Source organism: Salmo salar, chromosome 18, assembly GCF_965601325.2.
Source record: "Salmo salar chromosome 18, fSalSal1, whole genome shotgun sequence".
NCBI lineage: Eukaryota > Metazoa > Chordata > Actinopteri > Salmoniformes > Salmonidae > Salmo > Salmo salar.
In genome coordinates, this window is record NC_138308.1 from 82159342 (window position 1) to 82278773 (window position 119432).

Genomic DNA, 119432 nt, shown 5'->3' on the forward strand with positions numbered 1-119432 from the left:
GTTAAATAATTACAACCCCTACCACACGTAACATAGAACAATCCCGCACGAATCCTAACTAAACACATTTTGATATTTCAAGCTGCGTGTCGTGATCGCGTTTAGTGTGGGAGAACAAAATCTATTCGCGCACACGCGCGTCCGGATTGGGCATGGTGTTAGACAGATATTTCCTGTCAGACCAAAGATACAAACTGGCAACCCTCCGGTTGATGGCTCACCTCTATAACCGCTAGCTGCCTGCCGCCAAAAGAATGGTTCTACTGGGGCTCGAACCCAGGACCTTCTGTGTGTAAAGCAGACGTGATAACCACTACACTATGGAACCACATAGATACACTGCCACCACGCTCAGAATGGAATCATATTACACATCCTTTATGCTTCAAAGCAGTACGCCAATTATCTATATGTGATATGGATTTTGTTGTTGTTTGGTGTGATGCTGATGTTGACTTGGGGATGTCTTGTTTGCAGGGGAAATTCTGAATAAGAGCAAAACAGTGAAACACTACAAAATACGAAGAGGAAGCTCAGTACACCTTATTCGTCGTGCCTGTGAAGAATAAGTCAACGTGTTACTTATTGTTACTGTATATGCTATCATGGCTGAAGAAAGCAGAATATATAACATTCATATTTATCTTTATGATAACACTAAATGAGATAAGATACACGACTCCATCATTATTTTATTGCGGCATCACTGACCAACCAGTATATAAGCGTCTACTTGATCATAACCAATGATGTATAATAGTGGGTCCCAACCAGGGGTAAACTGGTTTTGCATTAAACAACATTTTCAGCCAACTCCTTGTCTGAAGGACAAATAGATAAACAGGTTAATGTCAAGCCCTGCATGGAACGTAGGCCTACATTGAACACCACACATTGGCTGCTACGGTAGGCTGAAAGATAGAACAGCTATTTTCCATGTTAAAATGTTATGGGATGCATTTTCTCCATTGTTTTTGATGGTAGGTCACTCCGGTAGGCCTACATTATGGTCAAATAGCCACTGTTAAAACCAACGTAAAGTAGGTACAGCCTTAGTGTTCACAGTAAATGCACGCCGGAAGTTGCACAGAACTTTCACAGCATTCAAGTTTGCGCTCAGCAGACCTGAAAATTGCTCAGTACTGAAAAAAACCATTACACACTACACACCATTACCACAGAGTTGTAACAAACACACAAATAACTTTTCATGTAATATGTTGTGCCATTCTATGCATGTCAATTTGCTTTTAAAAATAAAACGGGTATATATGCTGACTTGGGAAAATTGTTAGGTGCTTATTCTACAAGATTATCATTAGTCTAACTCGTATAAAGCTGGAAGGTAAATAAATGCAAAAAAATCATTAGGATTATAACCGCAAACTAGGCTAAAGTCAAATGTTGGGCTTATGGGCCTACAATGGTTCCCTAGCTGTAGGCCTAGACCAGACTTCCAATGTCCACTAAAACCTGTGCAGCGAAACTGTGAAACTTACTTCATAATTAATCAGCTAAAATCTATGACCTAGGGCAAATTATATTTCTTACCTCACAATCTACTATGGGGATAGTAGATTGACATAGGCTAGTGCTTTTGCTGTTCGTTAGGCCTACTCATCTTGTTGGCTGATGAAAAGTAATTTTGGACAGTTCTTCCAATATCTTCAATATGCACCTCGGAATTGGATAAGGACAAGCGTTGTTGCGTCCCTGATGTGTCTGACTTGTGGCTTGTGGAAAGACCCGATCATGTTACAGAGAGCCATGTGAGTGAGAGGCGCTTTGGATTGCGCAGCACAATCAGGAAGAAGGGCACAACACAGCATTCTGGGGCCGCAAAAGGCAAGGATCTTTTTATGGTGCAATACAGCCACAAAGGGGATGCTGCCATGGAATTCAAGGCATTATCAAGTGCTTGTCAAATTGTGAATGAGAGACTATTGGAGTGTGTACAGCCTGCGCAAATAACAAAGAAGATCTCATGCCTTTCTAGTTACTTTTTTTTTTTAATTGTCTTTAGTCGCATCAAGCTGCCTTACAATGTATTACAAATCTAAACATCTATCCCAACATTTGTAAAACAACTAAAGTTACATTAATAACTCTAAATTAAGTATATAGGAGAAACTATTTACTTGTTACCTGCTCAACACAGAATAGCCACATATGCGCCCTGAAATCGTTTGGAGAAAATATTTATATTTTATTGTATTATTCATACTATAAAATATAAAATAATGCCACATAATTGTATTAAATATTTATGTATGCCCTTTTCATTAAGGTTAATGATAACATTGAGGATGTGGACAAGTTCAACGTCTATGTGAAATGTGCAGGAAAGACCCTGGATATAGAGGTGTTCCCTCGGGAGAAAATCGCAGTTCTGCTGGAAAATGGATGTCAAAAGGCAGGGAAGAACCCCTTAACAATGCAGCATGTTTACAATGGTATTTATCTTTTAAGATTAAGATTACTTTATTCGTCAAATACAGACAAGGGCCAACTGAAATCTGACTTCCGCATTAATCCAACCCCTCTGAAAGACACATAAATACACAGGCTGGAGAGGTTGGAGCAGGGGGCTGCCAAACTGGGTACCAGTGGAGCAGTTGTTGTGGGGGGTAAAGTGCATTGCTCAAGGGCAGAAAGCAGGCAATGGAATCTAGGATTTGATACCACACCATACCTCACATTTTCTGTGGAAACCCGTTGCCTAGACCCATTAAATTAACCTAACACAAAGTATTGCTGTGTTCAATACTTACAGTAATGAAGTGACATCACCACCCATATGGTTATCAGAAAGAAAAAAAAGGTATTTACCTATGCAAGTTTTATGTTGTAAATATACTGAACAAAAATAAAACACAACATGCAACAATTTCAACAATTTTACTTAGTTACAGTTCATATAAGGAAATCAGTGAACGAATTGAAATGGATTTATTAGGCCCTAATCTTGTGACGATCGTCGTAAGGAGGAGACCAAGGTGCAGCGTGGTAAGTGCTCATGATTAATGTTTATTATAACTCAGAACACTAAATCAAAACAACAAACAAAGGAAAACAAACTTCACGTTCTGCAGGCTTTACTGAGCTGTACAAAAACAAGATCCCACAACAGAAGGTGGGAAAAAGGGCTGCCTAAGTATGATTCCCAATCAGAGACAACGATAGACAGCTGTCTCTGATTAGGAACCATACTCGGCTAAACACAAAGAAATAGAAAACATAGAATGCCCACCCCATGTCACACCCTGACCTAACCAAACAGAGAAAAACGTCTCTCTCAGGTCAGGGCGTGACAAATCTATTGATTTCACGCCTGGGAATACAGATATGCATCTGTTGTTCACAGATAACTTTTAAAAAATGTAGGGGCGTGGATCAGAAAACCAATCAGTATCTGGTGTGACCACCATTTGCCTCATGCAGCGCGACACATCTCCTTTGCATGGAGTTGATCAGGCTGTTGATTGTGGCCTGTGGAATGATGGCAGACTCCTTTTCAATGGTTGTGCGAAGTTCCTGGATATTGGCAGGAGCTGGAACACGCTGTCGTACAGGTTGATCCAGAGCATTCCATACAAGCTCAATGGGTGACATGTGTACAGATCCTTGCAACATGAGGTTGTGCATTATGCTGAAACATGAGGTGATGGAGGTGGATGAATGGCACGACAATTGGCCTCAGGATCTCGTCACGGTATCTCTGTGCATTCAAATTGCCATCGATAAAATGCAATCGTGTTCATTGTCCGCAGTTTATGCCTGCCCATACCATAACCCCACCACCACCACGGGGCACTCTGTTCACAACGTTGACATCAGCAAACCGCTCGCCTACACGATGCCATACATGCTGTCTGCCAGGTGCCTGGTACAGTTGAAACCAGGATCATGAGGCCGGTTGGACGTACTGCCAAATTCTCTAAAACGACATTGGAGGCCGCTTTTGGTAGAGAAATTAACATTACTTTCTCTGGCAACAGCTCTGGTGGGCATTCCTGCAGTCAGCATGCCAATTGCACACTCCCTCAAAACTTGAGACATCTGTGACATCACATTTTAGAGTGGCCTTTTATTGTCTCCAGCACAATGTGCACCTATGCAATGACCATGCTGTTTTCATCAGCTTCTTGATAAGCCACACCTGTCAGGTGGAAGGATTATCTTGGCAAAGGGGAAATGCTCACTAAACAGATGTGCACAAAATTTGAGAGAAATAAGCGTTTTGTGCATCTGGAACATTTCTGGGATATTTCATTTCAGCTCATGAAACATTTACCGTTTATATTTTTGTTCGGTGTTACTTAAATGTCCAATGTGCAGAAATCGCTCCTCCATTTCCTGTTTGCTAAAAGTCTAATAATTTGCCTAATTTCAGTTTGTGACAAAACAAGCACTCAGAGTGTAGAGAATCATTGTACCATCTAAACCGATGTGAAATATGTTATCAATGACAAAAAAGATTGTATTTTCTGCTGTTTTAAGGTGGTGTACAAAACCGAAAGTAAAAGACGCAGAAACTTAAGAACGGAAGCATAGAAATAGCGCACAAACAGATCTACAGCTTCTTAGACTTGCTTTCAATGAGAATGACAGATTTATAAATCCCATTCCTAAGTGAATTTGGTCAAGTCGCCCAAAAAGTTACATATTGCAGCTTTAACGGTTTTGTGTTTTATGACATTTTTGACCCCACATTGCATTAAATATTCGGAACTATAACGACTGAAGTTACTTGAACATTGGGGCGGCAGGTAGCCTAGTGGTTAGAGCGTTGGGCCAGTAACTGAAAGGTTACTCGATTGAATTCCTGAGCTGACAAGGTAAAAATCTGTCATTCTGCCCCTGAACAAGGCAGTTAACCCACTGCTCCTAGGCAGTCATTGTAAATAAGTATTTGTTCCTAACTGACTTGCACATTTTTTAAATGTTGTTCTTGGGAACATAGAAATTTAGCAACTCAATATTGCAACTCAATATTAGGTGTTCCTAATGTTTGGTATACTCAGTGTATATGTCTATGGTGTATGTAGGCACCTGAGCTGAGCCATAAGGGAAACTGGGCATCTACCACCCCACTATCAGATAAGGGGGGCAACGTTTGCTTTTTGTCTCCACACTTTTGATCGGAAATCACCATCACCCACTAAGTAATTTAGGCAATTCAAAGTGTTTGAGCGAGTAATATTTATCTTTAAACATGTGTTATGACATAGCCAATGAATATATAGCACAACTTTGGATTTCAACCCTTTTTCAAAATCGAAAGGTTTTTTAGACAGTTTGGAAGTTTTTACAGAGTGAACTTTTCTTTTCTTCCCGCTTTGACTATATAAAAAAATATGCATATACACCGATTGTTTAAAGCGAAGTACCTAAATTATTGCTACTGGGGAATCTGAACAATCGATATAAACGATCAGCAGGTGGGCTATATAGTAAGGAATGGGGATGTGACACATGGATAAAAAACAGACATGTTTTGTATAGTTTTTTCGTTAATACGATAAGAAAAAAATCGAACAATTCCACATCAATTCACAATGCAGAATAATGGTCCTATTATATATGTATGACTGCTAGGGCCGGGCAATTAAATGATATCTTACGCAAGCCTTTATAGACTTGCTTTTTCCCTGACAACAAAAAACGTCACTGATTGATGTGCTGCTGTGTTAATTTGTATGCTGTTTTTTATGGTATGGTAGCTAGATGCTTTTTATTTCTACTAAATGTCTTGGTAAGTAATGGTTTTTAACAAACTTTAAAGTACTTTAAGAAATTGGTATGCGCGCAGGCAACAGGCAGGCAGGCAGGCTGCGCAGAGCAGCAACTCAAGATTATTTAATTGGCAATTCTGGTCGCCTAGTGATCGATGTTAGTCCTTTCTAGGGAGTTTTTCCTAGCCACCGTGCTTCCACATCTGCATTGCTTGCTGTTTGGGGATTTAGGCTGGGTTTCTGTACAGCACTTTGTGACATCGGCTGATGTAAAAAGGGCTTTATAAATCAACTTGATTGATTGAAGAGACCGAAGAATGAACACACTCTTGAATCATTAGCAAAGAGACAGAGCAGGCAGGCCAGCAGAGGGAGAGAGAGGAGTGGCAGGCAAAAGCGTGAGAGTTGTGTCTCAGGCGGTTGCTTAGGCTACTTTATACTGGTGAAACAATTTACAACTAGAGGTCAACCGATTATGATTTTTCAACACCGATACCGATTATTGGAGGACCAAAAAAGCTGATACTGATTAATCGGACGTTTTATATATATATATATATATATATTTGTAATAATGACAATTACAACAATACTGAATGAACACTTACTTTAACTTAATATAATACATTAATAAAATCAATTTAGTCTCAAATATATAATGAAACATGTTTAATTTGGTTTAAATAATGCAAAAACAGTGTTGGAGAGTAAAAGTGCAATATGTGCCATGTAAAAAAACTAACATTTAAGTTCCTTGCTCAGAACATATGAAAGCTGGTGGTTCCTTTGAACATGAGTCTTCAATATTCCCAGGTAAGAAGTTTTAGGTTGTAGTTATTATAGGACTATTTCTCTCTATACCATTTGCATTTCATATACCTTTGACTATTGGATGTTCTAATAGGTACTTTAGTATTGCCAGCTTAATCTCGGGAGTTGATAGGCTTGAAGTCATAAACAGCGCAATGCTTGAAGCACAGCGAAGAGCTGCTGGCAAATGCAGTAAAGTGCTGTTTGAATGAATGCTTACGAGCCTGCTGCTGCCTACCACTGCTCAGTCAGAATGCCCTATCAAATCATAGACTTAATTATAATATAATAACACACAGAAATACGAGCCTTATGTCATTAATATGGTCAAATCCGGAAACGATCATTTCAAAAACAAAACGTTTATTCTTTCAGTGAAATATGGAACCGTTCCGTATTTTATCTAACGGGTGGCAACCCTAAGTCTAAATATTGCTGTTACATTGCACAACCTTCAATGTTATGTCTTAATTATGTACAATTCTGGCAAATTAATTTACGGTCTTTGTTAGATAGAAATGGTCTTCACACAGTTCGCAACAAGCCAGGTGACCCAAACTGCTGCATACTGTATACCCTGACTCTGCTTGCACTGAACGCAAGAGAAGTGACACAATTTCCCTAGTTAAAAGAAATTCATGTTAGCAGGCAATATTAACTAAATATGCAGGTTTTGAAATATATACTTGTGTATTGATTTTAAGAAAGGCGTTGATGTTTATGGTTAGGTACATTGGTGAAACAACAGTGCTTTTTTCGCGAATGCCCTTGTTAAATCATCACCCGTTTGGTGAAGTAGGCTGTGATTCAATGATAAATTAACAGGCATCGATTATATGCAATGCAGGACAAGCTAGATAAACTAGTAATATCATCAACCATGTGTAGTTAACTAGTGATTATGTTAAGATTGTTTTTTATAAGATACGTTTAATGCTAGCTAGCAACTTACCTTGGCTCCTTGCTGCACTCATGTAACAGGTAGTCAGACTGCCACGCAGTCTCCTCGTGGAGTGCAATGTAATCGGCCATACGATTATGGCCGATTATTGTGTCCAAAAATGGCGATAACCGATTGTTATGAAAACTTGAAATCGGCCCTAATTAATCGGCCATTCCGATTAATCGGCCAACCTCTATTTACAACAGTGATAACATTTGATAACAATTGATTGATAACAATAACCTAACAACCTAACTAATAAAGCCTGATATTGAACAAGCTATTTTGCAAACATTTCAATGCTGAAGGTGACGCGCAGCCTACCTGCTATTGGACAGGCGTGCAAAGCAGTGCATTGTGCAGTTTGACTAGGCTACTGACATTGCCTGGGTTGTTTGGCATGAAAAATGGCTTGTTGATCAATGACTGTCACAGTTACATGTTTAGTTCGACAAAATATGAGGTATTTTCATAAGGTAACAAGAAAGTAATATGAGCAACAACAAAATTGTGAACCCGGCAATTCGGAACATTTGAATACATTTTCTGACTGATGCACGCTATTGGATTGGTTTGGTCTCCTGCCACAAGATGCACTCACATCTTAAACATTTGAACCAGGGACTGATATGATCGGTGAATCTTTACATCCCTAACAGTGAATGATTTTTAGAGCAGATGGTATTAAACTGCAGCAAAGCCTATGTATATTTGGCTTTTGGCTACATAAGAGAAAATGCACTGCGGTTTTTTATCTTACAGTAACGTTATAATATGCTATTCAGTTCTGTTATGTTATGTACAATACTATTATTATGAGATTTACAGAAAGATAAAAAATGTTTACAGTGCAGAAACACTCCCGTTGCCAGCTCACTTCTAGACAGATTTTTCCTGTCAGACACGAGAGATATGACCTGGCAACCCTCTAGTTGCTGGCTCACCGCTCTAACCGCTAGGCTACCTGCCGTCAAAAGCATGGTTCTACTGGGGCTCGAACCCAGGACCTTCTGCGTGTAAAGCAGACGTGATAACCACTACACTATGGAACCATGTAGATAAACCACCACGCACAGTATGGAATCATATTACACATCCTTTATGCTTCAAAGTAGTACGCCAATTGTCTATATGTGATATGGATTTTGTTGATGTTTGGTGTGATGGTGATGTTGACTTGGTGATGTCTTGTTCGCAGGGGAAATTCTGAATAAGAGCAAAACAGTGAAACACTACAAACTACGAAAAGGAAATTCCGTCAACCTCATTCGTGCAGTTTGACATGTCGAATAAGTCAACACATTACTTATTGTTACTGTATATGCTATACATATTTACCTTTGTGTTAACACTAAGTAATAGAAGATACACGACACCATCTATATTATATAGTGGCATCACTGAACTACTGCTGTTATTAACTCAGTTGTATGTTACACGTTAGTAAAGGAGTAGGTCGTACAGGTATAGCCTATGAGGTAGTCTTTGAGTGCCCTCTGCAGGGTATCGGTGTTGTGTGGTGAAGCGCTTTTATCATAATCAGTGGTGGAAAAAGTACCCAGTCGTCATACTTGAGTAAAAGTAAAGATACCTTAAATAGAACATGGCTCAAGTAAAAGTGAGAGTCACCCAGTAAAATATTACTTGAGTAAAAGTCTAAAAGTATTTGGTTTTAAATATACTTAAGTATCAAAAGTAAATGTAATTGCTAAAATATACTTAAGTATTCAAAATATAAATAATTTCAAATTCCTTATATTTTAAGCAAACAAGATCGCAATTTTTTAAATATTTTTTATTTACCGTTAATCAGTGCCACATTCCAACAATCAGACAACCGAAGCATTGTGTTTAGTGAGTCCACCAGATCAGAGGCAGTAGGGATGACCAGGGATGTTATCTTGATAAGTGCGTTAATTGGACAATTTTCCTGTCCTGGGTGTCATGGAAAATGTATGGAGTAATTACGTGTCACGGAAAATGTATGGAGTAAAAAGTACAACATTTTCTTTAGGAATGTAGTAAAGTAATATTAAAAGTTGTGAAAAATATAAGTAGTAAAGTTAAATACAGATACCCCAAAAAACACTTAGGTGGAACTTTAAAGTAGATTTACTTAAGTACTTTACACCACTAATAGTTCATTTACACAGTTTCTATGATATAAGGTAGCTCTTGTATTACTGTAATTATCACTAATAAAGCCTTTACAATATGAGTTTGTGGGAAATTGTAGCATTTTGATTAGGCTATTAAGTCCTATTCATTACATGAAAATATCCGCAATAAAACTATTATTTAACCTATCTCACCTAAAATTACAATTGTCCCTTTTCAACTAAATGTAGCGTATTATTACTTGAAATTAAATGCGCTTTCTCTCATGATGATTGAAAGTTCTGTTACATTTATTTAGCCAAATGACACCTGGCTGTCAGGTAAATGCAGCTACAGCTTGTGTTTACATATCCCATTAGTTAACACCACACGTAATCCTAAATCTGATCCGCCGATGTCAAATACAATTGGTCAGATTTCTGCAACTGATTTAACCATTCACATCGTGTTTTGTTTTGTATGCTATTCATTGTGATTGGTCCCTGAGCCCATAGGATGTCATTTTGAAATATATAAAAGCCTCAACCTTTTTTTCTATCTCTGACATCTGTTAAAGGCCAAGAGCAGAGACGCGTTGTTAAACAATATAGAATAATAATAATTATTATTATTAACAACTCCTGCTGTCCTCCAAAAGTAGCTGATTCTCATCCTCACTTCAGCTACACGTAAAGTGGCCACAAAGTGGCGACATCATAACATGAATGTATCCTAGTGGTGAGTGAAAGGAGAAAAACCCCTGAAACGTACTCAGTTATCGACCAAAACGTCTGTGACATTTCTTACTGTAGATATGCCTTATGTGAGTTGAACATTTGATTGTTTACACGAACATAAACAACATTGCCAAACGCTGTAATTTAGATCCGGATATCTCCAGAATTGGATAATAGTAAATCACGTAACCAAGGCGGAAGTTGGTGGTAGAAATTAATCCAACGAAAGGGGGAGTGGTTTCCACTAAATAACCCAGCCACAAAGTGAAATTCCTCAGCCACAAACTCAAAATTGGTTACACAAATGAGATTTCTGGTCTTATTTTAAAGTTATACATACAATTAGGGTTACGGTTATATTCAAAATCAGATTTTAAGAAGATAAATTGTAGAAATAGGCGAGTAAGGACTTTGTGGCTGTGCTAACTAGTGGTGACCAAGGGGGAGTGGGTGCGTACCTACGGTGGGTGTTCATTCTGCTGTTTATTCCTTTTCTGAGGACCCATATGCCTTTGCCTATCCTTGATTTGGATACAACCGACAACCTGGTTGGAGCGTGTGCATTTAGCCTCAATTGCAAGAAAGGTGAGTTCTTGGTGAGCGAAATAAGGTCAGAAATATTTCCATGCTGTTTGCTGCAGTTGCCGGAGCGTTAAGCACAGTTTTAACTTTGTGTTATTGTACTGCGAGGGCAACGAGGCAGTAAGTGTCGAGACAAGCAGGTTCAAACTCGTTACAGGACGTAGCCGTATATTTTCAAAATATTATACTATAGACTAAACTTGGCAGAAATGCGAGGTTTTTACTGTTGCACTTAAGTCAATTTACATTTAACGTAATTTAGCAACGTAAATCTACCAAATGGATCAGGTAACTAGTAACGTTAGACTGAACTAATTTCAAGTGAGAGACAGTCTTAATAGAATCCACAGTAGAGTCACTGGTAGCATGAGTGATTTGTTCCTGCCCCCAACTGAGACAGTTTACTATAGCCCAGAGCAGGATTCCCCAAACTCGGTTCTGGTACCCTCCAAGTGCATGTTTTGCCTTTGCACTACACAGCTGATTCAAATAATCAACGTGATGATGAGTTGGTTATTTGAATCAGCTGTGTAGTACTAGAGCAAAAAATCTACTTGAACCTAGGGGGTCTACAGTAAGCTGTCTCAGTTGGCATATGGCATGCTTAGTGACATGCTATGTCCACTGCAGAATGTGATATTGAGTGCAGCTTGCACTGTATCTCTCTCATTCTGATATTGGTTTGAATAGAATACAGTATTAGTAGTTCATTCTATGAACGCATTCACATTTTTACATAAATGTATAGGCTACCATATGTAAGTGTTGTGTTTTCCTTAACCTTTACATCAGCCAAGCCCAGGGGTAGGTAGGCAGGCATCCCTGTTCCTGGAGTACCGCAGGTACTAATCCGGACGCTTATAAGAAATCCTGCTAAGCCCTCAGACGAACCATCAAACAGACAAAGCGGCAATACAGGACCAATATCGAATCCTACTACACTGGCTCGGATGCTCATCGGACATGGCAGGGCTTGCAAACTTTCACGGATTACAAAGGGGAAACCCAGTCACGAGCTGTCCAGTGTCTATCAAGTCTATCAAACGAGCTAAATACCTACTATGCTCGCTTCGAGTCAAGCAACATTGAACCATGCATGAGATCACCAACTGTTCCGGGTGACTGTGTGATGACTCTATCTGTAGCCTGACCCAGTCTCTAATACCTACATGTTTCAAGCAGACCACCATAGTCCCTGTGCCCAAGAATGCCAAGGTAACCTGTCTAAATGACTATCGCCCCGTAGCATGCACATCTGTAGCCATGAAATGCTTTGAAAGGCTGGTCATGGCTCACATCAACACCATTATCCCAGACAATCTGGACCCATTCCAATTCACATACAGCCCCAACAGATCATAGATGATGCACTGCCCTTTCCCACCTGGACAAACGGAACACCTATGTGAGAATGTTGTTCATTGACTACAGCTCAGCGTTCAACGCCATGGTGCCCTCCAAGCTCATCACTAAGCTAAGGAGCCTGGGACTGAACACCTCCCTCGGCAACTAGATCCTGGACTTCCTGACAGGCCGTCCCCAGGTGGTGACGGAAGGCAACCACACATCCTCCTTGCTGACCCTCAACACGGGGGCCCCTCAGGGGTGCGTGCTTAGTTCCCTCCTGTACTCCCTGTTCACCCACGACTGCATGGCCTCGCACGTTTCCAACACTTAAGTTTGCAGACGACACGACGGTGGTAGGCTTGACCACTGATGATGATGAGACGTCTACAGCACTGCGGTTCGACGTCGTAACTGACTTCAGTGGGCAAATTCTCACCTTCACTGGCATGCTGGAGAAGTGTATGCTTCACTGATGAATCCCGGTTTCAACTGAACCGGGCAGATGGCAGACAGCCTGTGGGCGAGCAGTTTGCTGATGTCAACGTTGTGAATAGTGCCCCATGGTGGGGTTAGGGTATGGGCAGGCATAAGCTATGAACAACGAACACAATTGTATTTTATCGAGGGCAATTTGAATGCACAGAGATACCGAGATGAGATCCTGAGGACCATTGTCGTGCCATTCACCTGTCGCCATCACCTCATGTTTCAGCATGATAATGTACGGCCCCATATCACAAGGATCTGTACACAATTCCTGGAAACTGAAAATGTCCCCGTTTTTTTTCCATGGCCTGCATACTCACCAGACATGTCACCCATTGAGCTTGTTTGGGATGCTCTGGATTGACATGTACAACAGCGTGTTCCAGTTCCCGCCAATATCCAGCAACTTCACACAGCCATTGAAGAGGAGTGGTACAACATTCCACAGGCCATAGTCAACAGCCTGATCAAGTCTGCGAAGATGTGTCGCGCTGCATGAGGAAAATGCTGGTCACACCACATACTGACTGGTTTTCTGATCCACGCCCCTACTTTTTGTTTTGTTTTAAGGTATCTGTGACCAACCGATACATATCTTTATACCCAGTCGTGAAATCCATTGATTAGGGTCTAATGAATACATTTGAATTGACTGATTTCCTTTTATGAACTGTAAAATCTTTGTTGCATGTTGGGTTTATAATTTAAAAAAAAAAATCTATTAATTAAGCCGACCTGAACCACACCATGCTGGCTCTGTTTTCCTGTCACATTGCACGCTTCCAGCAGCTTTGGTGGATGTGTAACCAGGCCAGCCCAGTATAGCTTGGTTCAGCCCTATAGTGCAATTCAGGCATGAGTTAAGAAACAAGGCAATCTATGTGTGCAAGCGTTTCTGTCAATGGACATGTCATATTTTTAATCACCTCCCTCTAGGATGCTTCTTCCTTCTTTGCAGTAGAAAAGGAGGTAGTGTGTCTTTCCCAGGCTTTTTGAACCTATAGACAACTGGGTTCAAACCTAAAGGGGTTCTAGGGGTCCTTTGATCTCCTGCGAGGGAGTTGTTCTTACTCACTGTTCCAAATGTTTAAATGTGTCAGGGAGTAGAAGTCCTCTTGGAATGTATCAGGCCTCTGTTGCTGTGGTAAAATAACTTGGCTAAAAGACATGGTAAAACCCTGTCTGTCTATAGCAAACAAAATGTTCGCTGCAGTAGATCACTTACATAATCCATTATTCAATTCTTCTTTACAGTGCCTTCAGAAATTATTCATACCCTTTGACTTTTTCCACATTTTGTTACAATATGGCATTCTAAAATGGATTTAAAAAAACATGTCCTCAGCAATCTAAACACAATACCGCATAATGACAAAGCAAAAACAGGTTTTTAGAAAATGTTGATAATACTTATTTACGTAAGTATTCATACCCTTTGCTATGAGACTTAATTAAGCTCAGGTGCATCCTGTTTCCATTGATTATCCTTGATGTTTCTACAATCTGGAGTCAACCTGTGGTATATGAGGTCCCACAGTTGACAGTGCATTTCAGAGCAAAAACCAAGCCATATGGTTGAAGAATTGTCCGTAGAGATCCGAGAGAGTATTGTGTCGAGGTGCAGATCTTGGGAAGGGTACCAAAAAATGTCTGCAGCATTGAAGGTTCCCAAGCACAGTGGCCTCCATTTTTAAATTGTAGAAGTTTGGAACCACAAAGACTTTTCCTAGAGCTGGCCGCCTGGCCAAACTGAGCAATCAGAGGAGAAGGGCCTTGGTCAGGGAGGTGAACAAAATCCCGACTGGTCCGAGCTCCAGAATTCCTCTGTATAGATGGGAGAACCTTCCAGAAGGACAACCATCTCTGCAGCACTCCACCAATCAGGCCTTTATGGTAGAGTGGCCAGATGGAAGCCACTCCTCAGTAAAAGGCACAACAGCCCGCTTGGAGTTTTAAAAGGCACAACAGCCCGCTTGGAGTTTGCCAAAAGGCACCTCTGGTCTGATAAAACCAAGATAAGATTAGCCTGAACTCTTTGGCCTGAATGCCAAGTAAAAGCTGGCACCATCCCTACGGTGAAGCATGGTGGTGCCAGCATCACGCTGTGGGGATGTTTTTCAGGGACTGGGAGACTAGTCAGGATCGAGGGAAAGATGAACGGAGCAAAGTACAGAGATCCTTGATGAAAACCTGCTCCAGAGCTCTCAGGACCTCAGACTGGGGCAAAGGTTCACCTTCCAACAGGACAACGACAACGAAGCACACAGCCAAGACAAGGCAGGAGTGGCTTCGGGACAAGTTTCTGAATGTTCTTGAGTGTCCCAGCCACAGCCCGGACTTGAACCCGATCTAACATTTCTGGAGAGACCTGAAAATAGCTGTGCAGCAACGCTCCCCATCCAACCTGACAGAGCTTGAGAGGTTCTGCTGAGAAGAATGGGAGAAACTCCCCAAATACAGGTGTGCCAAGCTTATAACATCATACCCAAGAAGACTCGAGGCTGTAATCGTTGCCAAAGGTGCTCAACAAAGTACTGAGTAAAGGGTCTGAATAATTATGTAAATGTGATATTTCAGTTTTTTATGTTTAAATTGGCAAACATTTCTAAATCTGTTTTTGCTTTGTCATTATGGGGTATTGGGTTTAAAAGGGGGGGGGGGGACAGTTGAATCAATTTTAGAACCTGACAAAGTGTGGAAAAGGGCAAAGGGTCTGAATACTTTCCGAAGGCATGGTATACAGTGAGGGAAAAAAGTATTTGATCCCCTGCTGATTTTTGTACGTTTGCCCACTGACAAAGAAATGATTAGTCTATAATTTTAATGGTAGATTTATTTGAACAGTGAGAGACAGAATAACAACAATAAAATCCAGAAAAATGCATGTCAAAAATTTTATAAATTGATTTGCATTTTAATGAGGGAAATAAGTATTTGACCCCCCCTCTTAATCAGAAAGATGTCTGGCTCCCAGGTGTCTTTTATACAGGTAACGAGCTGAGATTAGGAGCACACTCTTAAAGGGAGTGCTCCTAATCTGTTTGTTACCTGTATAAAAGACACCTGTCCACAGAAGCAATCAATCAATCAGATTCCAAACTCTCCACCATGGCCAAGACCAAAGAGCTCTCCAAGGATGTCAGGGACAAGATTGTAGACCTACACAAGGTAGAAATGGGCTAAAAGACCATCGCCAAGCAGCTTGGTGAGAAGGTGACAACAGTTGGTGCGACTATTCGCAAATGGAGGAAATACAAAATAACTATCAATCTCCCTCGGCCTGGGGCTCCATGCAAGATCTCACCTCGTGGAGTTGCAATGATCATGAGAACGGTGAGGAATCAGCCCAGACTACACGGGAGGATCTTGTTAATGATCTCAAGGCAGCTGGGACCATAGTCACCAAGAAAACAATTGGTAACACACTACGCCGTGAAGGACTGAAATCCTGCAGCACCCGCAAGGTCCCCCAGCTCAGGAAAGCACATACATGCCCGTCTGAAGTTTGCCAATGAACATCTGAATGATTCAGAGGACAACTGGGTGAAAGTGTTGTGGTCAGATGAGACCAAAATGGAGCTCTTTGGCATCAACTCAACTCGCCGTGTTTGGAGGAGGAGGAATGCTGCCTATGACCCCAAAAACACCATCCCCACCATCAAACATGGAGGTGGAAACATTATGCTTTGGAGGTGTTTTTCGGCTAAGGGGACAGGACAACTTCACCGCATCAAAGGGACGATGGATGGGGCCATGTACCGTCAAATCTTGGGTGAGATCCTCCTTCCCTCAGCCGGGTCATTGAAAATGGGTCGTGGATGGGTATTCCAGCATGACAATGACCCAAAACACACGGCCAAGGCAACAAAGGAGTGGCTCAAGAAGAAGCACATTAAGGTCCTGGAGTGGCCTAGCCAGTTTCCAGACCTTAATCCCATAGAAAATCTGTGGAGGGAGCTGAAGGTTCGAGTTGCCAAACGTCAGCCTCGAAACCTTAATGACTTGGAGAAGATCTGCAAAGAGGAGTGGGACAAAATCCCTCCTGAGATGTGTGCAAACCTGGTGGCCAACTACAAGAAACGTCTGACCTCTGTGATTGCCAACAAGGGTTTTGCCACCAAGTACTAAGTAATGTTTTGCAGAGGGGTCAAATACTATTTCCCTCATTAAAATGCTTATCAATTTATAACATTTTTGACAAGTGTTTTTTTCTGGATTTTTTTGTTGTTATTCTCTCTCACTGTTCAAATAAATCTACAATTAAAATTATAGACCGATTAATTTCTTTGTCAGTGGGCAAACATACGAAATCAGCAGGGGATCAAATACTTGTTTCCCTCACTGTAAAAGATCAATGTATTTTTTTGGGGTCTTTGGATCTTGTCTCATCGCTGCAACTCCCCAATAAGCTTGGGAAGCGAAGGTCGAGTCATGCATCCTCCGAAGCATGACCCGCCAAACCGCGCTTCTTAACACCCGCCCGCTTAACCCGGAAGCCAGCTGCAACAATGTGTCGGAGGAAACACCGTCCACCTAACGACCGAGGACAGCCTGCAGGCCCCCAGCCCACCACAAGGTCGCTGGAGTGCGATGAGCCAAGTAAAGCCACCCCCCCAGTCAAACCCTCCCTTAACCCGGACGATGCAGGGCCAATTGTGCGCCGCCCTATGGGACTCCCGATCACGGCCAGTTGTGATACAGCCTGGGATCGGACCGGGGTCTGTAGTGACGCCTCTAGCACTGCAAGTCAGTACCTTAGACCGAAGCACCACTCGGGAGGCCCCGGCACAATTTAGTTTCTTTTTTTTGAAGGTGAATCGTAAATAAGCACATATTTTGGTACTCTTCCAATTGTGGCCACGTCCAAGGTACAATAGCTACTGACTGGACTGAACAGGCAAAAGCAATATGATGAATCACCCAACTTGCAACTTTTCATTGGTCACCTATCCAGTCTTTTCAGGCCAGTGGTTTCAGTCAGTCAGAGGAACTTGTCATTTTTCTTAGTATGACCCTCACCTGACGATATTGGAATCACTAGGAGTGCTGCATCTTTCAACAACCTTTTTAAGATGCCTCCCTTGATTTTTGTTAAGGTTATATTTCATCCTTTCTTTTACAGAAACCTGTGAGTGTCCCTGTTTTTTAAATATTTTTTTTAAATAAACATCTGACACCTTGGTTTTAATTTAATCCTCTTTTGAATGTTTGTTTTTCTTTCATTTAAGTCAGTCGGGAGCCTGCGCTCTGCCTTGGCGATAGTCTGGCACACACAGCTGGGTGCCGTTGTTTGAACAGAGTTAGTAACCTGAGGCTAGGATTTATTAAAGACAAATACCAGCTTGTCTTTCAGAAGTATTTATTTCCTGATTTCATTACGGTTGTGACTTTCTCCTTTCTTTAGCTTTAAGCTCTTTCCTAGTTGCCCTCCCCTCGTTTGTTAATCCTTTATCATTGAAACCTCTTCTTTATTCTCTCTCTTGTTTCTCTCCCTCTCTCATGTCTCAGGGTCGTTTTGTGGCTTGGCCATAGAGATGACCAGGCTGTGACGGGTGGGTTTTCTCTCTGTCTGTGGACCAACCCTGGCATGGCTACTGCTAGGAAGAGTAAGTACCCTTTTTCTATTATATTGTTGTATAGACTCTTGTCCCTTCTCTCCTGTTATGTGGTTTTAAATGCAATAATGGGTATTTCTAAAATGTCTTTCAATTCAAAACACAGTGCATCTCTCATATGTCTCAATGTGTTCAAGGTATGAAATTAGTTATTTTCAAATGCAATATCTTTTTGGGCATAGTTGTGGCCAATTTTTCAGTTGACAGATTCTTATAATTATGTTCTGGCCCCCTGACCATCCGCGCCGACCAAAAATTGGCTCACTGCTGAATCTAGTTGCCTACTCTTGCCAACGTCTTTCGGTGGCTAAAAACGCATATGGTTACAGAGCATTATGGGTACTGTAGTATATCATGCTTTATTACCTAAGCTTCTTCTTCTTCCACATGAACCCTGTCCAGAAACCACTCCTATAGCAGGGTCCCAAACTGGCAGCCTGCTGCCCGAATTTGGTCCGCGGATGGTTTTTAAATTTTCTTATCATTGTTGGACATAACAGTATTTTAACACCAGGAAATCAGCTCCAAATGATTTTATTCCCACGCATAGAGAGACACGTGATTGTATACAAATGTAAGCAAGGTTTGAAATGATTCTGTTTTAGTCAAACATTATATCTATTTGGGTTTCTTGCGGTCAATTTGCAGTCTACAATTATTTGTGATTATGTTCCGGCCCCCTGACCATCCGCTCAAGAAAAAATCGTTCCACGGCTGAATCTAGTTGATGATCCCTAACCTATAGCCTCCCAAGGGTTGGTAGACATTGTTGATGTCTGGATCAGGTTTCCATCAGTCTTCATAGAACTCTCCAGCCTCTCCCTCCTACTTTCACACCTCTCAAAGCCAGTGGCGGCAGGTAGCCTAGCGGTTAGAGCGTTGGTCCAGTAACCGGAAGGTGTCAAATCTTGTCTGCCCTAGTCCAAGGCACTAGACCCTAATTCCTCCAGGGTTGCTGTTGATAATGGCAGACCCTGGGCTGGGACCCCACTCTCTGAGGGTGTTTCAGGGAGAGTGGGATATGCTAGAAATCTCATTTCCAATTCACACGTGTATCACTTCACTCAAGTTTGCTATCAAACAGGGAGCCTACAAAAATAAGGCTTTCCTCTCTTCCTTTCTCTCTCCCCCACTCTTCCTCGCCTCTCTCCCCCTCCTCACTATGTTATAACATCACTACAGTATACAAATGCTTACTTAGTAAGTGTGTGTAATTTAAAGAAGAGATGGGTGGGAAGGGTACAGGAAACCCCATTGCAAGATGAGAATAAGACCTGGCAATCCAACCCCGACATGGCAATGTTTATGTATACAATGTCTTTGTTTACAATGCACACATACTACAGCTTATTCTCCTGAACTAGAAGCATCAATTCAGTCTTTGGAAGAATGCATTTTTAGGGGAAACATGGGCAAAAACACAATGTGGACTTGTTTGAATTGAGTCTGAAGTGTGTGTGACTCAGTGTGAACGAATATGTTGCACATGACAGATAAGCAGGAAGTGTTCAGGGAGCCTCATAGAAACACAGCAAGAGAACAGCACCTGGGAGACTGACTAAAAGTGACTCAACTCTTTTTTTTTTTTTCTTTTTTTTCCCACTATCATTAATACGTCTCTTTTTCCCCCCCCAGTGGAGATTGGAGGCTTTGTTTCTGCACACAAAGCACTCTCCTCTCCCTGGGTCTTTGTTCTCACTTTAATTAGGCTGCTGAATGAGAGTGTAGATTTACATCTTGTTTTCACTTGAATGTATTTTTCATGTGTCTGGGATGTAGCCGCTTTCACAGGGAACGAGAGAGCAAAAGCGTGGGGTGTGTGTGTGTGTGTGTGTTTAATTTGGTCCTTGGGGAGAAAGAAAGAGAGCAAGGGGTGGAAGAGGGAACAGAACTTGGAGATACAAGCCTAATTGAGTCTGTTACCATGGTTATCAGACAAGTTAGTGATAGATCTTTGTTTAAAGTGTTGTGCAGTGCCGAGCACTGACCCGCCTGGGGGGACGGGACATGCAGAGAAAGAGACGCAGACAATAGACACGAGACAAAGATGGAGGGGATAGTGAAAGGACAGGTTAGAGAGGGAGAGAGCGAGGTAGACACAGTCATCTAATATACAACAGGGGCTAGGAGAGAAACGATGATCCAGACCGACAGATGTAGAGTGAGAGAGTGTGGAAAAAGATAGCAAAATTATGACTACCAGACAGAAGCCAGCTCCTGTACTATGGACTGCACTGTAGTCTATGTAACAGGCCTTGGATGTTCAGCAGCTAAGAGACCTGGGTTCAAATAGTGTGTATATGTTTGTTTTTGTTTTTTTCAAAACACTTCAGCCGCACTTGACTGAGTTTGCCTGGCACTATGGAATCAATGAAATAGTCTCAAAAGTACAAAGGGCTGCCCACCTGACTATAAAAAATAGGCTCAATCTAATGCTTCCAAGTATTTAAAAGAATACCAATACTATTTGAACCCAAGCCTGGTATCGAGCCAGCACAGTGTCCAGTTCACTGTCTGGGCTAGTGTCCAGAGAATGTGGATTAACGAACGGTCTTGTTTGAAAGGCTGTGGATCTCTCTCAGCATTGTCTGAATCCACAAATCCTCTCAACTAGTGTAGCATAGTAGGTAGTCTTCAGACTGGAGTGGACACAGATATACTCCGGCTCACATCAGGGCTCTAAAGTGTGATCAGATTGCGGCAGCGCTGTGCGGCTATGGAAAAAAAAATAAAAAAAATCTCCCAGACTGTTGTTTCCGAGTGCCCTAGAGAAACAAGCGAGTGCCGATTTGGTTGCACCATTGCAATGAAAACGGATCTGACCCATATTACCAACGCGATATGGGTCAGATCTTTTGGTATTCAAAGTCGGTGTCGATGGGGTCGGCAAAATTAATTTATTTTATATACTGTACATTAGTTGTTGGAGTAAACTGAGAATATTGCCTGGCTAGCCATCCACATCGCTCAGGCCGACTGACTTTTCTTCTCCACGATGAGTCTGGATTTTCCTCCCTCCCCGGCGATGTCTTCGCGTTCTAGAAATTCTGGCCTAAATCTATGGCAAGTCTTGAAAATGGCTGTCTAGCAATGATAAACAACCAACTTCAAAAAGCTTAAAATTTTTTTAAAGAGTAATGGGCAAATATTGTACACTCCCGGTTTGCAGAGCTCTTAGACTTACCCAGAAAGACTCACAGCTGTGAATAGTGATTCTAGCATGTATTGAGGGGTTTGAATACTTATCTAATCAAGATCTATTAGTCTTTTCATTTCCATTTTAAAAAAGTTCACATTTTTCTTCCACTTTGACATTAGTATTTTGTGTAGATTGTTCACAGAATTGAAATTAAATCCATTTAAATCCCACTTTAACACAACAAAATGTAAGGAAAAAGGGGTGTGAATACTTTCTGAAGGCACTGGTATGCAACTGTAAAGTTGATTTAAGTTCAAGGTTTATATTTCCTCCTCATATCTTTTTTATATAATTTTAATCTAAACAGCCATACACTGCCTAATGAAATTCTGACTCACAATGTTATTAAATAAATACAATCACAGTGCCTGTGACTCCTAAACTCTTATCTTCTTGACCCAGATAGGATTAACCCAAGCAAGGCAATGGAAATAAATGCTGTAGATACACATCACTCTTTTTAAAGGGAAATCAACTAAGATAAAAATGTTGATGAATATGATGATACTGTGACAATGTATCCCAGAGGGAGAGTCAAGGTACAGCATTTCAAAAGATCAGTGATCTAATGTGTTCCACAAGGCATTCAAACAAACCTGGACTCTGTCCCAAATGGCACCCTATTCCTTATATAGTGCACTAGTTTTGACCAAAGCCATGAGAGACAGTGGTAGAGATCTATTATATCAGTATCTTCTATAATACAATTTTGTCTGTTCCTTCTTCAAATGTTGTGACAGGTGGTTTCCTTTTAAATGTCCAATTTATGAACGTTTAATGGACAATAAAGTTGTTTCTTATGACTGTAGGGCATTCTACAGTATTAGATAAGGGATAGGCCTTTTCTTTATTACTCTTTACCTCATATCAAATCCTCAATCTTCTTCCTGAAAAATGTGTTTTCCTTCCATGATTACAAATATATTTTGTTACTATTGCTTTTAAGAGTGATCACAGACATTTTGATGAGGCATTCAAGTGGCTGAAATTAAGTCGATTTACACTCAAAGTGCAAGATGCCATGTTCTTCTCCCTTTGATTTCTTTCCAGCTTATTTTTTGTGATTTTCTTAGATTTTTGTTGTTATAGCCACAAACCACTCATTGCTGAGTGTCACTGGCATAAGAATGTTGTTCCCATTGGAAACTGTTGTACCAGAGTCCCTTACCGTGTGTGTGTGTGTGTAACAATTAAGTTAGTTGCTCTCTCCCTCTTCAGGCTCCGCAGCGAAGGCGGGAGGTGTTGGTTTCTCAGAAGAGCCAGCCACCGCTGCCACCGGCACTCCGTCCCATGTCCACTTTGATGAGAAGCTCCACGACTCTGTCGTCATGGTGATCCCTCAGCCTGACGGGAACTTTATGGTCAAGGTGGGTTTGGGTTTTGGATTAACCTGTTATGGCTAGGGGGCAGTATTTTCACGGCTGGATAAAAAACGTACCCGATTTAATCTGGTTACTACTCCTGCCCAGTAACTAGAATATACATATAATTATTGGCTTTGGATAGAAAACACCCTAAAGTTTCTAAAACTGTTTGAATGGTGTCTGTGAGTGGTGTCTGTGAGTATAACAGAACTCATATGGCAGGCAAAAACCTGAGAAGATTTCATGCAGGAAGTGGCCTGTCTGACAAGGTGTCGTTCTTCTTGTCTCTGTTTATTGAAGAGTGAGGATCTTAGCTGTCCCGTGACACTTCCTACGGCTGCCATAGGCTCTCAGAAGGCGGAAAAATGCTGAATCGTGGCTTTGCAGGCTCTGGCTGAAAAAAAAGTAGCGTGTTTGGGTAGTGGCTGGTTACAGTACTGTGAGACTCAGGCTCGTGCCCGCGTCGACCGAAAGCTGTGTTTTCTTTCCTCTGTTTAGCTAAATGGACATTCCCGGTCGGAATATTATCGCTTTTTTACGAGAAAAATGGCATAAAAATGGATTTTAAACAGCGGTTGACATGCTTCGAAGTACGGTAATGGAATATTTAGATTTTTTTTGTCACGAATTGTGCCATGCGCGCGACCCTGATTTACCATTTCGGATAGTGTCTGGGACGCACGAACAAAACGCCGCTATTCGGATATAACGATGGATTATTTTGGACCAAACCAACATTTGTTATTGAAGTAGCAGTCCTGGGAGTGCATTCTGACGAAGACAACAAAAGGTAATCAAACTTTTATAATAGTAAATCTGATATTGGTGAGTGCTAAACTTGACGGGTGTCTAAATAGCTAGCCCGTGATGGCTGGGCTATGTACTTAGAATATTGCAAAATGTGCTTTCACCAAAAAGCTATTTTAAAATCGGACATATCAAGTGCATAGAGGAGTTCTGTATCTATAATTCTTAAAATAATTGTTATGCTTTTTGTGAACGTTTATCGTGAGTAATTTAGTAAATTGTTAGCAAATTCCCCGGAAGTTTGTGGGGGGTATGCTAGTTCTGAACGTCACATGCTAATGTAAAAAGCTGTTTTTTGATATAAATATGAACTTGATTGAACAAAACATGCATGTATTGTATAACATAATGTCCTAGGTGTGTCATCTGATGAAGATCATCAAAGGTTAGTGCTGCATTTAGCTGTCTTCTGGGTTTTTGTGACATTATATGCTAGCTTGAAAAATGGGTGTCTGATTATTTCTGGCTTGGTACTCTGCTGACATAATCTAATGTTTTGCTTTCGCTGTAAAGCCTTTTTGAAATCGGACAGTGTGGTTAGATAAAGGAGAGTCTTGTCTTTAAAATGGTGTAAAATAGTCATATGCTTGAAAAATTGAAGTTTTGGGATTTGAGGAATTTGTAATTCGCGCCACGCCTATCATTGGATATTGGAGCAGGTGTTCCGCTAGCGGAACGTCTAGATGTAAGAGGTTAAATAATTTAACGTCTGACATAAAAATGATCATAATACCCTACATAATACCCTACAATACTACACCGCTCGTGTCGCGTGTGCGAGCATTGCAAAATAAATGTAGAAATCTATATTATTCAATTATTGCACCCACACTGCTCGCGCGCGTCAGCGAGTGTCTGCGTTGCCAAGGGCTAAAATAAAGTCAGTTCTATTTGTGACGCTGAACGCGGTGCAAGTCTCGCCTCTCCCATCTCCTCATTGGTTTATAGAAGCAGGTACCCACGTGCCATCTCCTCATTGGTTATACCCATGTGGGTGAATGAAAGATGAACGAGTTCAGTGGCGGTAAGGCATCTAATTTATGAAAGTTGCCAATCGTAATATAAAGTCGAGAAGAAAAAGCCTGGAAGGAAGAGGGATGACTAGAAACGATTCGGTTGACCGTTTTATGTGTGGATTAATTGTCGGAGTAGAGGATCTTGTGCATTTCAGGTAATATAACCACTCGATGTTTATATCCCAGGACAAATTAGCTAGCAACAGCAAGCTAGCTAAATTGCAATAAATGTTTAATGCTTTTGGACCTGTCCCCAAATTAATGTAATTGGTTCAGAGTTTTTGATATTTTAACCTGCGTGTCGTGATCGTGTTTGGTGTGGGGGGGACAAAATATATTTATGCGCGATGGCGCACGTGCGCAGCCGGTTTGGGTTCCGTGTAAGAGTTATCAAAACGGCACACCCAGAGAGCTAGGATTCTCCTAAACTTTTCCCCTTAATCTCCAGTGGTCGCCCAGCCGTCGTTTTCTTGAAGTCAGTACAGTCAGTGTTGCCATTTTGAACTATGAGGTGAACCTTTTTTATAGGGTTGCAAAATTCCAGCAACTTTCAATAAATTCCCTGGTTTACTAGAAGTCTTTGTTGGAGGATTCTGGATTTCCTGCTTATTCTCTCCTTATTCCTTGAATCCTCCAACCAGGATTTTGGGATAACCAGGGAATTTATTAAAAGTTCCTGAATTTTGCATCCCTAAACCTGTATGACAACTAAGGGGAGGAGGCGAGTTTCTCTCTCATCTCTGCTAATCTCCTGTATCTGTTCTGAAGATTCAGTTACAACTATGCCAGTCCTCTCCCCTCCTGTTTACCAGAGGATGACTGTGGATCAGAGAACCCCCTGTACTCTTTGCAGCATAGCACTGTAGTCGTGGGCGTGTAGTGTGACTGTGCTGCGGTTCTGACGGCCCTTTGATTCTGCTGCCCCGGTGTGGGAAGTGAGGTCCACCAGACAGACGACAGCGGTGAATGTGCCGTGTGTCTGAAGTTCTCTGCTGCCTCCTTGGAACCACTGGGTTGCCATGGAAACAGGTGCCGGGTGGGGGTAACCTAACGTAGCCAGAGCCGCTCCTGGCAACGGGCTTGTTTAAATCAGATGTGGTGGGATGTAGTCAGTGTGTGGGATGGCTGGAGACAGACGGTATGCTGCAGAGCTATTCAATCAAAGCACTGGGTTTTTGTGTTTCTTTCGCGGTTTTCTCCCTCGTTGTTTGACACGGCCAGAGGGTCATGTGAGGCTAGTTTGACACGGCCAGAGGGTCATGTGAGGCTAGTTTGACACGGCCAGAGGGTCATGTGAGGCTAGTTTGACACGGCCAGAGGGTCATGTGAGGCTAGTTTGACACGGCCAGAGGGTCATGTGAGGCTAGTTTGACACGGCCAGAGGGTCATGTGAGGCTAGTTTGACACGGCCAGAGGGTCATGTGAGGCTAGTTTGACACGGCCAGAGGGTCATGTGAGTCTAGTTTGACACGGCCAGAGGGTCATGTGAGGCTAGTTTGACACGGCCAGAGGGTCATGTGAGGCTAGTTTGACACGGCCAGAGGGTCATGTGAGGCTTGTTTGACACGGCCAGAGGGTCATGTGAGGCTAGTTTGACACGGCCAGAGGGTCATGTGAGGCTAGTTTGACACGGCCAGAGGGTCATGTGAGGCTAGTTTGACACGGCCAGAGGGTCATGTGAGGCTAGTTTGACACGGCCAGAGGGTCATGTGAGGCTAGTTTGACACGGCCAGAGGGTCATGTGAGGCTAGTTTGACACGGCCAGAGGGTCATGTGAGGCTAGTTTGACACGGCCAGAGGGTCATGTGAGGCTAGTTTGACACGGCCAGAGGGTCATGTGAGGCTAGTTTGACACGGCCAGAGGGTCATGTGAGGCTAGTTTGACACGGCCAGAGGGTCATGTGAGGCTAGTTTGACACGGCCAGAGGGTCATGTGAGGCTAGTTTGACACGGCCAGAGGGTCATGTGAGGCTAGTTTGACACGGCCAGAGGGTCATGTGAGGCTAGTTTGACACGGCCAGAGGGTCATGTGAGGCTAGTTTGACACGGCCAGAGGGTCATGTGAGGCTAGTTTGACACGGCCAGAGGGTCATGTGAGGCTAGTTTGACACGGCCAGAGGGTCATGTGAGGCTAGTTTGACACGGCCAGAGGGTCATGTGAGGCTAGTTTGACACGGCCAGAGGGTTATCCTTTGGCCCCTTCATTTCGCTCGCTCGCTCTCCCTTTCTTTTGCTCTCGTTTTCTCTCTAAATCTTTTTCTTGCGCTCGCTCGCTCTCTCTCTCCCTCTATCTCTTCTCTTGCAGCTTTTTTGCTTGCTCTCCATCTCCCCCCATCATGCCCTTTTTCCATCTTCACACTTTTATTTATATATCTGTCAGGTTGGTTTCCTGAAGACCCAGCACAAGTATGAGATTGTCTTCACCCTCCCAGAGGTTCGATCACTGGGGAAGGACGCGGCTCCAGCTCCAGTACCCAACCCCCATATCCGCATCACCGATATCACTCCTGTACCAGAGGGTATGTCTGAGTCTTGCTCAACTCCGCCTCAGCCCTATTCTCTGTCCTCTCCTTCGACCTAACCCCAGTCCCAGCTACCTCACCCCAGCCCATGCTTCAGCCTTGCCATAGCCATCAGCCCCAGTTCCAGGTCATCGTATACAGCCTTTGCCCTATAGCGAGACCTACGCTACCATTCAAATGTTCGGGGTCACTTAGAAATGTCCTTGTTTTCGAAAGAAAAGCTCATGTTTTGTCCATTTTAAAATAACGACTGTGGGATGCTGGCCTTCCAGGCAGAGTTCCTCTGTCCAGTGTCTGTTCTTTTGCCCATCTTAATCTTTTCTTTTTATTGGCCAGTCTGAGATATGGCTTTTTCTTTGCAACTCTGCCTAGAAGGCCTCTTCACTGTTGACGTTGAGACTGGTGTTTTGCCGGTACTATTTAATGAAGCTGCCAGTTGAGGACTTGTGAGGCGTCTGTTTTCTCAAACTAGACACTCTAATGTACTTGTCCTCTTGCTCAGTTGTGCACCAGGGCCTCCCACTCCTCCTATTCTGGTTAGAGCCGGTTTGCGCTGTTCTGTGAAGGGAGTAGTACACAGCGTTGTACGAGATCTTCAGTTTCTTGGCAACTCTCGCATAGAATAGCCTTAATTTCTCAGATCAAGAATAGACTGACGAGTTTCACAAGAAAGTTATTTGTTTCTAGCCATTTTGAGCCTGTAATCGAACCCACAAATGCTGATGCTCCAGATACTCAACTAGTCAGAAGGCCAGTTTTATTGCTTCTTTAATCAGGGAAACAGTTTTCAGCTGTGCCAACATAATTGCAAAAGGTTTTTCTAATGATCAATTAGTCTTTTAAAATGATAAACTTGGATTAGCTAACACAACATGCCATTGGAACACGGAGTGATGGTTGCTGATAATGGGCCTATGTAGATATTCCATAAAAAAATCTGCCGTTTCCAACTACAATAGTAATTTACAACATTTAACAATATCTACACTGTATTTCTGATCATTTTATGTTATTTTACTAGACAAAAAATGTGCTTTTTTTCAAAAACAAGGACATTTCTAAGTGACCCCAAACATTTGAACGGTAGTGTAATCCTAACCCTTTTTAAGTTCCACTGATTTTTGTCCAGTCTCCGGTTGACCAAACCTTCATCTCAGTCATGTTTTATAGTAGCTGTACATCTCAAATGTACAGGGAAGACTGAAAGTGTGTCGGTCCATGACAGAACCCGAATCAGGAAATGTTGAAATGTTTAACCGTTTTGCTAACATCCCTCAGGGAGTTTCTGGATTTCGTAATGAGGGTTATTACCACTCACTTCAACGCTTCAGTAGTTTGTTCTAGCGTTGAGCTGAGTGAGTTGCTCCATTCCATTACACCATCTGCTAGAAAACCGTGACCTTTTACTTTTATCCCTGTGACCTTTCTGTGACCACTTGGACTGTGTGTGTGTTATTTGTAGTGTTTGCCAGTTGTGTTAATGTGTTTGACCCCAGAGTTTTTCCACTCTGGTTGACATTTTGCTCCCCTGTGTGTGTGTGTGTGTGTGTGTGTGTGTGTTCCCTATCCTTCTGCCTTTTTGCCCTTCTTACCCCCCCTCCCTCTCCTCAGGTGGTCTGAGAGTGACATGTGAGTACATGGCCCACCAGGAGGGGGTGCTGTGTGAGGAGGTGATGCTGGTCAGTGAGAGCCAGGAGGATGTCTGCGTGGGGGTCAAGGTGCACGCCCGCGTCATGGGTAAGACCACAGAGGCCAGCTACATCATAACGCTGGAAGAGCATGATGCGCTCCTATTGATTTTTAAATGAGATCTACTGTTTTCTGGGTGCCCTAGGGTAGATCTAGTCTTACACCCATAACAAAACCAGTGGGGGCATTCCAGGTCGTCTTGTAATCATTAGTCCAACAAAAACAAGTCTCTATTGGACAAATTCGGGTAGCCCCCCCCCCCTCCCCCTCCCCCCCCTGTTTGGTTCCTAGTGAATACACCCCAGATCTCCCAATGCTTGGAGAAGTATAGATTGATCAATATGGAGATTCTGGGTTCGAGTCCAGGCTCTGTCGCTGCGACTGGGAGACCCATGGGGCGGCGCACAATTGGCCCAGCGTCGTCCGGGTTAGGGGTGGGTTTGGCCAGCAGGTGTGTCCATGTCCCATCGGGCACTAGCGACTCCTGTGGCTGGCCGGGCGCAGTGCACGCTGACACCAGTCGCAAGGTGGACAGTGTTTCCTCCGACACATTGGTGCGGCTGGCTTCCGGTTTAAGTGGGCATTGTCAAGAAGCAGTGCGGCTTGGTTGGGTCGTGTTTCGGAGGACGCACGGCTTGACCTTCGCCTCTCCCGAGTCCGTACAGGAGTTGCAGCGATGAGACAAGACAAGACTGCAACTACCAATTGGATACCACAAAATTGGGGAGTAAACAGTGTAATAAATTAGATTGATCAATATGAAACCATTGCATCACTTAACTTCCTTTCCAGTGTGATGCAGTGTACTGTTCCTAAAACTGATATTTTCTGATCAAAACAGATTGTGTTGTGGTATCATGCAGTATATGCTCTGTAGAGGTACAGGTAACTGCCAAAATAAAGGAAACAGAAACATAGTGTCTTAATAGGGTGTTGGGCCCCCACGAGCCAGAACAGCTTCAATGCGCCTTGGCATAGATTCTATAAGTGTTTGGAACTCTATTGGAGGGAGGCGACATCATTATTCCACGAGAAATTCCAGAATTTGGTGTTTTGTTGGTGGTAGAAAACACTGTCTCAGGCACCGCTCCAGAATCTCCCATAAGTGTTCAGTTGGTGACTGAGACGGCCATGACATATGATTTACATCGTTTTCATGCTCAACAAACCATTCAGTGACCACTAGTGCCCTGTGGATGGGGGCATTGTCGTCCGATGGGGGTATTGTCGTTATGGCCAAAATAATCGTCTGCCCAGCATTTTATACATGGTCCTAAGCATGATGGGATGTTAATTGCTTAGTTAACTCAGGAACCACACCTGTGTGGAAGCACTTGCTTTCAATACACTTTGTGTCCCTCATTTACTCGTGTTAACATTATTTTGGCAGTTACCTGTAGTTCCTTCATTATTAATACACAACAGTACTGAAAACCAACCGCCTCTTCTAATAGAATTTCTAGAAGTATTAGTTTAGTTCTGTTGTAGCCATCTTGTCATTGTCTTCTCAAAGCACAACAAGGCAATGCTGTAGTGTTGTTCACTTGAGTAACAAACAGTCTAGCACCTAGGAGACTGGTTGTGAGAATAGATGTCGTAGTGTGCAGCTGCCACCTGCTGGTGAGTGTGAACAGCATGGTTTACATGAAGAGCATCACTGATCACTGCGATGACGTGATCACCTGAATAAAACGAAATGAGTCCCGCATAAGTGGAGAGCTTATGATTTGGTAAAATTATTTTACTGTATCTCGTTCTCTCTTCCTGGCTCTTGAGTTGGAGCCATTTTCTGTCTGCAACCCACTGTGGCTGTACTTGGACTCCGACTGCTTTCACTGTCTGGAAGCTTTGAATAAATTGTGTCATGATGATTCACTTTGGAACCTAACACAAACCCTGTAATTAATTTCCTTTCAACAGGAAATGATTGTATATTTATATATTTATCTATCTGATTTCAGTCATTTATGTATTTTAAATTAGAATAGTGCAAAAAAAAACAACCAAAAGGACTGATTGACAGGCTATTTGTGTCAACTAGGGACAAAAACCACAGTGGTGATCCGAGCTTGAACATCTGTAGGCAGGCAGAGGACGGGAGGGGCTATAGTTGTATGAAAGGGTTCGTGGAGAGGCCGGGAAACAGATCAACCCACAGCTTAATCCCTAAGGCTTTACAGTCTCTCACTCACTCTCTACTTTACCACACTGTAATAGAGCGCACTGGCACTGGTTGGACGTTGTGGACTAAACCATTTCTGAGAGACAGCCTAATGTATTTTTTTTTCTCGCTCTGTCTCTTTCATTTTCTGTTGCTATCTCTCCCTCCTCTTTCTTTCTCTCTCCCTGTTTTCCAGACCGTCACCATGGTACACCCATGTTGTTGGAAGGAGTGCGTTGTGTGGGAGTGGAGCTGGAGTACGACTCTGAACAGAGTGACTGGCAAGGATTTGACTAAACCAGACAATGTGACACACACACACACACACACACACACACACACACACACAAGACCATGCCACACGTATTCAAATACAACATCCACTGTACTTCAAACGGTACCTGACCATTTCAAGATGTTATGGTCTTAAAGGAGGATTCAATTATGAAATGGAAAGAAGTTATTTTAAGTAGTAGTCTGGGTTTTTAATTTTACATTCAGGTCATACTTGGCCGCTCAAACCTGAATTGCAGCACACAACGCATACAAGTAAACCAAAAAAATCTTACCTTACTTGAAAGGTAAAAGAAACAAGCATCAATACTTTTTTTTTTAAAGCAAGTCAAATGTGATCTGATCACTATTGAGCTTCCCTCAACTATACTGAACAAAATATAAACGTAACATTTAACAATTTCAGTTACAGTTCATATAAGGAAATCAGTCAATTGAAATAAATTCATTCGGCCCTAATCTATGGATTTCACATGACTAGAAATAAAGATATGCATCTGTTGGTCACAGATACCTTGTTTAATCAGCTTCTTGATATGCCACACCTGTAGGTGGATGGATTATTTTGGCAAAGGAGAAAATGCTCACTAGGGATGTAAACAAATTTGTGCACAAAATGTAAGCGAAATAAGGTTTTTGTGCGTCTGGAAAATTTCTGTGATCTTTTATTTCAGCTCATGAACCATGCGACCAATTTTATATGTTGTGTTTTTGATATTTTTGTTCAGTATAGTTAACATATCTGAAATGCATCTGTACGAAGTACTGTTAGTACTGCGATGACATGTTATCCAACTGCCCATGCCATTCCACTGCCTGCCATGCCCCCATGTTGTTTAGAATGTGTTTTCTGAGTAAACCTTTAGGGGGCAGCAAAGTTCATGTAATCAATCCAGCCCATTTCACCCAGCCTGACCTCAACTGTACCAATAGGGGGTGACAAAGACCACTAAAATGATCCCTCTCATCTGAATCCAAAGGTGTGGAGGGATTCAAAATGACTTACTTTAAGTAATGTTTTTTAAATTAAAGAATGATACGCTATTAATCAGTCGCAAGTGCCTACGTTGCTGTACAGCTTTTACCATCAACAACTGCCTTCCTTCTATCTATCTATCTATCTATCTATCTATCTATCTATCTATCTATCATCTATCTATCTATCTATCTATCTATCTCTCTATCTATCTATCTATCTCTATCTATCTATCTATCTATCTATCTATCTATCTATCTATCTATCTATCTATCTATCTATCAAGTATCTCCCCTTCAGGAGTTAAAAGAGTATGGACTTGGGGTTTCAAGTGTATATTCAGTGCATTTAGAAAATATTAAAGATAGCTGCCATCGGTACCATTGGTAGTAAATCCACACTCAAATGAGATTGTCTTTAATATATTTGAGGCAACAAGGGGGAAAAAAATACTAAAATTTTGGTTGATTGCCCACCATGAATCTGCCAACAACTAGTAACTCTTACCCTTTATCTACCCCCAAAGCCCTCACCATCCTCTCTGATCACTCATACTCTCATTGCAACCTAATATTTTAGTAGTATAGCTAGTCACTGTTTACTGTCAATAGCTAGTCATTGTAAATCTAAATGTATATTCCGATCAAATAAGAATGTCAAGTATCTAGCATAAAACATATCCGTATTTCACATAGCTAAACGGACAAAGCCCTGTTTTTTTTGGTGTTAACTGTGTTCGGCCTTAATTGAGGAGAACCTGTATATCGTTTGTTTGTTTGTATAATAGGCTCTAATGTCTTAAAGTTATCCCTTGTTGTTATTGTGTCCATACTAAATCCATGCTCCAGGGTACGGGTCAATTCCATTTCGATTCAGGAAGTACATTTGAAATTCCAGTTCTTTTCATTTAGGAAAACGTGGAATTGGAATTCCGTTTACTTTCTGAGTTGACTGGAATGGAAATGTCCGGAACCCTGCCATGCTTCAAAGGTTAGTGAGACAGAGTGTGGATTCAGTTTGGATACAAGGCGATCTTGTCCTTTTGAGTAGAAAAGAGGGTGCACTATTGTTCATTCAGTCAGACTTATCAAAATAATATCCTCAGCCCACATTGTGATGGGCATCATAGCAGGTTTGGGGTCAATTCCATTTAAATTCCAGTCAATTCAGAAAGTAAACCAAAATCCAAATTGTCCTAATTGAAAAGCATTGAAGAGAATTGAAATTTCAGTGTACTTTCTGAATTGACTGAAATTAAAATGGAGTTGACCCCAGCTCTGGTTGTTAGGTCATTGTACTGAGGGGTTACTGTACTAGGGGGGTGTGGCATTTTGTCAGTCGATACACTATACAATACATGTTCCCTCATAGGTGTTTGCTACTATGGTCTCTGTTCGTTTCTTATGCCATAAAACAATGTTTAAGTGCTTATCAAGAAAAACTTCCAGAAGGACTGATTTGAGGTAGAAAGAAGTTGGCGCACTCAACAAAAAGCAGGGATGTATTTATCTTAGCTCACTTTAATCCACTGTATGGGATGTGAACAGGTGGATGTCAAGCTGACAAATCAATGTCAGATTTAAATTTGAAAAAATTGTTGAGTGCTCCAACTTCATTGTACCTCAAATTAGTCATTTTGGAAGTTTAAGCGCTTCTCATGATTTTTGTTATTGTTGTTGAGCACCCTCTCCTTTGTCTGCTGAAGTGTGAACGCCCACCTGGATTAATAAAGTTTGTATTTAATTGTGCTTTTTGTTTTACCATTGCGTAACTCAAGTGATTTTTCTGCTAGAGGCCAGTCCTTGCTGTTACATTGCTGTGTTCTGTTGGATGGAATGGAACTACAGGAACTACAGGACATAAAGCTCTGAGGTGTATGGTGTTTCACATGGGCTGCAGTGGGTATGCTATAGTGGGTAATATTGTTACAGAAACATATTAGGTGTAAAGTTGATTCCGACTGACCCTTTCTCTTAGACCCTTCATCTCTTTTTCACCTCCATTTCTCCCTTACTCTGTTTGTTCTTGTGTGTCCCTGGCTAAGTCCTAATCACAACACAACCTGCACTGCTGCTGTAAACCACAGATGAAAAGCCTGCAAACGGGTGCGTGTGTGAGAGAGAGCGCTCTTTGTTCCTCTACTATAAAAGCCTGGCCAGTGGTTCATGGCTGCTTGTGTTCTGGTTCCGACTCGACCGTAACTAGCAGCTGGAACTGAGACACGACTGATTCCATCCCCTGGAGATGAGTCTCCTTTTATGTTATTGTTGAATGACCAACCTGACTACCAATGACAGAGGTAGGTAACTACTCGAACATGTTTTAAATGCATTACTTCTCAATCCAGCATATGGGACAAGGGATTGTAAACATGATCTATGTACCTTCAGGTGACATGGGGCTAATGTTCCCTTAGCGTGCACACACACACACACAGTTCAGTCAGTCCCCTTAGTTGACATGGCCACAGAGAGCCCATTGTTTGTGTCCCCATGGCAGTTTTTTTTATTTATTACGGTTCTCGTTCCGGTTCCGTCTCCCCACCCAGCCGCCGTGGAACAGACGAGGCCAGTGTGATAGGAAACCAGGACGGAACTCGCTGTGCATTGTGGGTGGTGGAAGCAAAAGATCTCTAGAGGCTTTGTCCTGATTCTCCACCCTTCTCCCAAAGTGCGCACTTGCACACTCCCATCATGGATGTAAGTTAACAATGGTGGAAACTACCTCAACAATTCCTACACCAATTAAAAGCGTTTAAATCCACAAGGGTTAGTGAGCAAGTGTACACTTTGGGAGGAGGGTGGAGAATCGGGATGTAGCCTTTCTCTCCCTAGCACTGTTGTGTGCACTAGTTTTCACTGGGCACTGAGCAATTCATTAGCTCTCAACATTTTAGAGTGCTTTTAGAAAAATGATAAATTGGCCAAAATTATTGACAATGTACTAATGAGCCACTCAACAGACATGATAGTATTACAAATAGTAGGTTAGAAAACATTCCCCCTTCTCTCTAGGGATGTATCACATTGTTACTGATCATAAAAGACAGGATGCTTCAAAAACCATGTGAGTCACTGCTTCAACAGCAATACATCGCTGAACGAAGGTATAGGCCTCCGATAGGTATCTTTTTTCCCCACCCCTCAATATGCTGCATGGTGAATTATTGACTGTACGTTTGTTTATGTGTAACTCTGTTGTTTTTGTCGCACCGCTTTGCTTTATCTTGGCCAGGTCGCAGTTGTAAATGAGAACTTGTTCTCAACTGGCCTACCTGGTTAAATAAAGGTAAAAATTACCCACCTCTGGACTCTCATGATAACATATGAAAATCAAATGAAGGACCTAGAAACAAAGCATTTGTCATTTAAAATAAATGAAAGTATTAATGTTGCCATGTAGAAATGTTATCGGGATTATCACAAGCATATTACATTTTTATTAGACTTTGGTTTACTGTTGAACAATCAAATCATCCTTTGCATTGTTCACATCTGATTAGGCTATCATTACTATTCAATAGGCCTGTATAGCCTTATTGTTTTTTGACTTTCTATTTGTATAAGCTGATTTTCTTTTTAACTCTGCATTGTTGGGAAAGGGCTCTAAGTAACTAAGCATTTCACAGTAGTCTACACCTGTTGTATTTGGCTCGTGACAAATACAATTTGATTAGATTTTTGATTTAGAGAGATGTAGGCTACGATCAATCTCTCTCTAATGCATCCGCTGGTCAAACCTATAAGTGCAACCACTGACATGCAAACCCACATATGTAGCCAATTGCTTTGATTAAATATTGAGTACATACAATGTTTTCATTCGTCGTTGACATTTTAACATTTGAAGCAACGTTAAAATATTTTTTCAGGAGAGGTGCCATAAACAGCCTAAACAACTCCTTAGCACCAAATAAACCCCCATTCACAACACGATTAGGCTACTGCTTTGGATGAGTGGAACCTACGTGAATCATTTATGTATTAAAACATGTTTCTAAATCAATGTCTTTAAAAGTCATTTAAAGAGGGGCCTATTTGAGATAGAACTAAGAATCCATCTACATTTTGGAATCTAAATATTATTTCAGTTTTTTGGGGTAGCATTACTATGTGCACCTATGCAGCCTAGTTTATAACTACATTTTCTTGTGCATTGTTTTTGGCTAGCGTTACTCTGTCCGTAATCTTTATTGGGATACGCCTGTAATGCACAAGACTACCGCCAATTCGATACATGATAGCCCTAAACGAAATTCTGAGCCTTGAAACCACCGCGTTCACCCACAGAAGCCAACCGGTGTTGATCTCTCAACAACAAAAATATCGCTTTCGTTTTGTGGACAGTTGTTGGTGAAATTATTTAGACACAAAATCCGGCCTCAAATTAACAAATGTTTCAAGACTTCAACAGTTAGGTACGCCTATAGTGGCTATTTTACGCATATTCAATTATTTATTCGTAGGCCTACTTCACTTATAAGTTGCGACTTGTGCTACAAATTAAAAGTTATATATAATATTAAGATGTGTGTGACCAGAACCAGATATAAAAAATAAATATAGGCTTACCTTAGTCTTATGTAGGCCTAGCCTATACATCTTCCCGAAATCAAATAGGCTACAAAATGTATTCAACATTTTCCAGATATTTCCCCTTTCATTACGAAACCGCTCCAAAATCTCACCGTTTTTTAGTCAAGACCAAACTTAACATTCTACTTTATTAAAGTTTTGACATGCAGGTGTAGGCCTTATTGACATGCAGGCCTTATTGAGATGAAAATAAAGTTGCCTAGGTAAAAACAAATAGGGCCATTTTCTACATATGCCACCACAGACATTTTACAAGCATAATTTAGGAAATACAAAATGAATTCCGTTATCTAATACAAAAATATCTATATTCAGTTCACTTCTCATTAACATTTCAAAATGATTGTTCTTACCGTTCCATGGGGCAAACTTTCATAGCGTAAACAATTCAACAGTTGGTTAAATAAGGTATAGCTGGGCTCAATTATTTTCACTATTCAGACGCTGTTGGTGTTCATGCAGTTGGAACACCAGACTAGACTGCCCCCAGAAACAGGACTACTGCAGCCGGTATTAAAGCCTAATCACCCAAACCAATAGTTTGACACCTGACAGCATGGGGTGATATGTTTTATGTTCATCTGTCACCCTTTGTGTCTCTCTCTCTCATTAATTTTAATATTGCTGAAATGAATAGAAGTATGCCCCGTGAGCATTGTCCCACTGCACCGGGAGAGAAAGGCCTAGTATTTCGGTATGGTTGTATCTAGGGTGTTGTTACACTCTCTCTCTCTCTCGGAATCTTTCGTCTCTAATCTGGTGCGTTGAATCTGTTAAAAAAAAAATTTGTGAAACGGTCACGCTGAGGTTGGCTAGAAAAAAAAGGTTTTATCTGCCATGTGCACTATAACAGTTATTCTCAAGAATATATATATATGTTAATGAACTTGTTGCGGGACTTGGTGCATAGGCCAATACCCAGCGGATGTACTGTATATATGTCTCTGCCTATACGATGAACACATGTTGTTACTAATTGCCGTGCACCCCCCCCCCCCCCCACCCCCCTTCAGAACGCCCCTGTTCAAATACCCATTTTAGTTTCAAACACGTTACAAGAATTGCAGAGACAATCAATTGTACGCCAATCAAGAATCATCAAAGTTTTGTTGAAGAATAGGCATACACATACAGTGCCTTCTGAAGTATTTACACCCCGTTACTTTTTTCACGTTCTTATTGTGTTAGTCTGAATTTAACATTGATTACCTTGAGATTGTGTGGCATACACACAATACCCCATAATGTCAAAATTGAATTTTGTTTGACTTTTTTTTATTATTATTATTTTTTTTACAAATGAATCAATTATGAAAAAATTAAATATTTTCAGTCAATAAGTATTCAACTCCTTTGTTATGGCAAGCCTAAATAAGTTCAGGAGTATACATGTGCTTAACAAGTCACATAAGTTGCATGGACTCCCTCTGTGTGCAATGACAGTGTTTAACATTATTTTTGAATGACTACCTCATCTCTGTACCCCTCACATACAATTATCTGTAGGGTTCCTCAGGTGAGCATTGAATTTCAAACAGAGATTCAACCACAAAGACCAGGGAGGTTTTCCAATGCCTCGCAAAGAATGGAACCTATTGGTAGATGGTTGAGAAAAAACAGACATTGAATATCCCTTTGAGCATGGTGAAGTTATTAATAACACTTTGGATGGTTTCAATACACCCAGTCACTTCAAGGATACAACTCAGTTGCTAGAGAGGAAGAAAACCGCTCACTATTTCGCCATGAGGCCTATAGTGACATTAAAACAGTTACAGAGTTTGATGGCTGTGATAGGAGAAAACTGAGTATGGATCCACAACATTGTAGTTACTCCACAATACTAACCTTATTGACAGAGTGAAAATAAGGATGCCTGTACAAAATACAAATATTCCAAAACATGCATCCTGTTTGCAACAAGGCATTAAAGTAAAACTGCAAAACGTTTGGCAAAGAAATTAACTTTATGTCCTGAATACAAAGAGTTATGTTTGGGGCAAATCCAACACAACACTTCAAGGATACAGGAAGGACGCCTGTATTGGGGAGGCAGCGTAGCCTAGTGGTTAGAGCGTTGGACTACTAACTGAAAGGTTGCAAGATTGAATCCCTGAGCTGACAAGGTACAAATCTGTTGTTCTGCCCCTGAACAAGGCTAGGCTGTCATTGAAAATAAGAATTTGTTCTTAACTGACTTGCCTAGTTAAATAAAGGTAAAATAAAAAAACAGTCCTTGAAGTGACCGGGTGTATTGAAACCATCCTAAGTGTCATTAATAACTTCACCATGCTCAAAGGGATATTCAACTTCATATTTTCAAGCATGGTGGTGGCTGCATGATGTCATCAACAAGGACTAGGGAGGGTTTTTAGGATAAAATAAACAGAATAGAGCTAAGCACAGGCAAAATCCTAGAGGAAAACCTGGTTCAGTCTGGTTCAATTCACCTTTCAGCAGAACAATAACCTAAAACACAAGGCCAAATATACTCTGGAGGTGCTTACCAAGACAACATTGAATGTTCCTTAGTGGCCTAGTTAGTTTTAACTTAAATCGGCTTGAAAATCTATGGCAAGACTTGAAAATGACTGTCTAGCAATGATCAACAACCAACTTGACAGCTTGAAGAATTTAAAAAATATATTGTACAATCCAGTTGTGCAAAGCTTTTGGACTTACCCAAGACTAGCATGTATTGACTTAGGGGTTTGAATACTTATGTAAATGAGATACTTCTCTATTTCATTTTCAATACATTTTCAAAAAATGTCTAAACATGTTTTCACTTTGTCATTATAGGGTATTGTGTGTAGATGGGTGAGACATTTTTTTATTTAATACATTTTGGATTCAGGCTGTAACACAACAAAATGTGGAATAAGTCAAGGGGTATGAACACTTTCTGAAGGCACTGTACATGATAATTACTAACTTAATTTTTTCCTAAGAAATGTTTTATTTTACTAGAGACAATTAAGATGTATGAAAACTAAAAAACAGCTGCCATCGTTTAACCTCAAAAAATGTAGACTAAAACAAATGTCATGACCTACAATGCATGCTAGAGGAACTCATTTCGATAGTAATTTACAAATATATTGACAGATATACTGATAATGATAATCATGAAACTACTTTAAATACCAAGGTAACAAGTAATATTTAACAATGTTTTTGTTTGAAAAACACTTAACCCAAGGCAGGGCAGGGGACCAGTATCTGAGAATGCAACGGAAGCAGCTATATTTAATGTGCGTCTACCTCTGGTTTAAACTGCTCCAGGCTAACCCGTTACATACAGGACCTCCAGGCGGAGGCCTCAGGTTGCCTATAGGGGAACCACACAACTTCTTTACTAGATTTTGGTTGCGTAAAAAGCCTGTTGACTGTGGTTTCTGCGTGGCCTGGTACCCCAACGTTGACCCGTTGGATTACAGTAATCTGGAGTGATCTATAAAATCCATATCCACTAGGAGTTGAATCAGACACACAAACGGACTACGTTGCAATTCGGAGACACATTTGGCTGTAAGATTACATTTATGTAACGGTTAAATATAGATTTCAAATGGACGCTTGTGTATCATTACCTGTGACGTTTTTGTATGCCGTCTGACCTGGGGTAAACGCCAATCCACTGTAGTCCTAAACTTTGTAAACAGTAGCCTATTCTGTAGTCAACAATATGAATTCAATATTTATCCAAATATGTGTCATTGGTGAAAGAAAAATACAATTTGATGGTGTTGTCTGACAAATAAGATTGGGACCTTAAATGCTATGTGGCAGAAAAACATGGTAAGGAAAACGTATTGCTTTAGGCCTACAACTTTTCTTTCTATAGTTATACCGATGGTGTGTGAAGAGGGATTTTCTCTGAGCTATAAGTAGAAACGTCAACAGATGTGTGAAATGTGTAACCATATGGAGGAAACGACATATTGACATATGGCTGTTTAGATGATTGGCAAGAGACTGAAGCATTCAGTTCAATTTTATTTGAATTCAATACGAATGTATTTATCACCTCAGGGGCAACTAAGAAAGGCGAGTCAGTTTACAGTATCAAATCAACACCATATTCCACATAAAATACAGTATACAACGGACATCAATTATTATGTTACTGAAACAATTATGGCCCAATGAGTAGTCGATGGTGTCTGTCAGTGTGATGTACTGTATATTGGATGTTTAGTTGTCAAAATATATTTTCATTGAAGTGAGAGAAGCTATATGATTGGCATAGTGTATATTATGATACTGATTACTATTTCAATGTTGATCGATAATAGTATTGATGTAAACACGTGATGAAGTCTGAATAGTTGAAGAGTTCAACCAGTGTGATGATGCCATGAATGACGTTAGGCCTATATGGGATGAGGGACTGCGGTTGTGGGAAAGTGTAGGCCTATTAAAACTGCAAAACATTTTAAGTGTGTGTGGGCACCCTCACACACACAGAGCTGTTGTGGCAATCAGTCCTCTCTTATCTTACGGCTGAGTGTGGGATTTGATTGACAGGTACATTCAACGCGTTCACAGATTACAACATCTGAAACGAATAATCAGCTATTTAATAATTATTACCTTCCTACATTGCGAAACTGTAATTATGTAATCCCATTCATTCCCAATGTGGATGTTTTGTGCCTTGTAAATGGGTATAGGCCTACAACAGACAACCACCTGCGGTTGTTCCCAGTTCCAATTCGCAACAGCCACAATTAGGCTATACTGCGCAGTCATAACAACAGTAGGCATGTAATGAACTCAAAATAAGTGAAAGCTTTAGTTGAGAACATACAACAATAGAACCCATTGTTATTAAATGTGAATTTGGGCAAAGCATCCCAAGTGTTGTTCATATTTTCGTTAATATTAGGCCTAATGGACCGATGGAACAAGGCTAAATCATTTAGCAAAGTTCATGCGTTTCTTAAGAACTGTGAATATGTACATTTGAGAAAAAACTAGGCATATAAACTTTGACTGAATTTCAACTTTTCCAAGTAAGACTATGTTACAAATATATAAAACTAGACACGCTCGAGGAAAAACTATTGCATCTCTAGTTGAAAAAAGCCTATTTACCACCAAAGGTCTTGTGCATGAGTTGTGCAAAATGCATTGTACTATCAACTATAATAACCGTATTTTTTGTTGTTGCAGAAATTGTCAATAGGCCAAAGTCTATAGTGAACTCCAGAATGTAACCTAGGCTAATGAGTGGTTGCAGTGCACTTCGGGTTTATCATTGAAGTTTTAGCTATGGGCAATTTTTTTTTACTCTTCTGCTACTCGCTGTTTATTATCGATGCATATTCACTTCACCCTTACCTACATGTACAAATTACCTCGACTAAACTGTACCCCCGCACATTGACCCGGTACAGACCCCTGTATATAGCCTCTTTATTGTTATGTAATCTTATATTGTTACTTTTTATTTTATTTTTTACAATAGTTTATTTAGCAAATATTTTCTTAACTCTATTTCTTGAACTGCATTGTTGGTTAAGGGCTTGTAAGTAAGCGTTTCACGCTAAGGTCTACACCTGTTTTATTCGGCACATGTGACAAATACAATTTGATTTGATTTAGACTACGTGCATTTTACGCAAATGTGGTCTTTAAACGTTCTCTAAACTTCTCTCAACTCTAAACATCCTCTTTTTTTATTTAATGGTTTCGTGAGATGGTATTACGGCTTTGTACAAGGGAATTTCATGATTTCCCTCAACAACAAAAAAATCATGGCAAAATAGCCTACTGTGGTTACTGAGCTTATTGCATCCATTGACTATTCCAGGCTTCGAGTAGCCAGTTTCTTTTCGATAGCGTTTAAATAATGTATAATATCCTATAGGTATGCATACTACATGCACATGCCTATTATTCAGTTTAAACTAGTTGGGGAAAAAATCTATAGTGACTTAAACTTAGAAATTAAAATAAAAAACAAGGGTTTCTTGGACCATATACTTAGAACGTGATCCGATCTGAGTCTGTTCACCAATCAAAGACTAACCTGAGCAAACCGGATATTACGTTACGAGTGACAGCCACTATAGTGCACCCTGTCATTACAATATTGTCCATATACGACTGTCAAACCGGCAAGACAAAAAACCCACCAAGATGATCTAAAAAACCATACAATAGTTATACACCAGAATAGCATGGCCATGCCTTATATGGTTCGTTTTACCTTATGTGACCCTTTCCCCCATTTGAACACCCCCTCCTCAACGTTTTCTACACAGACATTATTGCGATCTCCAAATGCAGAAGACCCCGAGTAGACCACCAACAATCCAACAGCCGTGACCATGCCACCACAGCGCCGCCGAAACTAGCAAGTCAAACGGGGGTAAAGTATCTGATTTCAAGCCCGTGCTCTGGGGTGCATGGTTGGAGGAAAAGTTTCCTTGGAGGCAGAGTGAACTGACTGGCTTTGCAGAGACTAAGATCGACCATGCTGCTGGTTACACGATTGTCTTTCAGTTCATTTTTACGTGGGTGAACAAGTATAGCACCTCCCAGTTTCTTTGGTCATAGATCTGGTCTCATCTTGTAGGCTGCACTCATTGTATACGTACGACATGCATTTTGGGTTTAGCGCGGTCCTATAGCTGAGGAGGCTCCCTATCTGGCTTGTCCACAGGGCCCCCTCCTTCTCACCACATCCACCATCTCTCTTCTTTACTTCGGGCCGCAGGATAGTGCTGAAACATGCCGAGACACTTGCAGGGCAGCTCGTGTCTGTCGCAGGTCCGCGAGGCTGGTTCTGGTTTGTAGCCTAGCTGGATCTACTTTGTGGTGTGGACTCCCCCACCATATCTGAATATAACTATTGCAAAGGAGGAAAACAAGTTAAAGAATAACAATAACTGCTCAATAACGAGGTGAAGAATACAGGAGATCTATACACCAATATTGGAATCGATGTTCGATCAAGCTACGACTATGGGCGATGGGATCGCTGAGGACCGCAACCACCACCTCCACCATCTCCACCGTGGATCCAACTCTCTGTACCGTGACCGGATGGACAAATGCCATACCGAACTTGGGAGCAGGTCACCGGTGCAGAGTACAACCGATACGGCGGGTACATCGGCGTCTACCCCCACCTCCTCCAGTGAAGACGGACATGATAAACTGGACCCAGTGGACCCAGACTACTGCCAGAGGATTTTAGTTCGAGGTTAGTAACATATTCTCTTTTTTGTTGTTGTTGAGAAAATGTACATCTAGAAAGATGAATTGCAGAAAGAGAGCACAGATTGTCTGCAAAAGTTACTGCACAAAACCAGAGGTTCACAATTCTTAAGATTTGAGAATTTTCATTAAATTAACTTATTACTAGGCTATTATTTTTTATAAGGATACATTTACATCTATATCCACTATTGCAATTAACTAATATTAGCCTACTTCAATACCTACTACTACTACTATACTACTTTTACGCTTACAAATAAACCAATAGTTGAAGTGATTTATTTTAAATAAAATCTAAAGGTATTCTCATATTCAGATGAAGATATAATACTATATTTGTCCAATATAATTCAACATAAAAATATAGCCATATATTCTGACAACAGGTTTGAATTTGTTTTGAACTGTTCAACTATTCAAACTTCATCACATGTTTACATCAATACTATTATCAATCCCAATTTAAATAATAATAATCAGTATCTTAATATACATTATATGATCACATAATAATAGCAGTACTTGCTTTGTACTATATGAGCCAACAAATAATTCAGTAATCATTGGCAAACAAAATACTTTAAAAACACACCATGTGTATGTCTTAGTGTGTGTTTACTCGTGGTCATGTTGTTGCCTTTGTTTGAGTTAAGGTATTGTTATCAAAATCGGGATAAGAAATAATCTAAATTGTCCACGCCCTCTTTGTTTAAAAGAAAGGGAGCCACCTTTCTAGGTCTCCTGCCACCTCTGCATGGAATTCTCCAAAATATGAAGAGTCACTAAATAGACCCCAGGAAAAAAATGAACCCCAGGAAGAGTTTCTGCTGCTTCAGCAATAGCTAATGGGGATCCTAATAAAATACAAAAAACGAAATAGTTCTTTTTAAGAATGAATCAGATGTATTTCTGTGGATCTTAAGGCCTACAACCTAATTTTAAAACGTGTTGACAGGGAAACAAAATATTTTACATTTTAGTAATTAAATAGACTCTCTTATCCAAAGCAACTTACAGGAGCAATTAGGGTTAAGTGCCTTGCTCAATGGCACATCGACAGGTCTTATAATTGGATGCAGCCATGATGGCAATACTGTTTCAATAGTTTGTAGTAAATGATGACAATAATCATCCTCCTCAGCAACATTCCCATCTCAAAACACAACAAACACACAGCCATGCATCTTTCAGAATTAAAAAATATATATTAAATGCAAATCTATAAGGAAAGTATTGGTTTTTCATATTTGGTGTATACCAGTTACCTTCCTAATATTTGTTTTAAACGTTATAAAATAGTTTCAGGAGTGGGCATTGTTAAAACATGTCACATTGTTAAAAGTGTGACCAAAATGATATAAAATGCTGTACTTCCATGTCTTATAGTCGATAGTAATTAGGCTATGTGACTGACTAACTTAGAATTGAATATGCATCTCAATCGTTTTGTTTAGTGCTTATAGATTATATGTCTTTGCACTGCTTTGCAGGGCTGTAAAATGCTATGATGTCAACAAACCCCAAATAATACAGGTAGCAAAAAAACATGTTTGTTTATTTTATTTAAAAAAAAATTGTCATAGTGAACAGCAAACACATTTTATTTAAGCTTATGCTATTCATAATTTTCAGGTTGACCACTAATTGCAAAAATATAATATCCATATCCCTTACCCGGATAGTTTTCACACCAATCTGGGATGCATATCAAGCTAACATGACATGTCGGCACTGACAATATCAATATCACTCTTTACAAAATAAAGTTAAACTTTCCCCCCTTTGTGTGCACAATTTGATTTTCACCAAATGTGCAACTGGCCCTTTCATTTGAACAATGATGATCATACACATTGCCTACTGGAAAGTTCTACATAATTTAGTTAAATGCTCATGCCCAGGCCTTGAAACGGTGTCTTGGTGGGTGCTGAATCTGAAAAGAAAGCCGGTAATTGTAGCAGGGAAAGACCTCCGCGGCAGACCGAGTTTGATTAGATGTGGTGAGGGCGAGCTGAGCGCTGAATCCAAGCTAAATCCGCAGTCCCCGGTGTCACTATATGTTTTTAAAGCTGACGATTGAATGCGCTGGATACCTCGTGAGAACCCGGGGTCAGCGTAAGGTCAGCATGTCTGACCTGCGACGTCCGGATGCGCTTGCAAACTGTTAGAGAGGCCCTGCTGTAACGTTTAACATTAAGATGATTTTAATCTAGCGTGTTATGAATGGATGGATGATGTGTTAGTTGGAAATCATAAATATTCGAAATGTTAGAATGAATCTCTGCATGTCGCTCTGGTTAACACCATGCTTGCATGCCATAGCAGATGGGCTATGATGCCCGAGACTATGCTGCATACAGGCCTAGATGCTATTTCCAGTCTAGGCAACACATATGGAGTCACTGATGGTAGTCTACGTCATACATAAATATACATATCTATAAAATGTGCAATCTATAGGCTGTAGTCAATGGTGCAACCATATAAGTAGCCTCAAAATATATATACCACTCACGTGACTGCAATGACAAAGGAAACAGATAGAGGCCTAATGGTGGTTACGCACGAAGCAGTAGGCCCAGAGCCATGTATTTAGATTATAGGCCTATGTTCCATTCTGTCAAGGAACTCAGAATTCTGAAGCTTCTAGAATTTGATGGGCGTTTTGCTGGGGAAGTGATATGGATTTAGGCGCAACATTATACGACAGAAATGCTATAGGGCTATACCTCATTTGACAGTTGTATTTTATTGTGGGAACCAGCTGGGTTAGGCTATATGTATATGTTTCAGATGTATATATCACTTATTGGCGGACCTATCTATTGTAAAGACTATATTATTTGAAAATACTGGAAATTGTTTAACATCCGATTTCGGTGAGGGATTTAGAAAACATTTGGTTGATATATTTTATTCTCATATATTTTGTTTGATTAGTCAAATTTTTTGGGACAGTGGACCTACATTATTTCATTGTTTTCAGTCAAAACACGTCCCTCTTTCTAGCCTACTTGAGGAGCGTTTCGTTGTTTTAACCATGTCTAGTATTGGCTGACTGATTTAGTATTAAAGACATATCTTGTTTAGGGTGGGTTGTAGGCTATGCATGGGACCATTGTGGCTACGTAGGACGTGTTTACATTTTTGTTTAAAAATATATATTTTTCTATTCCTTCTACATTAACAGTCAGTTTGGACTTATAGCAACTTTAAACTTGTCAAGATAACGTTGCACAATTTAGTTTTGCACTCAATAGTTATTTGGTATTGGATTAATAGCATATTCCCCATAGCAAGACTTGGCATATTACCTAATTTGATATAAAAACACGCATTTCCTGATGTTGTATGTATTGAACCAAACAATGTATTATTGTCCCATAAATTGCTATATTAAACGTGTATTGATACATCAACTAGCCTACGTTACGATAGGCTACATTCTCCAGGGTTCTAGGACGCTTGGCACATGCAGAAGTACAATTGAAATAGAACTCTGAAAACATGGTTTACAAACATTCGCTCTCGCTGAGGCAGACATTGCACGTAATATTTAGTAAAATTAGGTATAATTTAGTAACGTGATAGGGATGTTTCTTTCAGCTCTCATTTTCCGGCCGTCTGGCTATTACTTATTGGGAATATTCCCCAAACATATTGCAATGCAACAAAGGTATTACGATTTTTATTATTTGACCTTACTTCCAGAGAGAGAATAAAGTATCGTCTTTCCAGTGCCATGAGAGAGCCTGATGTAGCCTACGCTCAGTTGGAAGTATGGGAAAACTATTCTAAGGCATCAGAACCTTAACATAACGGGTAGACAGATCTATTATCTGGTGCAATGAGTTGTATTAACGGATATTGCCATTCTTACAATATATACTATTTTACTTCTGTATTTCTTTCCCTAGTAACTTGACTAGCCTACACTATAATTCCCAAGCATGCAAACTACACGTCAATTTCCTCATACTGAAAATAATGATCACTTCAAGGTTATTCTAAAATAGCGTGGGCCCTACCTATATGAAAGCGCACATTTGTGTCATAAAGGAGCACAGTGTTTAACTATTTATTCCTGGTCTGTCCAAAAAATTATGACATTGGTACTACAGTATATGCAATTGTAATGTTAAGCAAAGTAGCCCAAGACTATTCTTTGTAATTGTGACATTTCACACTGTCCGGCTGCGATATCCACAGATGCTAAGGGTACCATCCGGGAGATCGTGTTGCCAAAGGGTCTCGACCTCGACAGGCCAAAACGCACGCGGACCTCCTTCACTGCAGAGCAGCTCTACCGGCTCGAGCTCGAGTTCCAGCGCTGCCAGTATGTAGTCGGCCGAGAGCGCACTGAGCTGGCGAGGCAGCTGAACCTGTCTGAGACACAGGTAAGAAACAGACATCATTTGACAGAGTATTTCCTCAGTCGTGGTGAGTTATGGATAATAGAATGATATCCTGTTGTGCCAATGAAGACAAATAGTAAGTACCTTCAGCAGTCCCAATTTGTAGAGGCCTAAATATTCAAATAATAGATGACATTTATTTTACCCAAAGACAGTTTGAGTTTCATGTTTAAATTATTTCTTTACCAGTTTAAAGAACATGTTTTTTTGTTATCCCTGTGCTGGTGTGCTTATTGGTTTGATAAAGGTAACTTATTAGGCCGAGGTTATATCATACTTTATAATCAATCGCTGTGCAGTGCAGTCACATCCCACTGAACACAACCATGTTGAATCAACGTTGTTTTAATGTAACTTGTCAACATATTGTGAAGTAGAATCTTCGTGGAAAATACATTGGAGTTGAAATAAGTAATCAACATAAACAGTTTTTTAGGGTACAATTTCAACCACAGGATTTTGTCATCATGGTAACCAAAATGTAACATACAACCTTGTATAACATATGTTTGAATTTGTACTTGTAACCCAATGTCATATCTTGGCGTATCCGAAGGAAGAAAAACAATAGGCTGGGCAGCACCTCCTACTGGAGAATTGATCTATCTACAGCTACCCCTTGGTGTCCCATCCAGGGTTTTAACCAAGCCCCACTATGATATTTGTCACTGACTATTACCAATGTGCTGTCATGAGAATGATTGTTAAAAGATCGCCACATAAAAACGAAATAGATTCACGGTTTCTACTGAAGTTATTCCAAAGGGTAGGTTTAACAGAGCAAATGAAATGTGACAATACTGTATCATACTTTAAATCAACCCATCATTCAACTAAGAATAGACAATACAATAGGCCTGGTTGATTTAAAATGTAATGATATTTAGTGATATTGGTGCGGCAGGTAGCCTAGTGGTTAGAGCGTTGGGCCAGTAACCGAAAGGTTGCTGGATTGAATCCCTGAGATGACAAGGTAAAAATCTGTCGTTCTGAACAAGGCAGTTAACTTCATTGTTCCTAGGCCGTCATTGTAAATAATATTTTGTTCTTAACTGATTTGCCTAGTTAAATAAAATAATATTGAATTTTTCGGTTTTCAACGCAACAAAATATCAACATTTGAAGGAGATATTTACAGTTTGAAGGAGATATTTAAAGTTTGATTTGATTTAGTTCTACTTTGTTTTTTGGTAGCATATCAATTATTAAATTTGTAGACTGGAATTAAATTGGAATTAAACTGGAATTAAAGCCAAACTAAATCAATTGCAAATGTTGATATTTGGTTGCGTTGTCAACCAAAAACTATTCAATATTACTTTTGCAATAGAGTAAATAGCCCAAAATGAAAGTTATTTAACAAACTAATGTAACATTCAACCTTAACATGAGAAACACATCCATGGCCACATTGAGGTTACTGTAACTATAAATGTCTTATTATGTAATCATATAAAGCGTGCATGTTCAAGATAGCATGCATAGGTCATCGCAGGTCTGTGGAGTTCTTCAAAATTGCTGTAATAATCTGAGGCGAATCTCGAACGGCATTGATCACTTGCACCATGTACTTTTAATGTAATCTCAACTGCAATCCAGGTCATTTGGCGCTGTTATTAGATGAAGCAGAGTGATAACACATGCATCTGTTGTATAAATAAAATATCTGACATGGTACTCCCATTTGAACTTTGCTGTGCCTTTAAATGGTTGAAAGCGCATAGACATTTGACAACGAAAAATTAAGACATTGTTTTTTTCCCACTGGAATTTGGTTGGGCTTTTAGAATTTAGATGGTAGAATTTGCTTTTAGTGATAGCACATAGGAAATTCTACTAACGTTTGGCTGTTACCTTGAGTGGGTGAATATAGGTGGTAATCTCATTGATCAAACAAATATTGCGCTATTATCCAAGTTGGAATGACGTGGTGTGCTCAGTGGGATTCTATTGTATAATGTCTCTGAATGATTTTATACCTAACTTTTGTCATGTAGACTAGATGTATCTACTGAGGAGAAGCACGGGATGCACACCTATTACATCTAAGACACAACCAATGTCTTATTCGGAAACGCCATGCAATCATCATCCTCATATAGTCTAGCATTTGCGTAATGGCTCCATTCTTCGGGACTATCTACGAGTTCATAACCTATTATCAGTGCTGACGTTTCTTTGCGGAAATTCCCAGTAGCCCCATCAGCCAAGCATCTCTTGTAAGTAAACCAAACACCATAACTTCCTCTGCGCTTTACAGTAAGTATTCTATAATAATAATAACGATAATATTTATCATATTTATATTATTTAAACTTTTTTGCAACGATACAGTGTGTTGTATAAAACAAACTTCTTTAGACAACAGTAACAAGGGAATAATGGGTGGATGTAGGCTATACTATAGCCTGTGTTCTCCACATGAAGGATAGAGCAATGTTAGCGAATGACAGAAAACACGGTGTGAAAGAATAGAAAGAAATAGCAACTAAAATATGATAGAAAACATGGAGGATCCATGGCCTCAATTGTTCTTTGTCAACTGATGCCTTACTGTGTCTCTGAAGCGCGTTGTGCCTATAGGAACTGAACTATTTACACGTTAAGTTATCATTTCCTCAATATATTTAGTGGACCTAACGTAATGTGTAGCCTATACGTTCATTCCTGATAATGAGAGTGACAGGGTTGATTGTCGTCAAATGGTTGGTGTGAATGAAAACACTTGCAAGAGATGCTATAGGCCCCACTTGTCAAAGGGCTGTCCAAGACTGCGTCTCCCTCCATTTAGAACCACAACATGGTGTGACAGAAAACAACGATTGGCAACTAAAATATGATAGATAACATGGAGGATCTAGAACCTCATATGTTTTCTGTCAACTAATGCATTACTATGCCTCTGGTGTAATTATACGAGTTATGCCTATAGAAAGAACTAAACTAGTTACATGTCTAGTTATAATTTCCGCAACACATTCAGTAGGCTAGACCTATGTGTAGCCTGTACGTTAACTCCTGAAAATGAGAGAGTGACGGGGTTGATTATCGTCAAATGGTTGGTGTGAATGAAAACACTTGTTAGAGACGCTAAAGGCCACAGCCTATTTTGTCGAAAGGGCCGTTCAAGACCAAGTAGTTTCTAGTTCAACGGCATTTCCCTCGATTTAGGACCAATGAGAATCAGAATCAACTGTATTCACCATGTACATTTACATGTATGCTACCAGGAACTTGACCTGCTGAAATAGTGCTGACCACAGTAAGCAGAACATACAGACAGAATATATAAACAAAGAATGTATACATGATCCACATACAGTATGGAGGCCTACACTATATAGATACAGCAACAACAGAACAATTAGCCTACACGTAGTTGTACTATTACACATAGCTGATAAATGGACAATTCTCCAGCGTATTTGTACTGCCCTTAAACAGATAGATCAATGACAATGAGGGATAGGAGACGAAACGAGGAAAGCAAGCTAATAGTTTTGAGATGCAGCCACAGCTATTAGCTGTATCATTCAAAGACTTGGCCTCTATTGGTTGACCTCTGCTCTTGAAGTGCTTTTGAGATTCTATGAACAGCGCTATAGAAGTTTAACATATTATTATTAGTATCTTTCTGCATCAAGGCTTTCAAAGGAGCCATATGGTTATTTGATTTCCAGGTCCACTTACGCAACGTACAGTGGCCTATATGTGTGGTTTGAAAGCATTCCCATTGCTTCTTCGTTGTGAAAGAGCGTTCGTGAAATGCAGGATTTATCGTGGAAATAATAGCTTTTATGAATACAATGGTAACTCATCTTAACTCAAGGCAAAATGTTACTTTGATGGTCAGAAACACGGTTTAATTAGCATTTTCAATTTCAAGGAGGCGGTGATAACCGAAATGCACGTTTGGGGAAAAATGTACTCTGATTTCTGAGTGCGTTTACCCAACCTCATTCGTATTCATCCAGTGATGCCCTCGTTCAAATATTTCCATTCAAAGTCAAGTTTATTTTACAATATGAAATATCTAGAGGCCTACATTCTATCTACAGCATTTTGATTTATAGTCTCTCTCCATGCAGCCTCATATTGAAGCATGGAATAGGCTCGTAGCTTAAACCTTAGCGCATCCAATAACGTCATAATAACACCCAATAACACGTCATTTAGGCCACAATGCTTCCATGCTGTAACATATAGCTCAAGTTTGACATTGTAAGCCCATTTATATTCACTAGCCTATTATGGTTGACTAACACGAAATCTCGAAGTCGCGACAATATTGGGCCTAAAAATATATATATTTTACAATACGTTTATTAAAGGGGAATGGGGGGGGGGGGGGGGGGGGGGGGCAGCGTATGTACACAAACAGATATAGCCTAACTTGTGATATTGCACTCATATAATATGACGTCAGTCACGTAAATAGTTTGTTTTTCCGAAGTTCGTTATGACGTTTGAGCGGATTCCTACGCGCCGTGTGTTTGGGGATATGGTCGTTGACCCAGGTGTAACTCGAATTAGTTTGGTCACGTATCAAAATTGCCCAGGAAATGAGGCATAGGCTACATTTGCTCAACAAAATACATACGGGAAATACCTTTTAACAGTTTAATTTACTCAAAAAAGACAGAAAATATATTAAAAATAGTGTGCGTGTTTTGCTGTTCAACTTGTACTAAGAGAAATTATTCAATGAGGTGTCTAAATATGCTTCGGGCTACCTAAACCGTTTCCCAATTAAAACAAAGTTTCCAGGCCACTTGTGCGTGAAAGCCTTGAGTTCACCAAGAGCTACATGAAAGCAAACTATTTGCAGGTTGACGTTTATTGGGAGAAGTCTTGTCCTTGAGGCAGAAGTGAGCGATTTCTGCTAGATAGGCCAGCTGTAAAGTCAAAATTGTCTATATTGTTTAAATTCTTAAAAACAAAAACGTTTTTTGGTTTGTTTTAATTTAAGGTTAGGGTTAGGCATTAGGCTTAGCAGTGTGGTTAGGGTTAGGTTTAAAATCAGATGATATTACGTTGTGGCTGTGTCAGCTTGTGACCACTGCAGAGCTGCCTTCAGAACACGATTCATGACGAAAAACGCGAACCTACAAACTATTTGAGTCGGGTGAATAACCTGTAAAGTCAAACTCCTCTGTCATTTAGGCAACATCTCTCCTCGCTTCTCCCCAGAGCCCAGCAGGTGGCTCCCCCTTCCCATGTAACGCGGCGGGGAGCCTCGCACCCTTCGCACGCTATGGAGTTTTCTTGGGGATGCCTGTTCTAGCAGGCTTAACGCTGCTGCTTCAAGGAGGGATAATGTTCATATCATATCAGGAAATACATTCCTAAAGGCAGCGTAATTGTATTACTATTGTCTCTGTCGCTAACTTCTCTTTCTGTTCACTGCTAAAATGATTTACTCAGCTATAGATGACACACTTAAATTGCATTTCGGGATGGTTTTCTGACTGTGCACCCCAATTGTTCTTGCGTGTGTTTTCTCCTATTGTTTTCTCGGACTCCTTGTTTTACATAAAAGCTTAAAAGTACATTTTGGATTGGCCCTCGGTTAATACCTCCATACAATGTGGAGCACTTTCATCCCGTGCACTTGTAATCTCTTACAATATTAATACATTTTCAATTCCGTTATTCTGTCTATCAGTCCACAGTGTAGGCTACATTTTCAGCTTGCTTGAGAAACGCCTTAGTCTGGGAATGCGCAGAAATGGTAACTTAATCTGAGTGTACAAAACATTAGGAACACCTTCCTAATATTGAGTTGCACATCCGTTTTGCCCTCAACAGCCTCATTTCGTTACGGCATGGACTCTACAAGGTGTCGAAAAGCGTTTCACAGGGATACAGGCCCATGTTGACTCCAATGCTTACCACAGTTGTGTCAAGTTGACTGGATGTCCTTTGGGTGGTGGGTTATTGTTGATACACAAAGGAAACTGTTGAGCATGAAAAACCCAGAAGCTTTGCAGTTCTTGACACACTCAAACCGGTGCGCCTGGCACCTACTACCATACCCGGTTCAAAGGCACTCTTGCTCATTCACACTCTGATTGGCACACACACAATCCATGTCTCAATTGTCTCAAGGCCTACAAATCCTTCTTCAACCTGTCTCCTCACCTTCATCTACACTGATTGGAGTGGATTTAACAGGTCACATCAATAAGGAATCATATCTTTCACCTGGATTCACCTAGTCAGGAAAGAGCAGGTGTTCCTAATGTTTTGTACACTCAGTGTATATTCCCTACTCATGCACAGGGCTCTGGTTTAAAATATTGCAATATTGCACTATATTGGGAATAGGGTGCCATTTCAGATGCACCTCAAACAGGCTCTAATGACTGTCTTTCACATGGAGAAATGTTAGCACCTTTCATTCTGTTACCTTATCATTTGAATCCCTGTGGCTCAGTTGGTAGAGCATGGTGTTTGCAACGCCAGCATGGTGTGTGCAACGCCAGTGTTGTGAAAAAAAAATAAAAAGGTATGAAATGTATGCATTCACTACTGTAAGTCGCTCTGGATGAGCGTCTGCTAAATGACTAAAATGTCAAATGTAAAATTGTAGATAAGCTACATTCCACAATGTGAGAAAGGAATGTCTTCTAGGTGAGGGCTGCCCTGGAGTACAATGCTTTAATCACCAGAACTGAAATGACCTTTACTGAAACCACGTTTAGTGAAAATACTTTTACTGAAATGACCTTTACTGAAACAACCTTTACTGAAAATACTTTACTGAAATAACTTTTACGGAATGGACTTTTACGGAAATTACTTTTACAGAAATTCCTTTTACTGAAATGGTTGACTGAAATTACCTTTGACTCCGACTGAAATGATAATTTAGACCAAAAATACAAACATTTTCCCCCAAATACTTAAGTTAATAAGGGTTTATCTTTTCACTTATGTAAATAATGACAAGGTAACTTAATCTGTCACCTGTCTCTGAGGCCTTGGCATCAAGATGTTGAGTCAACGTAGTTTCCATGTTTCTGCAACGTTGGTATTATTACGTTATAGCAACGATGAAAACGGGTCGAATTTTGGCCAGTGATACACGTTTGCATATAGAATCCCAGACCTCTCTATACCTTCACAGCACTGTTCCCATCCCACCTGGTACCAACCATGGGTCCACCATGACCAGGCCTTATTTTATTGACATATTGCATTGTATCACTCTATTGTTCTCTAATGCCCATCCAGGGAAAGACATGATTTAATGGTGGAAGGGGCTGCTTAAAACTGGTTTAATCCTGCCCTGGGACAAATGGTAGAGGCCTAAATTACAGAATGAGTGGAATCCCACTAGTTCATGTGGAGATTTGGACACAAGCTGGTCAGAGCTAGCAGCTGTGAGGGACCAAATATTTGGATATATTTTGATCTTTCAAGGCAGCAAAGCTTGTTAAACATGCACAGTTAGATGGGCTGATGAGCTGCTGGAAAACATCCACAACCATGTTTGTTTTAGAGACTTGTGTGTGAAGTACAGTAAGTGAAGTACAGTAAGTTAAATATAATAAGTGAAGGACAGTAAGTGAAGTACAGTAAGTTAAATATAATAAGTGAAGGCCAGTAAGTGAAGGACAGTAAGTAAAATACAATAAGTGAAGGACAGTAAGTGAAGTACAGTAAGGTAAATATAATAAGTGAAGGACAGTAAGTGAAGGACAGTAAGTAAAATACAATAAGTGAAGGACAGTAAGTGAAGGACAGTAAGTAAAATACAATAAGTGAAGGACAGTAAGTGAAGTACAGTAAGGTAAATATAATAAGTGAAGGACAGTAAGTGAAGGACAGTAAGTAAAATACAATAAGTGAAGGACAGTAAGTGAAGTACAGTAAGGTAAATATAATAAGTGAAGGACAGTAAGTGAAGTACAGTAAGTAAAATATAATAAGTGAAGGACAGTAAGTGAAGGACAGTAAGTAAAATACAATAAGTGAAGGACAGTAAGTGAAGTACAGTAAGTAAAATACAATAAGTGAAGGACAGTAAGTGAAGTACAGTAAGGTAAATATAATAAGTGAAGGACAGTAAGTGAAGGACAGTAAGTAAAATACAATAAGTGAAGGACAGTAAGTAAAATACAATAAGTGAAGGACAGTAAGTAAAATACAATAAGTGAAGCACAGTAAGTGAAGTACAGTAAGGTAAATATAATAAGTGAAGAACAGTAAGTGAAGGACAGTAAGTAAAATACAATAAGTGAAGGACAGTAAGTGAAGTACAGTAAGGTAAATATAATAAGTGAAGAACAGTAAGTGAAGGACAGTAAGTAAAATACAATAAGTGAAGGACAGTAAGTGAAGGACAGTAAGTAAAATACAATAAGTGAAGGACAGTAAGTGAAGTACAGTAAGGTAAATATAATAAGTGAAGGACAGTAAGTGAAGGACAGTAAGTAAAATACAATAAGTGAAGGACAGTAAGTGAAGTACAGTAAGTAAAATACAATAAGTGAAGGACAGTAAGTGAAGTACAGTAAGGTAAATATAATAAGTGAAGGACAGTAAGTGAAGGACAGTAAGTAAAATACAATAAGTGAAGGACAGTAAGTAAAATACAATAAGTGAAGGACAGTAAGTAAAATACAATAAGTGAAGGACAGTAAGTAAAATACAATAAGTGAAGCACAGTAAGTGAAGTACAGTAAGGTAAATATAATAAGTGAAGAACAGTAAGTGAAGGACAGTAAGTAAAATACAATAAGTGAAGGACAGTAAGTGAAGTACAGTAAGGTAAATATAATAAGTGAAGAACAGTAAGTGAAGGACAGTAAGTAAAATACAATAAGTGAAGGACAGTAAGTGAAGGACAGTAAGTAAAATACAATAAGTGAAGGACAGTAAGTGAAGTACAGTAAGGTAAATATAATAAGTGAAGAACAGTAAGTGAAGGACAGTAAGTAAAATACAATAAGTGAAGAACAGTAAGTGAAGGACAGTAAGTAAAATACAATAAGTGAAGGACAGTAAGTGAAGTACAGTAAGGTAAATATAATAAGTGAAGAACAGTAAGTGAAGGACAGTAAGTAAAATACAATAAGTGAAGAACAGTAAGTGAAGGACAGTAAGTAAAATACAATAAGTGAAGGACAGTAAGTGAAGTACAGTAAGTAAAATACAATAAGTGAAGCACAGTAAGTGAAGTACAGTAAGGTAAATATAATAAGTGAAGAACAGTAAGTGAAGGACAGTAAGTAAAATACAATAAGTGAAGGACAGTAAGTGAAGGACAGTAAGTGAAGGACAGTAAGTAAAATACAATAAGTGAAGGACACTAAGTGAAGGACAGTAAATGTGTGCATGTGTGTTGTGCTGATAATGGCTGTAGTGACATGCAGGTCTGCCATGCCTGTGTCTAACCTTCCAACACACTGTTTTTGCAGAATTTAATGCAAGATAAATACCAGGTTAAATACTAACAGAAACATGAGGTAATCTATTCTAATCTGTGCTGTACTGACCATGGATTTGCACGAGAGAGAGAGAAACAGAGAAAGAGACAGACAGACCGATAGAAGATAGACCGGCAGACAGACAGATGATAGAGAGAGAGAAAGAGACAGACCGACCGGCAGACAGACAGATGACAGAGAGAGAGCAGAGACTTAGAGAGTGGATCTGATCTTTATCTTAGTAAAACCCTGGGAGGAGGGAGGAGCACTGAGGATGTATTAAAGAGATGCATAACTCCTCTGTTTTCAAACATCAACTTGTCAGAATCCTTTACACACACAGCTCTACTAATACCTTCTGTGTGTGACATCCCTCTATTCCTATGTGTTTGTGTGACATCCCCTCTGTGTGTGTGTGACATCCCTCTATCCCTCTGTGTGTGTGTGACATCCCTCTATCCCTCTGTGTGTGTGTGACATCCCTCTATCCCTCTCTGTGTGTGTGTGACATCCCTCTATCCCTCTCTGTGTGTGTGTGACATCCCTCTATCCCTCTGTGTGTGTGTGACATCCCTCTATCCCTCTGTGTGTGTGACATCCCTCTATCCCTCTGTGTGTGTGTGTGTGTGTGTGTGTGACATCCCTCTATCCCTCTGTGTGTGTGTGTGACATCCCTCTATCCCTCTCTCTCTCTCTGTGTGTGACATCCCTCTATCCCTCTGTGTGTGTGTGTGTGTGGTGTGACATCCCTCTATCCCTCTGTGTGTGTGTGTGACATCCCTCTATCCCTCTCTCTGTGTGTGTGTGTGACATCCCTCTATCCCTCTCTCTCTGTGTGTGTGACATCCCTCTATCCCTCTCTCTCTGTGTGTGTGTGACATCCCTCTATCCCTCTGTGTGTGTGACATCCCTCTATCCCTCTGTGTGTGTGTGACATCCCTCTATCCCTCTGTGTGTGTGTGACATCCCTCTATCCCTCTCTCTCTGTGTGTGTGACATCCCTCTATCCCTCTCTCTCTGTGTGTGTGTGACATCCCTCTATCCCTCTGTGTGTGTGTGACATCCCTCTATCCCTCTGTGTGTGTGTGACATCCCTCTATCCCTCTGTGTGTGTGTGACATCCCTCTATCCCTCTCTCGGTGTGTGTGTGACATCCCTCTATCCCTCTGTGTGTGTGTGACATCCCTCTATCCCTCTCTCTCTGTGTGTGTGACATCCCTCTATCCCTCTCTCTCTGTGTGTGTGACATCCCTCTATCCCTCTCTCTCTGTGTGTGTGACATCCCTCTATCCCTCTCTCTGTGTGTGTGACATCCCTCTATCCCTCTCTCGTGTGTGTGTGACATCCCTCTATCCCTCTCTGTGTGTGTGTGACATCCCTCTATCCCTCTCTCTGTGTGTGTGTGACATCCCTCTATCCCTCTCTCTTCTGTGTGTGTGACATCCCTCTATCCCTCTCTCTGTGTGTGTGACATCCCTCTCTCTGTGTGTGTGTGACATCCCTCTATCCCCTCTGTGTGTGTGACATCCCTCTATCCCTCTCTCTGTGTGTGTGACATCCCTCTCTCTGTGTGTGTGACATCCCTCTATCCCTCTGTGTGTGTGACATCCCTCTATCCCTCTCTCTCTGTGTGTGTGACATCCCTCTATCCCTCTCTCTGTGTGTGTGACATCCCTCTCTCTGTGTGTGTGTGACATCCCTCTATCCCTCTGTGTGTGTGACATCCCTCTATCCCTCTGTGTGTGAGACATCCCTCTATCCCTCTGTGTGTGTGTGTGTGTGTGTGTGTGTGTGTGTGTGTGTTGTGTGTGTGTGTGTGTGTGTGTGTGTGTGTGACATCCCTCTGTGTGTGTGTGTGACATCCCTCTGTCCCTCTGTGTGTGTGTGTGTGTGTGTGACATCCCTCTCTGTGTGTGTGTGACATCCCTCTATCCCTCTCTCTCTGTGTGTGTGACATCCCTCTATCCCTCTCTCTGTGTGTGTGACATCCCTCTATCCCTCTCTCTCTGTGTGTGTGACATCCCTCTATCCCTCTCTCTCTGTGTGTGTGACATCCCTCTATCCCTCTCTCTGTGTGTGTGACATCCCTCTCTCTGTGTGTGTGTGACATCCCTCTATCCCTCTGTGTGTGTGACATCCCTCTATCCCTCTGTGTGTGTGTGACATCCCTCTATCCCTCTGTGTGTGTGACATCCCTCTATCCCTCTGTGTGTGTGACATCCCTCTATCCCTCTGTGTGTGAGACATCCCTCTATCTGTGTGTGTGCGTGTGTGTGTGTGTGTGTGTGTGTGTGTGTGTGTGTGTGTGTGTGTGTGTGTGTGTGTGTGTGTGTGTGTGTGTGTGTGTGTGTGTGTGTGTGTGTGTGTGTGTGACATCCCTCTGTCCCTCTGTGTGTGTGTGTGACATCCCTCTGTCCCTCTGTGTGTGTGTGTGACATCCCTCTGTGTGTGTGTGTGTGTGACATCCCTCTGTGTGTGTGTGACATCCCTCTATCCCTCTCCTTCTGGGGAACTCCTCTCTCTAGACTGACATAAATGGTCTTAGTGCTCCACGGAATTTGTATGTACGGGCCAGGAGTTTTCCCTGGCCACATTTAATGACCGGACCAGGAAAAACCACGCTGTTCAAAACAGCACTAGAATAGAATAGAATAAAAATAAAATAGCTTTATGTTTCCTCGCAAGAAACCTCAGTCAGAGGAGCTATTGTACAACTTCCCAGCTGGTTTCCTAGCAGATTGCTGGTGTAGACCGTTGCTAGGCCTGCCATAATTAATACTACGTTTTCCTCATACTGTATCTGAATGTGTTTGGATGCTGTTCTCTTGTGTTCCTCCCAGGTGATTTAACACCTGAGAATCTCCCATCTACTTATCTGTTGTCACTCAGTAATTGCTTTGCTGTGGGGTCTTGCACTGACTACAACCTACAATTTAATTTGTTGTCTTGGTCTTTGTTAATGCCTTTCACCAAGGTTCCAGATAGCAGGGGTCTGAGTGTGTGTCTTTCTCTCTCTGTTTCTGTGAATGTACTTTGCTGTGCATTTTTCTCAGTAACTTCTAGACATACAGTGTCTGGCCCGTCGTCTGGAGCATTACATAGTTCCACAGATGAGAGAGAGAGAGAGTGAGAGAGAGAGAGGAGAGAGAGAGAGAGAGAGAGAGAGAGAGAGAGAGAGAGAGAGAGAGAGAGAGAGAGAGAGAGAGAGAGAGAGAGAGAGAGAGAGAGAGAGAGAGAGAGAGAGAGAGAGAGAGAGAGAGAGAGAGAGAGAGAGAGAGAGAGAGAGAGAGAGAGAGAGAGAGAGAGAGAGAGAGAGAGAGAGAGAGAGCGAGAGAGAGAGGAGAGAGAGAGAGAGAGAGAGAGAGAGAGAGAGAGAGAGAGAGAGAGAGAGAGAATGTAAAAGCTGAAAGTGTAGGGAGGGAAGCAACCAACTTCATACAATTCTACACATTTAGCCTTTTTAAAGCAAATTTCCTGCAATTCTACACATTGCCATGGGTCAGAGAGAAAATGTTGCAGTTTTACAGCTCACTTCCTGTAATTCAAATTTCATGACATGTTCATATCCTATCTGGGGAACGGTGGAGAAGGCGACCATAGAGATCCTATTAAATTCCAAGATGGGCTATGTCATAAACCCTCAAAGTTCCAGAATGGTTACATATTGGTCAGGAAGAAATCCAAACCAGTCTAATTGGAATGAATGGCAGTAGAGGCATAATACCAATTTTACTTATGCAGGAAAATAAAACTAAGGCTTCTGATGTATCAGAAATTGTGTAATATAATTATTGTCAACCTAAAGTTTTGTAATATAATCATAAATACAATTTATATGTTTTTTTAAACCGATTTTTCTGTATAAACAGCCTCCAAAATATATGTGAACAGACCATAAATGTCTTAATTGTTGTTTTCTTGGAAAGCTGAGAGTGCTATTATATGATACAACATCAGTACTTGTCGCATTTACTACTGTGGTGGAAATTCTACTTTTAATAACTAATAATGAGGAGAGGCAAAGTCAGTAATCAATCAAGGTACTACTTTTATTAATACACTTATTGCAGTAAGGGAGCTGGTCACTCCACACACACACAGTGAACGAAGTGAGAGCCCCCCGCACAAAGAGTACGGAAGCCTTATATAGTCACGCTATGTTATGCAAGCATCTGCAAAACACGTGATCTTATGTATGTGTGTGTGGAGAGAGACGAAACTGGGTTACGGGGTACAGGCTATAATGAAAAGGTTGTCTCAGTCTGTCGCAACTGAGTGAGGTCAATAAGTCCCAAAGTGACAGGAAGTCACTCCAGACATACTTCCTCTAACAGTAGCTCGACGGTTCCCCCAAGATGGGCAAGCAAGCGCCTTTGACTGTCGGCCCAGATGATGTATGGTCCTACCCCCTACACACATACAGGAACCTTTCACCCAGAAACAGGCTCCAAACAGAACCACAGCCTTATCCCTGGTGTTCAGGATATAACACTTTGCTCTGAGGAACCAGTTAGTTTCTGTCAGGTCCTGGCTGAGCGCCCAGACATCATGGGGTCATTCTACACACAGAACAGTTAGAACAGGCCTATGCTAACACACACACACACACACACACACACACACACACACACACACACACACACACACACACACACACACACACACACACACACACACACACACACACACACACGTTTCTATCTTATATGATTTATCTAGCCCAATGCCGAGGCTTAAAGAAGGATATTTGAGTACACAAGCATTAGTAAGGTTTAACAGAAAATGCCCTCTCACAACTTGTCCTGTCAGCTACTGATTTCAGCCAGTGTGTGGATTGACTTTGTTGTTTGAATGGAATGTTAGCATATTGACAGTTAATTTGAAAAAATAATGGAATCATTACTCTAAAACTGGCTGGCTAGCTAGCTAGCAAACACTGAGTACAGATAAATTCTTCAAATTCATTATTTTACACAATATCTTATCACGGCACTGGCAAACAATGGTTGACCAACTCTCTGACCAAAATGGCTGACCTTTGGACCATCATAAGAAGGTTCATGTCCATTCTAGTATTATATTTCCTAATTCTATGGGGGCGACCTCCAGGTCCTTGCAGGGGCTGCGGGGGTGTGTAGTACGCCAGTGTAGTATGCTAGTGTAGTACGCCAGTGTAAACAGTACAGAGTTAAGACACTGGCTCAGGAGGAGCTCACTGCTCTTCATCAGCTTAGCTAATCAATCAAATTCTATTCATCTGTCTGCCCATATGAATCAATAAAATAATATTTCTTTATTGATCTGAGAGGGATGTGGTAGGGGAATTGATAAGGCAATGAAGTAAATTAGGGCACTTGTCAATACATACAGGTGCATGACAATCCATTGCTAAGGACGATACCTTATTGGACCCAGCGATGACACGCTGAAGGATGTGTGTGTGTGCATGCGTGCAAGGCTTCCTGTTATTCACCGGGCAATGCCGTAATGCTATTATCTCATTGGATTAGCAAGAACAGAAACCTGCAACATCCATATGGATAGAGTACTCCTTACAACACTGCCTGGAATCCCTGCCCTCGTGTCCAGATTACACACCCAACGCACGTAGGCTATACAGACACACACTTATACACACGCAAATGCGTCTGACACACCCACACACATTTGTAGCCGAGTGGTAATTATCGAGGGATGTCTCATGAACTGCATATCCCTAGTGTTAAGCCCTGTTCAAGAGTCCTTTTTATTGAGTAGTTGTCTGTAGCACATTGAGATGTGTGGCATATTCCACCATCTATAGCCACAGTGGCTCTGTAGATGAACTATGTCAGGCTGCAGTGCTTGGACTTCACCACACAGAGTGCTGTGGCGCGGTAGGAAGGAACAAGGGAGTGATGAAGAAGTTAGGGGTATCCTCTTAGGCTGTGTTTACACAGGCAGCCCAAATCTGATATTTTTTTCCCCACTAATTGGTCTTTTGACCAATAACATCAGATCTTTTTCAGAGCTGATCTGATTGGTCAAAATACTAATTACACACACACACACACACACACACACACACACACACACACACACACACACACACACACACACACACACACACACACACACACACACACACACACACACACACACTGTGAGCCTAATTCCCTTATCTAAACCTCGACGTCATAGAACCATAGGAAGAAGGGCCTGGTCCACCTCGGGGCGGGGCAGAGGGCGGGACAGGGAGGGTGACGGTGCGCGAAGCAGAGGGCCTAATAATAGTCCCAAGTGCTTTTGCACTAAGAAGGATTAGGGAGCCACATCTATCAGCGATTCGCTAAGACTGGGTTGACCCTTGGCTGAACCTGCTTGGACATGTGTTTCAGTAATGCAAGGGAGGGATGGTGGGAGAGAGGGAAGGAGGGATGAGCTTGGGCACGAGGGCAAGAGGTATCCTAACAGATATAGGAGAAAGGCAGGATGTAAGAGGTCTAGGAGGCAGGAAGTGGTAGGAGCTAGGAGGTAGGAATTCGGATGGGGACTGTCAGAGGTGCCTGGTGGTAATACAGCATGTGGGTATTGGAGAGAGAGTGAGGCTGTGGAGGAAAAGGACAGAATGGAGCTCTGTACATACACTCGCCATATAGAAAAGTAGTCATATTCATCCATGTACAATGTTACCATACAGTTTCCATACAGAAAACGAAGTCATTGTTACCATACAGTTTCCATACAGAAAACTAAGTAATTGTTACCATTCAGTTTCCATACAGAAAACTAAGTCATTGTTACCATACAGTTTCCATACAGAAAACTAAGTCATTGTTACCATACAGTTTCCCTTTAGAAAACCAAGTCATTGTTACCATACAGTTTCCTTACAGAAACTAAGTCATTGTTACCATACAGTTTCCCTTTAGAAAACCAAGTCATTGTTACCATACAGTTTCCCTTTAGAAAAGTAATTCATTGTTCTCTTAGACCGAAGTGAGGCAATCTGATGTTCATCACGTGTAGGATCAGTGGGGTCACGGGAGGAGTCACGGGGGAAGTCGCGGAGGGGACCACTGAGCCTTTCACAGGGTCACAGAAAGTGTTAGAAAGATTGTCAGCAGGTGCCCTGCGTAATGGAGCTTTTCTCCCACATAGCCTCTCTTAGAGAGATTAACTAGCTCTCACTAGTACAACTACAGCTTATAAAGGTCATTCACAAGGCCTTATAGGGCATTCATAAGGCCTTATAGGGCATTCATAAGGCTTTATAGGGCATTCATAAGGCTTTATAGGGCATTCATAAGGCCTTATAGGGCATTCATAAGGCCTTATAGGGCATTCAAAAGCCATCATAAGCACTATACATATAGGCTTAATAACAAGTAATTTACTAACAAAGTCAACCAACGTAAAGGCTGATATAAATGCTAGCACATTTTGGCTCACCAGACCTTTTTATATAGCTTTACATTTTCTTAGGAAAATCTAAACCTCGACGTCATAGAACCATAGGAAGAAGGGCCTGGTCCACCTCGGGGCGGGGCAGAGGGCGGGACAGGGAGGGTGACGGTGCGCGAAGCAGAGGGCCTCATAATAGTCCCAAGTGCTTTTGCACTAAGAAGGATTAGGGAGCCACATCTATCAGCGATTCGCTAAGACTGGGTTGACCCTTGGCTGAACCTGCTTGGACATGTGTTTCAGTAATGCAAGGGAGGGATGGTGGGAGAGAGGGAAGGAGGGATGAGCTTGGGCACGAGGGCAAGAGGTATCCTAACAGATATAGGAGAAAGGCAGGTTGTAAGAGGTCTAGGAGGCAGGAAGTGGTAGGAGCTAGGAGGTAGGAATTCGGATGGGGACTGTCAGAGGTGCCTGGTGGTAATACAGCATGTGGGTATTGGAGAGAGAGAGAGGCTGTGGAGGAAAAGGACAGAGTGGAGCTCTGTACATACACTCGCCATATAGAAAAGTAGTCATATTCATCCATGTACAATGTTACCATACAGTTTCCATACAGAAAACGAAGTCATTGTTACCATACAGTTTCCATACAGAAAACTAAGTCATTGTTACCATACAGTTTCCATACAGAAAACTAAGTCATTGTTACCATACAGTTTCCCTTTAGAAAAGTAATTCATTGTTACCATACAGTTTCCCTATAGAAAACCAAGTCATTGTTACCATACAGTATCCCTTTAGAAAAGTAATTCATTATTACCATACAGTTTCCATACAGAAAACTAAGTCATTGTTACCATACAGTTTCCCTTTAGAAAACCAAGTCATTGTTACCATACAGTTTCCCTTTAGAAAAGTAATTCATTGTTCTCTTAGACCGAAGTGAGGCAATCTGATGTTCATCACGTGTAGGATCAGTGGGGTCACGGGAGGAGTCACGGGGGAAGTCGCGGAGGGGACCACTGAGCCTTTCACAGGGTCACAGAAAGTGTTAGAAAGATTGTCAGCAGGTGCCCTGCGTAATGGAGCTTTTCTCCCACATAGCCTCTCTTAGAGAGATTAACTAGCTCTCACTAGTACAACTACAGCTTATAAAGGTCATTCACAAGGCCTTATAGGGCATTCATAAGGCCTTATAGGGCATTCATAAGGCTTTATAGGGCATTCATAAGGCCTTATAGGGCATTCATAAGGCTTTATAGGGCATTCATAAGGCCTTATAGGGCATTCATAAGGCTTTATACGGCATTCATAAGGCTTTATAGGGCATTCAAAAGCCATCATAAGCACTATACATAGAGGCTTAATAACAATTATACAATGTAAAGGCTGATATAAATGCTACCACATTTTGGCTCACCTAATCCTTTTTATATAGCATTACATTTTCTTAGGAATCATTCTGAACCTCCATATAAATCGTATGCCGTCATCTATCATGACAAAGAAACAGTCATGACATTGACTCATCGGTCGACATACATTGCAGGTGTTGGCTGTGAAATAGTGCAACATCGATCAGCTGAGCTGCTTCAGTTCAGTAGACACATACAGTAGACACATACAGTAGACACATACAATAGACACAGTACCTTCAGGAAGTATTGAGACCCATTCACCTTTTTCCACATTTTGTTTTACGTTACAGCTTTATTCTAAAATGGATTCAATAAAAATGATTCCTCATCAATCTACACAAAATATACCATAATGACAAAGTGGAAACAGTTTTATTTTTTATACCTTATTTATATAAGTATTCAGACCCTTTGCTATGAGACTCAAAATTGAGGTCAGGTGCATCCTGTTTCCATTGATCATCCTTGAGATGTTTCTACAACTTGATTGGTGTCCACCTGTGGTTAATTCAATTGATTAGACATGATTTGGAAAGGCACACACCTGTCTATATAAGGTCCTACAATTGACAGTGCATGTCAGAGCATAAACCAAGCCATGAGATCAAAGGAATTGTCCGCAGAGCTCCGAGACAGGATTGTGTCCAGGCACAGATCTGGGCAAGGGTACCAAAAGAATTCTGCAGCATTGAAGATCGCCAAGAACACTGTGGCCATTATTCTTAAATGGAAGAATTTTGGAACCACCAAAACTCTTCCTAGAGCTTGTCGCCCCGCCAAACTGAGCAATCGGGGGAGAGGGGTCTTGCTCAGGGAGGTGACCGAGAACCCGATGGTCACTGACAGAGCTCTAGAGTTCCTCTGTCGAGATGGGAGAACCTTCCAGAAGGAATACCATCTCTGCAGCACTCCACCAATCAGGCCTTTATGGTAGAGTGGCCAGACGGAAGCCACTCCTCAGTGAAAGGCACATGACAGGATGCTTGGTGTTTGCCAAAAGGCACCTAAAGACTTTTAGTCCATGAGAAACAAGATTCTCTGGTCTGAATAACCCAAGATTGAACTCTTTGGCCTGAATGCCAAGCATTAGGTCTGGAGGAAACCTGGCACCATCCCTACGGTGAAGCATGGTGGTGGCAGCAGCAGCATCCTGTGGGCATGTCTTTCAGCAGCAGGGACTGGGAGACTAGTCAGGATCGAGGCAAAGATGAACGGAGCAAAGTACAGAGAGATCCTTGATGAAAATCTGCTCCATAGCGCTCAGGACCTCAGACTGGGGAGAAGGTTCACCTTCCAACAGGACAACCACCTTAAGCACACAGCCAAGACAATGCAGGAGTGGCTTCGGAACAAGTCTCTTGCCAGAGCCCAACCCGATCGAACATCTCTAGAGAGACCTGAAAATAGGTGTGCAGCGACGCTCCCCATCCAACCCGACAGAGCTTGAGAGGCTCTGCAGAGAAGAATGGGAGAAACTCCCCAAATACAGCTGTGCCAAGCTTGTTGCATCAAACCCAAGAAGACTTGATGCTGTAATCGCTGCCAAAGGTGCTACAACAAAGTACTGAGTAAAGGGTCTGAATACTTATGTAAATGTAATAAGTTGGTTATTTATTTTTAATCAATTAGCAAACATTTCTAAAACCTGTTTTTGCTTTGTCATTATGGGGTATTGTGTGTAGATTGATGAAAAAACAAAAGTATGTAACGTAAAAAAATGTGGAAAAAGTCAAGGGGTCTGAATACTTTCCTAAGGCACTGTATATGGAGCCCCAGATGAGCTATGCCCTGGGTTAGCCCAAACAGTTGTCTTAACACGTAATCTAACCCGGCCCAGACCTGTCCTGTCTTCAGCTTGTGTAGTAGTGGACACAGGCCTACCCTGTAGCAGTCCAGCTATCCTGCATGTTGTACTCTTGGTCTATCCTCTGCTCTGCTATCCTACATCTGTTCTGCCCAGCCCTGCTCTGCCCTGCCCAGCCCTGCTCTGCCTAGCCCTGCCCCGCCCATTTGACACATCTAAAGCCTTTTCTTTTGGGGTGTTGCTATAGGCCACCAAGTGCTAACAGTCAGTATCTAAATAATATGTGTGAAATGCTTGATAGTGTATGTGATGTAAACAGAGAGGTCTACTTTCTTGGGGACCTGAATATTGACTGGTTTTCATCAAACTGTCCGCTCAAGAGGAAGCTTCTTACTGTAACCAGTGCCTGTAATCTGGTTCAGGTTATTAATCAACCTACCAGGGTGTTTACAAACACTACAGGAACAAAATCATCCACATGTATCGATCACATTTTTACTAAGCTGGGCCTTAAGTAGTGTATAAGAGATCATACAAAAGATTTTGCTGTGACTCTTATTAGGATGATGTTAAAAATATTTGTTGGTCTGATGTGATTAATAAGGAGCATCCAGATGCTGCACTTGATGAATTTATGAAATTGCTTCTTCCAATTATTGATAAACATGCACCTGTTAAGAAACTGACTGTTAGAACTGTTAAGGCTCCATGGATTGATGAGGCATTGAAACATTGTATGGTTGAATGAGATGGGGCAAAAGGAGTGGCTAATAAGTCTGGCTGTACATCTGACTGGCTTACTTACTGCAAATTTGAGAAATTATGTGACTAAACTCAACAAAAGAAGAAGAAACTTTGTTATGAAGCCAAGATCAATGATATAAAGAATGATGGAAAACAAGTTTGGAGTACTTTAAATGAAATTATGGGCAGAAAGACAAATTCAACTCCATCTTATTCATCACAAGACCATTTGATGTTGCCAATTATGTTTACGATTATTTCATTGGCAAAGTGGGCAAACTTAGGCAGGAAATGACCACGACAAACAGTGAGCAATTATATTCATGTATAAAATAATAATAATGAATGAAAAGCAGTGCAAGTTTGAATTTTGTAAAGTTAGTGTGGGAGAGGTGGATTTTTTTTTGTTAACTATCAATAATGACGAACCTTAGATGGAAAGCTAATGAGGATGATAGCTGACTATAGCCACTCCTATCTGTCATATTTTTAATCTAAGCCTAGAGGAAAGTCTTTGTCCTCAGGCCTGGAGGGAAGCCACAGTAATTCCCCTACCCAAGAGTGTAAAGCGGCCTTTACTGGTTCTAACAACAGACCTATAAGCTTGCTGCCAGCTCTTAGCAAACTGTTGGAAAAAATGGTGTTTGACCAAATACAATGCTATTTCTTTGTAAACAAATTAACAACAGACTTTCAGCATGCTTATAGAGAAGAGCACTCAACATGTACTGCACTGACACAAATGACTGATGATTGGTTGAAAGACATTCACAATAAGAAGATTGTGGGAGCTGTACTGTTAAATGTCAGTGCAGCCTTTGATATTATTGACCATAACCTGTTAAGTGCTATGGCTTTTCAACCTCTGCCATATCGTGGATTCAGAGATATCTATCTAATAGAACTCAAAGGATTTTCTTTAATGGAAGTGTCTCTAATGTCAAACATCTAAAGTGTGGTGTACCGCAGGGCAGCTCTCTTGGCCCTCTACTCTTTTCTATTTTTACCAATGACCTGTCACTGGCATTAAACAAAGAATGTGTGTCCATGTATACTGATGATTCAACCATATACGCATCAGCAACCACAGCTAATGAAGTCAATGAAACCCTTAACATAGAGTTGCAGTCTCTTTTGGAATGGGTGGCCAGTAATAAACTGGTCCTGAACATCTCTAAAACTAAGAGCATTGTATTTGGAGCAAATCATTCCTTAAGTGCTAGACCTCAGCTGAATCTGGTAATGAATGGTGTGGCTGTTGAACAAGTTGAGGAGACTAAATTACTTGGCGTTACATTAGATTGTAAACTGTCATGGTCAAAACATATAGATTAAATGGTTGCAAAGATGGGGAGAGGTCTGTTCGTAATAAAGAGATGCTCTGCTTTTTTGACACCACACTCCAAAAAGCAAGATCTGTTTTGTTTAATCTTGATTATTGTCCAGTCGTGTGGTCCAGTGCTGCAAGGAAAGACCTAGTTAAGCTGTAGCTGGCCCGGAACAGAGAGCGGGACGTTTTGCTCTTCATTGTAATTAGAGGGCTAATATTACTACTATGCATGCCAGTCTCTCTTGGCTAAGAGTTGAGAGACTGACTGCATCACTTCTTCTTTTTATAAGAAACATTAATGTGTTAAAAAAAACAAATTGTTACACACAGCTCTGACGCACACACTTATCCCACCAGACATGCCACCAGGGGCCTTTTCAAAGTCCCCAAATCCAGAACAAATTCAAAAAAACATACAGTATTATATAGAGCCCTTATTGCATGGAACTTCCTTCCATCTCATATTGCTCAAATAAACAGCAAACCTGGTTTCAAAAAACAGATAAAGCAACACCTCGCGACACAACGCCTCTCCCCTATTTGACCTAGATAGTCTGTGTGTATGCATTGATATGTAGGCTACGTGTGCCTTTTACAAAATGTATGTAGTTCTATCCTTGAGCTGTTCTTGTCTACTGATGTTCTGTATTATGCCATTCTGTATTATGTTTCATGTTTTGTGTGGAAGAGTAGCTGCAGGAAGAGTAGCTGCTGCTTTTGCAACAGATAATGGGGATCCTAATAAAATAACAAAATACCAATACTCTGCTTTGTCCAGCCCTGCCCATCCCTGCCCTACCCAGCTCTGACACGGCCATGCCCTGCCCAGCCCAGCCCTGCCCATCCCTGCCCTACCCAGCTCTGACACGGCCATGCCCTGCCCAGCCCAGCTCTGACACGGCCATGCCCTGCCCAGCCCAGCTCTGACACGGCCATGCCCTGCCCAGCCCAGCTCTGACACGGCCATGCCCTGCCCAGCCCAGCTCTGACACGGCCATGCCCTGCCCAGCCCAGTTCTGACACGGCCATTCCCTGCCCAGCCCAGCTCTGACACGGCCATGCCCTGCCCAGCCCAGCTCTGACACGGCCATGCCCTGCCCAGCCCAGTTCTGACACGGCCATGCCCTGCCCAGCCCAGCTCTGACCCGGCCATGCCCTGCCCAGCCCAGCTCTGACACGGCCATGCCCTGCCCAGCCCAGCTCTGACACAGCCATGCCCTGCCCAGCCCAGCTCTGACACGGCCATGCCCTGCCCAACCCAGCTCTGTCCCGGCCATGCCCTGCCCAGCCCAGCTCTGACCCGGCCATGCCCTAGTAGAAGCGGTGGGGAGGGTGAGGGCTTGTGAGGGCAAATCCTGGTCATGCCAGCCCAGCTCTCTCTCTTTCTCTCCCCCTCTCTCTCAGTAATCTCTGCCCCATCTCTGAACCCTGGATCCCATTAGGACGGATTTATTTCCAATAGTGTAGATGTATGGAGAGGGAAGAGATTTGCTTTCTTTCTCTTTTCATAATTTCCCCCATAGTAAAGTCCCCTGTAAACCTTAGGGTTTTTCCTCAAGAGGACGACCGTGAAATGAACGGCCCAACCTCCTCCAGCTACCTCTCACCTCAGCCCCTGGCTAAGCCGTGCCCCATCGAGGAGGCGCAGAGAGGTGATTGTCTGAAAGTCTGTGGGTTATCACCCAATTGGGAGGAATTAGGAACACACAGGAATCAGTCAGAGGCTTTGCTTGAAAAACCCTGATTTGGTATGTGGTATTTTTAACTTAGACACGTATAGTATACTGTATACATAAAGAGGATTAAGACAAGACTGAGACTGTGGATAGGGGCCCAGGTCTTTACTACTCTAAGTCTAAGATGTGGCGTCAGTATCCTTCTCAGCTGGGAAGGATCACTCCCCAATCTCATTATACACATACTAATGGTCTGCTGAGACCATGGTGACCTGAAAGGGACTCAACTAACCGACAGTTCTATCCAGGGTTGGGACAATTCCCTTTCAATTTCAGTCAATTTAGAATGTAAACCAAATTCCAATTCCAAATTTTCTACATTGAAAAGCATTGGTTTCTGTTCTGTGGTTGAGCGGCGATCTCGTGCTTTACAGACCTAAGAGCTCTCTATGACTGCTGTGTGTGATGTCAATGCAGCAGCTCACGGCCGCGTTGTGTGTGCCCTGTCCTTGCCATACTGCTGCTAGTCATATAGGTTAGGTAGGTCCTACTCATCGTGGATGCGTTTCAAATGGCACAATATTCACTCTATAGTGCATGGGCCTGGGTCAAGAGTACCCTGCCCTGCCCTGCCCAGCCATGCTCTGCCCAGCCATGCTCTGCCCTGCCCAGCCCTACCCTGGGCTCCCGAGTGGCGCAGTGGTCTAAGGCACTGCATCTCAGTGCTAGAGGCGTCACTACAGACACCCTGGTTCAAATTCAGGCTGTATCACCTGCTGTGATTGGGAGTCCCATAGGGTGGTGGACAATTGGCCCAGCGTCGTCTGGGTTTGGCTGGTGGATAGTTGGCCCAGCGTCGTCTGGGTTTGGCTGGTGGACAGTTGGCCCAGCGTCGTCTGGGTTTGGCCGGTGGACAGTTGGCCCAGCGTCGTCTGGGTTTGGCCGGTGGACAGTTGGCCCAGCGTCGTCTGGGTTTGGCCGGTGTAGGCCGTTATTGTAACTGGAACTCACTCCGCTTCGCTGTACCAATCCACCAATCCCCTCTTTAGCTTAATTAGATGGCAGTGTTCTCCAGATAAAGAGGGGATGAGTTGACGCTGGTAGCGTGTCCTGTATGTGTACACTACGTGATCTGTGACAGTCCTATACATGTATGTGTACATTATGCGCATGTGAGTGTGGACATGTAGGCTGCATGTTAGAGTGAACACTATACTACATGATCTGTGCCAAGAGATGTGTTCATCTCATGGTGAATGTATAGAGTGGCGGAGAGAGAATACGAAGGAGAATGTGACAGAGGGTTTATTCTCGATATGAAAACGCAGCGATCGCATTCTTCCAGTCAGCTCACTTCAATGGGTCATGTGTGGTGATCGCCTTGCCCCGGTCGAATGCCATTTCACACACAAAAACGTACGAATGCACACACATGCACGCATGCACACTCACACCCGAGGGGTGAGGAAAAGAGCAGTAAGTCAGTGACGATTGTATACATTTTTCATGAGTATGATTTCTCTGTGTGTGCAAACGCATCTGATCTCCCCTGACCCCCATTACCCTGTGTGTGTGTGAGCAAACACATCTGATCTCCCCTGACCCCCATTACCCTGTGTGTGTGTGATCAAACACATCTGATCTCCCCTGACCCCCATTACCCTGTGTGTGTGTGTGTGTGTGTGAGCAAACGCATCTGATCTCCCCTGACCCCCATTACCCTGTGTGTGTGTGTGAGCAAACACATCTGATCTCCCCTGACCCCCATTACCCTGTGTGTGTGTGTGTGAGCAAACGCATCTGATCTCCCCTGACCCCCATTACCCTGTGTGTGTGTGTGTGAGCAAACACATCTGATCTCCCCTGACCCCCATTACCCTGTGTGTGTGTGTGAGCAAACGCATCTGATCTCCCCTGACCCCCATTACCCTGTGTGTGTGTGTGTGAGCAAACACATCTGATCTCCCCTGACCCCCATTACCCTGTGTGTGTGTGATCAAACACATCTGATCTCCCCTGACCCCCATTACCCTGTGTGTGTGTGTGAGCAAACGCATCTGATCTCCCCTGACCCCCATTACCCTGTGTGTGTGTGTGAGCAAACACATCTGATCTCCCCTGACCCCCATTACCCTGTGTGTGTGTGTGTGTGAGCAAACACATCTGATCTCCCCTGACCCCCATTACCCTGTGTGTGTGTGATCAAACACATCTGATCTCCCCTGACCCCCATTACACTGTGTGTGTGTGTGAGCAAACACATCTGATCTCCCCTGACCCCCATTACCCTGTGTGTGTGTGTGAGCAAACGCATCTGATCTCCCCTGACCCCCATTACCCTGTGTGTGTGTGTGTGTGAGCAAACACATCTGATCTCCCCTGACCCCCATTACCCTGTGTGTGTGTGTGAGCAAACGCATCTGATCTCCCCTGACCCCCATTACCCTGTGTGTGTGTGAGCAAACACATCTGATCTCCCCTGACCCCCATTACCCTGTGTGTGTGTGTGAGCAAACGCATCTGATCTCCCCTGACCCCCATTACCCTGTGTGTGTGTGATCAAACACATCTGATCTCCCCTGACCCCCATTACCCTGTGTGTGTGTGTGATCAAACACATCTGATCTCCCCTGACCCCCATTACCCTGTGTGTGTGTGATCAAACGCATCTGATCTCCCCTGACCCCCATTACCCTGTGTGTGTGTGATCAAACACATCTGATCTCCCCTGACCCCCATTACCCTGTGTGTGTGTGATCAAACACATCTGATCTCCCCTGACCCCCATTACGCCGTGTGTGTGTGTGGAGCAAACACATCTGATCTCCCCTGACCCCCATTACCCTGTGTGTGTGTGATCAAACGCATCTGATCTCCCCTGACCCCCATTACCCTGTGTGTGTGTGATCAAACGCATCTGATCTCCCCTGACCCCCATTACCCTGTGTGTGTGTGATCAAACGCATCTGATCTCCCCTGACCCCCATTACCCTGTGTGTGTGTGTGAGCAAACGCATCTGATCTCCCCTGACCCCCATTACCCTGTGTGTGTGCGTAGCCCCCCCCAAACCACACGCTATACATTAAAGCACCTGCGCATCAATTAAACATCCAGAAACAAGCACAGTCAGAACAGTTCAGTGCAGTACACTACAGTACAGTACACTACAGTACAGTACACTACAGTGCAGTACACTACAGTACACTACACTACAGTACACTACAGTACAGTACACTACAGTACACTACACTACAGTACACTACAGGTACAGTACAGTACACTACAGTACAGTACACTACAGTGCAGTACACTACAGTACACTACACTACAGTACAGTACACTACAGTACACTACAGTACAGTACACTACAGTACAGTACAGTACACTACAGTACAGTACACTACAGTACAGTACACTGCAGTACAGTACACTGCAGTACAGTACACTACAGTACAGTACAGTACACTACAGTACAGTACACTACAGTGCAGTACACTGCAGTACAGTACACTGCAGTACAGTACACTACAGTACAGTACAGTACAGTACACTGCAGTACAGTACACTACAGTACAGTACACTACAGTGCAGTACACTACAGTACAGTACACTACAGTACAGTACAGTACACTGCAGTACAGTACACTGCAGTACAGTACACTACAGTACAGTACACTGCAGTACAGTACACTGCAGTACAGTACACTACACTACAGTGCACTACACTACAGTGCAGTACACTACAGTGCAGTACACTACAGTACAGTACACTACAGTGCAGTACACTGCAGTACAGTACAGTGCAGTACACTGCAGTGCAGTACAGTGCAGTACACTGCAGTACAGTACAGTGCAGTACAGTACACTGCAGTACAGTACACTGCAGTGCAGTACACTGCAGTGCAGTACAGTACAGTGCAGTACAGTGCAGTGCACTACACTACAGTGCAGTACACTGCAGTGCAGTGCAGTACAGTGCAGTACAGTGCAGTGCAGTACAGTGCAGTACAGTGCAGTGCAGTACAGTGCAGTAAAGTGCAGAACAGTACAGCACAGAGCAGTGAAGTGCAGTACACTGCAGTACAGTGGAATACCATGCAGTGCAGTACAGTGCAGTAAAGTACAGTCCAGTGCAGTAAAGTACTGTCCAGTGCTGTACAATGAAGTACAGTGAAGTACAGTGACAGCAGAACAGTGCTGTGCAGTACAGTGCAGAACAGTGCAGTGAGAGATGAGATCTTTGCTTTGCCCTTTCTTTGTCTCTCAGTTGAAACCGGGTTAGGCAACACCAGCATCCTAGATACCATTGAAACCTATCCCTGTGGTTATAGCTTTGACTTACTTGGGCCAGCGTGTTAGATACTTTAGTCTCTGTTGTCATTGGTGGCACCAGAATTGATTCCACTCTCACACCCACTGACTGACAAGGTCCCCATTCCACTCCCATTTTACTCTAATCCCTCCCCCTTGTCTGCATCAACCTACCGGTGCAATCAAATATCATTTAATCTCTGAGAAGTTAAGCTAATTTATTATTCACTTTACATGTACATACTGTATTCTCCACATAGCCCATCCTATATAACTACTGTTGTACATACTGTATTCTCCACATAGCCCATCCTATATAACTACTGTTGTACATACTGTATTCTCCACATAGCTCATCCTATATAACTACTGCTGTACATAATGTATTCTCCACATAGCTTATGCTTTATAACTACTGCTGTACATACTGTATTCTCCACATAGCCCATCCTATATAACTACTGCTGTACATACTGTATTCTCCACATAGCTCATCCTATTTAACTACTGCTGTACATACTATATTCTCCACATAGCTTATGCTTTATAACTACTGCCGTACATACTGTATTCTCCACATAGCTCATCCTATATAAGTACTGCTGTACATACTGTATTCTCCACATAGCTCATCCTATTTAACTACTGCTGTACATACTGTATTCTCCACATAGCTCATCATATATAACTACTGCTGTACATACTGTATTCTCCACATAGCTCATCATATATAACTACTGCTGTACATACTGTATTCTCCACATAGCTCATCATATATAACTACTGCTGTACATACTGTATTCTCCACATAGCTCATCATATATAACTACTGCTGTACATACTGTATTCTCCACATAGCTCATCATATATAACTACTGCTGTACATACTGTATTCTCCACATAGCCCATCCTATATAACTACTGCTGTACATACTGTATTCTCCACATAGCTCATCCTATTTAACTACTGCTGTACATACTGTATTCTCCACATAGCTCATCATATATAACTACTGCTGTACATACTGTATTCTCCACATAGCTCATCATATATAACTACTGCTGTACATACTGTATTCTCCACATAGCTCATCATATATAACTACTGCTGTACATACTGTATTCTCCACATAGCTCATCATATATAACTACTGCTGTACATACTGTATTCTCCACATAGCCCATCCTATATAACTACTGCTGTACATACTATATTCTCCACATAGCTCATCCTATATAATTACTGCAGTACATACTGTATTCTCCACATAGCTCATCCTATTTAACTACTGCTGTACATACTGTATTCTCCACATAGCTCATCCTATTTAACTACTGCTGTACATACTGTATTCTCCACATAGCTCATCATATATAACTACTGCTGTACATACTGTATTCTCCACATAGCTCATCATATATAACTACTGCTGTACATACTGTATTCTCCACATAGCTCATCATATATAACTACTGCTGTACATACTGTATTCTCCACATAGCCCATCATATATAACTACTGCTGTACATACTGTATTCTCCACATAGCCCATCCTATATAACTACTGCTGTACATACTGTATTCTCCACATAGCTCATCCTATTTAACTACTGCTGTACATACTGTATTCTCCACATAGCTCATCATATATAACTACTGCTGTACGTACTGTATTCTCCACATAGCTCATCATATATAACTACTGCTGTACATACTGTATTCTCCACATAGCTCATCATATACAACTACTGCTGTACATACTGTATTCTCCACATAGCTCATCATATATAACTACTGCTGTACATACTGTATTCTCCACATAGCCCATCCTATATAACTACTGCTGTACATACTATATTCTCCACATAGCTCATCCTATATAATTACTGCAGTACATACTGTATTCTCCACATAGCTCATCCTATTTAACTACTGCTGTACATACTGTATTCTCCACATAGCTCATCCTATTTAACTACTGCTGTACATACTGTATTCTCCACATAGCTCATCCTATTTAACTACTGCTGTACATACTGTATTCTCCACATAGCTCATCCTATTTAACTACTGCTGTACATACTGTATTCTCCACATAGCTCATCCTATATAACTACTGCCGTACATGCTTTTTTCCTACTTATATTGTCCATACTGTCTGTGCGCACCACATATTTATATTCTGTACTCTGACATTACTCGTTCTGATATTTTTTCATTTCTTTTTTTTCCGAAGTATTTTATCTCCAGGGAATATTTCTGCATTAGTATTGTACTGTTAGACATTTACTGCACTGCTAGAGCTGGAAACACAAGCATTTTGCTGCACCTGCTTTAACATCTGCTAAACGTTGATTTGATTAGAGTGGAGAGAGATGAGAGTAAAACCGATCAATCATGGTTGAACCCAGCGGGAAATACAACAGTGTTGATCCAATGAAGTGTACTGGGGGTTGTCTCTGTATGTATACTGCTTGTGTCTGTGCGTGCATGGATGGCCAGACACTTAGCTAGTTATCACGTGTCACCAACTTGTGGAAATAACATATACTATCATATACTTTACTGTAGCCTCCACTGAAAGAATATACAGTGAGGGAAAAAAGTATTTGATCCCCTGCTGATTTTGTACGTTTGCCCACTGACAAAGAAATGATCAGTCTGTAATTTTAATGGTAGGTTTATTTGAACAGTGAGAGACAGAATAACAACAACAAAAAATCCAGAAAAATGCATGTCAAAAATGTTATAAATTGATTTCCATTTTAATGAGGGAAATAAGTATTTGACCCCTCTGCAAAACATGACTTAGTACTTGGTGGCAAACCCCTTGTTGGCAATCACAGAGGTCAGACATTTCTTGTAGTTGGCCACCAGGTTTGCACACATCTCAGGAGGGATTTTGTCCCACTCCTCTTTGCAGTCTCTTCTCCAAGTCATTAAGGTTTCGAGGCTGACGTTTGGCAACTCGAACCTTCAGCTCCCTCCACAGATTTTCTATGGGATTAAGGTCTGGAGACTGGCTAGGCCACTCCAGGACCTTAATGTGCTTCTTCTTGAGCCACTCCTTTGTTGCCTTGGCCGTGTGTTTTGAGTCATTGTCATGCTGGAGATTTGATGGTACGTGGCCCCGTCCATCGTCCCTTTGATGCGGTGAAGTTGTCCTGTCCCCTTAGCAGAAAAACACCCCCAAAGCATAATGTTTCCACCTCCATGTTTGACGGTGTGGATGGTGTTCTTGGGGTCATAGGCAGCATTCCTCCTCCTCCAAACACGGCGAGTTGAGTTGATGCCAAAGAGCTCCATTTTGGTCTCATCTGACCACAACACTTTCACCCAGTTGTCCTCTGAATCATTCAGATGTTCATTGGCAAACTTCAGATGGGCATGTATATGTGCTTTCCTGAGCAGGGGGACCTTGCGGGCGCTGCAGGATTTCAGTCCTACACGGCGTAGTGTGTTCCCAATTGTTTTCTTGGTGACTATGGTCCCAGCTGCCTTGAGATCATTGACAAGATCCTCCTGTGTTTTTCTGGGCTGATTCCTCACCGTTCTCATGATCATTGCAACTCCACGAGGTGAGATCTTGCATGGAGCCCCAGGCCGAGGGAGATTGACAGTTCTTTTGTGTTTCTTCCATTTGCGAATAATCGCACCAACTGTTGTCACCTTCTCACCAAGCTGCTTGGTGATGGTCTTGTAGCCCATTCCATCCTTGTGTAGGTCTACAATCTTGTCCCTGACATCCTTGGAGAGCTCTTTGGTCTTGGCCATGGTGGAGAGTTTGGAATCTGATTGATTGATTGATTGATTGCTTCTCTGGACAGGTGTCTTTTATACAGGTAACAAACTGAGATTAGGAGCACTCCCTTTAAGAATGTGCTCCTAATCTCAGCTCGTTACCTGTATAAAAGACACCTGGGAGCCAGAAATCTTTCTGATTGAGAGGGGGTCAAATACATATTTCCCTCAATAAAATGCAAATCAATTTATAACATTTTTGACATGTTTTTCTGGATTTATTTGTTGTTATTCTTTCTCTCACTGTTCAAATAAACCTACCATTAAAATTATAGACTGATCATTTAGTTGTCAGTGGGCAAACGTACAAAATCAGCAGGGGATCAAATACTTTTTTCCCTCACTGTAGTTATGTATCGTAACTCTCAACTTGGAGGTGCCTTCTTGACAATGACTTGCTGAATTAAATAACGGTTTCATTTTCATAAAAGTTTCATGCAACAGTATTAACCGGAATCCAATGATGGCTAAGATGATTGTTGAGACAGAATCTGTGTTTGTGTAGTTTGAACTAGACATAAGTAAGAGTTATTATTTATCCTATTGTCTGCTGATTTAGTGAACCGTTCAATGAATAAAACCATGTTTTAACTCTTTAGTCTGTCTCACTTCTTCTGTCTTTATAGGTTAAAGTGTGGTTCCAGAACCGTCGCACCAAGCAGAAGAAGGACACGACCAAGGACACTGACAAGCGCTCCTCCTCCACCTCGGAGTCACTGGCCACCTGTAACATTTTGCGTCTCCTCGAACAGGGCCGCCTCCTCTCCGCCCCGCCCCCCAATCCCCCATTGGGCCACCACCCAGGAAATGGCTCCCTATTGGTCAGCTCCGGAGGGGGCTCCTCCTCGCCAGGGGTGAGTAGAAGCACGCCACCAGGAAATGGCGTTCTTGGCATGGGTGGAACTTTCGGGCTGTCACTGCCCTCCCTGGGAGGGACTTCCCCTTCGCCACGTCTGGGCATGCCGCCGCCGCACTCACTCTGCTTCTCAATGCCGCTGCTAGGGGGCGCTCATCATGAACTGGCGTCTGGGTACGGGTGCGGGTCCTCGGCGTTCGAGCCATACATGCGGCTGGACAGGATCTCCAAGGATGGAGATCTAAGTGGGAAGAAGAGAGTTTCCTAAAAAGCGGCCATTAAGGGGTTGGGATGACTCCCCCCCCCCCCCCGCCTCTGGTCTCCCACCTATCCACCCACCAACATTGCTGTCCATCATTGGTTGGCTCATCATCATTGTTCAGCTACTGCCTGCCACGGGGGGGTGGGGTGTTACGGAACAGGACCACGTGGTGTGACAGACAGGGGTGATGATGATGCCCGTCACACACAAAAACTTTGCTTGTGAATTATTTGGGAGAAATGAAATGTGTGTGTGATTCACACGGAGAACAGATCTTTTTTTCTTAACGCTTCTCCTCCTTAGTTCACTTTGTCCAGTCAGTGCGTTTGTGTGATCGTTCTCTTCTTTCTTTCTTTCTTTCTTTCTTTCTTTCTTTCTTTCTTTCTTTCTTTCTTTCTTTCTTTCTTTCTTTCTTTCTTTCTTTCTTTCTTTCTTTCTTTCTTTCTTTCTTTCTGTTCCATAATGTTTTTTAAAAGCCTGACATTGTAGAAAAGGCCCTGACTGAGTCAGTGTAAGTGAATAAGCGTGATGTCGTCTATAGATTACATTACAATACAAAGGAGTGCAACCAGTTACCCCTTTAACATATTACATACATTCCAGCAAAATGACCAGGTTTCCCATCATGTGGCAGTTTTCTGCCAGAGCGTTCCAAGTAAAATAATCATACGCGTTAGCAGTTTCTAATGTTAATTTGCACAGTATGGTGTCCAACACTGATTCCTGTAAATTCTGTATTTGGTTGGTTGTGTGTGTATTTAAAAAAATGTGGACAAGTAATGTGTGAACTAAAGCTAGTCCTAGGTCAAATCCATGCTATGAAGAAGAAAAAGCGGTTGAGAAAAGGTACTGGGGGTTACAGTATGTCCTTGCCAAAGTAACGGGTTAGCGACAGCGCCATTAGCTTGGCCTCTGCTCTGCGCTACATCCTCACGTCGTCGTGTCGTCCAATCAACTGGAGTAAATCTAGGTCAACCTGAGGAGTTTGACCTCTGACCTCTAACCCCCTGACCTTTTATCCTCTCCCATGAGATTAACTCTTGATGTGTAATTCACGGGTGACAGTATCACTCCGTATGCTTTACCATTGGCTACAGAGACTACTCTCTGGTTAAAAGCCACCCACCCGCAGGTTGCCACAACGACCCCCCGGTTTAGATCATCTTTGAATGTTTGCAAACAAAAAGGGCTCATCATCGTTGGGGGGCGGGGTGGGGGGTGAATTTGTTTAACTGTACATAAAAAGCGACCCATCTGTCCCGTACATATCCCACCACAGCCCCCTTTGCTTGGTCTGGCCAAACACTCCTTATCCCAAATCTTGTGTTTGAATGTTGTTCACGTAGGTTTGGTACACACACACACACACACACACACACACACACACACACACACACACACACACACACACACACACACACACACAGAATTTCTAACCGGTTCATATCAATCCTTCTCCTTATCTCATGGAAGTCTGTGTGTGATGTTCTGATGGGTCAACAGATACTGTAGGGTGCAGTAGGCATCTCTTTTCAACTGGTTTCTTCTCTCAAGTCATAATAAGCTTTTTTTTTATGTATATGTTTTCTCAGATTGGTACTTTCAATGGCTTCTTTTTTACCTTTACCTTTTTATTATTTAACAATTATATTTGGCTATTCCTTCCTAGACCCTCTCCCGCGCTCCAGACTCGCCCATTTACTTTGATCTAAAGCACTTTATGTTCCTTGAAGATTTTTATATGATCTCCCATCTCCCTCTTTTTTTAATATAGTTTGTTGTCATGTGGTAGACCGTGAAAGTTATTTGAGATCTTGAGGTATCAGATATTCACAGGTTGTATCGCCTGTAGGTACCGTTCTAAACACAGTGTATGCAGACTATCTGTTAAGAAGACAGGTTAAGGGTCAGTCAGAGATTCTGTACCTGTAGGTACCGTTCTAAACACAGCGTATGCAGACTATCTGTTAAGAAGACAGGTTAAGGGTCAGTCAGAGATTCTGGTTTCAGTTCAGACACGTTTCAAATTATTTTCTCAAAGAGACTCGAAGCTCCAAGCCCTGGTCACTGTAATTCGACCTCAGTTTGTCAATGTTAACTAGAGTTATCTCCCCTGGGTCTTTTGACAACTTTCTATTTCTCACCTCTAGCTTGGTGGTTTTCCTATTCATCGGGGCATGGACTCTACAAGGTGTTTAAAGCGTTCCACAGGAATTCTGGCCCATGTTGACTCCAATGCTTCCCACAGTTGTGTTAAGTTGGCTGGATGTCCTTTGGGTGGTGGGTCATTCTTGATACACATGGGAAACTGTTGAGCGTGAAAAACCCAGCAGCACTGCAGTTCTTGACACAAACCGGTGCACCTGGCACCTACTACTATACCCCGCACAAAGGGCAGTCATATGTTTTGTCTTGGCCATTCACCCTCTGAATGGCACACATACACAATCCATGTCTCAATTGTCTCAAGGCTTAAAAATCCTTCTTTAGCTTGTCACCTCCCCTTCATCTACACTGATTGAAGTGGATTTAACAAGTGACATTAATAAGGGTTTATAGCTTTCACCTGGATTCAACAGGTCAGTATATGTCATGGAAAGAGCAGGTGTTCTTAATGTTTTGTACACTCAGTGTATATGGATCACATTTTGAGCCCCCTATTTCTTGTTCTCGTGAAGGTCCTGGTTTGCTACGTGATAACATCAATAAAAAATTGCCAACCTTATCGCCAACCTTCACAAAAAAATCACCAAGGTCATCTACCTAAATTGATCCAAAGCCTGAAAAAATCCCCTTCTGTGAAAAAAGTGTTTGGGAAAAAGATTCTGATAGTAAAACAGCAGATTTGCTCTACTATGGTGTCTCTCTGACCTTCTGACCTTTCTCTGCCAGTCTCACCTTCACGTTGTCGTAGTGAAGCGCCGCTGTGGGTCTTGTAGTCATGGAAACCTCTCTGTTTGTGTGTTGTTGCTGTGGTTCTACCTGGGCTGTTGTTGAACATCATGTTATTTTCAATAAGCAGCATCCATAATTCATACCATCCTCCACCAAATATTGAAGGGAGAGGCAGACCAGAGAGGCAGGGAGGTAGGGAGATAGACAGGGAGGGAGGCAGAGAGGCAGGGATGTAGGGAGATAGGCAGGGAGGTAGGGAGAGAGGCACTGAGGGAGGGAGATAGACAGGCAGCCAGAAAAGCAGGTAGGCAGGAAGCAACTTAGCTAGCTTCCCACTTCTACTTCACTTCCTTTTTTGTCTTATTTCATCTTTCTTTTTTTTTGGTCCAGAACTCTTTGCTTCTCCCCTGCCGCTTTGTCAAAGGCATTCTCTCCTCACACTGTATTTATTTAAAAAAAAAATATTTTAACGGTATTCCTAGAAAACAATTATTTCCTCCTGTAAAGTCAAAGTGGTATTTTTTTTTGTCAGTTCTCAGTATCTCTGTCAAACTCAGATATTCACCCAGCTTCAATCCCTTCAAGACTTCCCCAGTAAACAACTAAACGAGTAGAGAAGTAACGGTCGCATGATCCCTCGCTCGCTCGTCTGACCATCTCTTTCAATAACAACTCCTTTTCCCGCAGCTGTACAGTCCTGTGTTTGTGTTGTATGTTCAGCCGATGCTGTTCTTGTGCACGTTGTTGGAACCACACGGAAAAGCAGCGCTAAAAATCTATTACGTGTGTTTCGTTTAAGGAGAGGCCGTTCTCATGTTCCAAAAATAACATTCAAAAGGCACCACAGAAGGAAATCTAACCTTTGCCCTTCCTGGGTAGAAGATGATAGTGCTTTCCTAGCAAATAGCTCAGCATCAAACAGTTTCTCTCTTTATTTCTCTGCTCTCGCTGACTTTTGTTACGCGTTATCTCCTGACACTGTGCAACACTGAAAATTCACCTTCATATACGAACAAACCCATGTCAGAGAGATGTGACCGGGGTTACAACATACCAGGGTTGGGGTCAATACCATTTCAATTCTGATTCTCTTCAATGCTTTTTAATAAGGAACATTTGGTATTGAAATTGGAATCTGGTTTACTTTATGAATTGAATGGAACTGAAATTGAATTGACCCCAAACCTGGAGAACACTGTTTCCTCTCCTCCTTCAGGCTCCCCAGGGCCCATATTCCCAAAGTATCTGACACACTTTGTAAATATGGGCCCGGTTCGTCTCTCTCTCTCTCTCTCTCTCTCCATGTACGTGGTGCTACTGTATCATGATTTTTATGGTTTTATGCGATTGTGTGGCAATGTTTGTTTATTTAAAAAAATAAGAAAATAAAGTACAGAGGGATTGTTTTGTTCTTATGCACAGGTCGGGTTATGTGAGGGTACAGTATATAAGGCCATACAGTACATTATTTCCTTTTGGCAGTAAAGTTAAAGCCTAATTCCCAGTCTGTATGTGCTTAGCCAACTATAATTTGTCATGCTGTTGGATAAAAGTACAAACTGATCTGTGATCAGGCTAAGTAAAAGTTGTCTTTGACCATGTCAAGTTAATCGGCACCGTTCTACTACTCACAGTGAAGAACAAACTACAATGTAAATATATGGGTATTAGCACAAGTATCTCCATCTCAGTACCATGTGATGTTTACAACAACAAGAAACAACAACAACAAGAAACAACAACAACAAGAAACAACAACAAAAAAAGACGGAAAAAATAAAAACGTGATATATGCTTTACAATTCTTTGTCTCATTAACAAATTGCACTTATTTAAAGAGATTTTCTTTGTGTTCTGGTTTGAAAAAGTGATTTTCAGGCTCTCTGGCTTGAAAGGACAAAATATTGTATAATATGTATTTTTATGCATATAAATATATGTCTATGTAACTTGGTCTGTCTGTCTCTTCTATTCACCACAACACTTCACGTAACTGACTTTAATTCATTCTTATGGACAACATCCTGTTCAAAACCAGGACTATGATCCAACAATGGCTGCGTGTGAACTGTAGCATTTGCTCTAGGGGAAATATATTTAATCTTATGCTGATTCACAAGTTGGCTACTAACTATACCCTCTCTGGATGACAAACAATTATATACCTCTCCTCTCCTCTCGTCCTTTTCCAGCAACACAGGGACAATTGACTCCAGGGTGCCAATTAAAATGATTGGCGCCTTTATTTGAGAGGGCGAGAGGGCCAGGAGAAAGGAGACCAGATGGGTGGCCCGTTTCACAATGTCGGAAGGAAGGACGGATGGAAAGAAGGAAGGACGGAAGATAGAAAGGGAGGCAGGGAAGGTGGGTAGGTAGGAAGGAAGGGAGCCCCCCCCCCCCACCCTTTAGTAGGGGATGAAAGGAAGGAGGAAAGGTAGAAAGGGAGGCAGGGAAGGAGGGGAGGGATGGATGGAGGTGGGGAGCTGGGTAGCACTCCCTGTAGCGGTGGACAGAAGTAGAGAAGGTAAACCCTGATGAGTTGTATGGCCAGTGGACAGAAGTAGAGAAGGTAAACCCTGATGAGTTGTAGGGCCAGTGGACAGAAGTAGAGAAGGTAAACCCTGATGAGTTGTAGGGCCAGTGGACAGAAGTAGAGAAGGTAAACCCTGATGAGTTGTAGGGCCAGTGGACAGAAGCAGAGAAGGTAAACCCTGATGAGTTGTATGGCCAGTGGACAGAAGTAGAGAAGGTAAACCCTGATGAGTTGTAGGGCCAGTGGACAGAAGTAGAGAAGGTAAACCCTGATGAGTTGTAGGGCCAGTGGACAGAAGTAGAGAAGGTAAACCCTGATGAGTTGTAGGGCCAGTGGACAGAAGCAGAGAAGGTAAACCCTGATGAGTTGTATGGCCAGTGGACAGAAGTAGAGAAGGTAAACCCTGATGAGTTGTAGGGCCAGTGGACAGAAGTAGAGAAGGTAAACCCTGATGAGTTGTAGGGCCAGTGGACAGAAGTAGAGAAGGTAAACCCTGATGAGTTGTAGGGCCAGTGGACAGAAGCAGAGAAGGTAAACCCTGATGAGTTGTAGGGCCAGTGGACAGAAGCAGAGAAGGTAAACCCTGATGAGTTGTAGGGCCAGTGGACAGAAGTAGAGAAGGTAAACCCTGATGAGTTGTAGGGCCAGTGGACAGAAGTAGAGAAGGTAAACCCTGATGAGTTGTAGGGCCAGTGGACAGAAGCAGAGAAGGTAAACCCTGATGAGTTGTAGGGCCAGTGGACAGAAGTAGAGAAGGTAAACCCTGATGAGTTGTATGGCCAGTGGACAGAAGTAGAGAATGTAAACCCTGATGAGTTGTATGGCCAGTGGACAGAAGTAGAGAAGGTAAACCCTGATGAGTTGTATGGCCAGTGGACAGAAGTAGAGAAGGTAAACCCTGATGAGTTGTATGGCCAGTGGACAGAAGTAGAGAAGGTTAACCCTGATGAGTTGTAAGGCCAGTGGACAGAAGTAGAGAAGGTAAACCCTGATGAGTTGTAGGGCCAGTGGACAGAAGTAGAGAAGGTAAACCCTGATGAGTTGTAGGGCCAGTGGACAGAAGTAGAGAAGGTTAACCCTGATGAGTTGTATGGCCAGTGGACAGAAGTAGAGAAGGTTAACCCTGATGAGTTGTAGGGCCAGTGGACAGAAGTAGAGAAGGTAAACCCTGATGAGTTGTAGGGCCAGTGGACAGAAGTAGAGAATGTAAACCCTGATGAGTTGTATGGCCAGTGGACAGAAGTAGAGAAGGTAAACCCTGATGAGTTGTATGGCCAGTGGACAGAAGTAGAGAAGGTTAACCCTGATGAGTTGTAGGGCCAGTGGACAGAAGTAGAGAAGGTAAACCCTGATGAGTTGTAGGGCCAGTGGACAGAAGTAGAGAAGGTAAACCCTGATGAGTTGTAGGGCCAGTGGACAGAAGTAGAGAATGTAAACCCTGATGAGTTGTAGGGCCAGTGGACAGAAGCAGTGAAGGTAAACCCTGATGAGTTGTAGGGCCAGTGGACAGAAGTAGAGAAGGTAAACCCTGATGAGTTGTAGGGCCAGTGGACAGAAGTAGAGAAGGTAAACCCTGATGAGTTGTAGGGCCAGTGGACAGAAGTAGAGAAGGTAAACCCCGATGAGTTTTAGGGCCAGTGCAACAGGAGTGCATGGGGTTAGAGTTGTCGTTTCACCTGAGCTCCAGTGACGCCAAACCCAGAAAATGTGTATTTCGTTTAGTTTTTTTGTAATCAGAATGATCAGAAAATAAAACATTTGCTTGTATGTTCTTTTCTTTGTTTTAATCAGTAGTGTTGTATGTGTATGTGTGTATGCGCACCTGTGTGTGTGTGAATGTGTAGTCAGTTTAGTGCTCGTGTGTGTGTGTGTGTGTGTGTGTGTGTGTGTTAGTTTAGTGCTGTGTGTGCATAGTCAATTTAGTGCTATGTGTGTGTCAGTTTAGTGTTGTCTGTGCATGTCAGTTTATGTGTGTGTGTCATTTTAGTGTTGTGTGTGTGTATCAACGTAAATAGTCTGGGTGGCCATTTGATTAATTGTTCAGGAGTCTTATTGCTTGGGGGTAGAAGCTGTTAAGGAGCCTTTTGGTCCTAGACTTGGCGTTCTGGTAACGCTTGCCGTGTGGTAGCAGAGTTAACAGTCTATGACTTGGGTGACTGGAGTCTTTGACAATTTTTTGAGCCTTCCTCTAAGCACTCACCCCTGAGGAGCCCCAGTGTTGAGGATCAGCATGGCAGATGTGTTGTTGCCAGACCAGTCTGAAAGTCCAGGATCCAGTTGCAGAGGGAGGTGTTTAGTCCCAGGGTCCTTAGCTTAGTGATGAGCTTTGTGGGCGTTATGGTGTTGAACGCTGAGCTGTAGTCAATGAACAGCATTCTCACATAGGTGTTCCTTTTGTCCAGGTGGGGAACGGCAGTGTGGAGTGCGATTGAGATTACGTCTTCTGTGGATCTGTTGGGGCGGTATGCAAACTGAAGTGAGTCTAGGGTTTCCCGGGATGACTGTGTTGATGTTAGCCATGACCAGCCTTTAAAAGCACTTCAAAGCTACCGACGTGAGTGCTACAGGGTGGTAATCATTTAGGCAGGTTACCTTTGCTTTCTTGGGCACAGAGGATATGGTGATCTGTTTGAAACATGTAGGTATTACAGAATCGGTCAGGGAGAGGTTGAAAATGTCAGTGAAGACACTTGCCAGTTGGTCCACGCATGCTTTGAGTACACGTCCTGATAATCCATCTGGCCCAGCGGCTTTGTGAATGTTGACCTGTTTAAAGGTCTTACTCACATCGGCTGTGGAGAGCGTGATCACAGTCTTCCGGAACAGCTGATGCTCTCATGCATGTTTCAGTGTTACTCGCCTCAAAGCGAGCATAGAAGTTATTTAGCTCGTCTGGTAGGCTCGTGTCACTGGGCAGCTCTCGGATGTGCTTCACTTTGTAGTCTGTAATAGTTTGCAAGCCCTGCCACATCTGATGAGCGTCAGATCCGGTGTAGTACGATTCGATCTTAGTCCTGTTTTGATGCTTTGCCTGTTTGATGGTTCGTCAGAGGGCATAGCGGGATTTCTTATATGCTTCCGGGTTAGGGGCAGCTCTACCCTTTAGCTCAGTGCAAATGTTGCCTGTAATACTTGGCTTCTGGTTGGGATATGTACGTACAGTCACTGCGGTGACGATGTCCTCGATGCACTTATTGATAAAGCTAGTGACTGATGTGGTATACTCCTCAATGCCATCGGAAGAATCCCGGAACATATTCCAGTCTGTGCTAGCAAAACAGTCTTGTAGTTTAGCATCTGCTTCATCTGACCACTTTCTTATAGACCGAGTCACTGGTGCTTCCTGCTTTAATTTTTGCTTGTAAGCAGGAATCAGGAGGATAGAATTATGGTCAGATTTGCCAAATGGCGGGCGAGGGAGAGCTTTGTAAGCGTCTCTGTGTGTGGAGTAAAGGTGGTCTTGAATTTCTTTCGTTCAGGTTGCACATTTAACATGGTGATAGAAATTAGGTAAAACTGATTTAAGTTTCCCTGCATTAAAGTCCCCGGCCACTAGGAGCGATGCCTCTGGATGAACATTTTCCTGTTTGCTTGTGGCGGTATACAGCTTATTGAGTGTGGTTTTAGTGTCAGCATCGGTCTGTGGTGGTATGTAGACAGCTACGAAATATACAGATGAAAACTCTCTAGGTAGATAGTGTGGTCTACAGCTCATCATGAGATACTCTACCTCAGGCGAGCAAAACCTCGAGACTTTCTTAGATATCGTGCACCAGCTGTTGTTTACATATATGCATAGGCCCCCGCCCCGTGTCTTACCAGAGGCTGCTGTACTGTCCTGCCGATAGTATATAACCCGCCAGCTGTATGTTCTTAATGTCGTCGTTCAGCCACGACTCGGTGAAACATAAGATATTACAGTTTTTAATGTCCTGTTTGTACGATATACGTGCTTTCAGTTCGTCCCATTTAATTTCCTGCAATTGAACTTTAGCTTGCTGGACGGAAGGCAAAGGCAGATTAGACACTCGTCGCCGGTTCCTCACAAGGCACCCTGATCTTTTTCCACAAAGTTTTGGTTTCCTTCTCCAGCGAATGATGGGGATCTGGGCCTGGTTGGGTGTCTGTAGTATATCCCTCCCACCCGACTCATTGAAGAAAAACTCTGCTCTGATGTCCAGAAGCTCTTTTTGGTCATAAGAGACGATAGCAGCAACATTATGTACAAAAGAAGTTACGAACAACGTGATTTAAAAAAAAAAATTGTATGGTTGGTTAAGATCTGATAAGACGGTAGCCATCCCCTCCGGAGCCATCACCTAGTCCTGTGCCACATCTTAGTGCTACGTGTATTTAGAATTAGTGTGTGTAGAATTAGTGTGTGTAGAATTAGTGTGTGTGGAATTAGTGTGTGTGGAATTAGTGTGTGTGGAATTAGCGTGTGTAGAATTAGTGTGTGTAGAATTAGTGTGTGTAGAATTAGTGTGTGTGGAATTAGTGTGTGTGGAATTAGTGTGTGTGGAATTAGCGTGTGTGGAATTAGTGTGTGTGGAATTAGCGTGTGTAGAATTAGTGTGTGTAGAATTAGTGTGTGTGGAATTAGTGTGTGTGGAATTAGTGTGTGTGGAATTAGTGTGTGTGGAATTAGTGTGTGTAGAATTAGTGTGTGTGGAATTAGTGTGTGTGGAATTAGTGTGTGTAGAATTAGTGTGTGTGGAATTAGTGTGTGTAGAATTAGCGTGTGTGGAATTAGTGTGTGTGGAATTAGCGTGTGTAGAATTAGCGTGTGTAGAATTAGTGTGTGTAGAATTAGTGTGTGTAGAATTAGTGTGTGTGTAGAACCCTGGCCTCCCAGGCCTTTAGCCACGCATCACTGTCCTGCCTGCTCCCCTTCTCTCACCCCTCCCTTAACCCATCAGGGGGCCCCTGCACTAATTAGGGTCACTAATTGGGGCCCATCCAGTGCCAGGGACTTCTCCACACCTGCACAGTCATGTGAAATTCAAAGAGGTGCGCAAGGTCAGAGGTCAGATGAGGGGGAGAGAGGCGATCAGCTGTGGAGGTCCTCTGGATTAGAGAGAGAGACTTGGGGAAATGAGTGTGTGTGTGTGTGTGTGAGAGAGAGAGAGAGAGAGAGAGAGAGACATTGGGTGGGGTGGGGCACCTCTTGGGGTTAATTGCTGGGTGACCTTAGTAGACTGGAGGGCCCTCACCTCTCCTCACCCCTCCTCACCTCTTCCTTAGCCTGCCTGCTTTTCTCAGCCCAGGGTGGAATGATGGCTGCTTGTTTTGACATGCTTCACACAAGAGGCTGACTGACTTAGCCCTCGGAAAGAAAGAGCCCGGCTGCATTCCTGAGACCAGTCGACCGACCAGGGTCCTCAACAGGCAGGCAGGACGGGACGGGAGGGGATGGGGGGACCATTAGTGATTCTCTCTCTCTCGCACACACACACACCTCCCACCCTGTGTTCTATTCTTCCTGTTCAAACAAGCTAACACTGCTACAAAAGGGTTGGAAGGAACAGTGTGAAAGGCGTGTAGGTTTAGTTTTTGTCCCCATTGGTGTGCAGTGCACAGTCTTTGCCCCTTGTCATTCTTCGGCGCTTTTTGATGATGCGTAAACAAGGAAGTGCATAGGGAAGCAATAGAGGGACATGGTCAAAGGGCGAGAAAAGACGACATCATCGTGCTTGATAATGGTTTGATGGGGCGAAGTGGTCAATGGGCTTTAGTATGTCATTCAGAACAGTTGCATTCAATTTCAGTTGTTATGGAAACAGTTAGAAGGAAGAATAACAAAATGTTTTGAGATACAACACTGACCATGGTTGCATAGCATTTATTTATGTCAATGTGTTTCATACTATAAATCAGATTGTTGAAATCGTACTTATTGACAGAGGTTGCGATAATCCCACAATAGATTTGGAAAATAGTTTTTTGTCTACCTTCCATACCCACCTGTCCAGTCTAAAATGGAGTGTTCACGGTTTCCTTATGATAAAAAAAACACATGATTTCAAGTGAAATTGTCACATTTTGCACATTTTATTTCTCATGTGAAACAATGTGGTTTTGGAGCACTTCATGTGAAATATCGTCACATGTGGATTTTCACATAACTGCAGATTTGCTACATGCAGAGATGTATTATAGGTATTGAATGTGTATGAGCACACTATAGAATTTGTGGCACAGCAGAAAGATCAGTCAGGGTACCTCAAATCCCGAGGTTGTGAGTTCAATTCCCAGATATATTGAAAAGTCAGTGATCATGTCAAATGTAGATGTTGAATTTTGACACTATTTTAGCTGAACATTGTACCACTTACCTTAAAACCCCATATCATTTCATTACTTCCATTACAACAACAAAAATCATGTGAAATAACTGTTGTTTTCACATGTTGAGCTGAAATGTTCACATGTGAAAACAAAAGAGTGATGTCCGTTTTTCACATGTATTCAATATAGAGTTTACATGTTAACACCACCTTTACTCATGTGAGGAGAATAACATCTAATTCGAACTCTCACAGGTGGAATTGCATTTTCACATCTGAAAAACTTTTGCATGTGAAAATCAAATGTTCCCTTTGACATGTTAAAAATGTTCAAATGTTGTCACGTGTAGTTTCATGGGATCAGATGTTGAAATGTTGCATCCCCATGTCACATTTATTTCACATGAGATCATGTTTTCACATGTATAGTTTTATCAGTTATCACATTTGGTCTGCTCGTTGGTTAACCCAGTCCACTTAGCTGACTCACATGTCGTGCAGGCTCGTGCCTCTTTGCTCGGTGATGTTCATTTGATGTGTTTCATCTAACCCTAATCCAACGCACAATCTGTTAGATATCTTATTTAGAACTGTGTCGGGGCAACCCATCCAGAGGTATCATGGTATATATAACATGTGATACATAATGATATGTAGACTTACAATGTATATATGGTAGCTAATTGTGTCTTCTCTGTGTCACGTTTCTGTATAAACATTGTCTTTCGTTTTTTTCACCTTTTGATTTATTCACTTTTCTGCACAATGCACTTTTTGTGCATCATGCTGCCCCAATAAATCCAGTCTATTTTTGAATTCAAGCCTCAGTGGTGGATTTGTTCGCTTTATCGACAGTTTTCGGGTCTCCGTCTCTCCTAGAGTCCTTATATATACATTACAAAATGTTCATGGTGTTGGGCCACACTTTACATTGTGGTGTTGTTATTTCTCTGTAATTATTCCGATAAGTACAGCGTAGATGTTGTGTCACTCCAACGCTTTTTGTGACTTCGTCTTTGCTTATCAATCAAAAGTGTACAGAGAAATCATTGAAGTGTACCAGTGTCCACAGTGTCCCCTCTTCCTCTCCCACTATTTTCAATCTCAAAATCCTTTCAAAACAAGTCTCAGTCAGTATTTTAACTTAACCTTTATTTAACTATGCAAAAGTCACTTAAGAAGAATTTCTTAATTACAATGAAAGCCTACCAGGGAACACTGCCTTATTCAGGGGAAGAACAACAGACTTCTACCTTGTCAGCTCAGGGATTTGATCCAGCAACCTTTTGGTTACTAGTCCAACACTCTAACCACTAGGCTACGTGCCACCCAAATTATAGATTCCCAGTATAAAAGGGATTGTGAAGCAAGGACTAAAAGTTAAGATTACATATTGTTCTTCTTCCTGTGCTGGCATCAATGTGATCAAGGCAAAACATTTTGATGGAAAAATAGCATTGCCATAAATAGCATTGCAATAAAAATAATAAAAACATTTAACTCTCCTTGGACCCAGTGAAGCAAATGTTCACCTCACAGACTAATTCCCCCAAACCAAGGACAATTTGACAACTCTCATTTTAGGTTTGTACAGTATGTTTTGTAAAGGCCTGTATATACTGTATGTCAGTATCAGCTCTTCTTTTCCTTCATTGCTTGACAATTAATTTGTTATTTCTCTTTGGGAGAGACTGCAATGTCACACACTAATGGATTGGTAGGCGACATGACAAGAACATCGAAAACACTGTAAAACGAACCTTCTCTTTCACCTCTCTCTTTTCTACCTTAAAAAATGACCCCTCTTGCCTCTCTCTTCTCTCTCTCTCTCTCTGTGTGAGTTGGCCTCGACTCCATGCTCTCCACCTACCTCTGGGAGGTTTAGTGCCTTTTGCTTTTGTCCATCACAAGAATCAAATGGTTTGACCCCTTGACTCTTCTCTTTTGAACAGTGTGGTACAGTAGTATACCGAGAGAATGTCACATCTACACAGCGCATGTCACATCTGAAGGAGACAGACATTGTCCCCTCTCCCGCCAATAAACAAGGTTAATCACGACAAGGAAATGTTTATTTTCTCCTTAACCACTGTTCATACAGCTCATCTCTCTCTCTCTCTCTCTCTCTCTCTCTCTCTCTCTCTCGGTATCTAAACCTCCCTCGCCCTGTCCGTTTTTCTACTACCATACAGTACGTGCAAATAGTTTCTCACAGGACTAGACCATAAACAATGCTAAGCATATGACTAAAAATAAGTTAATGTTAGCTAAGCTAAACTCAAGTTTACCTTAACAAACTGAGTTAACTCAAGTTTAAAATGTCCCAGAAGTTATAGTCCAAACTCAGCCAAGTGGTCCTGCAGAATGCAAACTCTCCGTCTTCTCCCCCATCCTCCTGCCCCCCCCCCCATCCCCCTGTTGGGCTCGCCGCTCCTCTCTGTAACTGCCGGGTCCCGCTTGCCTCCCTATTGTGGCGCTGACAAAGGGGGCCGGTGCCCTCTCGCAGGCTATGTTACAGACGGCCGTATGAGGTGGACACTCTGGGCCGGCCCGGCGTTATCTGCTGTGACACTTCAGATTATTTCCACGGCTTCCCTATCTGATCTGCACATCCAATTCAATTAGTGCCAATTAGTCAGTCCTTACTCTCCCCTCTCCCCTCTCCCCGCTCCCCTCTAGCTTGTCCACCCCTCGTCCACCCACCCTCTTCTGTCCTCCAGTCCCCCAGCTTCTAATCCTGTACCATCGTCACTAGCTAGTCGCTGCCCCACCACCCTCCATCACCGCCTGGACCAGAGAACGGTCCGCACCAGTGCTCTCAGGAACACTTGTGGAACCCCCTTTGTGTGCCCACCACCCCCTCACCCCCTTACCCCTTCACCCACCCCCCTCCCTGGCTAACTCTGGGCCCAGGCACACCTGGCCTTTGCAAATTGGGAGCCCTCAAAAAGCACCGAAAGAAAGGCAGGATGGGGGGAGGAAGAGGGGGAGGAAGGGAGGGGCGTTGTGGTTGACAGGTCTTTCAGCATTCCGATGGAGCAAAAAGTTAATGATGGGTCTTTTGTTTGAGTCCCCCAAAGAGAGAAAAGCTGGCCGGAGAAAATGCTACAGAAAATCACTGCTTATGCCAGTGAGCAGAGATAATAAGGTACGCCACCAAGTACATGGACCGTGGGGCTTTTCCCTTGTGTTTATATCGCTTACATGATCCCTTTATGTTTAGCTGAGAAAGTGCACTCATCCTGACTCGTTAGTGTGAAGTCATATCTCTGTTGTTTACCGTTCCAAATCAGTGACACTGAATTGAATTGACCTCATAATCTAGAACACATCGAACTACATAGATCCAGACCTGTAGCTACAGCCAGATAATGGAACTTCCCCAAGAACCCATAGGATCATAAGCGTGCTAACGCACAGAAATCTGAAAGTGTAACATAATGTTTCAATTAACACCCCTATAGGAAAGAGGAACAATGATGGTCCCCCATAGTCCCCTTCTCTCTCTCTCTCTCTCTCTCTCTCTCTCTCTCTCTTACCCTCTCGCCCCATCCCTCTCTCATCCCATCCCTCTCTCCCTCCTCCCTCCAGATCTCTAATAAAAGACCCCCTCATACGCCCTCCTTCCCCAACAGGCTTTAATCTGGGCTGACAGTTTCCCCCGTAATTGGTCATAACACCCAGATGGGCCAGTCCTTAATTTGCTGTTCCCAATACAGTGATGGAGGAGGCCATGGAGGGGGTGGGGGGAAGTGGATGAGAGGCCAAAGCCTTGATTTGTTGGTTATAGATACAAGAGCAGTAAACACCTAAGGCTCCGCGCCCGACAGTTTGAACAGGCTTTTGTTCACACGTCTATTGAAAAGGGAATGAGGGCCCTCCCTCCCTCCTTACCCTCTTTCGCTCTCCCTCGTTCTCACCCCATCTCTCTCTCTCCCTGTTTCTTTCGCCAGGAAAAGAGAGCTGGTGGAGCAGGGAGAGAGGAGTGTATATTTTGATGTATTGAAGGTGGACCTGAATATGATTATTGATTAATGATCAATCATTTTCTGATTGATTGAACAGGTGAAGGACCAGGGTAGATTTACAAGGTAAGGTGTTTAGGGTGAGAGTTGAGATGGTGTAGAGTAAGGAGACACTGCTCCTGTGTGGTCGTATTTCTCCATGGGAGACTGTTTAGACAACGGGGCAGTCAGGCCGAGGTGAGGGCCCCCTGGCACTAATGAGGGCAACCCGCTGGACACTGTGACCCTAGGGGTGTAGGGGTCAACGGGGCCTGATGGAGGTGTCAGACAGGGCCTGGTAGGGTCTTTAGTCCAGAGTGTGTGTGTGCCACTCTAAGACAGTGGAGGTCACACCCTGACAGGCTAGTCGTCAATGGTCACCCTAAGGGTCACTGTGGGGGGTGTTAAGTAAGACATAATCATCCACTGGTGGCAGAGCCGAATGGCAACAATTGTTGAGAGAGAGAGAGAGAGAGAGAGAGAGAGAGAGAGAGAGAGAGAGAGAGAGAGAGAGAGAGAGAGAGAGAGAGAGAGAGAGAGAGAGAGAGAGAGAGAGAGAGAGAGAGAGAGAGAGAGAGAGAGAGAGAGAGAGAAAGAAACTGCGCCCATATTGATACTTTGGGAATATGGGCCCTGGAGAGCTTGAATGAGGAGAGGAAACAGTATTCTCCCGGGTTGGGGTCAATTCTTTTCCCAAGCCTTGCAGCAGCAGTCCAATTAAAGGCAATTTCTCCCACTGCACATCTGAGGCCCTTGAAGCCGCGCGGTCAGTTGGTGCAGTTTGAGAAGAGGAGGAGGGGAAGAAGAGTGTTGTCAGCACACACCCCACAGGGCCGTTGGGGTGTGTGTGTGTACGCCCGTATGTGTGCATGTGTGTGTGAAGGGATGTGTATGCGCAGTGGGGCAGCCGCAGTGAAACAGCGGAACAGGACTAGGGCACGCAGATGTGTGAGTCTCTAGACTAAGCCCTGCCAAGACCTGCTGTGAGGGTCACGACCTTTACAGAATCAGTGCTCCTGCTTGTCAGTACTAATGAAGGTCAAGGTCCCACCAACACCAGCTGCATGTAGGGAGAGAGAGAGAGAGAGCGGGAGGGAGGGAGGGATGGAGAGAGGGGGGGAGTGGAAAACAGAGGGGAAGACAGGGAGGGAGGGGGAGACAGGTGGAGAGGTGGAGAGAGGGAGAGAGAGTGGGAAACAGAGGGGAAGAGAGAGAGAGGGAGAGAGAAAGAGAGAGAGAAGGAAAGAGGGGGAAAGAAAGAGGGTAGACAGGAAGGGGATAGGGAGGGTGGGTTCACACATTGAAGCCCCCTCAGCTGTCCAGTCCAGGACAGGGGAGGTAGAGAGTAAAGATGGGCTCCTCTCAGCAGCTCAGAGGACACTACAGAGAGTATTGAGAGGGGGAGCTACCAGCCACAGGTGCTGGTGCAGAGCACATGGGGTGAGTAGAGTATAACCTTTAGAGCTCTCATCATTACCATCACCACCTCTCTGGTCGATTCTTATCCTCTGTGTGTGTGTGTGTGTGTGTGTGTGTGTGTGTGTGTGTGTGTGTGTGTGTGTGTGTGTGTGGTGAGGAAATTGATTGGTGGATTTAGGTGAAACTTCTGTGATCTCAGTAGATGGGAATGTATCTAGTGATGTGATAGACAGTGAAGCAAGCAGACATGTTGCTATTACGTCATTGCTAGCTAACGTTTGGTTATCTTGGGGTTTGTGATCTATGGAGGGAGAGGCAGGAGGGGGGTGAAGGTTACAGACAGGGCACGAGAGTTTGAGAAAGGGCAAGATAGAGGGAGAGAGAGAAATAGAGACAGAGAGAGAGGCATAGAGAGAGAGAGAGAAAGACAGAGAGGAAGAGAGAGATAAAAACAGAGAGAGAGAGAGAGAGAATGACTTAGAGAAAGAAAGAGTGAGATAAAAACAGAGAGGGAAAGAGAGATAAAGACAGAGAGATAGAGAAAGACAGAGAGCATTATTTGTGGTGTAATCCAGCTTTAGAGAGACATGCCCTCGATTAAGATCTCTGCCTCTCTCAGTTGAACTTTTGACCATGTCACCCACCTATCATCCTCCTATGGGTGTGAGTGTGTGTGTGTGTGTGTACGTGCGCGTACATAATACCATTTATCTGACCTATAGGATCAGATGCTGTCAGGCGTTGCCTAAGCCTGAATTGAGAACGCATGTTACGTACACCATGGCATACCCACTCATGGTACCACTTTATTTTGCGGAAATTACCTAATATTTCCTTGGAACCGACATGGTAACATGGTAATTACAAAGTAATAACCTATGAATTACTTAATTGTGTTGTGGGGACTCTTTGCAACAAGCACCATTTGGTTCCAGGTAGTTTTAGTTACAATTATTTGAAGTAAGTATAAGAAAGTCCTCACTAGCTAGGTTTCCATCCAATTGGCAACAGATTTCCATGCAAATATTCTAAAAGCCACATAAAAACAAGATGCGCATTGCAGATAAAAGGCTGTGCTTGATGACGTAGTGCTCATTATCGTTGGGCAATATTTGGGGAGACCTCTTCTACGATATACTACTCAGAATATTACAATACCGAATATAATCATTTTGCGCCGTTAATGACTAGATTATTCCAGACTGCAATTTTTGTGCTTATTTATGGTATTATAGTCACATTCTCATTAAATAATCTTATTATGGCAAGAAATAAGGCTTAGTTAATTCATTTAGACTTCCTTTTCAACATCTTGACACAGTCTAACTGATGATGCTGCACAGTTTTGATTGGTAAAGTTCAAATACATCAAATCAAATCGTATTAGTCACATTGGAAATGAGAACCTGCTCTCAACTGGCCTACCTAGTTAAATAAAGGTGAAATCAAATCAAATCGTATTAGTCACATTGGAAATGAGAACCTGCTCTCAACTGGCCTACCTGGTTAAATAAAGGTGAAATCAAATCAAATTGTATTAGTCACATTGGAAATGAGAACCTCGCCCTCCATTTGGTAAATCCGACCACAACTCTATCCTCCTGATTCCTGCTTACAAGCAAAATTAAAGCTGGAAGCACCAGTGACTCGGTCTATAAAGAAATGGTCAGATGAAGCAGATGATAAGCTACGGTACTGTTTTACTAGCACAGACTGGAATATGTTCCCGGATTACACCGATGGCATTGAGGAGTACACCACATCAATCACTTTCTTTATCAATAAGTGCATTGAGGACGTCGTCCCCACAGTGTGACTGTACGTACATACCCCAACCAGAAGCCATGGATTACAGGCAACATTCGCACTGAGCTAAAGGGTAGAGCTGCCGCTTTCAAGGTGCGGGACTCTAACCCGGAATCCAGCTATGCCCTGCGACGAACCATCAAACAGGCAAAGCGTCCTTACAGGGCTAAGATTGAATCATACTACACCGGCTCCGACGTTCGTCGGATGTGGCAGGGCTTGCAAACTATTACAGACTACAAAGGGAAGCACAGCCGCGAGCTGCCCAGTGACACGAGCCTACCAGACGAGCTAAATCACTTGCATGAGACATGCCTGAGAGCATCAGCTGCTCCGGACGACTGTGTGATCACGCTCTCCGTAGCCGACGTGAGTAAGACCTTTAAACAGGTCAACATACACAAGGCTGCTGGGCCAGACGGATTACAAGGACGTGTGCTCCGGGCATGTGCTGACCAACTGGCAGGTGTCTTCACTGACATTTTCAACATGTCCCTGATTGAGTCTGTAATACCAACATGCTTCAAGCAGACCACCATAGTCCCTGTGCCCAAGAACAGAAAGGCAACCCGCCTAAATGACTACAGACCCGTAGCACTCATGTCCGTAGCCATGAAGTGCTTTGAAAGGCTGGTAATGGCTCACATCAACACCATTATCCCAGAAACCCTAGACCCACTCCAATTTGCATATCGCCCAAACAGATCCACAGATGATGCAATCTCTATTATACTCCACACTGCCCTTTCCCACCTGGACAAAAGGAACACCTATGTGAGAATGCTATTCATTGACTACAGCTCAGCGTTCAACACCATAGTACCCTCAAAGCTCATCACTAAGCTAAGGAACCTGGGACTAAACACCTCCCTCTGCAACTGGATCCTGGACTTCCTGACGGGCCGCCCCAAGGTGGTGAGGGTAGGTAGCAACACATCTGCCAGGCTGATCCTCAACACTGGAGCTCCCCAGGGGTGCGTGCTCAGTCCCCTCCTGTACTCCCTGTTCACCCACGACTGCATGGCCAGGCACGAGTCCAACACCATCATGAAGTTTGCAGACGACACAACAGTGGTAGGCCTGATCACCGACAATGACGAGACAGCCTAAAGGGAGGAGGTCAGAGACCTGGCCGGGTGGTGCCAGAATAACAACCTATCCCTCAACATAACCAAGACTAAGGAGATGATTGTGGACTACAGGAAAAGGAGCACCGAGCACGTCCCCATTCTCATCAACGGGGCTGTAGCGGAGCAGGTTGAGAGCTTCAAATTCCTTGGTGTCCACATCACCAACAAACTAGAATGGTCCAAACACACCAAGACAGTCGTGAAGAGGGCACGACAAAGTCTATTCCCCCTCAGGAAACTAAAAAGATTTGGCATGGGTCCTGAGATCCTCAAAAGGTTCTACAGCTGCAATATCGAGAGCATCCTGACCGGTTGCACCACTGCCTGGTACGGCAATTGCTCGGCTTCCGACCGCAAGGCACTTCAGAGGGTAGTGCGTACGGCCCAGTATCACTGGGGCAAAGCTGCCTGCCATCCAGGACCTCTACACCAGGTGGTGTCAGAGGAAGGCCTTAAAAATTGTCAAAGAGTCCAGCCACCCCAGTCATAGACTGTTCTCTCTACTACCGCATGACAAGCGGTACCGGAGTGCCAAGACTAGGACAAAAAGGCTTCTCAACAGTTTTTACCCCCAAGTCATAAGACTCCCGAACAGGTAACCAATGGTTACCCGGACTATTTGCATTGTGTGCCGCCCCCAACCCCTCTTTTACGCTGCTGCTACTCTCTGTTTATCTTATATGCATAGTCACTTTAACTATACATCCATGTACATACTACCTCAATTGGCCCGACCAACCAGTGCTCCCGCACATTGGCTAACTGGGCTATCTGCATTGTGTCCCGCCACCCACCACCCACCAACCCCTCTTTTACGCTACTGCTACTCTCTGTTCATCATATATGCATAGTCACTTTAACCATATCTACAAGTACATACTACCTCAATCAGCCTGACTAACCGGTGTCTGTATGTAGCCTTGCTACTCTTATTTTAAAATGTATTTTTACTGTTGTTTTATTTCTTTACTTACCTACACACACATACACACACACATACCTTTTTATCGCACTATTGGTTAGAGCCTGTAAATAAGCATTTCACTGTAAGGTGAACACACCTGTTGTATTTGGCGCATGTGACAAATAAACTTTGATTTGATTTGAACTTGTTCTCAACTGGCCTACCTGGTTAAATAAGGGGGAAATAAAAATACATTAAAATGCGCTGAATACAACAGGTCGATAAAATACACAGCTACAGAATTGAATATTTGACCCAAGGTGTGTCAACAGTGTGTTACAGTGAAACGCTTACTTATGAGCCCCTAAACAACAATGCAGTTTCAAAAAAATACAGATAAGAATAAGAGATAAAAGTAACAAGTAATTAAAGAGCAGAAGTAAAATAACAATAGCTATATACAGGGGGATAACAATACAGAGTCAATGTATTGTATGATGATGTACCGCGGTGTGTGATGTCACCGGTTATTAAAATGACTATGCATAGATGACAACATAGAGTAGCAATAGTCTGGGTAGCCGTTTGACTAGAAGTTCAGGAGTCTTATGGCTTGGGGGTAAACGGAGTATAGTCTTACACTTCACAATATATTGTCATTGTCAAATGTCACGATATTCGATTTAATCATGTATCGGGACAACCCTAGTGCACATAAAACACCTTTTGTGTTTAAATTACCATCTACCGAATACAAAATAAGAGTTAATTGGGTTTCTATAGCATTTTCAACTATACTGATGGTTTTCTCCAAAAACATGTTGCGTTATAGAGTGAGTGTGCCCACTCTGGTATTGGCACTTGAGCTCTAGCCAACAGCTGGCAGATACAGTACTGGTATAGCCTACATGATGAGATTATTATGGACAAAAGAGTGAGATTATTTTGATTTGTGAAACGACAGCCAAGCATCGATGATCATGTCACCAGAATAGGACCATTCGATATTTATTGGAAAGGAGCATCGAGCTCATAGTGCACTGTGAAGTTACTTATTTCATCTGTAGCCTAATAAACTGCATGCTTTCCCGGCGAGTTGTAGTTGGAGGACCACACAACATGTCATCGCGTGACTCCAGGTTTACTTCGATATGATGTTTATTAAATCAATATTTGCGCATAAAAGCAATTCCACTGACATTTCTCGCATAATTAATTTTACCGACACAAAAAGATCCCACCTTATCGAGCATATTTTGTTTTGTCGACATTTGGAAAATTTACTGACAAATTGTCAGTTTCCATCGGGCCTATCATGACTGCATAAAAAGGTTGGATGGAAAACTGATAATTGATGCCTCGTAATTTACCAGGTAAATACACATTTTTCTTTACTGTAAAATAAACTAAAAGCCCTCTCATATTACCCAACCAGTCTCCTTCAAGTCCATCCCAGTCTGTTTCTATATCAAGATTCGGCTCAATTCATTTCAATAAATTCAGGAAGGAAAACTACCACGCCAAACAGTGACCATATGATTGACCAAGACAGGCACCAATAACACATCTGGGACCAGGTTGCCTTTATTCAACCAGTCTCCCGACTTCCCAGTCTGTTCTCTTTGTCCACAGTTGTGCCAGGGATGTCTGGTTGGCGGTTGCTAACTATGTCACTTTGTGCCTGCCCAGACGACTGCTTCCTCTGCCACCATTCTGGCTCCACGCTGAGACAGTGACCATCCATTACGGGTCTGTGCCACAGTGTGCCAGTCGGCTCCAGCAGACAGACAGTATCTTCTGTGACCTCATCATCATGAGACAGTGGTGAGAATGGTGATGATGATGATGATGTACCACGGTGTGTGATGTCATTTAGTCTTGGCCAGTAAGGCTCTCACTGGCTGACTGGCATTGTTTGTCTGTCTGCGGATTCTGATAGAGTTTTCTAGACTACAGATGACCTCTTTGTGCTGCTATTCGTTTTTTTAGATAGTCATGTGCACACACACACACACACACACACACACACACACACACACACACACACACACACACACCACACTTCTAATCATTAATGTTTGTCACCTTTTCACTTACCTGAAATGCTTTCCTCAAATAAATCGAATTTAATTGCATAATTTTTAACAGTCGGGTAGAGATAAATATAAAAGCCAACATTAAAATAACAAATAGGTACATTTAATTTCAGTTCCAAATCATTCAGAGTAATTGAACTCGACTTGGAATGGACATTTATATTAAATTATTATTATGTTAAAATTCGATCTCATTATTAAATAGGAACGGAACTGAGTGAAAATAATGGAATTGAAGACAACACCAAATATAATCTGATTCACCTTATTTGTTTTAAGGGACACTGGTTGCCTAATTCGATATATTTTAATGAATGAATTCGTCATAATTAATATATTTAATTACATCTGCAAAACAAACAATATATTCTATAGCCTATTTATTTGTAGGACTATGGCCCCTCAGTTTCAATGAACTCAGTGCCTTTGACTGTTTGGCAACAGTGTCTTGGCTGGCACGCTGCAGGTTGTCAGTCTACTTGTCGTCTCTACTGGAGAACTGCAGGGAATGCAACAGGTGGCAGAACATAGAGTTAGAGCGCCACCTACAGGCCTCTAAGCAGTAGGACCGTAGTCTCTCTGTACTCTAGTCTAGCAGTGGACAGGGAACAAATGCAGCAGACATGTTGCCAGTTCTAGAACAGTTGTAGAATTCCATACTGTACAGATGTGTTATTTCTTATTTGTTTGTGTGTGCATGTATTGCAACGGCTCGATATTATATCATGTCAATATCACATCGTATCGAAATCCCCTATCCAAATGTATTTATTTATTTTAATTTAACCTTTATTTAACTAGGCAAGTCAGTTAAGAACAAATTCTTATTTACAATGACGGCCTACCAAAAGGCTAAAGGTCTCCTGCGGGGACGGGGGCTGTATATATATATATATATATAGGACAAAACACACATCACGACAAGAGAGACAACACAACACTACCGAAAGAGAGACCTAAGACAACAACATAGCATGGCAGCTAAACATGACATCACAGCATGGTAGCAACACAACATGACAATAACATGGTAGCAACAAAACATGGTAGTAGCACAAAACATGGTACAAACATTATTGGGCACAGACAACAGCACAACGGGCATGAAGGGAGAGACAACAATACATCACACAAAGCAGCCACAAGTGTCAGTAAGAGTGTCCATGATTGAGTCTTTGAAGGAAGAGATTGAGATAAAACTGTCCAGTTTGAGTGATTGTTGCAGCTCGTTCCAGTCGCTAGCTTCAGCGAACTGAAAATACAAGCGACCGAGGGATATGTGTGCTTTGCGGACCTTTAACAGAATGTGACTGGCAGAACGGGTGTTGTATGTGGAGGATGAGGGCTGCAGTAGATATCTCAGATAGGGGGGCGTGAGGCCTAACAGGGTTTTACAAATAAGCATCACCCAATGGGTCTTGCGACGAGTATACAGAGATGACCAGTTTACAGAGGAGTATAGAGTGCAGTGATGTGTCCTATAAGGAGCATTGGTGGCAAATCTGATGGCCGAATGGTAAAGAACATCTAGCCGCTCCAGAGCACCCTTACCTGCCGATCTATAAATTATGTCTCCATAATCTAGTTTAGGTAGGATGGTCATCTGAATCAGGGTTAGTTTGGGAGCTGGGGTGAAAGAGGAGCGATTACGATAGAGGAAACCAAGTCTAGATTTAAGCTTAGTCTGCAGCATTGATACGTGCTGAGAGAAGGACAGTGTACCGTCTAGCCAAAAACCGTCTAGCCAGAAGGACAGTGTACCATGATGCAAATGTTGCGGTAGCTTAACATTTAAGTGCATTGGGTCAGTAACTGAAAGGTTGCTGGTTCTAATCCCCTGGCCGACTGGGTAAATAATATGTCGATGTGCTCTTGAGCAATGCATTTAACCCTAAATGCTCTGGAAAAGAGTGCCTGTAAAAAAGGGAAGTGATATGCTCGATCTGTTTGGTTCCAAAATGTTACATTTAATTATGTTTGTACACATAAAAAACCGATGCAGAAACAGAAAGAGAGGGAGGGACGAGTCTGCTTAGAAATCGGGACTCGTGGCATCATTCTGGTTTGGTTTTGTTTTCACAGCACAGCGGAGTCACCGAGGGTTCAGTGGTATCTACAAGGCTGCTCTGTCACATTTAATTCTCTCTCTCCTTCTCTCTCTCTCTCCCTCCCTGTCTGTCTCTCTTCCTCCCTTCCTCTACTGTATTCTCAGTACCATCATTTTAAAAGCTGGTTCACAGCATCATCCTCTATTCCCTTGTTCTAAAATAGTTTATCTTGTCCTTGTCTCATCCTCTTCTCATCCGTACCAAACCTCTCTCCTGCACTATCTTTAGGTCTGACCGAGCATGCCCTCCTCCTCTCCTCCTCCAAGTCGCTTTCCCTCTCCTCCTCTCTCTTCCCCCTTACTCCAGTCGGTTGTTTTGTGCTCTTTCTGCCCTGTGGGGTTGTGACCCCGTTGACCTTTGTGTGCCCTCTGCAGTGTAGCCTCTCAGTCAGCTGCAGCTGTGGTCCTGCCAAGAGAAGGGATAATCCTATCACACAGTCATGCTGCTGAGAGAGGCAGAGCAGGTGAAGAACTGTATATTTGCGTGCGTGTGTTTGTGTGCGTGTGTGTTTATGTGTGTGTGTGTGTTTATGTGTGTTTGTGTGTTTGTTTGTGTGTGTGTGTGTGTTTATGTGTGTTTGTGTGTTTGTTTGTGTGTGTGTGTGTGTGTGTGTGTGTGTGTGTGTGTGTGTGTGTGTGTGTGTGTGTGTGTGTGTGTGTGTGTGTGTGTGTGTGTGTGTGTGTTTATGTGTGTGTGTGTGTTTATGTGTGTTTGTGTGTGTGTGTGTGTGTGTGTGTGTGTGTGTGTGTGTGTGTGTGTGTGTGTGTGTTTATGTGTGTGTGCTTTTGTTTGTGTGTGTGTGTGTGTGTGTGTGTGTGTGTGTGTGTGTGTGTGTGTGTGTGTGTGTGGTGTGTGTGTGTGTGTGTGTGTGTGTGTGTGGTGTGTGTGTGTGTTCCGGCATGTGTGTTTATCCATGTCCACGTGATGCATAATTATTAATTGTCAACAGACTGAATATAAACTGACTGACAGAGTGTTTGTGAGTGCTATGTAATATACATTAATCTACTCTCCCCAACCAAACCTGCATCTATCTGGGGCATTAGTCCTAGTACCATGGCTACAGTACGATACGCCAGCCAGGTGCAGTCGGCACCAGCAGAACCTCGCCTTGTGCCGTAGTCTTTCCACAGCCTGCTGTCTCCAAACAGAGCCACAAACAACAACTTGTAAACACACACAGACAGAGATGCCAGATGCCGGGCTGAGTGTGTGTGTCCTCAATCGACGCAAGGCATCAGATCATCATCTCCTAAACCCAGTGAGCTCTGTATTATCTCAGTTAAAATCCACACTGACTATCAACACACAGATGCTGCTGCTCGATGGCTGTACTGTCCTGGCCCCATTCCTCTCTCTCTCTCTCTCTCTCTCTCTCTCTCTCTCTCTCTCTCTCTCTCTCTGTCACTCTCTGTCACTCTCTCTCCCCATCTCTCTCCCCATCTCTCTCTGTCTGTCTGTCTGTCTGTCTGTCTGTCTGTCTGTCTGTCTGTCTGTCTGTCTGTCTGTCTGTCTGTCTGTCTGTCTGTCTGTCTGTCTGTCTGTCTGTCTGTCTGTCTGTCTGTCTGTCTGTCTGTCTGTCTGTCTGTCTGTCTGTCTGTCTGTCTGGGAAACCCTGTGCTTATTGACTAAAACAAAATCCAGGAAACAAATGTCTAAATAAGCATTAAATGGCTCAACTATCCCTTAAAGAATTAGCTAGCTGCCCCAGACAAGACAAGACGGGATGGTAATGATAAACAACTTAACTTCTCATCCCTGATGCCGAGTCCCTATGGGTTTATCCACTGAGTCAGGTCAAAATCAGGACATGATAGGCCTGTATGTGTATATATATATATATATATATATATATTACACAATTATTATTATAATTGTTTTATAAATTGTTACCAAAAGGAGGCCTATAATAAAAATAGAACATGAAAATGAGTTTATTTTCAGTGTCCTACATCTCCTCCCTGAGCCATAAGCATCAATTACTTATTATAACAGCACAATAAAGTGGCAATCAGCAGTAGCAACTATAACAAAGTGTATTGTTTCTTCTCCCCGCCCCTGTTTTCCTAAAAAGCTGATTGAGTGAGAAATGTAATCACTCAAACCATTCACATATCAACATTATATTTTTTACCATGTTTGTTTCAGTTACATTGTTCACAAATATTGGAGTAAAACCAGCTTATATTTCGATGGGTATGACAGTTGAATTTAAAGTTCATCCCAGTGGGCACAAACATCAGTTGTCATCAGTTGTCTGCTATGCAGACGACACACAGCTGTACATTTCAATGAAACATGGTGAAGCCCCAAAATTGCCCTCGCTAGAAGCCTGTGTTTCAGACATAAAGAAGTGGATGGCTGCAAACTTTCTACTTTTAAACTCGGACAAAACAGAGATGCTTGTTCTAGGTCCCAAGAAACAAAGAGATCTTCTGTTGAATCTGACAATTAATCTGGATGGTTGTACAGTCGTCTCAAATAAAACTGTGAAGGACCTCGGCGTTACTCTGGACCCTGATCTCTCTTTTGAAGAACATATCAAGACTGTTTCAAGGACAGCTTTTTTCCATCTACGTAACATTGCAAAAATCAGAAATTTTCTGTCCAAAAATGACGCAGAAAAATTAATCCATGCTTTTGTTGCTTCTAGGCTGGACTACTGCAATGCTCTACTTTCCGGCTACCCGGATAAAGCACTAAATAAACTTCAGTTAGTGCTAAATACGGCTGCTAGAATCCTGACTAGAACCAAAAAATTTGATCATATTACTCCAGTGTTAGCCTCCCTACACTGGCTTCCTGTTAAGGCAAGGGCTGATTTCAAGGTTTTACTGCTAACCTACAAAGCATTACATGGGCTTGCTCCTACCTATCTTTCCGATTTGGTCCTGCCGTACATACCTACACGTACGCTACGGTCACAAGACGCAGGCCTCCTAATTGTCCCTAGAATTTCTAAGCAAACGGCTGGAGGTAGGGCTTTCTCCTATAGAGCTCCATTTTTATGGAATGGTCTGCCTACCAATGTGAGAGACGCAGACTCAGTCTCAACCTTTAAGTCTTTACTGAAGACTTATCTCTTCAGTAGGTCCTATGATTAAGTATAGTCTGGCCCAGGAGTGTGAAGGTGAACGGAAAGGCTGGAGCAACGAACCGCCCTTGCTGTCTCTGCCTTGCCGGTTCCCCTCTTTCCACTGGGATTCTCTGCCTCTAACCCTTTTACAGAGGCTGAGTCACTGGCCTACTGGTGTTCTTCCATGCCGTCCATGGGAGGGGTGCGTCACTTGAGTGGGTTGAGTCACTGACGTGGTCTTCCTGTCTGGGTTGGCGCCCCCCCCCCCCCCCCCCCTTGGGTTGTGCCATGGCGGAGATCGTTGTGGGCTATACTCGGCCTTGTCTTAGGACGGTAAGTTGGTGGTTGGAGACATCCCTCTAGTGGTGTGGGGGCTGTGCTTTGGCAAAGTGGGTGGGGTTATATCCTGCCTGTTTGGCCCTGTCCGGGGGTATCATCGGATGGGGCCACAGTGTCTTCTGATCCCTCCTGTCTCAGCCTCCAGTATTTATGCTGCAGTAGTTTATGTGTCGGGGGGCTAGGGTCAGTCTGTTACATCTGGAGTATTTCTCTTGTCTTATCCGGTGTCCTGTGTGTATTTAAATATGCTCTCTCTAATTCTCTCTTTCTCTCTTTCTGTCTTTCTCTCGGAGGACCTGAGCCCTAGGACCATGCCTCAGGACTACCTGGTATGATGACTCCTTGCTGTCCCCAGTCCACCTGGCCGTGCTGCTGCTCCAGTTTCAACTGTTCTGCCTGCGGCTATGGAACCCTGACCTGTTCACCGGACGTGCTTGTTGCACCCTCGACAACTACTATGATTATTATTATTTGACCATGCTGGTCATTTATGAACATTTTAACATTTTAACATTTTGACCATGTTCTGTTTTAATATCCACCCTGCACAGCCAGAAGAGGACTGGCCACCCCTCATAGCCTGGTTCCTCTCTAGGTTTCTTCCTAGGTTTTTGGCCTTTCTAGGGAGTTTTTCCTAGGGAGTTTTTCCTAGCCACCGTGCTTCTTTCACATGCTTTGCTTGCTGTTTGGGGTTTTAGGCTGGGTTTCTGTACAGCACTTTGAGAATATCAGCTGATGTACGAAGGGCTATATAAAAATAAATTTGATTTGAAATTTGAATGTCTAGTTTTGATTTACATTTGGTTGAGGTGTCAACTATTGTGAATTCAACGTGAAATCAACCAACAATGTCACCATGTTATTAGATTTAGGTTATACATTGGATGAAATTAAGAAGAAAGGCCTTTACATTGATGACTTTTTGCAAATCCAATCAGTTTTCCACGTCATCGCATCGATTTCTTGGGGTTGAAAGAACGTTTCCTCAACCAGGTTTTGCACAGTGGAATGGGGCATTTCTAAGTTATATTCTCCAAGAAAGTGGGTACAGATCATTCATTTATTAAGTCCAAAAATGAATGTAGCAACCGCTGATTGCTCCTTTAAAGCGTTAGCGTTGTGCTCATTAATTTACTCTTTATCCCAGTACAAACACATCTAATTCCAATAGAAGTGGGTCGGCTGTGAAATCGCTAGGTCCTGACTGCTAATAATTCCCTATACATTTATACACTCATAAAACAGTAAAATAAGTTTTGTACAAAAGTGTCGATATTCTTACCCTCAAAGTAATTTGAAAAATCATTCAATTGAGCATACGAATGCATCACAACATTTTTAATTGCAACATCTCCCGGTCTTTTCGTATGTCAGGATGGCCGAGCGGTCTAAGGCGCTGCGTTCAGGTCGCAGTCTCCTCTGGAGGCGTGGGTTCGAATCCCACTTCTGACAAAACATTTTGCGGAAATTCTGAGAAATTACAATGAATAATAAAATGAATGGTGCAATGACAGTACACTACTCCATGACACCTTGTATGCAGGAACCGCTAAAATAACGTCTTTGCTCTTATTTTAAATATTCGTTTTATTGCATAAAATTAATTCGTGTTACATAAGCATTATGATCATGAGAAATCAATCAAGTTCAGAATTGTAATTAATTCATATTTTGTATTGTGCAATAACGCAATAATTTGTGATAGCCTGGTGAAGATACAGGCCTATCTGAATAAAAGTTTGTGTTATTCTTATTCTTAATTCGTTTATTTCAACTTATTGATTGAAGTATTTTTTTCTGTAAAAATTCTTAATATTTCAATAAAAACACATATTTACATTTGACAACTTACAGAAAAACATCTTAAAAAGACCGACAATATTTCTCTCTATCTTGCAGCAATCGCAAAAATATAAGACTAGTTTATAAAATAATTGTAAAACTAAAGAATTTCATAGAACTTCTAGAAATTGACAATGGACAACCTCGAACATTTTCTCTAATGGCACTTTTATCCACCACAGATTTGAAGAAACCTGAATAATTTAGAAATAATTAAGAACATAAGGTATATATATATATATGTTTTACATCTAGGCCAGCCATTGTTTCCTATGTTATTTTCTTTGATAAAACATAAATATGGATAATAATGTGTGGAATATCTTTACAAAGATGACAAAACATACAAAGAGGAGCAAAAAAGGTTGCACCTGCCGCTCCCTACATTATTTCTAAATTTCCACCTTTTATGCTGATCCTGGGTCAGTTTTGCATTTCCCCCACTAATGGAGAAGCTGATCGTAGATGCGTACCTAGTGCTTTTACTGTGATAATGTTCTCTACTAATGACATCAGACAGCAAGGATATTATGTGACAATTTCACCTTTATCACCATGCTGTAATTACTGTAACAAAGGTCAGGGTGCCAGACTGATCTAGAAGCCTGAGAGGCCACGTATCCACAGCGACAGACAGAGCTAGAAGTCTGGAGGGCCATGTATCCACAGCAACAGACAGATCTAGAAGCCTGGGGGGCCACGTATCCACAGCGACAGACAGAGCTAGAAGTCTGGAGGGCCATGTATCCACAGCGACAGACAGAGCTAGAAGCCTGGGGGGCCACGTATCCACAGCGACAGACAGAGCTAGAAGTCTGGAGGGCCATGTATCCACAGCAACAGACAGATCTAGAAGCCTGGGGGGCCACGTATCCACAGCGACAGACAGAGCTAGAAGTCTGGAGGGCCATGTATCCACAGCGACAGACAGAGCTAGAAGCCTGGGGGGCCACGTATCCACAGCCACAGACAGATCTAGAAGCCTGGGGGGCCATGTTTCCACAGCAACAGACAGATCTAGAAGCCTGGGGGTCCATGTATCTACAGCGACAGACAGAGCTAGAAGCCTGGGGGTCCATGTATCTACAGCGACAGACAGAGCTAGAAGTCTGGAGGGCCATGTATCCACAGCGACAGACAGATCGAGAAGCCTGGGGGTGGCATGTATCCACTGCGACAGACAGATCTAGAAGCCTGAGGGGCCACATATCCACAGCGACAATAGATCTAGAAGACTGGGGGACCGGGTATCCATGGCAATAGACAGCTCTAAGGGGCCTGAGGTGCCACTGTGTCTTCAGGTGCCCAGGGAGGGGAAGTCAATGATTAGTCAAAATGACATTGTGACACATAATATCCACACATTTCTGATAGGAATCTCAAATCCTATAGATATATTTAAGCAATAAGGCATGAGGGGGTGTGGTATATGGCCAATATACCATGGCAAAGGACTGTTCTTACGCACAACACAACGCAGAGTGCATGGACACAGCCCTTAGTCGTGATATATTGGCTATATATCACAAACCCCTGAAGTGCCTTATTGCTATTATAAACTGGTTACCAATGTAATTAGAGCAGTAAAAATAAATGTTTTGTCATACCCTCGGTATACGGTCTGATATACCACGGCTGTCAGCCAATCAGCATTCAGGGCTCGAACCACCCAGTTTATAAATATTATTAGAAATAGATATACATATTACAACAATATATGCTGTATGTATGTATGTGTATATATACTGCTCAAAAAAATAAAGGGAACACTTAAACAACACATCCTAGATCTGAATGAAATAAATAATCTTTTAAATATTTTTTTCTTTACATAGCTGAATGTGCTGACAACAAAATCACACAAAAATAATCAATGGAAATCCAATTTATCAACCCATGGAGGTCTGGATTTGGAGTCACACTCAAAATTAAAGTGGAAAACCACACTACAGGCTGATCCAACTTTGATGTAATGTCCTTAAAACAAGTCAAAATGAGGCTCAGTAGTGTGTGTGGCCTCCACGTGCCTGTATGACCTCCCTTCAACGCCTGGGCATGCTCCTGATGAGGTGGTGGATGGTCTCCTGAGGGATCTCCTCCCAGACCTGGACTAAAGCATCCGCCAACTCCTGGACAGTCTGTGGTGCAACGTGGCGTTGGTGGATGGAGCGAGACATGATGTCCCAGATGTGCTCAATTGGATTCAGGTCTGGGGAACGGGCGGGCCAGTCCATAGCATCAATGCCTTCCTCTTGCAGGAACTGCTGACACACTCCAGCCACATGAGGTCTAGCATTGTCTTGCATTAGGAGGAACCCAGGGCCAACCGCACCAGCATATGGTCTCACAAGGGGTCTGAGGATTTCATCTCGGTACCTAATGGCAGTCAGGCTACCTCTGACGAGCACATGGAGGGCTGTGCGGCCCCCCAAAGAAATGCCACCCCACACCATGACTGACCCACCGCGAAACCGGTCATGCTGGAGGATGTTGCAGGCAGCAGAACGTTCTCCACGGTGTCTCCAGACTCTGTCACGTCTGTCACGTGCTCAGTGTGAATCTGCTTTCATCTGTGAAGAGCACAGGGCGCCAGTGGCGAATTTGCCAATCTTGGTGTTCTCTGGCAAATGCCAAACGTCCTGCACGGTGTTGGGCTGTAAGCACAACCCCCACCTGTGGACGTCGGGCCCTCATACCACCCTCATGGAGTCTGTTTCTGACCGTTTGAGCAGACACATGCACATTTGTGGCCTACTGGAGGTCATTTTGCAGGGCTCTGGCAGTGCTTCTCCTGCTCCTCCTTGCACAAAGGCGGAGGTAGCGGTCCTGCTGCTGGGTTGTTGCCCTCCTACGGCCTCCTCCACATCTCCTGATGTACTGGCCTGTCTCCTGATAGCGCCTCCATACTCTGGACACTACGCTGACAGACACAGCAAACCTTCTTACCACAGCTCTCATTGATGTGCCATCCTGGATGAGCTGCACTACCTGAGCCACTTGTGTGGGTTGTAGACTCCGTCTCATGCTACCACTAGAGTGAAAGCACCGCCAGCATTCAAAAGTGACCAAAACATCAGCCAGGAAGCATAGGAACTGAGAAGTGGTCTGTGGTCCCCACCTGCAGAACCACTCCTTTATTGGAGGTGTCTTGCTAATTGCCTATAATTTCCACCTGTTGTCTATTCCATTTGCACAACAGCATGTGAAATTTATTGTCAATCAGTGTTGCTTCCTAAGTGGACAGTTTGATTTCACAGAAGTGTGATTGACTTGGAGTTACATTGTGTTGTTTAAGTGTTCCCTTTATTTTTTTGAGCAGTGTATATATCTTGGCCAGGTCGCAGTTGCAAATGAGAACTTGTTCTCAACTAGCCTACCTGGTTAAATAAAGGTGAAATAAATAAATAAACCTCACCATAAAACTCTCCCAGAGACAACATAAGTCCTGTACGGTCCAACCACTTGTAAAGTGGCACTCCAGTCTTGTTTTCACCTAATTTAAACACCTGATTTACTTAACAAAAGGACATCTCTCAATAGGTGGTCCAGGTGTGTCATGACATAGCACAAGTGGGGGGTGGGCCTTTCCTCTTTTGTTCTCTATAGCTCCTCTATGGGTGGTAGCCGATGACATCACGGATTCCCATCATACCTATTCCTTGAATGCCCTACTCTTTAAAGTTTGCAGTTGTGTAAAAATATATATATATTTTTACCCTTTAGTGTGTGTGTACTTTACTGTATTTATACTTGCAGTATCACTTTTCAACAGTAAAAGCTAAAAAATAGCTGAAGGATCTCTTTAAAGTAGTCACCATAGGTCAGTCTGTCAGTGCTGGAAGAGTATGAAAGAGTAGGTCATTGTTATTTTGGGGTTGATTATTGCAGATTCAAGATGTCTTTTTCTCATCACGATGCTGCTATTTATTACATGTTGTTGTATTATGAATCTAAACATCAGAGCTGGAACTGAGGTCTCTGCCCTTAACATATATAGGCCTGGTCCCTGTGAAGCAGTATACAGATAGAAACAACTGTATCCACTGTAAGGATTATTAATAAATAAAATCAAAGTTTTATTACATAGGAAGGAGTAGTCTGAATAATTGGTATGTGTGTGTGTGTGCGTGTGCGTGTGTCAATAACAGAGGGTTCCTCATCCCAAATGTACACTATGTCATGTTATCTCGAGAATGAGCTTTTAGTTTTTAATGGCAGATCTCTGTTGAGGCTGCAAACAGAGGTCATGGCCTGAATTAGGGCCTGCGTCCCAAATGGCACCCTATTCCCTATTAAAGTGCACAGCTTTTGATCAAAACCTTATGGGCCATGGCCAAAAGTAGTTAACTACATAGGGAATAGGGTGCCATTTGGTTCACATGTAAGATGTTCCTCTGCTGTAGTACGAAGATACCGGATATGTTTTCTCTTGACAGACACACTTTGATTTGTCTGTACATTTAGAAAGACAGTGCCCCCCTTAGAGATGTCAACTGGAGTGCACAATTTCTTACCGAGAGCAGGGATACTTCAGCAAAGTAAAACTACAGTACACTGTTGAGTGGAAGAACATGGCACCGTATTCCCTATGTTGTGCAACATACTTTCATAGGGAATGGAGGCCATTTGGGATGTAAGATATATTTTAAGGACAGGCAGAGATGCTTTGGGGGATAAGTATTGAGGACAATGTTAAGATAGAATCAAATCAAATGTTATTTATCACGTGTCGATTACAAATTAAATGCTTGCTTAGGAGCCCTTCCCAACAATGCAGAGTTTACACAAGAATATATACAGGGAGTACCAGTACCAGATCAATGTGAGGCTATATACAGGGAGTACCAGTACCAGATCAATGTGAGGCTATATACAGGGAGTACCAGTACCAGATCAATGTGAGGCTATATACAGGGAGTACCAGTACCAGATCAATGTGAGGCTATATACAGGGAGTACCAGTACCAGATCAATGTGAGGCTATATACAGGGAGTACCAGTACCAGATCAATGTGAGGCTATATACAGGGAGTACCAGTACCAGATCAATGTGCAGAGGTATTTGAGGTAGATATGAAGGTAGGGTAAAGTGACGAGGCATCAGGACAGATAATAACAAGAGTAAAATAAAGAACAGAGTAGCAGCAGCAAATTATGAGTATAAAAATGTGTGTGTGTGTGTGTGTGTGTGTGTGTGTGTGTGTGTGTGTGTGTGTGTGTGTGTGTGTGTGTGTGTGTGTGTGTGTGTGTGTGTGTGTGTGTGTGTGTGTGTGTGTGTGTGTGTGTGTGTGTGTGTAAATAGTGTATATGAATGAGTGTGGCTATGGTTTGTATATATAGTCTAGTGAGTTTGTATATACAGTGAGGGAAAAAAGTATTTGATCCCCTGCTGATTTTGTAAGTTTGCCCACTTACAAAGAAATGATCAGTCTATAATTTTAATAGTAGGTTTATTTGAACAGTGAGAGACAGAATAACAACAAAAAAATCCAGAAAAACGCATGTAAAAAATGTTATAGAATGATGTGCATTTTAATGAGGGAAATAAGTATTTGACCCCTCTGCAAAACATGACTTAGTACTTGGTGGCAAAACCCTTGTTGGCAATCACAGAGGTCAGACGTTTCTAGGCCACTCCAGGACCTTAATGTGCTTCTTCTTGAGCCACTCCTTTGTTGCCTTGGCCGTGTGTTTTGGGTCATTGTCATGCTGGAATACCCAGCCACGACCCATTTTCAATGCCCTGGCTGAGGGAAGGATGTTCTCACCCAAGATTTGATGGTACATGGCCCCGTCCATCGCCCCTTTGATGCGGTGAAGTTGTCCTGTCCCCTTAGCAGAAAAACACCCCCAAAGCATAATGTTTCCACCTCCATGTTTGACGGTGGAGATGGTGTTCTTGGGGTCATAGGCAGCATTCCTCCTCCTCCAAACACGGCGAGTTGAGTTGATGTCAAAGAGCTCCATTTTGGTCTCATCTGGCCACAACACTTTCACCAGTTGTCCTCTGAGTCATTCAGATGTTCATTGGCAAACTTCAGACGGGCATGTATATGTATTCTTGAGCAGGGGGACCTTGCGGGCACTGCAGGATTTCAGTCCTTCACGGCGTAGTGTGTTACCAATTGTTTTCTTGGTGACTATGGTCCCAGCTGCCTTGAGATCATTGACAAGATCCTCCCGTGTAGTTCTGGGATGATTCCTCACCGTTCTCATGATCATTGCAACTCCACGAGGTGAGATCTTGCATGGAGCCCCAGGCCGAGGGAGATTGACAGTTCTTTTGTGTTTCTTCCATTTGCGAATAATCGCACCAAATGTTGTCACCTTCTCACCAAGCTGCTTGGCGATGGTCTTGTAGCCCATTCCAGCCTTGTGTAGGTCTACAATCTTGTCCCTGACATCCTTGGAGAGCTCTTTGGTCTTGGCTATGGTGGAGAGTTTGGAATCTGATTGATTGATTGCTTCTGTGGACAGGTGTCTTTTTTACAGGTAACAGTGGCTCAAGAAGAAGCACATTAAGGACCTGGAGTGGCCTAGAAACGTCTGACCTCTGTGATTGCCAACAAGGGTTTTGCCACCAAGTACTAAGTCATGTTTTGCAGAGGGGTCAAATACTTATTTCCCTCATTAAAATGCAAATCAATTTATAAAATTTCTGACATGCGTTTTTCTGGATATTTTTGTTGAATTCTGTCTCTCACTGTTCAAATAAACCTACCATTAAAATTATAGACTGATCATTTCTTTGTAAGTGGGCAAACGTACAAAATCAGCAGGGGATCAAATACTCCCCCCCCCCCACTGTATAGTCTAGTGAGTGTGTATATGGTTGTATATATAGTCTAGTGAGTGTGTATATGGTTGTATATATAGTCTGGTGAGTGTGTATATGGTTGTATATATAGTATAGTGAGTGTGTATATGGTTGTATATATAGTCTAGTGAGTGTGTATATGGTTTGTATATATAGTCTAGTGAGTGTGTATATGGTTGTATATATAGTCTAGTGAGTGTGTATATGGTTGTATATATAGTCTGGTGAGTGTGTATATGGTTGTATATATAGTCTGGTGAGTGTGTATATGGTTTGTATATATAGTCTAGTGAGTGTGTATATGGTTGTATATATAGTCTAGTGAGTGTGTATATGGTTGTATATACAGTCTGGTGAGTGTGTATATGGTTTGTATATATAGTCTAGTGAGTGTGTATATGGTTTGTATATATAGTATAGTGAGTGTGTATATGGTTTGTATATATAGTCTAGTGAGTGTGTATATGGTTGTATATATAGTCTAGTGAGTGTGTATATGGTTGTATATATAGTCTAGTGAGTGTGTATATAT

General features: G+C 42.5%; 3 protein-coding genes and 3 non-coding genes across 8 annotated transcripts; 4 read left to right on the forward strand and 2 right to left on the reverse strand.

Annotated features, from left to right (window-relative positions):
* Window positions 1-255: 255 nt before the first annotated feature.
* On the reverse strand, window positions 256-328 carry trnav-uac (transfer RNA valine (anticodon UAC)). Its single transcript has one exon. It is a non-coding gene; the product is annotated as a tRNA-Val (tRNA).
* An 8139-nt stretch (window positions 329-8467) lies between these two features.
* Window positions 8468-8540, reverse strand: trnav-uac (transfer RNA valine (anticodon UAC)). The gene has a single exon. It is a non-coding gene; the product is annotated as a tRNA-Val (tRNA).
* A 2061-nt stretch (window positions 8541-10601) lies between these two features.
* On the forward strand, window positions 10602-34128 carry LOC106577840 (adipose-secreted signaling protein). The gene is made up of 6 exons (XM_014156204.3): window positions 10602-10907; window positions 18246-18343; window positions 22770-22918; window positions 27119-27257; window positions 28872-28997; window positions 31307-34128. The coding sequence occupies exons 2-6, from the start codon at window positions 18325-18327 to the stop codon at window positions 31405-31407; spliced, it is 534 nt and encodes a 177-aa protein (XP_014011679.1). The 5' UTR covers window positions 10602-10907; window positions 18246-18324; the 3' UTR covers window positions 31408-34128.
* Window positions 34129-43097: 8969 nt separating this feature from the next.
* LOC106577839 (ventral anterior homeobox 2) lies at window positions 43098-86488 on the forward strand. Its single transcript, XM_014156203.3, has 3 exons — window positions 43098-44191; window positions 48418-48605; window positions 81153-86488. The coding sequence occupies exons 1-3, from the start codon at window positions 43930-43932 to the stop codon at window positions 81648-81650; spliced, it is 948 nt and encodes a 315-aa protein (XP_014011678.1). The 5' UTR covers window positions 43098-43929; the 3' UTR covers window positions 81651-86488.
* Window positions 86489-98651: 12163 nt separating this feature from the next.
* LOC145861771 (uncharacterized) lies at window positions 98652-111016 on the forward strand. Of its 3 annotated transcripts, XM_082965197.1 has the most exons (5): window positions 98653-98803; window positions 104255-104446; window positions 107201-107289; window positions 107873-108087; window positions 110535-111016. In XM_082965197.1, exons 1-5 carry the CDS (start codon window positions 98799-98801, stop codon window positions 110574-110576), a joined length of 543 nt encoding a protein of 180 aa, XP_082821323.1. In that variant the 5' UTR covers window positions 98653-98798; the 3' UTR covers window positions 110577-111016. The 3 variants fall into 3 exon arrangements, 2 of the variants coding, with proteins under 2 accessions (XP_082821322.1, XP_082821323.1); XM_082965196.1 differs by lacking the exon at window positions 110535-111016 and having other exon boundaries at window positions 98652-98803; window positions 107873-108648; XR_014381418.1 differs by lacking the exon at window positions 110535-111016 and having other exon boundaries at window positions 104312-104446; window positions 107873-108648.
* A 594-nt stretch (window positions 111017-111610) lies between these two features.
* On the forward strand, window positions 111611-111693 carry trnal-cag (transfer RNA leucine (anticodon CAG)). The gene has a single exon. It is a non-coding gene; the product is annotated as a tRNA-Leu (tRNA).
* The last annotated feature ends 7739 nt before the right edge of the window (window positions 111694-119432 follow it).

Bases quoted from the DNA above. Each gene is read 5' to 3' on its own strand.
- LOC106577840 (XM_014156204.3), top strand. The intron at 27,258-28,871 runs GTATGTCTGAGT...CCCTCTCCTCAG, and splicing joins TATCACTCCTGTACCAGAGG to GTGGTCTGAGAGTGACATGT. The intron at 28,998-31,306 runs GTAAGACCACAG...CCTGTTTTCCAG, and splicing joins GGTGCACGCCCGCGTCATGG to ACCGTCACCATGGTACACCC.
- LOC106577839 (XM_014156203.3), top strand. From the start codon at position 43,930: ATGTTCGATCAAGCTACGACTATGGGCGATGGGATCGCTGAGGACCGC. The intron at 44,192-48,417 runs GTTAGTAACATA...CGATATCCACAG, and splicing joins CCAGAGGATTTTAGTTCGAG to ATGCTAAGGGTACCATCCGG. The intron at 48,606-81,152 runs GTAAGAAACAGA...CTGTCTTTATAG, and splicing joins TGAACCTGTCTGAGACACAG to GTTAAAGTGTGGTTCCAGAA.
- LOC145861771 (XM_082965196.1), top strand. The intron at 104,447-107,200 runs GTGAGAATGGTG...TGCCCTCTGCAG, and splicing joins CTCATCATCATGAGACAGTG to TGTAGCCTCTCAGTCAGCTG. The intron at 107,290-107,872 runs GTGAAGAACTGT...CTGGGGCATTAG, and splicing joins TGCTGAGAGAGGCAGAGCAG to TCCTAGTACCATGGCTACAG.